Source organism: Nuphar pumila, chromosome 17, assembly GCF_984573655.1.
Source record: "Nuphar pumila chromosome 17, dmNupPumi1.hap1.1, whole genome shotgun sequence".
Lineage (NCBI taxonomy): Eukaryota > Viridiplantae > Streptophyta > Magnoliopsida > Nymphaeales > Nymphaeaceae > Nuphar > Nuphar pumila.
This window is the reverse complement of record NC_143265.1, coordinates 5,536,139-5,680,317: the sequence shown is the minus strand read 5'-3', so window position 1 is coordinate 5,680,317 and position 144,179 is coordinate 5,536,139. Positions and strand designations below refer to the sequence as shown.

General features: G+C 36.5%; 4 protein-coding genes across 8 annotated transcripts; 3 read left to right on the top strand and 1 right to left on the bottom strand.

The window, feature by feature from the left end:
* The first annotated feature begins 17,294 nt into the window (after positions 1-17,294).
* On the top strand, positions 17,295-20,254 carry LOC149811438 (putative WRKY transcription factor 75). Its single transcript, XM_089993589.1, has 2 exons — positions 17,295-17,700; positions 19,984-20,254. The coding sequence occupies exons 1-2, from the start codon at positions 17,333-17,335 to the stop codon at positions 20,159-20,161; spliced, it is 546 nt and encodes a 181-aa protein (XP_089849715.1). The 5' UTR covers positions 17,295-17,332; the 3' UTR covers positions 20,162-20,254.
* Positions 20,255-42,133: 21,879 nt separating this feature from the next.
* LOC149811437 (uncharacterized) lies at positions 42,134-68,350 on the top strand. Its single transcript, XM_089993933.1, has 14 exons — positions 42,134-42,231; positions 42,726-42,799; positions 43,289-43,363; positions 44,766-44,844; positions 45,647-45,714; positions 65,363-65,464; positions 65,967-66,056; positions 66,153-66,227; positions 66,325-66,357; positions 66,448-66,528; positions 67,646-67,708; positions 67,784-67,849; positions 67,922-67,966; positions 68,042-68,350. Exons 1-14 carry the CDS (start codon positions 42,189-42,191, stop codon positions 68,222-68,224), a joined length of 1,077 nt encoding a protein of 358 aa, XP_089850059.1. The 5' UTR covers positions 42,134-42,188; the 3' UTR covers positions 68,225-68,350.
* Positions 68,351-92,048: 23,698 nt separating this feature from the next.
* Positions 92,049-101,948, bottom strand: LOC149811436 (SUMO-activating enzyme subunit 1B-1-like). Of its 5 annotated transcripts, none has more exons than XM_089992704.1 (11): positions 101,892-101,948; positions 101,480-101,568; positions 101,234-101,285; positions 98,541-98,736; positions 98,012-98,091; positions 97,347-97,463; positions 95,424-95,474; positions 94,575-94,641; positions 93,608-93,711; positions 93,417-93,521; positions 92,049-92,450 (listed from the first exon to the last, which is right to left on the bottom strand). In XM_089992704.1, exons 2-11 carry the CDS (start codon positions 101,560-101,562, stop codon positions 92,337-92,339), a joined length of 969 nt encoding a protein of 322 aa, XP_089848830.1. In that variant the 5' UTR covers positions 101,563-101,568; positions 101,892-101,948; the 3' UTR covers positions 92,049-92,336. The 5 variants fall into 5 exon arrangements, with proteins under 5 accessions (XP_089848830.1, XP_089848832.1, XP_089848829.1 ...); XM_089992706.1 differs by lacking the exon at positions 101,234-101,285 and having other exon boundaries at positions 92,049-92,263; positions 92,296-92,450; XM_089992703.1 differs by lacking the exon at positions 101,892-101,948 and having other exon boundaries at positions 92,049-92,263; positions 92,296-92,450; positions 101,480-101,667.
* Positions 101,949-102,916: 968 nt separating this feature from the next.
* On the top strand, positions 102,917-118,771 carry EMB2813 (DNA primase, large subunit family). Its single transcript, XM_089993591.1, has 18 exons — positions 102,917-103,049; positions 103,265-103,326; positions 103,582-103,685; positions 103,787-103,868; positions 103,971-104,030; positions 105,133-105,190; positions 106,807-106,826; positions 106,933-107,016; positions 107,244-107,308; positions 113,362-113,410; positions 113,489-113,536; positions 113,628-113,717; positions 113,859-113,918; positions 116,536-116,595; positions 116,915-116,989; positions 117,070-117,155; positions 117,795-117,888; positions 118,301-118,771. Exons 1-18 carry the CDS (start codon positions 102,917-102,919, stop codon positions 118,433-118,435), a joined length of 1,365 nt encoding a protein of 454 aa, XP_089849717.1. The 3' UTR covers positions 118,436-118,771.
* The last annotated feature ends 25,408 nt before the right edge of the window (positions 118,772-144,179 follow it).

Sequence of the window (144,179 nt, the reverse complement as noted above, 5' to 3'; positions counted from 1 at the left end):
AAAAAAGTGTTGGAAATGCCCATATTTCTAGTTCTCATATTTCAATGACTATATATATATAAAGAGAGGGTAACTGAAATATGTTTACCAACCAAATATGTTTATTGGTATAAACCAAGATTTTCATAAGTCTTTTTATTTTTTTCAAAAATTTCACTGTTAGGATGTAATCTAGATGTTTGATTTTATAGAAACAGATTCTTGGATCATCCAATTACTATGCATAAAAAAATCTTTTAAGGGTTGAAAAATCAATGACATAGAATTTTTATAAATATTCAAGCATAAAAAATCACATTTATTGATCTGGTTACGATGATTCAATAGTTGATTTCTAGCAAATGGACCACGCCGAATGCATCTGAAGGGTTATATTTACAAAAAAAACTATAAAAATCTCGATTCATACCAGCAAACATATTTGGTTGGTAAACACATTCCATTTTCCTTATATATATATAATAACTGGAATATGTAAAACAACAAAATATGTAAACTTATATGCACTGAGATTTTCATAGGTTTATTTTCCTAAAATTTTATAGTGCGGATGCGATCTAGATGCTTGGTTTTACAGAAATAGACTCTTAGATCATCCGATTATGATGTTTAAGAAGAATATTTTAAGGTTTGAAAATCAATGGCTAAAAATTTCCATAAATATTCAAGCGTACAAATTCACATTTCTTTTTTCAATTATGATGATCCAATAGTTGATTCCAAACAAATAGAGCATGTTGAATGCATCTGCACGGTTAGATTTGTAAAAAACTATGAAAATATCGGTTGATACTAGTTTATATATATATATATATATATATATATATATATATATATATATATATATATATATATATATATATAAGGAAGGATCATTCTACTACAAAAAAAAGTTGTCACTCTTTGGGAGACCAAAAATCATAATTGAAGGTGTTTTCTGCTTGATTTGAATTGATAGATGTGTTTATTACAGTAAAAAACATGTATTTGATTAGGTATTTTCATGCCTAATGTAAGCGAAAAACTCAAGGGTTGATATTATTCTAAAACTTGATGAGGAAAATGCAAGTTTTTCATTAGGTCAATTCAATCTAAATTATATTTTTTAGGCCTCGTTGGGATGCAGAGAGCAAAACCTGGTTTTAAGAAGACCAGGTTTTTAACTTGTTTGGGTGACCAAAAACCTAAAAAATCATGTTTTCTGCTGTTAAAAACTTTAAAATAAAAAAATAAAAAAATAAAAAAGCCTTCCATTTTCTTTTTAGCAACCGGTCTAAAAATGATTTGAATATTAAAAACTAAAAATAATAAAAAAATTATTACATGTCAATCATAACATGACATGTGTTAAAACCATAAAAATAATATTAATAATTATTTTTTAGTATTTTTTACATTTATTAAAAAAATAGCAGATTCAGGCTTCGATTTTCTGCAAACATATATTGTGTACATAGTGACAAACATTAAAAACGGAAAAATCTCGTTTGTCAAAACCTCGCAAGAATTTGAAATTTTTTCATAAATCTCGCATTTTTTGGCAAAATCTTGGCAATAAAAAATATTTTTTGTAAGAAATTATTAATAAAAAGTATTTAAAATTAAAAATACATGGTTTTTTATGATAGATAACCATTTAAAATGTTAATATCATGTTTAAATCATGATATTTATGTTTTTCATAAATCTCATGATATTTGGAAAATCTTGCAAGAAATTATCGTTTTAAACTTTCAGGCAATTTCTCATGATATTATCGCAAGATTTTCATAAATCTCACAATATTTGTCAGTATGGTTGTGTATACTAATTTGGTTGTATGTGTTGCAATGTCACCCCTTTGTTCAAGAGAGCAGATCGAGTACTCGACCGAGTACCATTCTAGAGCACTCAGCCCAATGTGCATATCCATTCATTCATTCATAGAGGGGATCAAGGGATCACTTAAGTGCCCCAGGTATGTGACACAACCAATCACATGACAGCTGTGGGGTCCAACAAAAGATAGAGGGTAGCGATTAGATGCAGTCGCGCACTAAAGTGTGAAACAAAGAAGCGGTCTAACTTCTTAAGATGAAAAAGGTAACTTCTCCTTTAGTGTTCCTTCCGATAAACATACAAAAAATTAGGGAGGGAACGATTACGCTAACCGATCCCCTGTTGCGACTATATAAACGGGTGTCAATGAGAAACTCGTACGAGGAGAAAAACACAGAAAAAGGGGTAAGGAAGAAATTTACCTTTTTTGAGTTTTTCAACTAAAGAGGGAAAGAGAGGGATCCTGCTCACCGACTGTTGAAGGATCCTGCGCTCATTGGAGGGATGCAATCCGACTGAGGAGCGAAGCTCATTCTGTTCTAGCCACCAACGCCAACCACCAGCCATCATCCGATTCTTCGATGGCCGCCTGAGGTACGCCTTCGCTCTGGTTTTGTTATGCGCAGCAAGGATCTCAACATTGGGTTATAGGCCCAGGCCACGCTTTTCCGCTGCGAGGGCTCGTTTGCATTTTTTGGGTAGAACGACCTTCTAAACGGTGATGCCTCTCTTCTCAACCTCAACCGGGTTGGTTTCTTAAAGAAGGGAGGTGCATACACCGTATTTAGGATTCAGACGGGCATCCTCTGTCAGTTTCGGGAAAGTCAGACGTTGTGCCGGCTATTTCTCAAAATGCACAAATAAAAAAGGGTTATGCCTGCACCGGATGCTGACAGTCGACACCAGGTCGTCGTGGGGCGACAGAGTAGAAAAAACAAACCCACATAAGGTTCATTTTTTTACCTGTGGCCATTAGGCTGCAGGGTCATTAGCCGTCGTCGGGGTCGCCGCGGTTCCATGCTGGTGTCTTTCGCCAGCCTCCGAAAAGGGGTTTCAAAAACCCTCCTTTTTGCTACTTTCCTTTGTTGTCAGGCAGTGGGGGTTGCCATGAGGGTGTGTCACTGAGAAATAGTGGACTTTGATGGCCGATTCATTGGTGTCAGGGGCCATCCGGCGATGTACGACATCCGGGGCACTCCACTGCGTTGTTCCTTTCAGCCGTGGGGCTGTGTCCGATGATAGGCATTGCCGGAGGAGCATCGTCGGCTGGGCTCCGTGAGGGTCACCGGAATGTGACGTGGGTTGCCGGCAGGCGACATCGATCCCCGACAGTCTGGATGGGAAAAACCCCTTTCAGTTTCTCCGATTTTGTAAACAGAAACCCTCGGGTTTCTGTTTTTTGCTTTTTATCGATGGAATCGGATCGGATTCGGGTATGGATTTGATCTGGTTCATATCGGGTCAGACCCGAATCTGGTTCATACCGGGTCAGACCCAGATCTGGTTCATATCGGGTCAGACCCAGCTTCGGCTCATACCGGGTCAGACCCAGATCTGGCTCATACCAGGTCCGACCCGGATCCAGTTAGTACTGGGTTAGACCTGGATCCAGTTAGTACTGGGTTAGACCCGAATCCAGTAAGGGTCCAGGCATTGTTTGGTCTGAACCAGATCTGTGACTAATTTGGCCCTTTTCGGGACCGGTTCAGAGTCATTTTTCACCCGTTCCTTCCAGTTTGTCACTGATTCTGGGATGCTAAGACCCTATTTTCATAAATATAAGAAGATATAAGGATTTTAGCATACGGTTATAGGGTTTTATGAATCTTTGTTCATACTTGACACTGGTTTATAAGGTTCAGATCTAGTTTGAACCCTTGGATGACCGGTTTGGGGCTGTTTCAAATCGGTTCCTGCTATGGACCTCGAACTTTACCAATTTAAGTTTGACTTTTGTTATTGTTCATGCATTTTATTTATAATTATGCATGCATAAATAAATGTATAATATTGACATCAAGGATAGCTAGATGACTTAGTGAATTCATGTCACCAAAGTGACTGAATACACGTATGTCGTCATATTTTTGTTCTATCATATAACTTAAGCCAATATTACTGTTGTACTTAGATTCATGAAACGATAAATGACCCAAAGGTAGTTTTATCATGTTTGTAATTTAGGTAGGGTAAAATGAGACAAATGTATTAAGATACATCACACATGTGTATCCAAAGGTACGATGTGTTGATGGTCTAGCTTCACATGAGCCTTAGTTTTACCAACTATGGTCGGTAGGCGAAGTGATTACGCATGTCAGAGCTCTTACCAAAGTAGGACTCCGATGACCCCTTACACTCGCCCAAAAATAAGCATATTCAAGGCTTTTTATTTATTGTTTTTCCATCAGGTTTGTCTCGTATATGCTTTCTTTTGATACATGTCTTTTGTCATGCAATTTCTAGTTCTATGATTTTAGATGGCTCAAGTTCTATACCTTTTCTTGATGGATCTAATTTTAGTGATTGGAAAGAAACTGTCATTTTCACATTAGGGTATATGGATCTAGATTTGGCCTTAAGAATGGATGAGCCTACTGCACTGACAGATCAAAGCATTGCTGAACAAAAGAGTGCTTTTGAGAAGTAGGAGCGCTTGAATAGACTTAGCATGTTGCTTTTGCAATCTAAGGTAGATAAGAATATTCACAGTGCTATCCCACAATGCAGGACAGTGAAGGAATTCTTGAGTGTCATTGAGGCATAATTTGTCAGTTCGAATAAGTCCAGAGCCAGTACCCTAATGTCGAAACTTATATATATGAAATATTCTGGAGGGGGTAATATTCGCCACCACATTTTGAAAATGAGAAACATATCGTCTCAACTGAATGACATGAAGCTGACCATTTTTTACTCATTCCTAGTGCATTTAATTCTGGCATCCTTACCTTTGGAGTATGGACCTTTCAAAATCTCTTACAACACACATAATGATGAATGAGCATTCAATGAACTTATGTCCAAGTGTGTTGAGGAAGAAGAAAGATTGAAAGGAGAGAAGATGCAAAGTGCACATATGGCTTCTCATGGATCCAAGGTAGGACCAAAGAAAAATACATTTAAGAAAAATGCTAGGAAGAAGTCAGCAGAAGATAAGACATCTCAAGGCAAGCAACTCGATTCTACTCCCATAAAGTTCTTTTGCAAAAAGAAGAGACACAGGAAGACAGATTGCATAAAGTACACAAAATAGTTAGAAAAGAAAGGTAGTTTGTCATTTATTTTTTATGAATGTAATTTATTATAAATTCTTAAAAATAGCTGGTGGATTGACTCTGATGCTACTATTCATATTTCCAACTGTCTACAATTGTTTCTGAGCAGAAGAGAACGAACAATGCATGAGAAGAGCATCGATTCGAGAAACAAGATGTGTTCGCATGTGAAGGGTGTTGAGACTTGTAGGATCACTTTAGATACAGGCGTAGATTTGGATCTTCATGATGTCTTTTATGTTCCATCATATAGTAGAAACTTAATTTTAATTTCAAGATTGAATAAATTTGGATATTGCTTTAAATTTAAAAATTCTAAGTTATTCATTTACAGAAATTCTATTAAAATTGGTTTTGCATTAGTTTATGATGGTTTGTACAAATTAAATGTGAAGATCCAAACTCAAGAGTCTTTGACTTCTGAATACGCATTGGTTGAGAATAAACGTAGCATAATTAATGATAAATCCTATATGCTTTGGCATCAAAGGTTGGGTCATATCTCTGAAAAGAGAATAAAGAGACTTGTAAATAAAAGAATCTTGAAATCTGTAGATTTTATCGATAATGACCTGTGTGTTGATTTCATAAAGGCTAAGCATACAAACACATATAAAGAGGGTGTCAAACGTAGTAGTGAGATATTGAAGATAGTCCATACGGATATATGTGGACCTTTTACCCCCAGTTACACAGGCGAAAAATATTTTGTCACCTTTATTAATGACTATTCACGGTATATGTATCTCTACTTGATTTATGAAAAATCTGATATTTTTCAGATGTTTAAGGAATTTAAGAAAAAAATAGAGAAATAAACAGATAAAATTATTAAGATAGTCAGGTCTGATAGAGGTGGCGAATATTATGGTAGGTTTATTGAGATGGGATAAAGGGAAGGACCATTAACGCGATTTTTTAAAGATGAAGGCATTGTACCTTAATATACTATGCCTGCTAGTGCCTACCAGAATGATGTAGTTGAAAGGAGAAATCGTACGCTTAAAAAAATAGTCAAGGCCCTATTGAATTATTCAACACTTTCCATGAAGTTGTGGGGTAAAGCCTTAAGGACTGCTGTTCATATTTTGAATAATGTTCCTACAAAATTTGTGCCTAAAACTCCCTACGAGTTGTGGACAAGTAGGAAACCATCACTGTCTTATATGCACATATGGGGATGTCTTGCAGATGCTAAGTTGTATAACCCCCACATTAAAGCCTTTGATCCAAGAACAACCAGTGGATATTTCATTGGTTATCAAGAGAGATCAAAAGGATACAGGTTTTATTGCCCATCTCATTCACCATAAATTGTTAAAATGAATAAGGCAATTTTTTTTTAAGATAGTTCTGTAGGATAAGTGCACTTCAAACCCTTAGTTTTGAGGAAATATAGGATCAAGTTTTATTACCTGTTAAGGGAAACACCGAAAGATACCATATTGTTATCCCTATTGATGATGTGGTTGATCACCCGGTTGTTGATGCACAAACCCAAAATGAACCTATTATGGATAATGCAGAAGAGCACGAACAAGATGAACAGGTTCAATATGAACCTGTAGAATGACCTGTTTAGAGATCCACAAAGATTAGAAAATCTGCCATATATCCTGACTATGTAATGTACCTTCAGGAGCCTGATGATTTCATAGATATAGATGATGACTCGTTGACTTTTATGAAAGTTGTTGAAAGCAAACAATCTTCCTACTAGATAAAAGCCATGAAAGAAGAGTTGGACTCTATGACTAAGAATCAAGTGTGGAATCTTGTCGAGTTACCTAAAGGAGTAAAACACATAGGGTGTAAATGGATCTTTAAGACCAAAAGGGACTCCAAAAGTGACATAGAGAGACATAAGGCAAGATTGGTTGCTAAAGGATTCACCCAGATGGAGGGTATTGACTATAATGAGACATTTTCTCCAGTCTCAAATAAGGAGTCAATGAGGATAATTTTGGCCCTCGTAGCTCATTATGACTTAGAGCTACATCAGATGGATGTGAAAACAACATTTCTCAACGGAGATCTGAATAAAGAGGTATACATGAAACAACCTCTTGATTTCTCTGAAGATGATCGTTTGGTTTGCAAGCTTAACAAATCAATATATGAACTTAAACAGGCCTCCCGACAGTGGTATATTAAAATTTTCCAAGTCATTGTGACTTTTGGGTTTACAGAAAACATTATTGATCAATGTATATACCTTAAGGAAAGTGAGAGTAAATTTTGGCCCTCGTAGCTCATTATGACTTAGAACTACATCAGATGGATGCAAAAACAACATTTCTCAACGGAGATCTGAATAAAGAGGTATACATGAAACAACCTCTTGATTTCTCTGAAGATGATTGTTTGGTTTGCAAACTTAACAAATCAATATATGGACTTAAACAGGCCTCCCGACAGTGGTATATTAAATTTTTCCAAGTCATTGTGACTTTTGGGTTTACAGAAAATATTATTGATCAATATATATACCTTAAAGAAAGTGAGAGTAAATTCATTATATTGATGTTGTATGTGGATGACATTTTGCTGACAACCAACGATATAAAGTTACTTACAGAGACAAAACAGTTTCTTGCATTACATTTTGATATGAAAGATATGGGTGAGGTTGCTTATGTACTTGACATAAAGATCCGCTGAGACAGAGCAAAAGGCTTTCTAGGCCTCTCTCAAAGATCCTACATAAATAAGGTATTAAAGCGATATGGGATGGGGAATTGTTCTCCTGGTACAACACTCATATCAAAAGGTGATAAATTGAGCCTAAATGATTGTCCACAGAAAATTGACAAAGCACAGATGAGTGCTTATCTATATGCATTAGTTGTTAGCAGCTTGCAATACGCACAGACTTGTTCACGTCCAGATATTTTCTTCGTAGTAGGGATGCTTGGTAGATTCCAGTCTAACCCAGGCATATCCCATTGGAAGGTTGCTAAGAAAGTCTTGCGGTATTTGCAAGGGACAAAAGACTATATGTTGACGTATCATAAAGTTAATTACCTCGAGGTCGTTAGCTACTCAGATGCCGACTTAGAAGGATGCCTTGATAGTAGAAAGTCTACTACTTGGTATGTCTTCTTACTTGTTGGGGGCACGATCTCTTGGAGCAGTGGGAAGCAGACGACCACTGTTGCTCACACCATGGAGGCAGAATTCATAGTATTGTACGAGACTACTTCGCAGGCTATATGGTTGAAAAACTTCATATCACAGTTAAAGGTGGTAGATTTCATCGAGAAACCACTGAAGGTCTACTGTGATAATAAAATTGCATTGTCCTTTTCAAATAACAATAAAAGTACTACGTCATGTAAGCATATGGAATTAAAGCACTTTATTGTTAAAGAAATGACAGAGAATCATCTAGTGCATATTGTAAATATTGGTACCAAAGAGACGATTGTTGATCCTCTTACTAAAGGGCTAGCACCAGGATTATATTCCGAACATGTATTGAGGATGAGTTTGTTAAACTCTTTTTGACATATGCATATGAATAAAGTGATCATATTCAGCTTATTGATTCTCTTTATGGTTGCTTGTTGTTAATCTCATAAGGACTAGAGATTCAACTAAGAATCTATAGAATAGATTGTAAAGGCCAATCTATTCATCAAGTCATTCCCATAAAGTTTACTGGTTAAGGGTTTATCGTCGAAACAAGTGGGAGAATGTTAGGATAAGCTACGATATGTGGCGGTTACTCACAATATGGTAACTTTCCCTTTAGTGTTCCTTCCGATATACATACAAAAAATTAGGGAGGAAACGGTAATGCTAACTGATCCCCTGTTGCGGCTATATAAACGGGTGTCAATAAGAAACCCATATAAGGAGAAAAACACAGAAAAAGGGGTAAAGAAGAAATTTACCTTTTCTGAGTTTTTTGACTAAAGAGGGAAAGAGGGATCCTGCTCACTGACTGCTGAAGGAGCCTGCGCTCATATATATATATATATATATAATGAGGTTTTGGATTTGGTGAGACCCGAATAGGTCTCACCAAATCTAACCCAAGGACCCAAAACACTAGATTGGGTTGGAATCCAATTGGACCCACAACCAATCCAAACCCTAAATCCTCTTTTTTCATTCTATTTCAAACTATATGAAAACCCATTTTTCACCTAAGTTTTTATTTTATTTTTATTTTCTTTCTTGTTCTTCTCCTTCGATGAACCAAAGCCATCGTCAACACCCTTGCCAGCGATGCCACCCCACAACCGCCACCATTGTCACCACCATGCTGCCAGCTCGATGGCAAGCCGAAACACGTCAGTCACGATTGTGGCCTAAGCCACTACTTGACCAACAGGGGTGCCCAAGCAGGCACGTGTGTGTGTGTGGGGGGGGGGGGGATCATTTCCCCCGCCTCCTTCCTCTTTCACGAAGCAATTGAGGGGAGGGGTCACCTCCCCCGCCACCCATTTGTGTTCCCCTCTTCCTTATAAAAGGGTCTCAGCCCTATCTCTCTACCTCAATTCTCTCGATCTCTCTCTCATATTGTTCTCCCTATCTTCTCTCACTGCCCTCTCTTTGCTTCCTCTCTCAATCCCCCAACCCTCTCTCTCTCTTTCTCTCTCTCTCTCTCTCTTTCTCTCTCTCTCTCTCTCTCTCTCTCTCTCTCTCTCTTTCTCTCTCTCTCTCTCTCTCTGATGACAGTGGCACTGTCTGGGTGCTGCCACCTTATCGGAGTAGCGACACCGCCTTGGTGCCGCCACCTTGCTGGAGTAGTAGCACCATGCAAAAAAGTATAAAGAAAGAAGGAAGAGAGAAAGAAAAAGAAAAGAAGAAAGGAAGAAAGAAAAAAAGAAGGAAAAAGAAAAAAGAAGAGAAAATAAAAAAAGAAATATTTACAAGCTTTGAAATATTTACGAGCTTTAAAATATTTACATGCTTTGAAATATTTATAAGCTTTTTACGAGCTCCTTGAATGATTAGAAGATTTTTGTACATTTATGTGCTCTTGCACAATTATGAGCTTTCGCATGTCTATGAACTCTCGAATGAACTTTCACATGTTTACAAGCTTTCACAAGTTTCACGAGATTTAATAATGCATGCAGAATATTTCTAATGACTGGAATAGATTACAACATGCGAGCATAGCTAAGAGGACTCTGTGACCCATAGCTCCAATATTTAAGTTTGAACATTCATTATATGCATATATCATCACGTAACATTTTAAAAGGGTACATTATCACATGCATTAACATTATAATCTTCCTAATAAAATGACATGTATGGCACATGATATATGCATGGTTCCTAATGAAACTCGGGGTTCATGAAACCCATTATGAGCGGTATGTTGGCTCGTGAAATATGATTCTATGTCTTTTCTTTTTTACACAAAATAACCCATGAATTACACGTATGTTGGCTCATGTTGGAGACGAGGGTTTAAAAGACTTGTATAGTGTCATTGGGCTTGTGGTGTGTATAACATGTGATATATATAATGTTAAAATATTACATGATGCATGCGATAACTGTTTATGGCTCATGATGGAGCCCAGGATTCATGGGACTTGCTTGAACATATGGAGCATATTCTTATATATTTTTCTCATACACTACATAAAATGATGCATAATTTTTATAAATAATGGCTCATATCATAGCATATGGTTCAAAGAACCCTTGTGGTGCTAATTGAGCACATAAGTGTGTATGGCAAGTGAATTGTATTGTACTATAAAGCATGAAAAGTATGTGTTTACTTGTGATTTCTCATATATGAGCTTGATACAAACCTAGGAAGTGTGAAAGGGGTATCATACTATGAATGATACATGCATACACATATAATTAATTGGTCGGTTTGCCTTCACAGGCGAAATGCTCTATGAGCTAAAAGCGTTCGAGCAACATCTGAATGGATTGGGTACCTGCGAATGAATTATGATTACCCAAGATGGGTACTAGGGTTATTGAACTCTGAGTTGCCTAATGATGTGAGGCATATGAAATGACAAGACCCCCTAAAAAGAACATTGTCACCCATTCAGATTTGTGGACTACCTGAAGAGGCAGGTAGTATAAATATCGAGTAACAATATTATTTTTATGAGAGTAAAGCATCCCAAATGGTATCAAGTCACTTGAAAGATAGAAGACTGGGGAGGGGCTATCAGTGTGTCATAGGAGATAGATTTTCAACTACTACAACTAGTTCAGGATACAACCTATTTTGTGCATATGTCATCGCAAGTTTCAACCTATCACAGACCACCTGCAGACCTTTTGCTTTAGGTATTGCTTAATTTAGTACCCGGGTAAAATACAACTCATGAATAATATATCCTCAGAATTTTGTGAATGTTTAAGGTGATTGTTCTCTTGTGTGTACAAGATGACTATAATTAAGAGAAACAAATACCTTCTTACTCACATAGTTTTGAAATAAAAATATGCCCTAATAATGCATAGTAATATTTTGAATAAAGTTGCATGTTTCTTCATAGTTGATAACTCTGAAACATGTTGTATTGTTCCTATTAACTATTTCCTAAATTGTATCATGCCTTGAGAAACTATATTAGAATTATATTATGCCTTAAAGAACTGTCACATCTCATATTGAAATGTACCATGCCTTGATAAACTGTGATATCTCATATTTAAATGTATTATGCCTTAGTGAACTGCATTGATAATGTGTCAAATGCATATGAGTGAATTATATTATCATTAAATGTGTCCTTGAGGTTTCATTTCTTTATCAACTATGGACCTTGACATGAAATCATGATTGAACATATTATACATGTTAGTAAATGACACACAACACCTACTTAGTTACTTTGTTAATGGATGCATTATGTTCTCCTGATTGATATGTATAGCATATATGTATATCACGATTGAAGTATATCATGGATATCTAATTGAATGAAACATGTTATCATTAGTGTGTTACTTGTATTAGCTTTGTACACTCAACATGTGTTCTAGTGTAGACCTATCCAGCTTTCGTAAGTCTAACCCATTTTATGGGCATACAAATGATTATAGGTTTAACTGTGAAGCAGATGCAAGATATTGCAATGGTGTCAGTGAGCCAATCATTTTTTTCTTAGGCACTGAATTCGTATACAAGTTACTATTTGTTAATTTTGTAATACTCTTAGAATTAAAAATTTTAAATAAATCATGTTATCCACATTTAAATTCAGTACAATCATTTTTGTGTGAAACGTAACCCGCTTGAGGTTTTGAAACAAAGTAAAAAGTATTTCTGCTGATGATTATTCAATAAAATAAAAAGTTTTAATTTTTAACTATTTTTCAAAGGTTAAAAATCTTGGATGTTACATGTACATGCATTTAATCATTAATTCAAAAATAAATATACTTCAACGTATATTCATTCATTCATTCAATAATGAACCTGCAAGAAACACAATATTTAAAACATACATGAAAAAACTATATATATTTCTTCATCCAACCCTTCATAGCTCCAAACTTCATAATTCTAACTTTCACATTTGAAACTTTGAAGAAAATACAACATTTTAAAACATACATACATACATAAAAATATGTATATTTCTTCTTTCAACCCTCCATAACTCTAACATTCACATTTGAAACCCTTCAAGAAACGCAACATTTAAAGCATACATACACACACAACTATATACCCATAATTCTAACAATTACATTTAAAGCCCAACAAGAAATATAATATTTAAAGCATATATATACAAACATAATTATATATATTTTTTCTTTTAATCCTCCATAACTTTAATATTTATATTTAAAGTCTTACAAAAAACATAATATTTAAAGCATACATACACAAACAACTATATATATTTCTTCATTCAACCTTTCATAACTTCAACCTTCATAACTCCAGCATTCACATTTAAAGCTTTGCAAGAAACATAACATTTAAAGCATACAAGCACACAAAACTATATAATTTTTTTCTTTCAACCCTCTATAACTACAACCTTCATAACTTCAATATTTACATTTAAAGATCTGTAAGAAACACAACATTTAAAACATGCATAAATACAACTATATATATTTATTCCTTTAACCCTCCATATCTTCGACATTTACATTTAATTAAGAACTTGCAATAAACACCTATAAGAAGCACAACATTCTTACCCCCTGATTGACACCCTTACTTGTAACTCAATTATATAGTTGTTTTAATTAATTGATCGGGTAAAGGTCTACCTAACCCTAGTTTGCCTATAAAAAAAATACAACATTTAAAGCATTTATACACACACAACTAAATATATTTCTTCTTTCAACTCTTCATAACTCTAATATTTATATTTTAAGACCTGCAAGAAATACAATATTTAAAGCATACATACATACATACATAATTATATACATTTCTTCATTCAACCCTCTATAACTCCAATATTGATATTTGAACTTAAAAATTTAGAATATTAGAAAAAAAATCATGAATCCACATGTTAGACAATGTCAGTTAATGAAAAATAAAATAAGTTTTGTTTTAAATATATACAAATAATTTTTTAATTTATGAAATAAAGAAATGATGATATCTTATAACTTGAAGTTTTATAATTCAAAATAATGCATCAATTGTAACCACTCATGAGAAGTGATGTAAGGTGAACGCACTGTCAAGTACTCATCAAGAGTACTATGTTGCTTGAATATCTTTATAATTATATACCTAAAGTTTCTTCAAGCTTTTGTGTATTCCTTCACACATGCTTTTATCTTCTAAGAAATGTCAAACTTTTTCTGTAATAACAATATATGTATCTTACCTATAGTTGAATGAATAAATAAAATTTTAAAAAAATATACTATATATATAAAAAAATATACATATCAACACTAAAGTTCAAACACCCTATTTGTAAGAATCTAATAATGCATGTCAAGAAAAAAATGTAAAGGCGTGCGGTCACAATCTTATGCGATTGTTTCTATGATGATACTCAACATTTGTGCCTCTCGCCCTATGGGTTGAGCATACGAATTAATGTCAACCTTATGCTTATATCCCTACATTAATGCTTCTGATGATACATGACTATGAAGCATTTATTAAAAATTTAATAATAAGTTAACAACATTTATGACAAAATAAACATTCAAAATAAGCATGCATTCATTAATATATTATAAAAATATGAATATCACAACAAATCATAAATATATCATCAAATAAATAAAAAACTGCCACTACCATGCAACCATTCTTTTATATATGGGTGTGTCAATTAGCAACTTGAAATAAACATCACTATCTAGACTTTCACCAGCAAGTACTCCATCTACATGATCACCTACTCCAAATCCATCTGTAATCGACTTGTCCATATAAGCGAGTGGATCACTTGCACATGGTCTCATTGATTCACCATAAAAATGCTAGTTGATGTAGCTTTCTAAAAATTTATTGCACATTACATGATCGAACACATCCTATACCAACTGCCACAAGATGTTAATACACTTTCGACATAGGCACGTGAGATTTCTCTTGCAAATAATAATATTGTTCTCAACAACTTCTAAGAAATTCTTAACTTCTTTCAAATAATGATTAAGGTCACTCCTATGAAATGAAGGTTATCGAGGACATATAATCATCAACTATTGCATCCAAATACATTTTTATCTTGCATACAAGGCAACTAAAAAAAAATACTTAAAATTACCTTTCAATTTGGATCAAACTTCTATCATCCATAGTGTCTGCACACTTTTTCATATATGAGTAATTTCAAAGAGTATTGCCTAACTGAATATTACGTAAAAAATATTAAAGTGATAAGTTAATTAGTTATATATAAATGCATATATATACATATATATTAAATTAATTGCAAACATATGGAGTAAAATGCAAAGCCCCTCAATTGTAAGTCATATATGAGATGCAAAACCCTCAAAAGCTAACTCATACTTGAAAAAAAATCGAATTTAGCATGCATTCACTTAATAAATTATACAAAATTAGAAATTAAAATTTAAAGTCACTAAATTCTAAATCATATATAACAAACAAATATATTTAGCATTCATTAATTAAATAGATTACAAAATAAAAAATTTAAATGCAAACTCCCTAAAATCGAAATCATACATGAGAAAAAATAGAATTAGCATTTATTCACAGAATAAATTACACAATTAAGAAATAAAAAAAACCCTAAAATCTAAATCATATATGAAAAAAAACTAGAATTAGCATGCATTCACAAAATAATTTATACAATTAAGAATTAAAATACAAAAAACCTAAAATCTAAATCATACATGAGAAAAAAATAAAATTAGCATGCATTCACACAATAAATAGAAAAAATAGCAACTAAAATGCAAAACCTAAAAAATCTAAATCATACATATGAAAAAAATAAAATTATCTTGCATTCACTCAATAAATTATACAAAATTTAGAATTAAAATGCAAAACCCTTAAAATCAAAATCATATATGAGAAAAAATTTCTTAAATAGATTTAGCATGCATTTACTTAATAAATAATAAATTTAGTAAATAAAATATGAAATTCATAAAATTTAAATCGTACATAAGAAAAAAATAGAATTAACTTGCATTCACTAAATAAATTACACAAATTACATAAAAATAGGAATTAAAATTTAAAACTCCTAAAATCTAAATCATAGGTGTGAGAAAATTCAGTTTTAACATGCATTCACTAAATAGATTATAATTAAGAATTAAAATGTAAAATCCTTAAATTATAAATCATATGTAAGAAAAAAATAAATATAACATGTATTCACTGAATAAATTACATAATTAAGAATTAAAATGCAAAACCCTAAAATCTAAATTATATATAAGAATAAAAAAATTAGATTTAGCATGGATTCATAGAATAAATAATAAAATTATCAATTAAAATGTAAAACCACTAAAATATAAATAATAAATAAGAAAAAAATAAGTTTTAACATGCATTCACTCAATAAATTATAAAAAATAATTAAAATGCAAAACCCCTAAAATCTAAATAATAAATGTAAGAAAAAATTAGATTTACCATGCATTCACTATATAAATAATAAACATATATATTAAAATAAAAAACCCTTAAAATCTAAAGCATACATGTTTAAAAAAATTGAATTTAGTATGCATTCATTCAATAAATAATAAAAATATGAATTATAATGCAAAACCCTTAAAATCTAAAGCATACATAAAAAAATGAATTTAACATGTATTCATTCAATGAATTACAAAACCATGGATTATAATGCAAACCCCTAAAATCTAAAATATACATGAAAAAAATCAGAATTAGCATGCATTCACTCAATAAATTATAAAAATATGAATTAAAATGCAAAACCCCTAAAATATAAAGCATATATGAAAAAAATTAGATTTGGTATGGACGAGAGAGTGCACCTTCAATTGGACGCCGCTGAGAGAGAGACCGATGTTCATTGGTCGAATGTGCACTGGTGCAATTTTTTTATTGTGCCAGAAAAACTTACTTTTAATGGCGCACTTTTTGTGTGTGCCAAAAAAGTTTATTATACTAATGCAATACATCTAGCGCCAACATAACAAGTTCATCCGACGTTATGTAAAATAGCAGCAGTGAAAATACCCTTTTAATGGTGAGGTTATTCTTGTATTGTGTACTAATAACACAATAATATTATGGTACTATGAAGATAGGCACTACAAGAATGAGGGTCAATAGTGGTGATGAAAGACTCCGCTATTGCTCTCTTTTTTGTCGTTGTTATAGACTTATAACGGTGATAAAAAGTGGCCATCACAATATTCAGGTTTTAAAAATATTACAGTCAAAACTCAATATTTTAAAAGTATCACCGGTATTTGTTGCTATGATCAGAACTCGCCTCTTTGGCTCTATCAATTTTTTTCCCGCAAAACTCACAAGAATGACATATCTGTAAGGCTCTCCAAGATGCAAGGACATTATGATAATCTCTCTCTCTCTGTAAGAACATCCCGTAGACCTTACGTGCCGTTTACGCTACTCGTTATGCTGGGGTCGTTCCCACCGAGAAATTGGACGGCTGACATGGAATATTCACAGCAGCCGCCCCCCGTACCACCAAAACGGCTCTCTCTCTCTCTCTCTCTCTCTCTCTCTCTCTCTCTCTCTCTCTGTATATATATATATCTTTTCTTCCTTTTAATCAGGTCTCTTCAACACATATCTCTCTCATATGGAGGACTATTTCTTCTCTTTAGCTGATCAAAACCACATGTTTTTTGCAATACCACCTTCATCTTCTGCACCATCATCATCTTTCTCACACATGCTAAGATCTCATATCCACCAAAACCCAAGTGGGTTCTTGGGGTTAAAGCCAGAGCCACCCAATCAACATTTGGACCACAAGCCTTCACAGGGTGAACCCACCAATAGTCCTGTGGAGCAACCCACTGAGGTGAAACCTGTGGAGAAGAAGGGTGAGAAGGTGAGGAGGCCAAGATATGCCTTTCAGACAAGGAGCCAAATTGACATACTTGCTGATGGCTATAGGTGGAGGAAGTATGGGCAGAAGGCAGTTAAGAACAACAAGTATCCCAGGTGAGATTTTATTTATATGTTGTTTATGTGTGTTTGATCGTGATCTTGAACACCAACCCCACCATTATGAGATTCCACTACTAGCAGCATCATGTTCTTGCTTTTTGGTTTCCTATTTCATTTAAATTTATCTTTTTTTTTAAATTTGGGTGGTGATCCATTATGGTTGTGCTGTTTTATTAGATGTAGCAAAAGCATAGCGGCTGGCGCAATTGCACTTTGATTGGTGTTCCTGGTTAATTGATGGTTGTGTTCATCTCTTGATTTGATGAAGTTGGTTTTGGTGGTTTTTCATTCTGGTGATAGGAGATGATTTTTCCATGTTTTGATGTTATCCCTCTTTGACGATCTTTGATGCATCACCAAATTGAGTGATATGCCTTTGAAAATGGAGTTCATTAGGCACCAACCACTTTTGCAGAGAGTGAGCAGTGACTGATCACCTTGGTTACAATGCTTGCACCTTGCATGCATTACCAATCTGTCTTGTCTATAAACTAAATACAAAGGGTTTAGTTGTTAATATCAGCTGGTGTAAAACCGAGAACACTCGAGATCGGAGACCTGTCCGCACTGGTCTTAGTATGCCGTAATCCCGATGGTGTAAAACTCTACGAAATGCCCCCTTCAACTGCGAGGGAGACTCCTCCTTCATCTTATACGAGAGGATGCCTTCATAGGGATTCGAACGACGGCAGATCAGATGCAATCACATTGCATACTTCAGTGTGCATGCTACACCTAATCTGCCCTCCATCTTCTTTCGGGCCCCACAGTTGATGGGCTGCACCCTAGAGATGAAGAGACAGTCAAGTGCAGCGGCACAGTCAAAGTGTGCAATGTGATTGCACTTGATCTGCCCTCGATTCAAACTCAGGATAAGGGAGACCTCCCTATCCACTAGCCCAGGTTATGAGGGAATAATTATTAACCAGGCTGGTTATGTGAATTTTTATTGCAGTGAATGATATTAAAAACCAACTACTTTGAATTACGGCTTCCAAAGGAACTTGGTAAAAAGAAAAAGCGCATGAATTTCCTTCATTTACTTGCTCATATTACACTCAATTTTTTTTCTTTCCAGTTATTTTGAATCAACGATTCTTGAAGTTGATCCTGCTTGCATAAAGTTTTGGTCTCTCTCTCTCTCTAACTGTGTGTTTTTATTGTTTTTTGATAACAAAGAAAAAGCATTGCTATATGGTTCAGCCATCCTATTACGAGCCAAGAGGTGCCACATTGGCCCTGTTTGGATGCCCGCTGTGTAAAACTCAATGAGGACTCTCCCTCTGCCCACCAAGGATATATAGTCTTTCATTGGCTTTGACCTTGCGGCAATGAATGCACACCCTGAGCATCGAACTCGCAGCGTCCTTCAGCTTGAACACCTTCAACTGGCCCACCTAGCCAGGTGTGCAGTGCCCCCCATGGGCGTCTGCGTGCACACATGCACATGTATTTGTTAATTAATTAGCATCAACAAAAGTGCAGGAGACAGGATCAGGTCTGAGTTTGCTCTGATGGTATTCTGTCCGAGGACTTCCTGATGATGTTGATCTCAAGATGAATGGCATCCAAAACCTGTATGAATGAGGTGCCCATCACTTGATGGGCCCCACTCTATTTTCGATGTCGATCTGTTTCAGATGGACGGCATTGGAATGGTTTAAAATGAACTGCTCACAATGAGCTTGTTCACTGTTTTCATGGGTGTTGTTCATGTTTAAGATGAACAACATCCAAGGCAGCTGACTTAATTTCATGAAATGTTCATTTACTCAAATGATGTCACATGCACACTTCATTTTGACTGCCTTTTCCTATTCACTTATATACAAGTTATATTGAAAATTTCATAAAATGGCTGTATCTCCGTATCCACAGTTGCATTCATGTGGCATAGGAAGCAGGTCTGAATATTTTTTTTGTTTACTTTTTTTTGTTGGATTTATAACCCGAAGAAACCACACCCAGCACAAAGACCTCGTTGTGTTAGCTCAGCATGCCATACTTATGGTCGTCATGCCGATGGCATAAAACTTTAAGGCTAGGACCCCACACTTATGCTGGGCATCGGCTTGCACAGAAGGGCGACACTCATGGGAATCGAACCTTGATCACCCATGTAGTGGCCAAAGCCCACTATGCTAACCCCCTTGGGCTATTTGCTTCGTTTGCTTGCTCATCCTACTGTAGAATAGACATTTTTTTTCTCTCTTGACATCAAACATTTAGTTGCTTTTGATCAATGATCTGACTGTAGCTTTATCTCTACCTGCGCAGAAGCTACTATCGTTGCACTCACCAAGCATGTAATGTCAAGAAACAAGTTCAACGCTTATCCAAGGATGAAGGGATCGTGGTCACAACTTATGAGGGAATCCACACACATCCAATTGAAAAACAAACAGACAACTTTGACAGTATTTTAAGTCAGATGCAGATTTTTGCCAACTCTTGAAATCTTGTCCAAAACCAAGCTGCACATTATGAGAACATTCTCAGCTAGTCTTGAAAGACAATTTTATATATATATATATATATATATATATATATATATATATATATATATATATATATATATATATATATATATATATATATATATATATTATGTTCGTTATGCATCAGGTGGGATTTTGTAAACAAACAGATGTGTTATTAAAAGGCCAATTATCAATATTGTGATGATTCTGTGAATTAGAAATAAGCATAATTTTTTTTGAAAGGCAAGCTGGGGGGTTAGGCAGACCCCACCAGTTGTTATATCGCACCCGATCCGGACTCCATCAACCTTTTAGTCTCCAATAGACAACTGAGAAATTATGCAATGGGCATGCCAACTTTTCATATTTGCTTTATGCCTCAAATGAATACAAAACAACCCATTCCATTTTTAGTTGCCTACTTTTTTTGGTGCAATGCTTACAAACTCTATTTCGTACCGAGAGTCATGCACGATCTAACATGCATGCACATCCAAATGTTGCTAAGCCCAAAAAATCTTATGTAGGAGCGGAGTGAGGCTAGGCTATCTGAGTCTAAGAATCTGTTTGGATCTTGTTTTTGGTTTAGGGTTTTTATTTGGTTTTTTGTTTAAAATTAGATCTTTTTATGGAATAAATCTATCTCATATCCAAATTAGAATTAGGATTTTTTATTTTTTCCCTATAAAGACTCTTTATTGGAATTGTTAGGATAGTTGATGGATGAATATTCTTGATTTTTCTTTGATTTATTAAATTTTAATTTTCTATTTTTCATTATTTGGTTGTCTTCCTAGCATAGTTTCATAGGAGTAGGAGTAATGTAGAGATTTCCTACATCTTCGAGATCGTGGATGCATTAAAAACTAATAAAATATATTTTGATGCAATATTTATTTATTTTTTATTCTTTCGGATCATTTTGTTTGTAGTTAGTAATATATCTTGACCATGAGATGACCAATATGATATGGGATATCATGAGGGCCCATAGGTTACATTGTAGGATAACTAGATGTTTTACTTTGAGTCAACATGAGAGAACTAGTTTTTCTATCCCTTGTACTTAAAATTGCCACAACTATGAATGATGATGACTCATTTGTAAGGCTATCATAGTGTGAATGATTATTTCTTGAGTCATCGAAGTGGATACTTTGCATCAAAACATAGGTGTTTAAATGTACATTGACTTTGTTGCATATGACAAATTATCTTAAAAAGTTATTTACTGTCAGTAGATAATTTTTTCATATACAGAAAAGGTTCAAAATATTTTTTGACCTGAGGAGCTCATTTATTACTAAGTATATGATATATATTGGGTGATTTGTGAAATACTTGAGAAATGATGAGTATAGAACAAGGAATCCAAAACCATTTTTGGAGAATATCCAACATTGAAGAAAAGTACAATTCAGATTAAAAGAAAAAAACAATCTCAATAATTTGATAAATAAATTTTAAAAATATTTTATTAAAATTATATTTTAAAAATCCTCAGAGTTTCACGTTGTCAGGACAATGATCGTAATTACGACAAGCAGAGCCAAAACAAAAAGGTCTATGATCTTGGGTTGGTTTCTTCGAGTAAAAATAAAAATATCATTTTTTATAAAAAAATTCCTGAGATCTGATTAGTATTTTGGGCCCTCAATAGTTAATCACATAGGCTATGGGTTTGACAATAATCTTTTATTCCTAAAGTCCTATGTGCGATATTGAATTTTGGAAGCATGTTTTTAAAAATATTTTTGTAGGAAAGCGCCCTCATAACACTTACGATTCCAATAACTAGTAAAAATTAAAGTTCATTGAACATGATCGCGATCAGCCTAAGAGAGAGAGAACCTAAAAGTAACCTATAGCTATGTTCTCTCTAAAATCTAGTTATATATGAGAGAAGCTCTATTAATATGGGTAGAGGGAAGAGGGGTACTTCCCAAGATTACCATAGTTCATTCTTACCATTGAATGGCTAAGGTTGAGAGGTATAGTCATAAGAAGGTTTAGAAAAAGTCAAAAGAAGCCATTGTTGAGTCAAAAGCTTTATTTGGTCAAAAAAATTTATTTTGTTTAATAAAATATAAATATAAAGCTTTATATTTTATTATTTTCATTTGGGTTTTATATTTAAACCCTTATTCTTAACACCAAAAACGCAAAAGGCAATTTTATATTGTGTTCACTTGCTTATTAATGAAATCATTTATAAATTACCTCCATAACTTACCCTTACCCCTATTTGGATGAGTTTAGAACTATTTATATGTATTATAATTAAGCAGCAAGGTTTGGTATATAGCTCTTTTGTTTTTATTTTTTCTTTAACAAGCTTTTATAAATTTAACGAAAAACCACTCTTTTTATGAAAAATAAAAGACATGTTTTTTTGTTTACAACTATTTATTTATTTTTATTCTACCAACACCAACACCACCAGCATCACCACCACCATTGCTACCTTACCACCACCACTACCAAAAAGCTCTAGTGGTACAAAAATGCCCTTGAGAGGAGCCTAAAAGGATTCCCCATGAGTACCACCATAAACAACATGGATACTGGAAAAATCACCATTGGTGGTGATTTTCAATATCACCTTACCCCAATCCCTTCTTTACCACTACTACTACCGCCACCACTACTACTGTTATTATCCTCACCATTACCACCACCACTTTATCACCACCTTCTTCACTAACACCTAATATATATGATCTTTTTTTTAGCCCATCTCAGATCGAACATTGGCTGGCCTCTGGTTGGTAAAACCCTTGAGCTCCTCTCTGCCTGTCGGGTGTACACCCACCTAATTTATCAGAGCCGGACAAGAATATATGGTTCATGGCCTTCCAGCGACCCTGCAAGAGCTCTGTAAGTATATAGTATATGAATTATGTTTTTATTTCTTGAAGAAATTGATTTATTGTGTGAAAATTGAAAAGCTAGATTTACTGCTAGGAACATTATTATATTTATGTTGCGGTCAAGTTAGATCGAGAAACTTATGATAGTTTGTTTGCTCGACTAAATGGCTTGGGAAGCTAGGTGTGACGATCTCTTGGATTCACTGATGACTTATCTAGGGTTGTGTCCGGTCAAACATCCACAATGCCAATTCAGGATGTATAACGAAGAATCTTTAAACAGTAAACAAGATTGAATCTTTGAAATTCTTTGAGAGATTTTTCATTGAATAATATACGAGGAAAACCAAAAATTTTAAAATACAAGAAAGATAGTTCAATCTAGTTGCTTAGTTCTTGTAACGAATTTCGCGAACGAAATTCCTTTTTAGGGGGAAAGGATGTAAAATCCACAAAATTTTAATAATTATCAAAATAAATAAATATTACAATTCTTTGAAATAAATACGATAAAATGATATAGAGTCGATCCAAATGGATCTTGAAATCCAAACTGGATCAACTGGATCCAGTATCTGGATTCAGATACGATGAATGAATTCAGATCCTAGATGGATCCGAAACCCATTTAGAATCCAATTGGATCTAAAGGGATCCAAATAGGGTCGAACCATAATTAAGATCCATAAATGTAGTTAGAAAGTTCAGAAGATCTAAAATATAATCTAACTCGTATTTGAGATTCGTCAAGAACCAAATTCGTATATATATATATATATATATATATATATATATATATATATATATATATATATATATATATATATAATATAATAAAGACCTATCATGCAACAAAAGGTGATGTGGTGTAATGGCAAGAGGTCTTGCCCAGTTATGAGGCAACCCGAGTTCAAATCTCAATAAACAAACAAACGGATTTTAGAAAGAGGAAGTTCGTTTTTGTCAAAAACGTCAAACGTCAAAAGGAAATAAGTAAATTAAAGTTGCAAACATATGCAACGAAATGTACTATGGTGCAGTGGTGAGGCCTATTGCCTTTTAGGGAGGAGAACTCTGGTTTGAATCCCCCTATGCGCCAAATAGTTTTGCCAAAAAATGTCATTTTGGCCAAACATGTCAAAAACGTTAATAGAGGTTAAGTAAAATTTTGTTGCAAAGATATGCAACAAAATTGAGTATGGTACACTGGTGGGGCTTGTTACCTCATAAGGAGGAGAACCCTAGTGCAAATTTCCCCAAAAGGAAAACCAAGCATTTTTCTTTGGGAAGGTTTCCATTCCCACGAATTTTGACAAGGAAGGGGGAGTTTTACAAGGGGCATTGAATGGGAAGGACAGTTTCAAGAAAAAAAAATGGATGGAGAAGGGACTTTACAAAAAAATCATTTTTTTGGATTCATCTTCATCCCTCTTCACGTTTTCTCTATACCAGCCATTGCCACCACTGTTGCTCTATCTCCACCTCGGTGACTCCCGGTAAGAACCCGTAAGAGGACTTGTTGAGCAAGAGGAAGCACTCTCGCAAAACTCCTTCGGTCTTCAACAAGGTAAGAGGCATCGTATTTTTGTGCGTGTGTTTGGTGCCCTGTGGTACACGTATCTTGTTGCATCCCACCAAACATACCTTGATTTTGTTTTTAGTTGACATCAAACCATGCATTGGACTGTAGGGTTGCTTTTCTTTATATTGTGTGTAGCATATTGTGATCTAGATATGCGAATCTAAAAGCTTCATATAGCATAACAGATTCAATGTTTGTTCGTTTAGTTCACATGAATATTTATTTCAATTTTTCCATAAACATTTTGATATTTTTCGTCTAGTAAAGGATGTGTACTGGGATATTTTACTACCATGTAATTGCATGGTAGTCACGATAGTAATGAACTGATGGGCACTGTACTGTCGGTATAGAACAATCTGTTCTTGGGTTTGTTGCCCTTTAATACTGTGATGCACAGATCGGACTCCATCGACCTACACGCCTCGTGTCAAGGTTTGGAACCCATCCCTGGTAAAAGGTTAAGTAAATGGTGGATGTACATTCAGACCGAGACTGCCCAGGCAGCATGCTTGAATCTGGTTTTCAGGGGTATATGGTGACCCTGTTAATCACATGAAACTCGTATAATGTCACTACAGGTAATCCAAAATGTGAAATGGGTTGATGTATTATATATAAGATCTAGCATGTTTTAGGTAACGGTAAGGTATACATAAATAGAGTGGGACATGTAGATTGCCAGCGTGAGTGTCCAGATCATTAACATAGTGGGTTTAATGGACAACATGGTGGTTACAAGAAACCTTGAAATGGGGTTCAATGCTTACACGAATTGAGCATATGTAGTAGCATTCTAGTGAAACTTTAAATTTTCATATGTTCAGCCAAATCAGTTCAACGTTAACAATGGGAATCAAAATGTTTAACTTACCATCATCTGCTGGTATTAACCAAAATAAGTTGATTTACCACGTGTTCACCAATATGAAAATGCACATACATTAAATTTTTAGTAGACCTAGAATGTAGAATTTGCAGACTCATAAGGCATAGGTGAGTCATTCTGCTAACCCAACTTCATATGAAATGAACTCACCCATTTTTGTTGAAGACTGGCAGATGAATAGGTATGTTCCTGTTAAAAAAAAAAATATGCTCAGACCTGACCCTAGTGGTCAGCTTGAATGTTCACGGGTCAGTAGACTTGGGCCTACTGTTGTAGCCATGGCGTCTTACTAACAGTGGTGGCCCCACTTCTCTGGCATGAGCAATTTGCGCACGTTACCAGGTGTTGAGACTATGCAAGTTTGAATCCCCATGGTATGGTTGCATCACTAGTTGGGGTTGGCCAGACCCCAAATGTTTGTTTCTTGGGTAGTAGGCTATAGGCCGTGTAGCATGGTGACATGTGCTGGATAGGCCAGCCATGCCGATCAGCCCAACCAGCATGATCTGGGGCTATATCGACCGTATTCGGGATGTGTGATGCCATGCTTTTGGTTCATAAACAGTGTAGGGTGTTATGTTGGCTTGCGCGCGGCAAACCGGAACAACACCATGTGTTATCACTATGGGGTTTGTTGCGGTACCAACTTGACTTTCGAATATACATTGTTTTGGTTTAGTAGGAAACTTTATAACCGATTGATAATTGAATTCAGGTTGTTTATGGAGTTGCGCATTCAAACCCAAACCCAAATCCGACGAAATACTGCTTGACCAAATTAAGTAAAAAATTTCAGGTTTTAAGCTGATCAATTCCTAGATTTGTTTAATTTAGTTAAATTCAAACAAAATTATGAAACCAAACCAAATTAGCTAATACCTAAAGTCGGATTTGGTAATGCCTAAACTTGACTCGAGTTTGGTTCAAATATATATGTTCATGTTTGTGTTTTTAAGAGACCTCCCTATGCCTAGTATTAGCTATAGCGAGATTGCTACATGGTGATGACTCGTTGCATCCCGACTATGGTCTCAAGAGTATAAAGATACATATAATAACTCTCTTTGAGCGATGGACGTTTTTATGCAAGCTTTAGATCATAAATGCTTGAATTTGAAAGACCTCAATTTTATACATACCCTCATTTTTATTTGACTACCTAAATTAATATGGGAAGTCGAATGGTTGTTCCTATCACCGTGTACACACACTGGGGCATGGTTGTATGTATTAAGAATATACGTATTGAGGATTGAACAAGATAACAATGATGTAGTCACATCGTCTGTGGTTTTGTATGTGGCTTGTGGGTAAATACACATTTTTGTTAAAATAACAACAATTTTGCATATGGAGATTAAAAGAAAGCTGGCATTCTTTACTTGTACAGGGAATCAAGGCTTTTCTTAAATATAAACATTTTCACATTATTCATTTACAAATTAGGGTGACAATGCAATTCATTTTGTATCATGGATTGGTCTAAACCATGCAGTTCACCTGACGTAACCAAGACCCTTCTGATGGCATCACTGCTCCATAGGGATGCAAATGGGTCAGATCTCAGTTGGAGGATTTCCAATTTTTGGCTGTTCTGGATCCGATTTGGTTCCTACTCTCCATGTATTCAGTTGTTCCGGATCTGGCCCGCTTGCATCCCTAATTCTCCAAATATTAGATCTCTACTTGCTGCATCAACAATGTTATCATCATTATAATTAGTTAATTACATGTTAAGTGACACTAATGAGCTAGCAATCTGAATGTTGAGAATAATAAGAATGATCATGGAACTATTGATGATCAACTAGAAAAAAAAAACTTCTTAAAAATCATTATTGTGTAATTTTTATGAACAAATTTTTTCCATATATATATATATATATATATATATATATATATAAGTACAACTTAATTTCATGTTTTGTCCAAGGCTATTGTGGTTAATGTATACCCCTTGAGACAAATATGCAATACAATCTAGCTTATAGCCATAGTGACAAACGTTTTTATTGGCAATTTCTTGTTTTTCAAAAACTCGAGAGAAATTGAAAAAAAATCATAAATCTCGCATTTTTCTCAGCAATAAAATAAATAAATTAAAAAATATAAAAAAATATTTTTTAGAAGAAAATATTAATAGAAATTATTTAAAAATAAAAATACATGATTTTTTCATGATAAATAGCCGTTTGAAACATAAATATCGCATTTAAATCATGGTATTTATGCTTTTTTCATAAATCTTGCGATATTTTGAAAATCTCGCAAGAAATTGCCGTTTTAAACTTTCAGGCAATTTCTCACGATATTATCACGAGATTTTCATAAATCTCACGATATTTGTCACTATGCTAAATGGGAAACAACCAAAAAGAAAGTAGACTCAAAGTTGTTCAGGAAATCTCACACTTTTTTTGGTCAAAATTCATTTGATGCAAAAATTGGATTTGTTTCACCGTCCTCACGATTAGAAGTACGGTCAATCACAATGAAGGCCTGGGCCCGTGGTTGGCAACCAATCAGGGATCCAATCAAACACACCCTTAACCATAGTTAGCAAACTTGGTGAGTTAACTCGTGACTTGACTGAGTTTTCTCTCATTAGCCTCTAGCCGAATAAAAAAAACAGTATGACTTGGTTAGGGAATAAACTCAGCCAAGTCTTAACATTGGCCGAATCAGCCAACACTTGGCGCAGTCAGCAAGTCCTATGCACTTTTTTGAAACCCTACTTGGTGCAGTCAGCAAGTCCTATGCACTTTTTTGAAACCCTTTAGGTTATAACAATAATTCTCTTTCTCTCTCTCTCATATATATATATAGTGAGTAGTAGTTGGGCAGCTACCCTTGGATTTAGGGGTGGCAATTTCTGACACGACCCTTCTGGTTGGGCTTAAGCCAACCCGTTTAATAAACGGGTCCACCCGTGTAACCCGTTTATTAAACAGGTCGGGTTCGGGTTTGGGGTATGCCAACCCAGCTGACCCGTTTAATAAACGGGTTAGGCGGGTGGGTCAACCCGCCAATCCGTCTGCCCGACCCGTCAACCCACCAACCCGACCCATCAACCCGTCAACCTGACCCGCCAACCCGATCCGTCAACCCGCCAACCCGACCCGCCAACCTGACCCGCGAACCTGAAACCCCGTTTACCCGACCCAACCCATTTATTAAATGGGTTGGCGGGTCGTGTCGGGTTACCCATTTATTAAACGGGTCGGGTTCGGGTTGAGGTATGCTGACACGCCAACCCGACCCGCCAACCCGAACCGATTGCCACCCCTACTTGGATTACTTGTGGGCGACGGCCACAATAAAATAAACGTGAAAAAGGGGTGGGACCTTTAACAGCAGTAAAAAAACCACGCTATAAATACTTTTTAACATTTTTTGCGCTGGCCATTCATGAAGCCCGTGATGGACAGCAATCGTAATTGCGCAGGTAGCTGCGCACCTAAGCGTTGCACATCAACCTTTAGGCGTGCAGCTACCTGCGCAAATGCGCTGGCCATCCATCGCGGGGCTTGATGGACGGCCAGCACAAAACATGCTAAAATGCACTATTTACGCACTTTAGAGTTTTTTAGCAATGGGTTTTGACTACCACTAAAGGTCACAATTTCTGCTTGGACCTTTCTGTAAAAAAACTGCTAATGCAAATAACGTGTTTTGCCCCTTTTGTGTTTTTTTATTGTGCACCTAACTGTTGCCCAGCTACCACTCACTCTCTCTCTCTCTCTTTATATATATATATATATGAAAATTGCTAGTTGTTTACTCATTAGGTGCTCAAATGGACATCCTGCGGTGTGGTGGACTATTTTCACAAAGGACCTTTACTGGTGCACACGTTTAGGGCGCCAGTAAAGGTATTTTTGTGGAGCTAATGAGTGGAGAGTGAGGGAGTGCACTTATGTGTGAGAGATATCGATATTTCACATGAATATGCTCTTTGAAAAAAGTTTTATATATTCATAAAATATGATGCACTTATATAGAAAATATAACTCACATCTTTTTTATTTAATTGTAATAAATTAAATAGAAAACATAACTTACAAGTCACCACGTTGCATGTAGCCGATTTGCGACCGAGTTCAAAGAATGCCAATCATGGCCTTAGTAGTAATATTTTAATATGAAAATCCTTTTTTAGCATGCCAATCAAGACGTAGGTTCTATGATGGTTTGACCGCTTGAACTCTTGTTATAAACATCATTATCCGTGGAGCATATCATTTTCATTCTATTGCTCTTTCCTTCAATTGGAACAACTACCCCCCTGCGCATGCGTAGGGATGACAATGGATGGGGGCGGGGTCTCAAAATTCCGCCCTCCATCCCCACCTCCATCTTGTGATTTTAACCTCCATTCCCACTTCATGTCCTCCATCCTCGGTCCAAACCAGGCGAGGCGGGGTGAGGCCCTGTTTTTCCCCGGTTCACTGTCATCCCTAAAGGCATTTTAGTTATTTTATTAATGGGAATCGGGAATGGGGGGGAGAGAGAAAGAGTAAGTTCATCTCTGCCTCCATCCACACATGAATTTTGATTTTAACCTTCATCCTCGCTTTCATCCCTGTTTCATGTCCTCCATCCTCGATCCAAACGGGGCGGGGGGCCGTTATCCCCGGGTCTACTGTTATCCCTACACATGGGTGTGTCTATAGGTTTCAGAGGTAGGCCACGTAAGGCAGGGTGGTCATGATGCCCCACTTGGGGTTTTTTTCACTTAGGCGAGGGTTTCTCATCATAAAAACTAATAATTGCTAATTCTTTCATGTTAACTTCAATCAAATAATAATAATAATAATAATTGGATAAAATAAATTCAACGAAGTTTCCCCATCTCAAGCCTGCAAAGTTTCCCTGCGTAAAGAACACATGGGTTTGTAAAATTAGGCTAGCCAGCCATACTTTAGCCAAGACTTAGCTCCAAATAAACCGACTTAGAAGTGGAAACAACTTGGTCATCTTAGGACATATTTCCCAAAGCTATGAGACGTTCACTTTCACGGAGAAAGAAAATATGCAATTTTTTTAACGTAAAAATATTTGTCATAGTTGACAAGACTCCACTGAAGCAGTAGAGGTGACTTGTAAATATCACCAAGTTGACTAGACATCATGAGTTCGAAACCCATGGAGGCATCCTTTGCTGCAAAGTCCAAGTTAAGTGCACTTCCTGCTAGGTAAGGAAGACGTCTAAGGGTTTTGTTCTATTTTTTTTTAAAGAAGATAAATATGTTATTAATAGCTCACACAACTCTACTCATCTGGTATCCGTCACTTGTGAATGTCACCAAGTTGATTGGATATCAAGAATTCAAAACCCACATGGTGAGTCCTTTGCCGCAAAGTCAAAACTAGGTGCACTCTCTCTAGTAAGTAGATCAGGAGACCTCAAGGCTTTTACCAATTAGATGCCAGTGATTAGGGTTTTCCCTTGGCTCTATACATTGAAAACTTTTATTTTCTTGTCATCAAACTAAAAAAGGACAACTAATTCTTACAAGAGAGAAATTTTCTCATGTAAATGTAGGATTGGACATAGAGTTGACCCAACCCGACCCAACTTGGCAACAGGAGAAAGAGGGTTGAGCAAAGAAAGAGCTTGGCTTGACCAGAATTCGAGAATGGTCCAGGCTACCATAAGATCCCTCCCATGAAATTATACACCTAAAAGACAAAACATCAAACATGGTTCGACCATTGATTTTTTTAATCCCCCACCCTCCCATGGGTAGACCTCCCCCCCCCCGGCGAAGTGGCTGAATTCTGTTTGGGATCAGGGAAGTTCATTTCTTTCTCAAAAGTTTCATGCTGATTAGTGAGGTCTTAAGCATAAGAGAAGAACATGGCGGGAGGGCTAGCCCGAACCTCCTTAATGCAGAGAGGTACTACCCTCTAAGCCTAAGTATTCCTAACGTACAAGTATGGTGAAGGAAAGATGAAAATAACCCATGACGTAGGTCCTAACATGCACAACCCCAAGCCTGACCAACCCTTCATTGGGTTTGGATTTGACCTTGGTCTTATCAAGTGGAGGTTGGGTCAGGCCGAGTCGGGCCCTTTTGAACCTAACTATTATCAGACCCAGCGGGCTGGACTCCATTAATAGTTTTTCCAGTCAAACCAGAGCCTGGCCCGTTTAGCACTTGGGCTAAGTAGGCCTAGATTTTTGTGCCGCAATCAAACGGTTATGAACACATTGATTTTTTCAACTCAAAAACACGTGTTTTTTCATTGAAAAGACATGATCCGATAAGAGTCAATTCTTACTCAAATCTAGGTTAGATTGAGTCAAAACAACTCCTATTATGAGATTTTCAACTCAACTGTAGGTACAATCAAAATATATATATATATATATATATATATATATATATATATATATATATATATATATATATATATATATATATATATCGAATCACTATACATTAAGAAGATTATATGCTAACAAATGTGAAGTTTATTAACTTTTTTAAATAATGTCAAAATCTAAATATAAAAAATATCTTGATAAAATAATTATTTGAAGTTAAAAAAAAGACATGAATGATATATCATATTTAAAGTGCATCATGTTGGGTTCATGTATAAAACGAAATTGGGTACATAATCAGTTCAGGGAGGAAAAGTGAGCTCAGGTTCAGGTGGGTTCAAGAATAAAACGGGTATCAGTACATAATCACGTTGGGCTTGAGTCGGTTTGGTTTTACATTATGGGTTGAGCTTGAGTCGGTTTGGTTTTACATTATGGGGAATCATTCGAGTCGGATAAAAACAAGTGAGTGGGTCCTAAGGGGTTCAAGTCTTAATGAACCCATGACCTGACAGGCTTTCATTACGGATCTATATTTAGACCCGACCTGAACCCATGGGTCTGCTAAAAGTCGGGTCAGGAGAGAGAGAGAGAGAGAGAGAGAGAGAGAGATTCCATATTTGATGGTCATTAAAGGAGGGGAGAGAGACGTAGAGAAAAGTTATGTAACTCATTAATTTTTGAAAAATTTACAATGTGTCATGTAAGTAAGACTTTCTTTTTAAGAAAACACTGAACAAATGCTCGAATAAATTTTTAATTACATTCTTAACTCATATGACAAGAATGTCAATAAAAAAAAACTTATAAAGCACTTAATTTTTTGCACACGAGTTGCTTTGCTTATGCTTTTATAATATTTAGGATTTAGGATTCAGATGATTTGAACTTAAATTTGAAAACATTGCATGAATCTGAAAATAAAACACACATAGACTGTCCAACCAAAAGAAGGTCCAAAATTTATACCCATGATGATCGATGGTGTTCCTTCTTTAATAATTGAGTTTTCATCGATCAGACTTTACATATAGGATTTTTAGCATTTAATTATTTAATAAGTGGCATGTTTTAGATTATGAATATTTGATATTCAAATGTGTCTAAAAATCAGTGGACTATAAAATTTTACATTATAAAGTTTTAAATGTATTGTGAGCTGTTGATTTCTTGCCTTTCAAAAAACATGTGCAGATGTCATAAAGTCTTCTTGTAAAGCATATTTCTTACTATATAAATGATAAAGAACAAATATATGAGGTTTGATCAATGAAACACTCAAACTTTGGAGAACGGCCAATATATTTATATATATATATATATATATATATATATATATATATATATATATATATATATATATATATATATATATATATATATTGGCAGGTAGGGTCTACATTTTTTTAGCCATAGCCAGAACCGAATCAAAATTGATGTAATTTATTTTGTAAACATTTGAGTTATCTTATAAGGCTTGATTATCTAGTGTACATGTACCGCTACCGTTAGAAACAAGCCAAATAAGCCCTACCAGAGCTGAGCCCAAACTTACTCATTTAAAAAACAAACTATTTTTTTTTTTTGCACGATATTAGAATAAACCATGACCCATAAGTATTATACATTTCAATCAATTGACTTACCATATTAAATGTTTTTTTTCTAACTAGCTTATGTGGGTCAGGTCAAACTGAGCCAAGTTTGCATGGTTCATGCCAAGTTCATTTATGTTAGATGAACTGCCTGTAGCTTGGCTCGTCAAACCTACTTAATGAGCCCACGCGACCTTTTATGAAACCCAAACCCAGCCGAGCCACAAGCTGAACCAAACACATAAGCGAACTTCTTTGTAAACCGTGTAAAATCAAGAACCACAAAGCCAAACCTATTCAAACTAGAGAATAGGGTCAACCCGAGCAATCAATAAGCCGGACCCACTTGACAGGGGGCTCCGTGTGATTGGTAGGAGCTGTCAGTGCACGTCTCCTTGTGGTGGGACGTTGCAGGCTCAAACCCGAGTGGTATGTTGAATAGTAATGGGTGGGGTCTGCCTAACCCCATCCTGCCTTTCAAAAAAAAGTCGAGCCCACTTCTAAGTAGGGTTTAACAACCAGCCGGGCAGCCTGTGGGTAGTCTATGGCCAACAGGTCGAGCTTGAGCCAAGTTTTTGAAGGAAGGCCTTACCCGGACCGAGCTTAAACACTACCCAACAAAACCACGGGTCAAGTTGGGTCGGGCCAGCTCGAGGGCTAATGTGATACCCATGTGCTTTATATATGTATACATGGGAAATGGAAACCTACAAAATACAAAACAAAAAATGGTTGTACTAATTTGACATGTTTCCCTTTATAAAAACCTTATAATGTTTGCTACTTTCTTGATGTCCAAAATCGTAAATACCCAACCCCGTTAGGACCTTTTTACCCTTCATAATTGTGAATTGATGGGATACTGCGATAAAATTGCATCGCTCGTCGGCTAGTGCAAAATCCTATTAATTCAAAATCACATGTTTTCTTATGCGGACCTCATAAACTTGCATAAATTTATTTGCGAACATTCGGTGAAACTGAAACCATTAAAATTGCAAATATCCTACTTAGTCGCATATACTTCACAAATTAACATAAATATATTTGTGCAATATTTATACACATCTAGTTACATTGAAATCACTAAGATCACAAATGTCCTATTATATTCGCATATGTTTCACGAATTCACAAAAATATTTTTGCGAAAATTAAACCCATAACCTTGCAAATATCTTACTTATTCACATAAACATATGTGTGAAGCTCCATTTAAATTTAAACTAAACATCACAACATCACAGATATCCTACATAAATATTTGTGAATTTATGACATATATGCGATTTTTTTTTGCGAAGTCACGAATCATATATAAACACGTTCTCAAGGCTATTTTCGCTTAAACTAAGGTTCTTTTTTGTCCCCAACTAGTGGTCCCCAACCTGCTTCATTCAACGACTATTTTCAACAACTAATTTTTACAACTATTCATATGTAGCACATCATCACAATTGAACTATCAACAACTTTTTTTCTGGTAAGCACATCTTTAACTTGTATCATAAGCATGTCATTATAACACTGTTTTATTAGAGGATTTACTCATCCCCGTAATTAGTTTGTTTATTTTTTGCAATGATTTTTTAATATTCTTTGTCTTGTTATTACAGAAAGATTTTAAATTTATTTAATATAATATGGTCACTAAGAAGACTATGTTGAAGGGGTCCACACCCACACCATTTTTTAATGTTGGAGCACAACAACAAAATCTAACGAAGAATTACGAATTGGGTCATCCTGATCATTTGCAAGTATGGTTTAGTGTTCATAAGTGAATAGAGAGGGAGCCACATCCAAAGCCAAAAATGTAGATGTCCTACGTTTTACACAAAAAACCTTGATAAACATAGAAAGTTACGCTCAAACAATAAGCAAGAAAAACCTTCAATGTTGTACAAACAATAATTACAAATTTTAAAGTGACCCATATCTAAGGCAGCATGTGCAAAAAAGGTTAATAAGTTTGTGGACATATTCTTGTCTCACATCTCTGAAGCATCTAAGGAGGGGGAGAATGACTTATTGGTTTGCACTGAGGTTGTTGCTAATCTTAATGCCCGAATAGATGAAGCTGGAGATGCGACCACCTGCAGTGGCAATGGCGAGATGAAGATGAAAACACCAGAGGAGGTGCCTCGCCAAGGGGTTGAGGTTAATATGGACCCTCCTCAAAAAGTTGATGTGAGTGAGGGTCATGTGGCTAGATCGGATGTAAACACTAAGAGTGAGGTTAGTATGGACCCTCCTCAGGAAGTTGATATCACAGAGAGGAAAGTGCAAGGTCTGAGGAAGAGGTCGCAGTGGAAAATAAGGTCTGGTTCTCGTGGACAAGTATTTTGTTCATTTTGTTATTTTGTAATCATTGTCAATTTTACATTCAATTATTAATTAAATTATCATATATATATATATATATATATATATTCAATCATTGATTAGTTTAATGTTGCTATTATTCATAGATGCAATTTATTAGTTTGTCATGTATGTGTGAAAGATGTAAAAATACATATTTGTATGTATGTGTAATTCAATGATTAATTTGATTGATTCCAGTAAATTTAATTTTGATTCTAGGATCCATAACCAATTGATTCTAAGGTGTCAACATCTTGTATGCACCAATTCTACTGGAAACAAGGACACCAATGATTTGTAACACTAATGGAGAAAGCGAAAGAGTTGCTAAATCAGATGTATTTTTGCAAATTCTTGGAGATCATACTATGGAACATCACCCCTCTTAGAAGTCATTGTGTAGTTTTGGAATCTGACAACCCATAGTTTACTCGCAAGGTTGACCTAGTGACTCTATTGACTCGGTCCGGATCGCCCATTCACAGGGTCAAAAACCAGGTTTAACTCGGCTTTAACAAAACTCGATTAAGTCATGAGCTGACTCAACTGAGTCATGGGTGAGTCATACATATACATACATATATAATATATTTTATATATAATTATATATATTATATAAAATATAATATAAATATTATGTATATTATATATATATAATATGACTATATTTAAATACATTATAAAAATATCATATCATATATATTATATATAATATAGTGGTTAAATACTATAAAATAAAGATAATAATAATAATATATACATATATTTATATATTTTATATAAAATATAAAGTGAACATGACCCAACCGAGTCATCGAGTTGACTTGGCAGAGTCACGAGTCACCGAGTTTTAAAACCATGCGACAACCAACACATTCCAATTTAAAGATCTTGAGATGACCATCATATTGGAGGATGCAACATGAATTATCGAATTGAAGTGTCATGGGAAGCCAGTGAGTGGACAACAGTGGAAAGATTTCAAACACTTGTGTAATATTTACTTGTAAGCAAATGATGATGCGTTCGAAAGTGAAAAGATCAGGTTTTCATGGCTTGGAAGATACTATAACACCAATAGGGCGAGGAGGATGAAGGCAAAACTACTGTATGTTGGAGGGAAGGGTAGTGGTAAGGTTGACAAGGCAGTGAGAGCATTCTTGCTATACTTTGACTCATACTTACTCATTGACACTGGTGAGAAGTCAGTCAATGCATCATACATCGAACTGTTGATGGACCTGGTTCGTATCAATCAATACACATGAGGAGCAACCTCACTTGCACAACAATCTGCAAGTTTGACTAGTGCAAAGAGTGAAAGAAAGAACATTGTCAGGATATTGGTATTGTTGAAAGTATTTATTTATTCATTATACCTAAACTTTTAAGTTATATTCATATATTATTTAACATTATACTTGCATATACTATGTATTAATCCTAAAGTTTTCTTTATAGATACATATTGTATATTAATCATTGTATTAATCATTATATGTTTGGATATAAGAGCATATATTCATTAAAAGGCCCCAGATGTGTGATTTTGTTTATGAATTTTCATGTGTCGCAATGTGGAGTCGGCCATGCAGTAAAGAGGGCCATGATCGAAAATGTGTTATATCGCTTTGCAGGCTAACTAAGGCCGACATAAATATTATTGTTGATATTTTTTATATATATTTTATAGTTTGTAAGCCTAATCATGAAGAAAATGTAGGTAAATTGGTGCCCTTATGAAGGCGCAAAGGAGGAGAAGAATGCCAATATGATTATGGGGGCAAAGGACATCGTGAGGAAGGACATTTGATTGCATAACATGAATAAAGTTGAGTGTCAAATGGCCAGCCAAGTCGTTCAGTAGTTTGAGTTTGTTTAGCAACCACTCAGTCGCTCTCGTGCAGTTAACAAATTTTTGTCGCTTTCTATAAAGGATTGGACAAAGGATTACCCCACGATATTTCTCTTTGGACTTTAAGACTGGTGCAAGGACGACAAAGACATCGGCTTGTCAACCATGATATGTGCTACCAATGACGATTTTGTAGTTGCACAACAAGTTTCATGTTCTTCCTCCGCAAAGAGGGTCTTTCAAGAGGTGGAGAAAGTTGCAGCAAAGCATAGAAGGACCTTAAACAGAATGGAAGCAGAGTTGCTCTTGCACTTGAAAAAATCTGCATGCTAAAGGAGTCTCTATAAATGTACATTGTAAAATTCAAACATTAAGGTTCAAACATGATGTATTGTAAAATTCAAACATTAAGGATGCAAATGCACACACACACATGAGCTATTTGTATTGTTTAGATTTGGTTTTTATGGTTTGTACATGCACACACACTCTTGTACGAATGAATGTATGTGCAAGTAGGTTCAATTTTTATGGTTTTTATGCAAATATTTACTGGAATGAGGAAGTTCGCATAATTTATCATTTTTTGTAACTATTTTATGTGTAATATCAAGTTTCACAAATATTTTATGCAGAATATCAAGTTTCACAACTATTTTACTCTTATATGAGAATGCCACATAAAATAATTATGAAAATTGTCAATTGCGATATTTTTTTTGCATAAAATAATTGCAAAAATTGATAAATATTTATAAAAAATAGTTGCAAAAATTTATATTCTGCATAAAATAATTACGATACTTGACATTCCATATAAAATATTTGCAAAAGTCGACAAATATTTGTGTCATTATCGCAAATATTTATCAATTTTCACCATTATTTTCTGCAAAATATCATGTTTCATAATTATTTTTTGCAAATATGAGGCATGACACATAAAATAATTACGTAAATTGACAAATATTTGTGATGATAATGACAAATATTTTTTGACTTTCATAAATATTTTATGCAGAATGCCAAGTGTCGTAATTATTTTATGCGAGATGAAGAAGTTCGCATAATATATTTGCAAAAATTGACAATTTTTGCGGACTTCCTCATTCCATGGATTTGCATAAATTTATTAGCATCATTTATTGAAAATAAACGTGATCGTATATATTGATACATTCATTCATTCATACTCGCATATATAGTCATTCATATATATGTTTGTCTGTGCATGTACAAACCATACAAATTAAATCTAAACAATAACAAAAGAACAACTCATATGTTAGTGTGGATTTACATCCTTAATATATGAAGTTTAAATATAATTTACAATGAACCCACAATTGTCCACAACTTCGCTACCGAGACAACGACATCTGACACCTCATTGACCGATGTCTTCCTAGCCTCTACCTTTTCATTGGCTTTTGTACCCTTTAAAGTCTGCTTATTCATGTGCATATAAAAGTTGATCATATACTTCTTTATATATGTGACATTTTGCTGAAAAAAATTGAACAATTAACATATAAATACATACCTGAATGAAGTTTAATACTCAGTTTCTGTAAAACTACTGTATATACACTATGACAAATATACCACAATCATACCCGTAACAATCATATATCAAGTCAAAAACATGTACATGTACGAATTAAGTTAACAAACAAATGTAAAGTAATTACTCATTCTCTTGTTGAGGAATACCCTCCATAGTCTGCACCGTCCAATCTTTCTAACAGTATAACCCAAATTGCCTAAAAAAACGAACCTACAACATATGCAAAAAATAGAGATAACAAACATATGCAATAAAGCGAGTATATTATTGAATATGTTATGTTATCATACTATTTGTTTGCGGTTTTTATCTGCTAAATATGTGTCTTGCGTAGAATTGTACAACTTAAAGTTCTTTTCCTTCATGTCCAATTTCAAACATATTTATGCGAATTTGTGAAGTATATACGACTAAGTAGGATATTTGTGATTTTAATGGTTTCAATTACACTGAATTAATGTTTGCAAATAAATTTATGTAAGTTCGTGAGGTTCGCATAAGAAAACGCATGATTCTGGATTTAAGTAAGATTTTGCACTAGTCGATGAGCGGTACAATTTTATTGCAATGTCCCATCAATTCATAATTGTGAAGGGTAAAAAGGTCTTAACGAGATTAGGTATTTGCGATTTTGGACATCGGGAGAATAGAAGAAATTATAGGGGTTTTAGTAAAATGTGTCAAATTATTTGTACAATATAATCATTTTCCGAATACAAAACCTACTAAATGAAATATGATAATGGATTTTCAATGTTTTTTTTCCAAAATTCCTACTCCATAGACGTGTTCACGATTGATTTACTAGAAATTGACACTTGGATCATTCATTTTGGATTAAAAAAATGATATTTGGAGCCTTAAAAATTTATAAACATTGTAAGTTGTTGATTTTTGTAACCTTATAAAAACCTATCCATGCTCCAAGAAGTGATTCATATAAAAACAAGCATATAAATCACATCCTTAGTTGGAATTTAAAAAAAAACAACAGAAATTCATAAAAAGCCAATAGCATGCTTCATTTAGTAGGTTTTGTATCTCCATATATATATATATAAATAAATAAATAAATAAATAAATAAACGAAATGATAGATAGCCTGCCATCCGATTGTCGAAGATGAGCCCTTGAAAACAGGAGTGGCATACGAAAACAATTCCTCTCCATAAACCCCCAACTAGTCCGCTCGGGCCATGAAGTAGACTCCATCAACACAAGCCTGAATCTCCTTATTCGAAACTTTGGAATTTATCTTTTTCTCTTGCCTCTTTACCGGGGTAATCTTCCTCATTAGTTTCCCCCTCCCTGCCATGTCAGGGATTCCCTCGCATGCTCCCGAGGCTAACGGGGCAATCAATGGGTCTGGGTCATTCCCAAACCTCCAAGGGTGCATTGGCCTTTTCGCCCCAATCCATTAACCGACAGTATCTCCCTATGCAGGGTCGGGTTTGACCAAGCACGACCCACCTACTTAATGGATCCGGCTAGCCCGGCCTGCCCATTATCCAGTCCTGCTTATAAGGATGATTCATGATGCATTAATGAGAGGACTCACAAATGTATGCCATTGGAGGTCTCGTGTCTATAAGACACGACAGGTAAACACAATATGTTCGTCATGATGCAAGCACTAATTTACCTTTCAGAAAATTGATACAAAAATGATCATTTTTTAATAATTTTGATTATATTTCATGAATGAATATGTATTTATAGATCCAAATATCAATTTTTTAATAATCAAATAACTAAAACAAGGTATCCTCGTCTCCTCTTTTTCAAAAGCTTGCAAATTTGCATTTAGTGCTCGTATCTGAATCACGTTCGTGTCATTGTGATGCAGGTGAGGAGGGATAGCTACCAAACAAAACACCAACCATATGAGCTATGTCACAAAGATACGAGTATGAATTGACATGCACCTCTAATTCGACACTTAATTTGGATAATTTTATTGAAATTGTTGGATACTGTTATGTATTTTTTGTTATTTTTATAAATAAAAACATTTTTTAATATTTTAGTATATAAAAATATTCTTTCTGAAGCATTATTAAAAATATTAAAATAATATTTACAATATATGCCTGCTAAAAATGTCGTGTGGTTGTGTGATCTAAAATTCAATCGGATTTACGAGAAAATCTGCCAAGACTATGAATTATGTAGAAAAAAACAGAAAATTAAAATGAAATGTGAGAAATAAGTAAAAAGATGAGAAGTTAACTAAATTGTAAAAGAAAGTAGTTGATATTCATTTCAACTGGACCGCTAAACTCTAAGATTTGTCATCTATTTATAGATGAGAACTCTTAATCACAATCAAAACCAACTACCTAATTGATAAAACTTTAATTAAGATCAATTGTTATCATGATTAACTTTTTAATTATATATGGATTCAATACTTGAAACCCAATATCCAAATACAAAATAAAAATTTCAACACATAAAATTAATCCAAATGAACCTTTTTGAACCCGTTTCTTCTATTCCGCCCCTGCATTGCATCGTGGCATTGCACATAACCAGCCAAACCTACCATGGCCGAAGTCAGACCAAACGGCCATGCATAAGAGAGAGAGCGTGTCACAGGGACACGCCATGGTCTAGCACGCTGGGACACAGTAACACGTATAGCCATTATGTTAATGTTCTTAATAATATTTTAATGAAAAAAATTTTTTTAATAAAGTGCAAAAGTTTGGCTTTTTATTGGTCAAAAAAATTAAAAGTTTACGTCTTCATATCTTATTTTTCAGAAAAAATAAATTCCAAATTTGAGCCGAATCCGCATCGCGTATCTTCTTCCCCACGTATCTTTGTGACGAGTAGTGAGAGAAGCCCTCCAAACAAGACAACTGCTGCACCCATCTCTCTCTCTCTCTCTCTCTCTCTCTGACTAAGACAATGGTGAGGGCCGTTGCGTCGTGAAAGAATGCGATGGCGATCACGTTGGGCAAACTCACCATCATCGTCGGAGCAGGTCCCTCTCTCTCTCTCTCCATTTGCTTCTTTGCTTGATGCTTTGTGGGTACTTGGGGTTTTGAGATGACGGAGGAATGAACTACTGGGGACCATGAAACCCTTGAGCTATCAAACGATCGATGACTCTGTTCATTGGTCCTCGTATTTTGGGTTTGTCTAGAGAGAACAATTGATAACCATCTCCGGATTCCTTTGTTTTGTTTTTTCCTCCGATGATACAGTTCGAATTCGAAGTGTTGTTTATTCGAATATCAGGCGTTTGCTCTGTTGAATCTTTTCTCCCTATTTTTGGTTTGAGTGTTTGTTTGGTTTGTTGTTTTGGGAGTCGTTGGTTTCATCGAATTCGTGAACAGAATGCCACCAACAATTTTGTAATTCATCTCTCTCTCTCTTCCCCACTTCAATTTCCCTTATTGGTGGATACTGAATAAGTGGGTTCTTGTTAATTAGCTGGAATGAACCTTATTTTTTGAATTCACATTGGTTTTGTAGGTTTTCTTGGATCAGTGCTTGCAAAGGATGGTGGCCCATCCAAAGTCTCTGACTTCTTTTCTGGGGCCCTGAAGGTATCTATTTCGATTACATTAAGAGGTGCACAGATTACTTGAATTACGACAAGTTTTCATGTTAACTGCTGACGTGAATTCTGATAGGATGGTGCACCTTAGATTGATTGTAGTTATACAACAGATATTTTGTACAAATTCCAGTTCAGTTTGAATGTATTATGCTGTTTTCTTTCATGTAGTTATTGTAACTTTTAATATTGGTAGGGGTGATCACAGATTCTGAATCCTAATGCTTTACAGTGCATGAGTTGTAATTGATTTCATCTGTATAATTCCGATAATTGTTTGCGTACATGATACATGTTTGTGAATGTCTTATCTGTACACTCGAGCTACACTGTTGTTCCATTGTCAACATTTGGCTTTTTGATTGTTCTTGTTTCTAAATGTGTTACATGAGCCCTGATGCATGTAATTTCTTTTCTGACACTCATATAGAAAAACTCTTGTTAAAATCCTTTCCAACTTGTTATGCTCTGATTTCAGATTGTTTTCAAGCATCTCCAGCAGGATGATTCTACGTCAAAGAGCAAGCCACAAAATGATTCTCTGATGGCACAGGTTTCCTTTTTTAGCTTGTGCATTATTGTCTCTTGCGATATGAATAAACTGTGTTCTGCATCATATGTTGCTTCCACAATGATCATGTTCTACACATTGCATATTTTCATTTGCTGTGTAGTTGACTCTTAAAAAAAGTAGTTTTTAAGATTATTTCATGAAATTCTCAAGATAATGCAGTGCAAAGAAATAGAAGCTCAATGTTGGTGAACAGTGTTTTATGCTTAAATTGAATATGCTTGTTTGATAGGGCACACCTATTTTAAACTTGAAAATCTTTTTCGTCAAATACTAGTGATAAGGACATCATACCACTACATGCTTGCTATTGGTCTTCTCTTTTTATTTTTTAAAGAATGAAATAAACTTTTATTATTAGTCAGAAAAGAAAGAATGGGTGACAAGGAATCACCAGAAAAATTATTATATGCCTTCTATTAAAGAAAGAATGAAACAGCCAATACAAAATAAAAGGGTAAACTATTCTTTTGCCTTCTACTGTTGGTCTTATTTGATCTAGTTATAATAAAACTTTATCAAAAATTAATTATGGTGACTATTAGTCTTATTTGATCCAATTTTCTCCCTCATTTTCTAGCAACCTACTGAATTTTTTGACCATTAGGATGCTCGACTGAAGGTTGAGTCTTAAGTTATGTTTCAGTCCAAGACATGGATCATGGCTTCCCATTAGTTAATTGAAAGTCTGAATGCAGTTTCTTAGAACATCTATGGACATCAACTTGAAGCGCTTCTAATGAATGTGAGTGCGATATGCTAAAATCAACTATTGGCTGATGTGATGGAAGTAGGCTTAAGATCACCTAGATCATGGTTTCTCACATAGGTTCATTGGGAAGTCTGAATGAAGTTTCTTTTAACTTCTATGGGTGTCAACTCGATCACTTCTAGTGAATGTGAGAGGTAATATGCTAAAAAGAACTACTGGATGATGTGATGGAAGTTGGTTTCAGATCACCAGCATTGTAAAAATAAGATAAATAACATAAAAATTTGACGCATATTTTTTCAGACGGGAAGGTTGTACGTCTCTAAGTGGCATCATATAATGTCCAATGATCTGAGTACAGTAGGGTGATAAGTTGTTGTTTGACATCCTATGTCAAATAGCTCATGTGTTTACTCCAGCAATTTCCTGGTTTTATGTTACCTTACCTACCCAGCCTGCCTTTATTGGACAGTAGAACCTAGTTGTCAGCAACACAAGTTTTTAAGAGTTCCCCTGTAGGCTGATTTGGCTTTTGAGGCATGTGTAGAAGTACATTGTATGTGTAATTTTTCTTTTATCTGTTTCCAACATGGCAACATGTTTAGCTAAATGTTATTCTAATTCTAAGAAGTGTGTCTTACTAACTATGATGCAATTACACTGTTTTCACAGGTAGATAGTTTAAGAGCTGAGATACAGCAGTTTGCATCGTCAAGATCAATTACAGTTATTACTGGAAGTTCTAGATCAGGTTGGTAAATTTGATTATCCTGACACATATCTTGATTGCATTAGAACTTCTGGATATGTTAATCAGGGAAGCTGCGTACACGGTTCATATCAAGTAATGAATGACGTGTTTTCGTAATAACAACACAACTATTTGTTTGCTCTGGAGAGATAGATTCCAGTAATTTAAGAAATGTGCAAAGCTTCTTAGTTGAATTTTGATTGTTGGTCAACTAATGGTTTCTGACATCACAAGCAGAAAGTAAAAATACTGCTATCAAGAAAAAAAATATTTTCGGCTCATGCATGTGCATGGAAAGTGCAGGTGCAGGCCCACAAGTGAAGGTGGGTAGGTGTGCAGATGCAGATAGCAACTATAAGAATCATCATAATTCTGCATACAGCCTCACTTGCAGCATGTTTTTTATTTTGATAACACAATAAGTTCCATGCTCTGCCAACAGGCCCAACACAATATGTTCTAGAAAATTTAAACGTGCTTTGGTACCTATAATGTAGTTAATTGACAAGGTTGTTCCCTACTGTTTCTATGTTGTTGTGCCCTTACCATGTTTGGGGTGGTTTCTGGCCCTTGTTCAAGCTGAATGTTAGCAGAGGGTCTAAATGGATTCCTGCTCAGTGGGACACATGGACCCACTGATAGTTTATGCTTCTTGCTATATTTAGATGCACAGTATGTTACTGACTGTGTGTGTATGTGCATGTGTGTGTCTGTGTACACAAGTGGGTTTGCAAGATAGGATATTAGTGCTTACTTAAAAGTGGGTTTTCAAGATTGGATAATTACTGCATTTGATTTGCAGGTGCTTCAACATATACTGTCCCTGTTCTTGTTGTTGGTATTGTTGGATATGGTTATATCTGGTGGAAGGTATTGACTATAGAGTGTGCATGCATGTGTGAGTTCTTGCATGTGCCTGTCCCCACATGCTTTCGCAATATTGTTGCTAATGAATAAATCATGTGTATCATTTTTCTTTGGACCATGTACCTTATCAGTGTATTTCTAATCAAACTGATGGTATGCTTGGATATGTTTTTGGAGGACAAATGATTGGAAGTCCAGATTACACTAGGACAATCTTTTAAGAATTTATATCTTAATATCCATATTTATTCAATCTGAATCATATGGCTCACTAGCATGGGGCTGGCAAAAAAACCTGACCCAACCCATGGCCTGCTGGGTTGATCTGATCTGCTCCTGACTGATCAAATTGGTATTTGGTCATGTAAGGGTTCAAAAGTATAAGACTAAAGTTCAGTTTGGGGTTTAGGCAGTTCTAATCCTTATTTTATTTAAAGGAAAGTCAGCACATTCCTTTCCCAGTCCTGATTAAAAAGGTTTTGTTGTTTCCTAAGTGCATTTACATCTATATCATATTTGAGATTTTTCTAATACATTTGATATTAGATGATAATAAACAAAATTATAATGAGACTAAGACTATGCAATTGTATGAAGGAATAAAATTCTATATTCATTTATGGGGCATTTGCATTCCAACTGCCCATTCTTCACATGAAAATTCATGGGAAAGTGTTGCCAACTATGTTACTGCGACATGCCAAATGGGCTTCCGTACCTGTGTTGACACAGGTACATGTACCGGGCACAGTGTGGGTACGTCGTGAGTCGGGTCCCACACCGCACCGGGTCGGGTCTATATCAGACCCGGAACTCAAAAAAATAAAAGCAAACTCACTCCCCCTCCCAAAAAAAACCATCAACTCTCTCTCTCCCTGGTCTCTCTCGAAACCTTCTACTTCCTCACGCCCTTTTTTCAAAACCTTTTCACCTTCGATTACACGAAAATAACAAGAAGAAGGGGAGAGAGATACCTCTGTTAAAAAGTTTATATACATAAATGTATAGGTATATATATAATATATATTATTTATATTTTTTCTTTTTATTTATTTTTGTCTTTTTAGGATGTCTAGTTCTTTTTGAACTAGACTCAAATTAGTCAACATTTTCATGTTGACTAGTTTAAAGAGTCATTGGAGCTAGTCCAACGGCTATAAGTAGAGCCGATGGACTAGCTCCAACGACTCCTTTAGAGCCTCTTAAAGGCATTTCTCTCCCTCTCTCTTATGTGTATAAATAGGGGTAACACCCCTCTCATTGTAACAATGCTTTTTAAGCATTTTATGTGAATGAAATAAATTTATTATTTTTCTTCTTGAGTTCTCACATTTGTGCCCTTTTGTGGGTTATGATTAAGGTGTCTTTAATGGACACTTCTTGTGAGCATTTGTGCTTTTGTGGAAGATCTTCATTTCATTACATGGTATTAGAGCTTGGAAGCTTCTAGATCATGGAAAGTTGCTGCTTTGTTTTTTGTGCTTTTTTTAGCAAGAAGTTGATTTGTCTCCTTGTTCGTGATTCAAGTATTCTTGTGCTTACATAGTTGAAGAAAGAAGTGATTCGAAAGATCGTTGACTACTCAAAGATTGTTGAATCATGACTGTGTTCTTGCTCTTTCTCCTCTCTCATATTTTTCTCTTCTTTCTTTCTCTCATCTCCTTTCTCTCTCCCTGACCCTTGAATGAATGATAATGATAAAGTCACCATCATGCCCGTAAAACTAAATGATACAAATTATGTGATGTGGACTTCAGTTACGAAACACCACATTTGGGAGAAAGGGTTGTGGGGGTTAGTAGATGGTTTCGATTCAGAACCAAAATTAATTCTCACAAAAATTGAAAATGAGAAAGAGTTACCTCTCACAGAAGGAGAGAAAACCAAGGTATTAGCTATATATGAGAAAAAATGGAAAGAATGGAGGATAGGGCATACCAAGATCATGTCTTGGCTAATTAATAGCGTTGATATCAATAAATGCTTTAGTCTTGCAAAGTTTGAGCATGCCAATAAGGCTTGGGAATGCCTTAGAAATATGCATTCCCTTAAAGATATTGCACATGTATGCAATTTATAAGACAAGGTGCGAATTATGACCCAAAGGGACAAAAGTATTAGATAATACTATAATGAATTGTCCGAACTTTGGGAATAGTTGGCTCTTCTTGAGCCAAAGTGACATTGTTCCGAAGATATCGAATTTCGCCAAAACCAACTCGATATGAAACATTTTTACTAATTTGTAAATGGGTTAAGGCCGAAATTTGAAACCACAAAATCGACCCTTCTACATAGAGGAAAAATTCCCTCTATTCTTGACACTATTGAGGAATTAACAATGGAGAAGAATAGGCTAAAAAAGCATACTCAAAAGAATGAAGAGGATTCCGTTCTAGCCATATGTAGACCGAAAAATTATATGTGCACTTATAGGCCGCCTCATTTCGGTAGACAAGGCAATGATTATGACAAAAAAAGAGTGATTTGTCACCATTGTCATAAACCAGGACATTATAAGCCTCAATGCCCCAAATTAAAAAGAGATGAAAAGATAGTTGCATCAGTCGGTTCATCACAAGAAGCAAAAGACCAAGGCAATCAAGATGCACCCGTATCTATGACGCAACTAATGAAAATTCTTCAACCTCTTCTCAAAGGAGCATCTTCCTCAATTGAAGCCTCAACCAGAGCAGCTGTTTCATCCTTTTCTGATCCTGGTAACTCTTCTTGGCTTCTTGACTCTGGTGTTTCTTTGTCGTATGATGCCAAATAGTAATAGTTTGTCCGAATGTCATAACAACTTAAGCGTGTAAAATATTTTCACAGCCAATGGTACATCTCTTGAAATAAAAAGAATAGGAAATTTCAAAAATTTTCAAAACTCAAAAAAATTCTTTATTCCAAAAGTTAGATATATTCTCAAATTAAATTTAAACCTTTTGTCTGTCTCTCAAATATCTGACTATGGGTGTAATATCTCCTTCTCTTCTCATGACAGGATCGTCAGTCAGGGAAGCTGATTGGAGAAGGCTATAGAGAAGGAGGACTCTACTATATGGATTTTTTGGAATTACCCAAAAATATTTTTTGTTATAGTGTTCAGAAATTGGACTTGGATCTGTGGCACAAAAGACTTGGTCATCCTCATATTATCCAAAATCCAATATTTTTCAAGTTTTGAAAAATTTTATAATTATGAAAAATTTGCTTGTAAAGATTGTATTCTTGGTAAAATGAAGGGAACACCATTCCATGGTAGAACTTTTGTTTCATCTATGCCACTTGAGTTAATACATTCAGATGTTTGGGGTCCCGCACCAGTCATATCAAAAGGTGGATACATATATTATGTAAATTTTTTCGATGATTTCTCTAGGCATACTTAGATCTACTTCCTTAAACATAAATCAGAGCTCTTTTTGCATTTTCAAATATTTTACAAAATGATTAAAAATAATTTTCAAAATGATATTTTCATTTTTCACACTGACTCGGGGAGAGAATTTTTATCAAAAGAATTTAAGGATTATCTCAATTTACATGGCATTACACATCAAAGATCTTGCCCTCACACACCACAACAAAATGGTTTGACCGAATGAAAACACATACACATTATGGAAACTACTAAGACCTTATTCATAGCAAACCAAATACCAAAAGAATTTTGGGTTGAAGCAGCCCTAATTGCTATCTATCTCATTAACCGAATGCCATCTTCTTTTTTAAAAAATATAACCCCAATTGAAAAACTTATTAAATTAACTACTAATTACTCTAGATTAAGAGTTTTTGGATGCAAATGTTTTGTCTTCACTAACAAGAATGATAAACTCTCTCCCTGTGCCATTCCTTGTGCTTTCCTAAGTTATGCAGATAACCAAAAAGGCTATAGGTGTTTTGATATTAAAAACAGAAAATTGTATGTGTTAAGAAATGTATCCTTCTTGAAAAAGGAAAGCTTTTTTTATTTTGAAAAGGCCAAGGAAGTAACCGTGTTTTCCTTTCTAATAGATTTGACTTCAAAGTCTGTCAGTTGTGACTATGAATGTGACCTTGATGATGGTCAACATATTATAGATACTGAACAAAATATAATTAATGAAGAACAAACCCGTAGGGACACCATTTGTTTGCAATACTCCAGACATAGGGAATCTAATCTTCATGTGCACTAGAAAAATATTCAGAAGTACAAAATAGAAGGTCATCTAGAGTCTCTAAACCTCCCGATAAATTTGTGTCCTACGAATCTTTTTCTCCCAAATATAAGCCATTCATTGCATTAATACACTCGTATATAAAACCTTCATCCTATGCTCAAGCCAAAGAACATATTGAATGGATAGAAGCCATCAAGGCATAATTAGAAGCCTTAGAAAAAGCTAACACTTAAACTATTCAAGATATTCTACAAGGAAAGAAACCTATAGGTTGTAGGTGGGTTTATAAGATTAAAACCAAGAGTGATGAAACTCTTGGAAGATATAAAGCCAGATTAGTGGCCAAGGGATATTACCAAGAGTATAGCATAAATTACATTTTTTTTTGCTTCAGTTGCCAGGATGACCACAATTAGGACCTTAATAGCCTTAACTTCTGTTAGAAAATGATCTATATTTCAAATGGATGTCAAAAATGTTTTTCTCAATAGAAACCTAGTCAATGAAGTATATATGTAGGCACCCACCTGGTATAAATATTCCTAACAGTAAAACTCTTCGTTTAGAAAAAGCTCTTTATGGTCTTAAACAAACACCAAAAGCTTGGTATGATAGGTTTAGTCATGTTATTGTCGATATTGGATTCAGAACTTGTCTGACTAACATTGATTTGTTTGTTAAGATTTTTGATTCTAGGATTATTAGTCTTCTTATTTATGTGGATGACATGATCATCGCCGAAAGAGACAAACAGGGAATTGAAAACATTAAAAACTTCTTAAAAATCATTTTGAAATGATTGATCTAGGTTTATTGAGATATTTTTTAGAAATTGAAGTTGTTTATTCTCCTCGATGTTACTTATTATCTCAATCTAAGTTTGCTTTTGATATTGTTTATAGGTCCAGAATCACAGATAATAAGAGAGTTGATACTCCAGAGGTTGTTAACAACAAAGTGCAAATTGATAATGGAGAACCTCTTGAAGATCTCAATCCTTACGGACAACTTATTGGAGCACTTTCCTATCTCTCAATTACTAGACCTGATATAACACATGTTGTACATAGAGCTAGTCAATTTAAGCACGCTCCCATTTCTGTTTACATGGGAGCAGTTTTGCGTATTATTAGATACATTAAGTCCTCTCTTTCTCAAGGCCTTTTCTTGTCTGCTTCATCTTCATTAGATTTGATTGCTTATACTAATGCTTACTGGGAAGGTGATCCCAATAACAATCACTCAACCACTGATTTTTGTGTTTTTTTAAGTGAATCCTTGATTTCGTGGCGGTGCAAGAAGCAACAAAAGTTTCTCTTTCGTCAACTGAAGTTGAATACCGAGCCATGGCCACAACGATGGAGGTAGCCCAACTAAGAAGATCGTTGACTGACATGGGAGTTGAAGTGACAAAAGCCTCATGCATGTGCTATGACAACAAGTGTGCAATCTAAATTGTCAGTAATCAAATATTTCATGAACACACCAAACATATCGAAATAGATTGTCATTATGTGAGATAGGAGTATCTACTCTTAAAATGTAACGTTCTTGTTATATATATATATATATTCTTATATATATAGAGAGAGATATATATATATATAGAGATATATATATATATATATATATATATATATATATATATATATATATATATATATATATATATATATATATATATATTTCAAACCCGATAAAGGGTATTTCAGTCACTTCTCATTTTGCGCATATTCTCATTCGAGAATATGACTGTATGTCACTAGATGGGAGAAGCCGATACCCCTTCAGCAATAGGGTCGGCTGCTGTGTATTCCTTCATATTAACAAGTGATTACAAAATTTTAGGGTACTAAAATACCCCTCATTACAATAAACAATATTACATAATGCCATTAATGAAGAAGTGGATGTCACGGGTCCTGGATCTTCAGATCCATGACCCGGAACCGAGAAAACACTACTTTTCACCTTTGTGCACTTCGTGCTTCTAGCATTGTGTTTATACACAAAATCTCTTTTTATAGAGATTTTTACATGGTATCAGAGCGAGGTTGCTTGAGAAAGAAAATCTTGCGGTTCTTCACAATACCGAGTGCCTCGAAAAGCGTGCCTTCAACTTTCTTGTAATTGGCGTGAAGACTTCTCTTTATCCAATATTTTAGAAGATTACTACAAGTAAGATTTAAAATCTTATTGTGGTACGTATTCTTTTATCTGATCTTATCTCTCTAATGGGTGAAAAAGACTCTAATTTCTTTCTTGGCTTTAAGTTCAATGACTCCAATTATCACGTGTCGGCCGGAAATATGGAAGCCCATATTAAAGGAAAATGGCTTTGGGGTTATGTTCAAGGCTCAATTCCGGAACCGGAGCTTAAAATTACTTTTGTTGAAAGAGGAGAAATCAAAATTCTTGATGGAGATGAAAGAACTAAGGCTCTTGAAGAATATAGCAAAAAACATGAAAAGTGGAAAATAAAAAACTTCGAGATCTTGTCGTGGATCTTCTCCTTCGTTGAGACTAGAATCAACACCAATATTATAGAGTTTAAAAAGGCTTCTCAAGCGTGGGAGTACCTTGAGAAGATATACACTTCTAGAGACTTATCCCATAAGTATTACCTCCAAAAGAGGGCGATAACCCTTCTTCAAGGGGAGATGACTATAAGAGAATATTTTGCCGAACTCTCTTCCATTTGGGATGAGCTTGCTATGCTCGAACCTAAGTGGAGTGGAGAAGCCATAGAGCTTCGTCATAAACAACTTGAAGAAGATCGATTTTTCAACTTTTTGAATGGGCTAAGGCCCGAGTTTGAGCAAATTATATCTTCTCTCCTATCGTCCACCTCTCATTCTCTTGAAGACGTCATTACCAAATTAAGTGGAGAGGAAACACGTATGGGCATTAGCAAGCAAAATCCAAGTGTTCTTGCAATGGCCACAAATCAAGATGAGTGTAATGGAGTAAATGTTGTTTCTAGGTCCAGAAACAACTTGAGGACATATAAACCTCCTCATTTTAAAAGCCAAAATCAAGGTGGTTAAGGCGGAAGGAGGGACTATAGCAAAATTGTGTGTCACTTTTGCAAAGAGACGAGTCATATCAAACCGGTTTGTCCTAAGTGAAAGAAATTACTCGTAATGGCCACCACATCTCAACCACAAAAAGAGAAATCTACAAATGGAGCTCTATGTCTAAATCAAATTGTGGAAGCTCTTCAACCCCTTCTTAAGGGAGCTATTTTCGGTGACGCTGTGTCTACTTCTCCTCTAGGTAAAACTTTTTGGCTTTTAGATTCCGGTGCTTCATTTCATATGTCTCCAAATATTTCCTCTCTTTCTGAATATTTTGAAAGTTCGTCTCCATCTTTTGTTTTAACCGCGGATGGCACTTCTCTTGAAATTAAGGGAATTAGAAATTTTAAAACCCAAAACTTCTTTATTCCTAAAATTAGATTTATACAAAAATTGAATTTGAACTTACTTTCCGTCTCTCAACTCTCGGACCTTGGGTGTGACATTCAATTCTCATCTAATAAATGTTTAATATAGGATCACCGACCCGGGAGGTTGATTGGGGAAGACTCTAGGAAGGGAGACTTATACTATGTGGACTCTCTTCAAATTCCTAAAACCCCCTTTTATAATGTTGCCCAACATAAAGACATAAATGTTTGGCACAAAAGACTTGGTCATCCCAATATCACCAAGTTGTCCTATTTGGACTTTGCTAAAAATCTTTGTAAAAGTACTCTCTCTTATAATGATTGTATTCTTGGAAAAATGAGAAGTATGCCTATTGAACAAAGATCTATGCTTACCACTAAACCTTTTGAAATTGTTCATTCAGATGTTTGGAGACCGACACCCGTTATTTTTGTGGATGACTTTTCACGATTTTGTTAGATATATTTTCTCAAACATAAGTATGAAGTCTTTACATGTTTTAAATCATATCATATGAGGATCAAAAATCAATTTAATAGTAATTTAAAGATATTTAGGACCGATTCCGGAGGTGAATATTTATCTAATGAATTTAAGAAATACCTTGAAGACTATGATATTGTCCATCAAAGATCGTGTCCTAAGACCCCACAACAAAATGGTTTGGCCGAAAGGAAGCATAGGCATATCATTGAAACCACTAGAACCCTTCTTATTTCCCAAAGTATTCCAAAAATTTTTTGGGCCGAGGCGGCTCTTGCCTCCGTTTATCTTATTAATCGTCTTCCATCCAAGAATTTAGATAAAATCTCTCCTTTTAAAACTCTATATAAAAAAAACCCGATTATAATAGATTGAGAGTTTTTGGTTGTAAGTGCTTTGTCCTTGCAGATAAAAATGATAAACTCTCAGCAAAAGCCATTTATTGTGCTTTTCTTGGCTATTCCGAAACCTAAAAAGGGTTTTGATGTTATGATACTAAAAATGATAAGTTATATGTCTCAAGGAATGTAACATTTTTGGAAAATGATAGTGGTTTTGAAAAAAATGAATCTCATTTAGAAAATGCCGACTATTCCTTTTTTTTTATCTATTATCTAAAGATGACATCTCTAGTGATGATGAATCAATATATAACAGTGACAATGAAGTGGTTGAAATCAACAATAACTGTAACCCTACTACCTCTCAAGAAGAACATATAACTAGAGACCCTATCACCTATACTCATAGAGATAGATGCACCTTTAGAAGTGCTATTGAGCAATATAGTAAACCTAGCAAATCTATTTCCACACATGATTCAAACCCTAGAAGAACCAAAAGAACTAGAAGAACTCCCTCTAGATTCGTTTCCTTTGATTCTTTCTCTCCTAAATATCAGGCTTACTTAAGTGTCATTCACTCATATTTTGAACCAAATTTTTTTGAAGAAGCCAAACGGTGTATTGAATGGAAAGAAGCCATGGAGAGTGAACTCAAAGCGCTTAGGAAAACCAACACTTAGGAATTTCAAACGCTTCCCAGTGGAAAGAAAACTATAGGATGCCGATGGGTGTTCAAAGTCAAAACCAAGAGTGATGGATCTCTTGAAAGGTATAAAGCTCGTCTAGTAGCTAAAGGGTATAGTCAAGAATATGAGATTGACTATGAAGAGACATTTGTTCCAGTAGTTCGTATGATTACTGTCAGATGTCTCATCACCATTGCTTCTATTAGAAAATAAAATATTTACCAAATGGATGACAAAAATGCCTTTTCAAATTATGATCTTAATGAAGAAGTCTACATGGATGCTTCACCTGGTATGAAAATTCATAAAAATAAAGTCCTTCATCTTCGTAAAGCTCTTTATGGTTTGAAACAAGCTCTCAAAGCTTGGCACGATAGGTTTAACAATATAATGACTGAAAATGGTTTCTCTTCATACTATACTGACACTGCATTGTTTGTTAAGAAATCTAATGCAGAGGTTGTTATATTACTGTTATATATTGATAATATGTTAATAACAGGTGATGATACCAAAGGAATCAAGAGTATTAAATCTATCTTGACTTCAAAATTTGAAATGTCGGACTTGGGATTTCTGACATATTTTTTGGGAATTGAGGTTGCCTATTCTCACAAAAGCTATTTTTTGTCTCAAACTAAATTTGCTTGTGAGATTCTTGATAGATCAGGAATCACAGATGACAAGGTCTGTGAAACTCCTGTAATAGTAGGTTTGAAGATGAAGATTGATGATGGGATTCTCCTAAAAGATCCCACACCTTACCGGCAATTGGTTGGATCTTTAACGTATCTCAGCATTACCAGGCCTGATATTTCTCATGCAGTACATGTTGCTAGTCAATTTCAACATGCACCTACTACAGTTCATATGGGCGTCATTCTCCGCATCATCAGATACATAAAGGGTACAGTAAACAAGTGAGTATTTCTATCTTCTTCTTCTGAATTAAATTTAATTGCTTATACTGACTCTGATTGGGGAGGTGACCCGAATAACCGTCACTCCACCACTGGTTTCTGCATTTTTTTAGGAGAATCTTTAATTTCTTGGAAATGCAAGAAACAACAGAATGTCTCGCTTTCATCGACAGAAGCCGAATACAGAGCCATGACATCTACTACCATGGAGATTGTTTGGATTCACAGCTTGCTGGAAGATATGAATATTCAAGTTCAAGGGCCCAAAAAACTATGTTGTGATAATAAAAGTGCAATTTACATTGTCAAAAATCATACGTTTCATGAGCGCACAAAGCATATTGAGATGGACTGCCACTATGTTCGTGAAGAATACTTAAGAAGAACCATGAAGCTTCCATATGTTACATCAGAATACCAGCTGACAGACTTCTTCACCAAAGCGCTGTGTTCTCCAAGATTTCACTTTCTTCTTGGCAAACTTACTGTTATGTCACCCTAAGTTTGAGGGGGGTGTTAAAATGTAATGTTCTTGTTATATATATATATATGTATCTATCTAAGTATATATATAAAAATATATTTTTCAAACCCGATAAAGGGTATTTTGGTTATTTCTCATTTTGTGCATATTCTCATTTGAGTATATGACTGTATTTTTTTATATTTTTATTTCTTTTAGTTTTTCCTTTTTCCTTTTTTCCTTTTTTATCTTTTATAATATGGGGGCCCCACAACACATACGTTGGAGGCCCCCCATTCCTCCAACATGTATATAAAGGGGTGCTCCCCTTCTAGTTTTCTTATGCTTTTGTAAAGTTCCTCTTGGGATCCAATATATTGAAGTTGATATTTTTTTATGCTCTTGTGCATTTGTATCCGTGCCTTTGTGCACTTGTGAGAGTTCTCCTTTGTGCCTTTGTGCACTTCGTGCTTTTAGTATTGTGTTTATATACAAAATCTCTTTTTATAGAGATTTTCACATCTACATGGGACCATTGATCTGCCTTATGTTACATCAGAATACCAATTAACAGATTTCTTCACCAAACCTCTCGCTGCTGCTATATTTCATTTCCTCTTAAACAAACTTTCGCTCATTGTACCGTAAGTTTGAGGGAGAGTGTTAAAAAGTTTATATACATAAATGTATAGGTATATAATTATATATAATACATATATATTTATATATTATTTATATTTTTCCTTTTATTTATTTATTTTTTTGTCTTTTTAGGATGTCTAGTTCTTTTTTAACTAGATTCAAACTAGTCAACATTTTCATGTTGACTAGTTTAAAGAGCCGTTGGAGCTAGTCCAACGGCTATAAATAGAGCCGTTGGACTAGCTCCAATGCCTCCTTTAGAGCCTCTTAAAGGCATTTCTCTCCTTCTCTCTTATGTGTATAAATAGGGGTAACTCCCCTCTCATTGTAACAATGCTTTTTGAGCATTTTATGTGAATGAAATAAATTTATTGTTTTTATATATTTATATATTTATATATTACTTTTCTTTTTTTTTCTTGTCTTTTTAGAATGTCTAGTTCTTTTTGAACTAGATTCAAACTAGTCAACATTTTCATGTTGACTAGTTTAAAAAGTTGTTGGAGAGAGTCCAACAGCTACAAATGGAGTCGCTGGACTTTAGAGCCTCTTAAAGACCTTTCTCTCCCTCTCTCTTATGTGCATAAATAGGGGTAACTCCCCTCTCATTGTAACAATGCTTTTTAAGCATTTTATGTGAATGAAATAAACTTATTATTTTTCTTCTTGAGTTATCTCATTTGTGCCTTTTTGTGGGTTATGATTAAGGTGTCTTTAATAGACACTTATTGTGAGCATTTGTGCTTTTGTGGAAGATCTTTATTTCATTACAACCTCCTTCTTCGATTGTCCCTCTTTATTCTCCTTCTTCTCCTCGGTTTTCCTTCATCATCTTCTTCTTCTCCTCCTCGTGCTCCTTATTGTTTAGGGATCACTAAAAGAGAGAGAGAGGTTGTGGGGGTCTCTTTTCTTTTTATTATAAAAGAAAAAAATATCTCAATAGCTCCTCCTCTTTTTCAAAAATTTCATTTTAACTTCTTTATATTCAAAATATCAAATTCCTCCTCTTTTTCAAAAACTTCGTTTAACTTTCTTTTATATTCAAAATATCAAATTCTCTTCTTTTATATATATATATATATATATATATATATATAGAGAGAGAGAGAGAGAGAGAGAGAGAGAGAGAGAGAGAGAGAGAGAGAGAGAGAGAGAGAGTCGTGTCCCCGTACCCATATTTTTTGAAATTGCTGTGTCGTACCCTCCGTACCTGTACCCGCACCCAAGTGACATAGGTTGCCAAACTTATGTTGGACTTTGTTTTCATATTAAACACGGTGTATACACAGAAAATAATGGGTGAATGTGTGGTTTCTGCATAAGGCTCCTCCCTAGTATGCATGCAAGTATGTCACGGGGACTCGCCCAAGAGCCTGTCGCACCCGCATTGACATGACGCAGGTGTGGGTGCAGGTGCGACCAACCCGCACCTAGGGTTATATGTGTCCAAAATTGACTGAGTCCATTTTAGTTCACCTTTTAAAAAAAATATATGGTGGGAGGGGGGGGGGGGTGTTTAGGGCACGACTCCTCCCCACTGACCCCTCCTTCTCATCCTTGACCTTCCTAACTCTTCCTCTCCTCTTCTGATGGTGGTAGCGGCAACGAGAACGACGACGACGGTAAGTCTTTCTCTCTCTCTGTTCCTCTTCTTCCTTCTCTCTTCTTATTTTTCCTTCTCCTCCTCCCTTCGACGTCGCCTCTCTTTCTTCTTCCTCCACCTCCCTTTGTTGGTGCAAGGGCCAAACCCAGGCCTGCTGGTTTCGGATATGGTGAACCCAGTCCTGGGTTCAGTAGAACCAAATCTAAGCTTGTGTTTGGTTCTAAGCTCAGCCAGTTTTTTTTATAAATTTTATTTTAATAAAAGTTTTATTTTAATAAAAGTTTTATTTTAATAAAATTTTTATTTTTTTGGTTTTAAGGACTAAAATGGTGAATTTGTGCATGATGAATGGTAGATTGTTAATTTTTTTATTGCATGAATTTATGCATGATGAATTGATGATATGATAATTGTTTTTATTTCATTAGTGTTAACATGAAACTGTTAAAAATTATATATATTTATATATATACACCCTCCCCGCACCCAATTTTTTTTAAAGTGCCGCATCACCGTACCCATATCCGCACCTGCACCTATGTGACATAGCATGCAACACACTATGTCACATGAGTGCGGGTGCGGGGATGCGGCACTTTAAAAAACCTTGGGTGCGGGAGGGCAAAAAAAAAAAAAAAAAAAAAAAAAAAATATATATATATATATATATATATATATATATATATATATATATATATATATATATATATATATGAGCTTGAGCTAAATGAGATAAATACGACCTATTTTTATTTTCCAAAAATGAAGAGAGACCACTATTTTTGTTTCAAAACGGAAAGGAATAGCATTTGAACTCTAGACCTATTGAGCCAAATTCAAGCTAACTCGTTTACAGAAAAATTACATCATTTTAATACTGCAAACAATATTTAAACTCTAAACCTATTTTGCAAGCCAAAAAATCGTTGCACGCATAATGATTTTTTATGTTTGTGTTTCATGCAGAAAATCACTACACGCATAATCACGGAAGAGACAGAGAGCGTGTAACGCCCCAAAAATTTTAACCCAAATTGATGTGATTTTTTTTTATATAATAGCGGAAAGAATAACCAACATAGGGTTAAGCATTTCGGAACATTACTTTTGAGAGAAAACTCAACACATGCATTTCATTTCCTTATGATATGAACATTTAACTTACCATCAACCCAAGGAATCACTGGAACAGTAAATCAACAATCGCGATCCAATGCCTCATCCCGCAATCGCTCATAAGTCTACTCGTTTACCTGAAAAATGGTAAAAATTATAGGAATTAGACTACCACGTCTAAGTAGGAAAACTGTAACTCTAAATGCAGGTATATCATGAATCAAGGATGTGATGTGGGTGTCAAAGGTGATTCTCGACATATGTCTAAACAAGTAAGCAGTTTATGCCACCGAAACCAACATTCATATACATGAGCATGTAAATAGTTATCCAACAACCCTAACTGAGCAAGTAAAGCATCGTGTGCAACATTAATAAGCAAATGAATGTGTATTGCAACAGTTATAACAATAACCTGTACAATTCTCAGATAATTCTTCAACTACTTTATATTTACACATTTCTCAATTTTATATCATCACAAGCTCAGAATATACAGCATATTAAAGAACATAAACACAATACCTCCAGTATTTTCACTCACTGTGATACCTAATTTCATTAAATTGTGTTTAAATTATCTTACCCCGCGGGTACGCATGGGCACAGGTGACCATCTCAGAAGATAACGTTCGGGGGTATATTATTCAAGATTTTATTAACCCGAACATTCTAACTGAGACTGAATCCCCAAGGGAGCGACTAATGGCCGAGAGAATCTCTCAAGGGCTCAACTCAAGACAAGATGTATCCTTAACTTCTGCAGAAGACATGAAACTACCACCTAGGACACATAGATAGTCCTGGTCCCTAACTCCGAGGACGGGGACCAACGAGCCGCTTCACGCTCGAAACACAACACAAGTCCTCGAAGTTTTGTACCACCTACCCTCTCCAAGGTAAGTCTCAAAAACTGGTTTCATTGTTTAATTATTGTTCTGAAGTTCAGGGCATTTCCCCAACTTCCTCAACACTACTAACATACTGCATTCTAGCAATTCATTTATTACGGTTTCTGACAAAAAGCCGTTTAAGCACATGGTATTTCATGTAAACCAGTCACAGTCAACATAACTACTTGAAGTCAATATTGATGATGGAAAACAAATTAACTTAGAACTCAAGTCTAACCATAGGTAATAGAATAACTTGAAATCCAGCATGATAATAGGTAACGAGAAGATATGCATTCAAATTTAAATACCATTATTAATTCAACCTTGAAACAGATTTGATATAGTCAATAAGATGACATATAGTTATCTTGGATATTAATCGACCTAAAACAAATCAGTTTGATGACAGAACACAAGATGTCATATAATCAAATTTAATCATCGTCAACAAAATAATAGGAATTCAGATTTAATACCATCCATAAAAGAACATATTACTCCCGTATTTAACGGTCAACAAATCGTCATATAAACCATATGTTTACATTGTTTTTGTGTTTGGGCATTATGTATGGGATACACTGTGTATAAGATCAGCTTGCATTACATGTGAGCTTTAGAAACAATCTTTCCTCTTTAAGAACACTGAGAAGTTTTCCTGTTTAAGAAAGTCAAGTTTAAGATTTCAAAGCCCTGACAAACTATAAACAACTCAATACATCATGTTATACATAGATGGAATAAAATGTTTTCACTAACATGCATGTGAATAAGCAACGCTGCAGAACCCAGATTCCTAACACTTGATAAAACAATAGTTATTGCAATTTCATCTCCAACTCAATGATTTAATCTAATTTTCCTGAATTAAACCTAGACTTAAAACAACTGGAAATCATCAATCAGCCACAATCATATCCAGCACAGTATATTAACCAACAATGCTCGGTTCATCAAAAACTCAAACAAACACATTCGGCTGTCCAAGAACGAATATAAGGAGGTGTGGTAAGAGTGTAACAACCACCTTGGGCTATCAAAACAAATGTACCTTGATTTTAGTGACAGCCTTACAGAGTATTTGGAAGCCAATGCACTAAGTTAAAAGAAATCACTCTAACTAATAGGAATCAATCCGACCAACAACATATATGAGCAGGAAACCCATACGCTCAAGAGAATGAATCTAAACATGAAAAAGATAATACCATCTGATCAAAAGCACATACGATCAAGAACATCAATGTTTTTCCATAGAATAAATTAAATAAGGAAAGAAACAACCCCCCAAACTGTTCCAATTTCAAGATTTAGGGCTTATCAAGAAATCCCCAAACTGTTGGAATTTGAAAATCGCAGGGTTCGTAACCACTAGAAAACCCAACATTTTTTTCCATTTTTGGTTTTCCAGCAGCCAAGAACACCCCAAGCCCCATACTCGACCCACAGAATAGCTAGAAGAAAAGGGGAAAAACTGAAAATTCTACATTCTTTTAAATGCTAAAATCCTCAAATCCAACCCGGATTCATGTGATACCCAACAAGAAAAGCCATCAGAATCCTACCTTTTTCCGACGACGGAAGGAGGTTGCTTCAGCGAGAGGAGGTTTTCCGGCGTCAGTTCCTCGCTGTGAGAAGGAGGTCGCCGGCAATAGCAGTTGCAGGTGGTCGGCTTCCTCCGACGCCGGTGCTTCTGCAGGCAAGTGCAAGATCGTTGCCAGCGAGAAGGCTCCAGCGAGGTGGAAGGGAAAAGCCGAGAGAGAGACGAGAGAACAATGAGAGCGGAAAGGGGATCTGCCGAAGGGTGAGGTCCTCTTCTCCCCTTTATCGAGCGAACGTCCCCTCCTTCTCCGAGAATGACAGAAAAACTGGGTTGCAACCTCTTTGTAACCCTTCCCCATTCTTTCTGTATTGGGCAAGAATCGTGCCCCTTGCACGATTCTTCATCTTTAAATCTTTTAAGATGGGGTCGGGTACGGGTACGGGTCTCGCGACCCACGGTGCCGTTGTACCAGATCCACTCTAACGTGGATCCGGGTCAATAATTAGTTATTGATCCACTCTAATGTGGATCCGGGTTGGCTGCCATTTGACAGATCCATATGGATCCACCTTAATTCGGGTAATGGATCCATAAACTGGATCTGGTTGGCTCCAATATGGATCCAAACCCCATTTACCCAAATCTTTTATTATATTACTTTTTAATTATTTATTTATTATACATTACTATTACATATATATTTTTAATACTCATATTTATATTTCTTTTTGGATCCGGTTAATGGATCCTGGCCCAATATGTATAACATCACTCAAATTTTACGGGTATTACAGAGCGAGGTCGAGTGAGAGGCAGAGGTCGAGTGAGAGAGACATAGAGAAGAGACAGTGAGAGACGGAGAGCGAGTGAGAGACAGAGAGCGAGTGAGAGTGAGAGACAGAGAGCGAGTGAGAGTGAGAGACAGAGGTCGAGTGAGAGAGACAAAGAGAAGAGACAGTGAGAGACAGAGCGAGTGAGACAGAGAGAAGAGAGGCAGTGAGAGTGACGGAGAGCGAGTGAGAGTGAGAGATAGAGTGAGTGAGAGAGAAGAGAGAGAGCGAGTACCTGAGGAGTGAGGAGGAGAGGTCGGAAGGCGTCGGCGGCAGCGTCGGGAGAAAAACTAGGGCAGGAGGAAAATTAGGGCAATTTTTTTTCCCTAATCCTCCTCCCCTAAGCCCTTTTCATCGGTCATTTTTTTTAATTGGACACAAATGACCCTGGGTGCATTGACCGCACCCAAGGTCTGGTTGACCGCATCGGGTGGGGAACCCGCACGTGCACCTACGTCGCGTTGCGTCGATGCGGGTGCGGCACTCGGTTGGCCGAGTCCCTATGACATACATACACATCATCAAGTGTGATGCTTGGACTGCTTCTGCAGTAAACAGGGTCTAAGCGCAGAAAATAATGGGCAGGGGAAGGGGTTGCTTTCTGCATAGAAAGCTTCTGTCTTGTTTGTGTGCAACACACCATCATGTGTTGTCCCAAGGAAAAGGAACATTTTTCTATGACATGGAGACACCCACTTAATCCTTCTAGGTTTTGATTTGTATTTATTCTATTAGTAAGTTCATGACATGTTGCATAGGTCAACATTGCATCTTTCAAGTGTGAGGTTCTCATTCTTATTGCCTATAAAATGACATGACACTAGGTGGGACCAAGGTTTTCCAAACTCAATTTATTTTGACCGTACCCTAGGCTGACCTCAACCAACCTGACCCAACCTATTGCTAGAAGTGGCTAAATCTTTCAGGGAAATTGTATTCAACGAGGTTTCTACGGTCTTCCATCATTGACATTTATAGGTACAACCTGGACTACTCGAATTGTATATTCAAAGGTGTACAGATGTCCACTCAATGGCATTTGATTGTTAAAAAGTTGGGAGCCTTTCCATTTTCTCCACAGACAATATCTCCATATATAGTAGGTAAGTCTTGGGTACAGATGTGCATCACGATTTTTTGTATCAATGGAAAGAATCTTGCATACTCATGCATTTTTAAGTAGATCAGACTAAGGTTGTTTGCATCATGCCATATTGTACTGTTACATATCGTTACTTTTGGGGTTTACGATACGATACACACTTGTATCACAATACGAGTGTGTATCGTACCCATATCAAGTGTATCGACCTGTATCGTATGATACACCTCGCATTGTATCGCACGATACACCCCACATTGTACGATACGGGTTTGAGGCACTGAAAAAGACCCAAAAGTCTATTTGTTTCAATTTGGGTTTAAAAGGCCTCTTGAGGGCCGAGTTCTTCTTATGTCTAGAGGTTGCTAGAAGGGAACCCACGTACCTTAGGTTCTGTGGATTAACATGGAATGAGCACAAGATGTAGATGTAGATGTAGATGATGAAGACCTCACGTATCTTGGAGACGATTTGGATGTCGAAGGAGGAGGAGAAGAAGAAGATAATGATGATGAAGATGATTATGGTTATTGATGTATCATGTTTTATTAAAAAACTTGTTCTTGTGAGATGTTTTTGTTTTTGTGGTATTTTCCTAATTGCAAGATGTTTAATATTAGTTGATGTTTGATGATGTCTTATGCGGCTTATAGAGACATAAATGCTTTATGTGATTTTATGGTTGTATTATGTGCAATTCATCATTATTTCATGTGCTATGATTTTTTAGAATTTTTACTATTTTTTTGTATTTTTCTTGATTTTTTTTTGAATTTTTTTATTAAAAATTTATGATACGTTTACGATATGATACGATACGGTGTTACTATTGGGCCGACCGATACAGGTAACGATACACTACTTACAACCTTGGATCAGACCATATAGATGGGTTTATTATGGTTCATGAAATATTCTTGGATAAACAAATTTAAATATTAAATTATACATTTAAACAAGGACAACAATGAATGATGCAGATTGCATCAAACTGAAACTGTCAAGAAAATGAGTCTTCACATCACAATTGCTGGATATGATGTGACCAGTACTAAATGAAACATGATAAACCCATCCAGACTCTGTTTTTCTATTCATTTGTACCATGTGTGTGTGTGTGCACCTGTGTGCACAAAACTATGTGCTTATCAGAAATACTGAGAAATATCTTTGATGTGAATATGTTTGCTTCTCTTCTTCTTTTCTATATTAGGGCACTGGTTTTTTGTGTTGGAATGTCTTTTGTTTTCAGTTTTTTATTTTTTTGATGGGAAGCAAGTGATACATGGAGTGGCTTTTGGTCAAGGAACTTTGTATATCATTTCTGCCCCTTTTTGGATAAGCAAGCTAGGGGACAGCATCTAGTGGTACTCCTTTGTTTATATGTTGTTTGTGCAAATGTCCTCAGGGTTGGAAACTGTCTGACTTAAGGTTAGCTACAAGACGCAGCTTCAAGGATGCTTGCACAACCATGGCTAAACAGCTTGATCAAGTATCTTTATCTGTCTCGGTAAGGTCATCTTTAAATTCAGAGTCTGTTTCCTAGGATATGGCGAATATTACAATATTTGGATGTGTAGTCCATTCTTGTAATAAACTTTGCCACGGTATCTAATTGCAATTTATGCCTAAAGGGTGATCGAACTTGATAAAACTTCCAAATAAAAACTTTCTATAGCATTTCAATTTTATTTGTGTGCCTAGTTTCTATCAAATGTTGACCAGTATGAGCCAGGCAAGCTAGTCAGTATTCACAAGTCAACCAGTTGACTGCTGGCAGTGATATGTTGACCCTAGGCTTCTTGCGTGGGTTGGTTAGGCCAAAATAATCCCTAATAAGGATTGATTCTCTTATCAAGATGGGAAAAATTTCTTGAAGGTGATAAAACCCCTTTTCAGTTGCATTTTAAAGAATAAACATGAAATGAAAACTTTTTTCAGTAAAAGTTTTCCTTTTCGTTCTTTTGTTGCCAGATATTGCCGACTTTGAATAGTATATTCTTTATTTGCAGAGAGCAAAGAGGCACTTGTCCTCGAGAATTGACTGTGTTGATAACAATCTAGATGAGTGTGCTGAAATGACTGCTGCTACCAGAAATGAGGTGTGAATCACTTGAGTGCTTTATGCTGTTAAATCTGTTGCATTGTTCTGTTTTTGTTATATGGTCTGATCACGAAAAAATGTGTGCCTTATATAGGTTTCTCAACTACGGGGTGATTTAAGTACTTTTTTCGTGGACATTGAGTCTATTCATCGTGCTGTCCAGTGTTTGGTGAGATGCTGTCTTCTTTCTGCACATTTAGTTCTGTAATTCAATATCCTAGTCACAAGTACGCAGTCTGATCACTCTTTTTATGCATGTTTATCAGAAAACAAAAATTGGCAGAATAGAACATAAACAGGTTTGCTTTCTGTTGATCTACGTATTTTTATTAGATTTCTGACTTGGAAAGTAAAGCTTTGTGATGACTTCTGGGCCAAATGTGATTCAGGATTTCACAAATGATGGTGTACGTCAATTATGTATCTTTGTGCAAAAGTTGGAAGAAAGAAGGCATGCAGAACCAGTTCAGGTACACATTCTTTGGAGGAATTGCTCTTGGATTTTCTTTTTTCGGTGCATATGTGTGTATATTATGTTTCACAAGCAGATGGTTTTTGCTAGTATAAAGATATTAATGCAATGGTCATGAAAATTGAATCTTATTGAGTACTAACAAAATTTAAAGGAATGATGAGGGATCTCTGTGGGGTCATATTCAGCATCAGTTCTCTGTCTTGTGATATTACACCAATCTAGGTTACATGGAGCATTTTGAAGAACCTGCAGTACTCAAACCTGTAACTTTCTGTTGGCCTTGTTGATGTTAATATTTTGACCAAATGAAATAGAAATATTACCTTTTGGATTGATGACAAATCCTAATAACTAGTGCTTTGTTGGAAGAATGACAATAGATCATAAATAATTACTTTTGTTCTGTGATAAAGGAATGACCTTCCTAAAATGTACCTGCAGTACTCAAACCTGTAACTTTCTGTTGGCCTTGTTGATGTTAATATTTTGACCAAATGAAATAGAAATATTACCATTTGGATTGATGACAAATCCTAATAACTAGTGCTTTGTTGGAAGAATGACAATAGATCATAAATAATTACTTTTGTTCTGTGATAAAGGAATGACCTTCCTAAAATGTAGTGATGGCTTTCTTAATTATGATTTAGTGTCAAATGGATAGAACTATAATACTTTTCTATTTCCTTTAGGGGCCATTTGATTGCCAGACTTTTTTTTAACTTTCTGAGAAATTTGTCCAACAGACAAATGTATCTGGTATTTTCTACCCAAGGACATTTGTTAGATTTGAAAGAAAAGTCATTTTGAAAAACTTGTACACACACACATCTCTCTCTCTCTCTCTCTCTCTCTCTCTATATATATATATATATATATATATATATATATATAGAGAGAGAGAGAGAGAGAGAGAGAGAGAGAGAGAGAGAGAGAGAGAGAGAGAATCTTTATATGCAGAAGAATGCCTTCTTTTGTGATGACAATAAGTTTAGCTAATTAATTTTCGTAGTGAAACTATTTCTAATAAATTTGGGTTATTCACTTGTTAAAATAGGGACCGGATTATGTTTTCTTGGGATTTCCTTGATATGTTTATGGAACTCTCGCAGGAATTGCCTTCCAGCTCCTCAATGCCTGCTCTTGAATCTCCTGTCCTCGCCTCAACCACCAGGGTAAAGATAATTTCCATACATGCTACCATTATGGTCTCCTTGCATTAACATTTCTTTGTGCTTTTCTTTGTTAAGATTGTCTCCGTGCCATCAACGAGGCTAGCACTTGATTCACCATCAACTTCTGAAGAGTCACCAAAGGTCTGTGAAGGTGTACTGATTCTGCTAGACATGCAGCTTCTCATGATTGAAATTACTGATTTTTTTTTTCAGGTGTCTCGGCCTTTGCATTCTGCGGCTTCAGCATCTGGTCTAAAGGTTAGCATAAACTGAAGCGTGTATGCTCATTTTTCACTTTCACCCACTTGCCATTCACTTTCTTTCTGCATGCAGGATTTGCAGGGAATTTCAGATTTAACAAAGGCCTCAAAGTCAGAAGTTCCTAATGGAAACCTTGTTTCAGAATCACGTAGTGATATGCCATCGAATTCATCCTCAAGTTCTGGTCTTTTCGGATGGAAGCTCCCTGGTTTAAGTGCATCATTTCTAACAAGAACTACATACTCCTTCAACTAGCGTACATATTGCTGAGATTTACTGTTATCCTGCCAATCTGCTGTCAGTTAACCAAAAATTGTTGTACTGAGTACAACACTGAATTTTGTAGTTTTCAAGTTCATTTAGTGACGTTAATTTATTATATAGAAATGAGCAGTGATACAATACTATTATGTCCATAAATATGTAGTTATAGAACCTTGAAGAGAAAACTAGACATGGTTGTTAAAAATGAATGTACATATATAAATATATATTTATATGTATATATTTATATGTATATATACTAAGATAGAAGGAGAAATGAAAGTACCTCTTACAAAGACAGAAAAGATCAAGGCTGTGGCCATGTATGAGAAAAAATGAAAAGAATGGAGAATGGGTTATGCTAAGATTATGTCTTGGCTCATTAGTAGTGTTGATATTAAGTGTTCGAGTCTAGCTAAATTTGAATATGTAAATAAAGCATGAGACTATCTCAAAAAAATGTATTCTCTTAAAGATATTGTTCATATTTGCAACTTACAAGACAAAGTACGCACTATGACTCAAGGAGGAAAAAGTATTTAGAGAATACTTTAGTGAGTTGTTCGACCTTTGGAATGAGTTGACTCTTCTTGAACTACAATGTCATTGTCCCGAAGACAGAGAATTTTGTCAAAGACAAATTGATGTAGAACATTTTTATCAATTCATCAATGGTTTAAGACTGGAGTTTGAGTCTACCAAATCGGTTATTCTTCGTAGAGAAAAAAATTTCTCTATTGAAGAGCCAAGTATGAAGAAAAATAGACTAAAAAAAAGATATCTAAAGAAAATATTCGGTCATGGTCGTGTTTAGACCGAAAAACCATATCCATGCCTACAAACCACCATACTATAAGAGACCAAACAATGATAACTATAGAAAACAAGACAATGAGTTTGAGAAGAAATAAATTATTTGTTATTATTGTTGTAAATCGAGACATGACAAGACATATTGTCCTAAATTAAAGAGGCCCTATGAGAGGAAAGTAGTATCGATTACACAAGAGTCAAGTGAGCTCAAAGCTACACAAGAATCAAACATTGAGAGCATGTCCTTGACTCAACTTGTAAAAGTTTTTCACCATCTTCTCAAAAGAGCTTAATCAACTGAAGTCGTGGTTTATTTTGTTGGCATCTCTGACCCCGGTAAGACTCGTTGGCTTCTTGACTCAGGTGCCTCATTTTATATGACACCAAATAGTGATATGTTATCCGAATGTCATAACTCAAGCATGTCAATTGTTTTTATTGTTGATAGGACATCCCTTGAGATAAATGGAATAAAAATTTTAAAAATATTTTAAAAGGTTTTTTTATTTTAAAAATTAAATATATTCTCAAGTTAAACCTAAATCTTTTGTCTATCTCTCAACTATCTGACCATGGGTATAATATTTCATTCTCTTCTATTGGTTGTCAAGTGTGGGATCACTAGTCAGAGAAGCTGATTAGGGAAGGCCATATGGAAGAAGGTTTATGTTAAAATGTATCTCCAAAATCTGTGTTGTAAGTATAAATATATATACTTATATACATAGAGATACATATACATATAATTATTATATGTATGCGTATCTCCATATATATAAATATATATTTATATACATTTTTTATTTCTTTTTACCCGAAAAGGGTATTCTTGTAATTTCCTATTTTGCGCATATTCCATTTTGGAATATGCTGTAATTTTCATCTTTATTTTTTGTATTTCTTTTTTCTTTATTTTTGTTTTTATTCTTTTCATAAAAGGTACATTGGGGGTCCCCCAATAGAGTTGTTGGGGGATCCCCAACGACTCCTTTGGGAGCCCCCCTTTGCACCTCCATCTTCTTGTATAAATAGGGGTTTTTCCCCCTTGTTATTTTTAAGCTTGAGAGTCTCAAGCATTTGCTTCTTTTATGAAATACATGCATTGTTGCATGTTTATTATTTTTACGCTTTTTGCGTATTTTGTTCAAGTGTTGTAAGAGTGTTTTTCGTGCACTTCTTTTATAAAGTATTTATGCTTGTATGCGTATTGTCTCTTCATAGACAATTTCACATGGTATTAGAGCTCGATTGGTGATTGAAGATCGTGGGATTCTCCTTTTTTCGAGTGCCTCGAAAACCGTTCATTCGGATCTTTAGAGGTTGAAGTGGTGGATCTTGCTTCTCAATTTTTTTAGAAGGATCTTGTGCAAGCTAGAAGTTGAAACATTGTGTTGGTACGCCCTTTTTCTCCTTTTCTTTACTCATTGATGGGTGAGAAAGAGTCTCACTTTGCTCTTGGCTTCAAGTTAAATGAGTCCAACTATCATATTTGGGTCGGGAACATGGAGGCTCACATAAAAGGAAAAGGATTATGGGGTTATGTGCAAGGCACAATTCCAGAACCGGAACCCAAAATAACCATTATGGACGGAAGTGAAATCAAGATTCTTGAGGGAGAGGAAAGGATCAAAGCTCTTGAAGAATACTCCAAGAAGCACAACGAATGGGAAATGAAGAACTTCAAGATTCTTTCTTTGTTCTTCGCATCCGTCGAAACAAAGATTAATGCCAACATTATCAAGTTCAAAAAGGCATCAGAAGCTTGGCATTATCTCGAGAAAATGTATACATCAAGAGATCTATCCCATAAGTATTACCTTCAAAAGAAGGCCATCTCCCCTACTCAAGGTGAAATGTCTATTAGGGAATATTTTGCCGACCTTTCCTCCATTTGGGATGAGCTTTCCATGCTTGAACCAAAATGGAGTGGAGAGGCAATTGAACTCCGCCACAAGCAACTTGAAGAAGATCGGTTCTTCAATTTTTTGAATGGGTTAAGACCGGAATTTGAGCAAATAAGGTCATCACTTCTATCCTCATTTACTCCTCCCTCTCTTGAAGATGTCCTCACCAAATTAAGTGGTGAGGAGACTCGTATTAGTTTATGTAAACAAGGATCAAATGTTCTTGCGGTTCCTTGTAATTATGAAGAAAACAATGAGGTCAATGCCGTATCAAGACCCGGAAATAATGTAAAGACTTATCGTCCTCCTCATTTCAAATCACAAAATCAAGGAGGAGATGGTGGACAAAGAGGAAAGAGGGATTATAGCAAGATTATGTCATTTTTGTAAAGAACCGGGGCATATCAAGCCCATATGTCCCAAATGAAAGAAGCTTCTCGCCATAGCTACATCGGTGTACCACAAAAGGAAGAGGCATCATCAAGTGGGTCACTCTCTTTAAATCAAATAGTGGAAGCCCTTCAACCTCTTCTCAAGGGAGCTACATCCGGTGCCGCCGTGTCTACTTTTTCCATTCCAGGTAAAGTCTCTTGGCTTTTGGACTCAGGTGCATCTTTTCATATGTCCCCAAACATGTTTTCACTTTCCGATTACTCAAAAAATGTTTCTCCATCCTTTGTTTCCACTGCGGATGTAACCTCTCTTGAAATTAAAGGAATAGGTAATTTTGAAACTCAAGATTTTTTCATTCAAAAAAATAGATTTATACCTAAACTAAACTTAAACCTTCTTTCTGTTTTGTAACGAAAAGAGGCGGAAGCACCAATAGAGCAAATGTCACTCTTTAAGAGTGACCACAAGAGCCAAGAACACAAACACCGAATGTGCACACACAAAAACTCTCAAATATGGAAATGATTTAAAGTCATAAGTTGAACATTAATGAAGAAAGGAAGAGAGGGGTATAAAACCCATACATGAGAAGGAGAACACCTCCTCTATTTATAGAGGAGGGAAGCACTAAAGAAGAGACTACAAGGGGGCTCCCTTGTAGTCGTTGGGAGCTTCAACGGTCAGAAATCTGACCGTTGGGGCCCCAACGACTACAAGAGTGGGGCCCCTTGTGGTCATCCTAAAGAAAGAAAATAAAAAAACAAAAAAGGAAAAAGTGAAAAAGGAAAAAGGAAAAAGATAAAAATAAAAATAAAAAGGTACATTGGCAGAATTACAAGAATACCCCTATCGGGTATTTCAATAGAATAGAATATGTATATATATACATATATGTATACATATACTTATATATATATGGATGTATATATATATATATATACATATATGTATACATATACTTATATATATACGGATGTATATATATATATATATATATATATATATATATATATATATATATATATATATATATATATATATATATATATATATATATATATATATTAACACTCCCCCTCAAACTTTACGGGGAGAAGACCGAAAGTTTGCTAAGGAGAAACATGAATCGTGGAGTTGGGAGCGTCTTGGTGAAGAAGTCAGCTAGTTGATGCTCTGAAGTAACATATGGTAACGAGATAGTCTCTCTGAGGTATTCATCTCGAACATAGTGGCAGTCCATTTCAATATGCTTGGTCCGCTCATGAAAGGTGTGATTACTAGCAATGTAAATCGCACTTTTGTTGTCACAGCAGAGCTTGGTGGGAGTGGAAATGGGGACACCCATGTCAGCAAGGAGACTTCTGAGCCATACGATTTCCATAGTTGTCATTGCCATGGCCCGATATTCAGCTTCAGTGGATGACAGTGAAACCTTCTGCTGCTTCTTGCATCTCCACGAAATGAGAGATTCACCTAAAAAAATACAAAGACCCGTTATTGAGATACGATCATTGGGATTTCCTCCCCAGTCAGCATCAGTAAAAGAAGTTAAGTCAAGAGATGAGGAAGAAGATAAGAAGAGTCCCTTTGATATAGTATTTTTGATATATCTGACAATTCTCAATACGGCTGCCATATGAACCGAAGTAGGTGCATGCTGAAACTGGCTTACTGCATGAACCGCATGAGCTATGTCTGGACGTGTGATGGATAGATAGGTGAGAGATCCGATTAATTGACGGTAGGGGGTTGGATCCTCAAGAAGAACACCATCTTCCAGTCTCAGTTTTGCATTAATGACTTTGGGAGTCTCGACTTTCTTTTCATCAGATATTCCTGATTTGGCACAAATTTCTGCAGCTAATTTCATCTGAGATAGGATGTATCCTCACGGGGAATAAGCCACTTCAATCCCTAAAAAATATCTCAAATAACCAAGGTCAGACATATCAAAAGTTTCTTTTAACATGGACTTTACATCATTTACTCCCTTTCTGTCATTCCCAGTAATGATCATATCATCAACATACAGCAAAAGCATAATAATGGAGTCACCTGTCCTTTTAACAAAAAGAGCAGTGTCAGTATAACAAGAAGAAAATCCTAAATTTATTAATACGTTATTAAACCTATCATACCAAGCTTTAGGTGCTTGCTTAAGACCATATAAAGCCTTTTTTATCAAAATTTTTCCATTTAAATCCATACCTGGAGGAGGTTCCATATACACTTATTCATTTAAATTACCATTCAAAAAGGCATTTTTGACATCAAGTTGAAAAATTGGCCATTTTTTAACTGCGGCTATAGCGATAAGGGCTCGAACATTAGTCATTCGAGCAACGGGGGCAAAGGTTTCATCATAATCTACCCCATACTCTTGGGCATATCCCTTGGCTACCAACCTAGCCTTATATCTTTCCAATGAACCATCACTCTTAATTTTTACTTTAAACACCCATCTACATCCAATGGGTTTCTTGCCATTGGGAGGATCAATGATTTCCCAAGTTTGTGCCTTTTTGAGAGCATTAAGTTCAAGTTGCATAGCTTCATTCCAATGAGCATATTGCTTAGCATCATTGTAATGAGATGGTTCATGAAAAGAGTGAAGAGCAAGTAGGCATGCCCGAAAGTTAGGCGAAAAAGAATCATAAGAAACAAATCTATTTGGTATTTTGGGAATCCGATTTGATCTTCTTTGAGAAGTCTCTTCGATGGACTCATTTTGGGAAAATTTTTCAAGGGCACAAGGAGGATTCCTTTCATTCCTTCTAGAGTAGACTTGAATTTGTCTTGAAACATTTTCTTCTAAGTTTTGATCATCGCTTGGATGTTCAACAAGATCTTCACTAAGGGATTCATTAAGATCAATATGATCATCTATGATGTTTTCTTTAGGCAATAAGTCAAATAAGAATGAATAATCAATATTTTCATTTGGTTGGTGCGAAAAACCACTTTCCTCTTCAAGGAATGTGACATCTTTAGAGATATAAAGCTTGTTTTTAAGTATGTCAAAACATCGATACCCTTTTTGTTTTTCGCCATATCCTAAAAAAATACATTCAATAGCCATAGGGGAAAGTTTATCATTCTTGTGAGTTAAAACAAAACATTTACATCCAAAAATTCTTAGTCTTTTATAATCGGGAGACATATTGTAAAGTTTTTCAAATGGAGAAAGATTTTTCAAGGAGGACGAAGGGGTTCTATTGATAAGATATGTAGAGGTTAGAACCGCTTCGGCCCAAAAAGATTTTGGAATGTGTCTTGAGATTAACAACATTCTTGTGGTCTCTATTATGTGCCTATGCTTTCTTTCCGCAAGTCCATTTTGTTGCGGAGTGTTGGGGCAAGAACGTTGGTGGAAAATTCCATTTTCTTTCAAATAGTTTTGAAAATCATTGGACATATATTCGCCTCCCGAGTCGGATCTAAGAATAGATAGATTTCCCAAAAATTGGTTTTTGACCATGGCATGAAATTCTTTAAAGAATGAGAAAACTTCGAATTTGCGACTTAGGAAGTAAATCCACGTGAATTGAGTAAAATCATCAATAAATACCACATAATACAAAAAACCTCCTTTAGACAAAACAGGGGAAGGTCCCCACACATCGGAATGAATAAGTTCAAATGGCCGAGTAGTAAAGTAACTTCTTTGTGGAAATGGAATAGCTTTAGATTTCCCAAAAATGCAATCTTTACAAGTCATGTGATTGTCTTTACAAGTATTGTTCAAAAACGGAAAAAGAGACATTTTTACAAAATTTGGATGGCCAAGTCTCTCATGCCATATTCCAATACTTTTGTCTTTTACAAGATTGCACAATGACTTAGATGGAAGAGTCAAAAAATTCATAAAGTAGAGGTCACCCCTTCTATGGCCTTGCCCAATCAGCTTCCCTGACTGGAGATCCTGCACGGTGCAATTCTTAGGTGAGAAAGAGACTTGGCATCCATGATCGGTGATTTGAGATACGGAAAAAAGATTTAAATTTATTTTAGGAACGACTCTTACTTTAGGAACAAATTTTTTTTTAAAATCAAGTGATCCAATACTTTCAATGCTTAGTGATGTACCATCGGCCGTTTACACACAAGAAGATATAGGTTCGGAAAAAATATTTGAAAGAGAATTTTTATGAGATGTCATATGAAAAGAAGCACCGGAGTCTAGTATCTACATACCTGGAGGTGATGAAGAGTAGGCAATGGCGGCCCCGGATGTTGAAGGAGAAGTCTTGAGAAGATGTTGAAGAACTTCGGAGATGTGATTTAGAGTTTCTTTGATATCTCCTTCTTTGGTACTTTCTTCCTTCTTCGGAGAAGTTTCCCCAACCGCGGCAACCTTTCCTTTGAGTTTTGGACAAGCCGGTCTAATGTGACCCGGTTCATTACAATAATGGCATATTATTCCCCTTCTAGGCCCATTATTATTTTTGTTAAAATGGGGAGGTCTATATGCTTTAACATTTGATCCGGGCCTAGTAACGACCAAAACTTCATCACTCTTGATGCTTAAGCCAAGTCGAGTTTCTTCTTGACATATCTCGGCGATGGCATCTTCAATAGGTAAGGCTTTGCTTCTATGGAGAAGAGATGCCCTTACTTGTTCAAACTCCGGGCGAAGACCATGAAGAAATTGAAAGAAATGTTCTTTCTCAATTTGTTCCCTTCGTAATTCAATATCTTCTGGAGCCACCCACTTAGGCTCAAGAAGAGCAAGTTCATCCCAAAGGGGAGTTAAAGAGCTAAAATAGTCCCGGACACTCATGTCCATTTGTTTGGTGGAACGGATTTTTTCTTGACAAAAAAATTGTCGAGCAAGATCCTTTTGGGTATACATACCCTTAAGAAAAAACCAAGCCTCATTGGCCCTTCTAAATTTGGCTATATTAGCACAATTTTTAAGGTCAACATTGTTCATAAACCATGCCAAGATTTTGGCATGGTTACTTTCCCAATCCTCAATTTTGGATTGATGATCATTAATAGCTTTGATGCGCTCATCGCCATCTAAAGCCTTTTCAACTTCATTTTCGATCTTGGTGAGAACAAAAGAGGGTTCGGGAGTAGTTCCCATAACAAAACCCCAAAGTTTCTTACCTCTAAGATGATTTTTCATCGCGGAGGCCCACATGAGATAGTTGGACCCATTTAGCTTAAAAGAAAGCTCCACTTTAGAGTCACGTTCCATCGACACCAACAAGTCCTTCCTTTCTTCAAATAAATGAGTCACGCGTTCCAAAGAAAAGGCCAATCACCAACCTTGCTCTGATACCATGTAACGAAAAGAGGCGGAAGCACCAATAGAGCAAATGTCACTCTTTAAGAGTGACCACTAGAGCCAAGAACACAAACACCGAATGTGCACACACAAAAACTCTCAAATATGGAAATGAATTAAAGTCAATATGAACATTAATGAAGAAAGTAAGAGAGGGGTATAAAACCCATACATGAGAAGGAGAACACCTCCTCTATTTATAGAGGAGGGAAGCACTAAAGAAAAGACTACAAGGGGCCCCACTCTTGTAGTCGTTGGGGCCCCAACGGTCAGGTCATCCTAAAGAAAGAAAATAAAAAAACAAAAAAGGAAAAAGTGAAAAAGGAAAAAGATAAAAAATAAAAATAAAAAGGTACATTGACAGAATTACAAGAATACCCCTATCGGGTATTTCAATAGAATAGAATATGTATATATATACATATATGTATACATATACTTATATATATACGGATGTATATATATAAGTATATATATATATATTTTAACATGTTTCTCAACTCTCGGACCATGGTTGCGATATTAAATTTTCATGTGATAAATATTTAATACAGGATCGCCGGTCCGGGAAATTGATTGGGGAAGGCTTTAGAAAAGGAGACTTATACTATATGAAATCTCTTCAAGTTCCAAAATCTTTTTGTAATGTTGTCCGAAACAAAGATATAAATATGTGGCACAAAAGACTTGGTCATCCTAATATCACCAAGTTATCTTATTTACATTTTGCGAAGGATATATGTAAAAGTTCATTTTCTTGTAATGATTGTATTATCGAAAAAATGCAAAGTTTACCTTTTGAGCAAAGAACTATGTTCTCATCTAAAACCTTCGAAATTGTTCATTCCGATGTTTGGGGACCCGCAACTGTTGTTTCAAAAGGAGGCTTTTCTTATTATGTTATTTTTGTGGATGATTTCTCCAGATATTCGTGGATCTATTTTCTTAAGTTCAAACATGAAGTTTTTACGTGTTTTAAAACCTTCCATTCAATGATCAAGAATCAATTCAACAATAATATAAAGATTTTTAGAAGTGATTCTGGAGGAGAATATATCTCCAACCAATTTAAAATATATCTTGAGGATCACAGAATTATTCACTAAAGGTCCTATCCTAAAACCCCTCAACAGAATGGATTGGCCAAAAGAAAACATAGGCACATCATTGAGACCACTAGGACCCTTCTTATTTCCCAAAACATTCCTAAAATTTTTTGGGCTGAAGCAGCTCTTGCTTCTGTTTATCTGATAAATCGCTTACCATCTAGGATATTAGGGAAAATATCCCCTTTTGAGGTCTTATATAAGCTTGAACCTGATTATAATAGGTTACGAGTTTTTGGGTGTAAGTGTTTTATACTTACGGATAAAAATGACAAGCTCTCTCCCAAAGCTATCCCCTGCGCCTTTCTTGGGTATTCTGAAACTCAAAAAGGGTTTCGTTGCTATGATCTTCGAGATGATAAGTTATATGTTTCTAGGAATGTAATGTTTTTAGAAAATGAAAGTGGATTTGAAAAAAATGTTTCTCAACAAGAAAAATTTGATTACTCCTTCCTTTTTGACTTATTGACTAATAATGATGATACATCTAGTGATGATGTTGTATCATCAAACCATGATGAGGAAAATGATGGTGATATTGAAGAACATAACCCACTCAATGAACAAGAAAACAGGATTTCAAGTGATCCAATAACCTACTCACGTAAAAACCAAGACACCTTTAGAAGTGCCATTGACCAATATAGTGAGCTTGTTCCTACTCTTGATCACCGAAGATCTGAGAGGAATATGAGACTTCCAACTCGTTTTGTCTCTTTTGATTCCTTTTCACCCCGGTATAGGGCTTGTCTTAGTGCCATTCACTCTTATTTTGAGCCAAGGAATTTTGAAGAAGCTAAAAAATGTATAGAATGGCAAGAAGCCATGCAAAATGAACTTAATGCTCTTAAAAAGGTTGAAACTTGGGATTTCCAAACTCTACCCATAGGAAAGAAAACTATAGGTTGTCGATGGGTTTTTAAGGTTAAAACTAAGAGCGACGGATCCCTGGAAAGGTATAAAGCTCGCTTAGTTGCAAAAAGGTATGGGCAAGAGTATGAAATTGATTATGAAGAAACTTTTGCACCTGTAGCCCGAATGGTTACAGTTAGATTTCTTATTACTATTGCATCTATTAAAAATTGGAACATTTTTCAAATGGATGTGAAAAATGCTTTTTTAAATGGTGATCTTAACGAAGAAGTGTATATGGATGCTCCACCAGGCATGAAGATTCCTAAAGATAATGTTATTCATCTTCGAAAGGCCCTCTATGGTTTGAAACAGGCTCCCAAAGCCTGGTATGACAGATTTACCAGTGTAATGCTGAAAAATGGTTTCTCCTCATGTTATACTGATACTGCTCTATTTACTAGAAAATCTAATGCAGGGATTGTGATATTATTACTCTATGTTGATGATATGTTAATTACAGGTGATGATGTTCAAGGAGTCAAGGGTATTAAGTCCGTCTTGACTTCAAAAATTGAGATGTTAGACTTGGGTTTTCTGACATATTTTCTTGGAATTGAGGTTGCCTATTCGCAACGTGGTTATTTTCTATCCCAGTCTAAACTTTCTTGTGAGATTATTGACAGATCAGGGATTTCTGATGACAAAGTATGCGAAACTCCTAAAGTTGTAGGAGCAAAAATGAAGATTGACGATGGTGTTCCTTTAACCCATCCTACTCCTTACAGGCAGTTGGTAGGTTCTTTAATGTATCTTAGCATTACTCGACCTGATTTATCACATGCTATACACATCGTCAGTCAGTTTCAGCATGTTCCCACAACCGTTCATATGAGTGTTGTTCTTCGCATCATCAGATACTTGAAGGGCACAGTAAATAAGGGAGTATTTCTATCTTCTTCTTCTGATTTAAAATTACTTGCTTATACTGACTCAGATTGGGGAGGTGACCCTAGTAACCGTCACTCCACCACTGGTTTTTGTGTTTTCTTAGGTGAGTCTTTGATTTCATGGCGATGTAAAAAGCAACAGAAGGTCTTTCTGTCATCCACTGAAGCCGAATATAGAGCCATGGCATCCACCACCATGGAAATTGTATGGATCCGACGCCTTTTGGAAGATATGGGAATATTTATCAGAGAACCAACAAAGTTGTGCTGTGACAATAAAAGTGTAATTTATATTGCCAAGAATCACACCTTTCACGAGCGAACAAAGCATATAGAAATGGACTGTCATTATGTCAGAGAAGAATACTTGAAGAAGGTCATTGATCTACCATACATGACGTCTGAGTATCAACTTGCAGACTTCTTCACAAAAGCACTTTGTTCGCCCAGATTTCATTTCCTTCTTGACAAACTTGCGGTTATCGCACCGTAAGTTTAAGGGGGGGTGTTAAAATGTATCTCCAAAATCTGTGTTGTAAGTATAAATATATATATACATTTTTTTATTTCTTTTTACCTGAAAAGGGTATTCTTGTAATTTCCTATTTTGCGCATATTCCATTTTGGAATATGCTGTAATTTTTCATCTTTATTTTTTGTATTTCTTTTTTCTTTATTTTTGTTTTTATTCTTTTCATAAAAGGTACATTGGAGGTCCCCCAATAGAGTCGTTGGGGGCTCCCCAACGACTCCTTTGGGAGCCCCCCTTTGCACCTCCATCTTCTTGTATAAATAGGGGTGTTTCCCCTTTGTTATTTTTAAGCTTGAGAGTCTCAAACATTTGCTTCTTTTATGAAATACATGCATTATTGCATGTTTATTATTTTTACGCTTTTTGCGTATTTTGTTCAAGTGTTGTAAGAGTGCTTTTCGTGCACTTCTTTTATAAAGTATTTATGCTTGTATGCGTATTGTCTCTTCATAGACAATTTCACAGTTTATAGTACATGAATTTTTTGAAAATACCCCAAAATGCCTTTTGTTATAATGTTTAGAAACTGGATTTAGATTTATAGTATAAAAGACTTGACCATCCTAATGTATCCAAAATCCAACACTTTTCAAATTTAAAAAAAATTGTTATCTTGAAAATTTTACATGTGAAATTGTATTCTTGGGAAGAGGAAAAGATTGTCATTTTAAGAAAGAACTTTTGTCTCTACATGATCGCTTGAGTTAATAATACATTCGGATGTTTGGAGCCCAACACCTATTGTATCTAAGGGTGAAAAGTTTATACTACTTGGATTTTTTGAAAATACCCAAATATACTTTTTGTTGTAATGTTCACAAACTGGATTTAGATTTATAACATAAAAGACTTGGTCATCCTAATGTATTCAAAATCCAACACTTTTCAAATTTGAAAATTTTTTGTAATCGTGAAAATTTTACATATGAAGATTGTATTATTGAGAAGATGCAAAAATTGTCATTTCAGGAAAGTACTTTGTCCCTACATGACTGTTTGAGTTAATACATTCAGATGTTTGGGGCCCAACACCTGTTGTATCTAAGGGTGGGTTTGCATATGATGTGATCTTTACTTTACAAGACACATTTCTCAAACATAAATCTGAAGTTTTTTTTTATATTTTCAAATATTTCACAAATTGGTCCAAAATCAATTTCAAAAGGATATCTCTATCTTTCGCATTGATTCAGAAGAAGAATTTTTATCAAAAGATTTTAAAGATTACCTGAAATCAAATGGTGTTACACATTTATTCCATACTCCTGGGAGTATCACTTGACAACTAACCTAGCTTTGTATCTTTCAAGGGTTTCATCACTCTTAGTTTTCATCTTATAGACCTATCAACAACCTATGAGTTTCTTTCCTAGGAGAATATCTTGGACACAGTACAAGTGTTCGCCTTTTTTAAAGTATCTAATTCTACCTTCATGACTTCTACCCATTTAAAATATTTCTTTGCTTCAGCATAGTTTGAGAGTTCTATATAAGACTGTATCAATGCAATATACGTTTGATACTTAGGTGAAACAGACTCATAGGACACAAATTTTTCAGGGAGTTTTGATACTCTCGATGACCTTCTAGTTTGTATTTTTACGTAGCTTTCATTAGTATATTTTTCAAGGGCACATGGATGTTCAGAACTAATATGCGTGGAATTTTGAGATTGTTCTTCACTTATCTCATTGTCATGAGATTCTTCTTCACTCACCATATCATTTCTGATATCCCGATCTTCATCACAATTGCCAATCTTTGGAATTAGATCCAACGAATAAGAATACTCAGTTATGTTCTTAGGATTTTCATATTAAAAAAATTATTCTTTTTTTAAGAAATACACGTTTCTTGAAACATATAGTTTCTTATTTTTAAAATCAAAGCATCTATAGTCTTTTTTGTTATTTGCATATTCTAAAAAAGCAAAGGAATAGTACAAGGAGAAAGTTTATCATTTTTATCAGTGAATACAAAATATTTGCATCCAAAACCCTCAGTCGAGAATAATCATGAGTAAGTTTGAAAAGTTTTTCAATTGATGATATATTTTTTAAAATAACATATGGCATTCTATTAATAAGATAAACTGCGATCAAAGTGACTTCGGTTCAAAATTCTTTAGGTACTTGATTTGAGATAAGCAAAGTTCGTGTGATTTCTATAATGTGCCTATGTTTTCTTTCGGCCAAACTATTTTGTTGTAGAGTGTAGGGACAATATTTTTGATACCTGTTGCTAGGATGACCATAGTTAGAACCGTAGTAACCCTTGCCTCTTTGAAGAAATGACCTATATACCATATGGATGTTAAGAATGTATTTTTCAATAGTAAATTGATTGGAGAAGTCTATATGGAGGCACCACCTTGTATAATTATTCCTAAAGGATTTTTTTTTTGTTTAGATAAGGCTTTGTATGACCTTAAACAAGCTTTAAAGGCTTGGTATGACAGGTTTATTTAAGTTATACTTGATGTTTGATTTCAATCTTGCTTAACTAACAAAACTTTGTTTGTTAAGATTTTTGATGCAGGTATTATTATTATTATTCTTTATGTGGACGATATGATTATCGCAGGAGGTGACAAACAAGAAGTTGAAAGCATTAAAAGACTTCTTAAAATACATTTTGAAATGTTCGATTTAAGGTTTTTAAAGTATTTTCTTGGTATATGAGTTGCTTATTCCTCTAGAGGTTATTTACTGGCTCAATATAAATTTTTTTAGATATTATTGCAAGGTCAGGTATTTCAGATGATAAAAAGGTTGACACTCCCGAAGTTGTAAATGTCAAAATGAAGATTGATGATGGGGAACCACTTAAAGATCCAACACCATACAGACTTGTCAAGGCTATGTGATATCTCTCAATTACGAGACCTAACCTTGTGCACGTAGTTCACACAACAAGTTAGTTTTCACATGCTTCCATCATTGTTCATATGCGAGCAATTTTGTGTATTATTAGATATATCGAAACTTCTATTTTTTGAAGACTTTTCTTATATGCTCTTCCTCCTTAGATTTAATTGCTTATATTGATGCTGATTGGGGGGTGATCTAAATAATCGACTCTTAACCACTGATTTTTGTATGTTTTTAGATGATTCATTGATTTCATGGAGTTGTAAGAAGCATCAACAAGTTTATCTCTCTTCAACTGAAGCTGAATACCGAGTCATGTATACTGTTGACTGACATGGGCGTTCACAGTAAAGGAGCATTACGATTGAGCTGTGACAACAAAAGTTTCATCTGTATTACCAGCAACCAAACCTTACACGAATGAACCAAATACATTGAGATGGACTATCACTATGTTCGAGAGAAATTTCTCTACGACACTATTGATCTTTCCTACGTTTATAATATCAACTAACAGATTTCTTCACCAAACCTCTCACTGCTCTTAGATTTCACTTTCTTTTGGACAAACTTTCGGTTATCCAATCGTAAGTTTGAAGGTGTTAATATATATATATATATATATATATATATATATATATATATATATATATATATATATATATATATATATATATATATATATATATATATATAACTAGAATTAGATTTTTAGTTTTTTTTTTGCTTTTTAGTTTTGAACTAGTCAACATAGGGAGTTATCATTGGGTTGTGTATAAATATGGGGCAAAGCTCCTCTTCAATGTATGCTTCTTGCGTGGTCTTGATCAATACAATATTATTTTTTATTCTTTTTGTTTGTCTATTTAGTGGGTGCTTGTGTGTGAGCCCATTTGGTGGCTTGTGAGTGTTCTTTTGGTACTTTGGTGGAACTCTTTGAGTGTCCACCTTGGTGAATCTATTTTGGAGAACCTTGTTTCTTTTCAGTGGTAAGCGGGGTCCTATGCCAAGTTAAAGGCCCAGGCTTGAACCCCTCTGCCACACGGAGCTTAAGAGATCCAGTAGGGGTCCTAACCCCAGTGTAGAGAATAAAAAGAAAGAAAAAAAAAGTCTGATTCCTTTGAACTTTTAGTCATGCATTGTGATTATTATTTTTTTCACCATGAGCAGGAGATTTGCAAGGCATAATCACCATATTGGTCATGGTGGAAAGCTTTATACCAAGGCAGGATAAAGCTTTTGTTGGAGTTATTGATGGTAATTGTCATTGTGCAATTTCTATCATGTAATTGAAAGCTTCCTACTGATCAGGGTGCTACAGGTGAGGCAGCTACTTGTATGAGCTTCCTGTGAAATGACAAACCATCATCTTCATTATTGTTCACCATCTCCGCTGCCTCAAATCATCATAATAATCCAATGGCAACCAGACACGTTATCACATTATGCTTCAACGATTTTCCATCCCAACCGGTTATCACCATCATCGACAGGATTATGCATAATCCATGAATAACGCTAACTAATTAGCTGATCTTTTTTTTTTGTTTCAGCGCCAAATATTTAACATTTCCAGTGAAATCTCTCTCTCTCTCTCTCTCTCTCGTATGTATGCTGAAACTTACAACAACAACAACAACTACGCCTTCATCCCAAAACAATTGGGGTCAACGATATGAACCAAAAAAGAAATTCATTTTGGGTCTTCCACATGAATCCTTTTCCTCCAATCATTTCTATCCAACGCCATGTCCTCGGTGAGGTTCAAAGCATTCATATCCTTTCCTATCATCTCCATCCAAGTCTTCCTAGGCCTACCCCGACCTCTTTTAACTAATATATTTTCCCATTTCTCCAACCTTCTAACTGGAGCATCATTAGGCCTTCGCCGAATATGTCCAAACCACCGTAAACGATTCTCTCGCATCTTATTTTCAATGGGTGCAACACCTACCTTCTTACGTATCTCTTCGTTCCGAATCTTATCTTTTATTGTATTTCCACACATCCATCTAAGCATCCGCATCTCAGCTACACTCATTTTTTGAATATGATGTCTCTTGGCAGCCCAACATTCCGTACCATATAGTAAAGCGGGTCTAATAGTCGTCCTATAAAACTTTCCCTTCAACCGCAATGGCATTCTACGATCGCACAACACTCCAGTAGCACTTTTCCATTTCATCCACCCAACCTTTATCCTATGATTTACATCTCCATCAATTTCTCCATACTTTTGAATGATGGATCCCAAATATTTGAAATAATCATTCACCGGTATATCTTGCTCACCAAGCTTCACTACACTCCCATCACTACTTCGTTGCTTACTAAACCGACATTCCATATATTCAGTCTTACTCTTACTCAACTTAAAACCTCTAGCTTCCAATGTCTGTCTCCATAATTCTAACTTAGCATTAACCCCAGCTCTAGACTCATCAATCAAAACAATATCATCAGCAAACAACATACACCACGGTACATTTTCTTGAATTGATCTCGTAAGCTCATCCATCACTATCGCAAATAGGAAAGGGCTTAAAGCAGATCCTTGATGTAACCCAACCGTTATCGGAAAATTGGTTGTCACCCCTCCACAAGTGCGGACATTGGTTACTACTCCTTCATACATATCTTTAATTATACTAATGTACTTGAGAGAAACACCTTTCTTCATCATTGTCCACCAGAGAACGTCCCTAGGTACTCTATCGTATGCCTTCTCTAAATCAATAAAAACCATATGCAAATCTTTGTTCCTCTCTCTATATATTTCAATAAGTTGTCTAAGAAGATGTATAGCTTCCATAGTTGATCTTCCAGGCATAAAACCAAATTGATTCTCCGATATCATGACAACCTTCCTCAACCTAGACTCAATCACCCTCTCCCAAAGTTTCATAGTATGACTCATGAGTTTTATACCACGATAGTTTGTGCAATCTTGTATATCACCCTTATTCTTATATAAAGGCACCAAAGTACTCTTCCTCCACTCATTAGGCATCTTATTTGTTCGCCAAATCAAGTTAAAAAGATTTGTCAACCATTCTAAACCTTTCTCTCCCAAGCATTTCCAAGCCTCGATAGGTATACCATCTGGGCCAACTGCCCTTCTTGATTTCATTTTCTTCAAAGCCTCTGCAATTTCTTTCTTTTGAATCTTGCGCATGAAGTCACGATTTATCTCAGGAAAAGGAATGGAGAAGTCTCCAAGATCTTGAGCATGACTATCATTAAATAGCTTATCAAAATAATCTTTCCATCTCTCCTTAATCTCCTCATCTTTGACTAAAACCCTTTGCGTTTCATCTTTGATACATTTAACCATACCCAAATCCTTCGATTTCCTATCTCTCATCTTTGCAAGCCTATAAATATCCTTCTCACCTTCTTTGGTATCCAACTTGTCATAAACCTCCTTATATACCTTAGCCCTCGCGTTTCTAACAACTTTTTTAGCTTCCTTCTTTGCTATCATATACTTCTCCAAATTCTCATTATCACGACTCTTACTTAGATTTCTATAACACTCTCTTTTAACCTTAATAGCTAATTTGACATCCTCGTTCCACCATGATGTATTCTTACCTAGTGGTGCACCGCCTTTAGACTCACCCAATACCTCTTTAGCTACTTTTCTCATACCACCCGCTATCTTATTCCACATTGATTCTGAATCCTCCTCGAGACACCAATCAACTTCCTTAACTACCTGCTCTACAAACATTCCTTGTTTAGCTCCTTTCAGTGCCCACCACTTAATTCTAGGATCTATCCTATGTCTATCCCTTTTGCGGCATTGTCTAATTCTAAGATCTAAAATTAAGACTCTATGTTGTGTAGCTACACTTTCTCCTGGTATAACCTTACAATCGATGCAACAACCCCTATCTCTCTTTCTAAGTAGGAAAAAATCTATCTGACTCGTATTAACCCCACTTTTAAATGTTACTAGGTGAGACTCCCTCTTCCTAAACCAAGTGTTTGCTAAGATCATATCATAGGACAAACAAAAATCTAAAATCCTTTCTCCACTTTCATTTCTTTCTCCTATACCATAGCCTCCATGGATATTCTCAAATCCATCCCTACTAATGCCTACATGTCCATTAAGGTCACCGCCGATGAAAAGCTTTTCTCCATAAGATGTCTCTTGTACTACTCCATCTAAATCTTCCCAAAATTGATGCTTAATGGAATCATCTAAACCTACTTGAGGTGCATAAACACTAATAATATTAATAATATCCGTACCTAATACTAATTTAATAAGTAAAATTCTATCACCCTTCCTACGGACCTCAACTACATTATCTATAAACTGACGACTCATAACAATCCCTACTCCATTCCTATTCCTATTTATTCCTGTATACCAAATCTTATATCTCCAAGGTTCTATCACTTTAGCTTTCTCACCTACCCATTTGGTCTCTTGAAGACATAAAATATCAATCTTTCTCCTACACATAACATCTACTAACTCTACCAACTTACCAGTTAAAGACCCTATGTTCCAAGTGGCTAACCTAATTTTATGGTCTTGGACTAACTTCTTTACTCCCACCCGTCCAACAAAGTGAGGGAACCCTTGCCTATTTGACACCGCACCCGGGCGCCGGTGTGACGCGTCGCTTCTGGGCGACGACCTAGCAACCCTTGCACATTTATCACTGCCTCCGGGCCTAGAGAATACAGCGCGTCGCTCAGTAGGGAACACCCCAACGAAATTCTCATATTGGTTCATTTTCATAGGATATGACAAAGTTTTTATGCTGGCTGTCACAGGCCTACCGCAACCCTCCTCCTTTATCCGGGCTTGGGACCGGAAAAGACACTTTCTAAAATCCGTGTTTATGACTATTGAGATTTGAACTCAAGTATGCTGAAACTTAAATAAAGAAATTCGTATGCCCTTTGTGTCACAAGTAGACACAAACAGTAAGCAGATAACTGAAAGAAATTCACAAATGGTTTCATCATCAAAATAATCATAACATATTCCACGTAAAAAAAAATAAAACAAAAAAAATCATCCAAAAATAAAATAAAATCAACCCCAGTATGCAATGCAGAAGGTGGCACCTAGAATCTTTTCAAGTAGGAACTAGCCCATCACATTCTTCCTCACCATCCAAACTAGTGAGGCAGATGATCCCCAAAGCAAGCAGCAGCATGAACACAGCAAGCCAACCCATCCTCACCATCCACCACCCACCACCATCACAAACCAGTCCCTCCCTCTCACCAACCACAAGACCACCAGCCTCTTGTGGCTTCACCTCCACATTCTCCTCGCCATCCTTATTATCCATCTGGCCAATCTCCACCGTCCCTTCCTCTGTCATTGACGACGGCCCTCCATTGGATCTTGACTCACTTTCTTGGACTAGTACAGAAGAACAAACACTGGACACCTCTTCATCTATCTTGTCCATGCTTGCATCAGCAGCATTGTCAAGCAACTCCAATAGCCTCTTGCCTTTGATCCTTTTTTGGATAATCCAAGGGAAAACTCCTCCATCACTGACGTTACATTGACTGGTTTCCTGTTGGTAAAACCCTTGAAGTCTCCCATGCCCACAGGGGAGTACACCTGGATTCGACCTTGCAGCAAGGGACGCCACCCGTGGGTTTTGAACTTGTGACATCCCGTCAACTTGGTCACATTCACAAGCCGTCCTACTGTCTGTGGTGTCCCTTTCATCATCAAAAGGACTCTTTATCTCCATCACCATGATGCTGTTTCTGTCCTTTCTCTCTCCTTCGGGAGAATGGTCACCTTGGAGAGAAGCCATGAGTTGCCTTGGGGAGGAGTCCAGCAGGCTGGTGATGTCTTGTGAGATGGAATCGGTGCGACGTGAGCGAGACGGTCTGGAGTTCTTTTGAGCCGTCCATTCTTGCATGAGTTCTCTGAAGTGCTTATCGAGTTCAGTTTCTTCTCTTCCAATTTCTTCTACTGCCATCTTTTTCTTTCTCTTTTTGGTTTTGTGTGTGTATGTGTCTTTGAGGAATAAGTAACAGAGTTGGGAGATATTTGGTAGTGCGTTTTGAAATTTTGAAAGTGGTCGTGGAGTTAGTTCGGTTTGAGGATGGGGGTGAGGGGTAGTGAAAGTGAAACTACCCACATTACTCTGTTTGTTGGAGTTAAAAAAGGATATGCATCTCTCTCTCTCTCTCTCTCTCTCTCTCTCTCTGGCTGACTTGATATGTGATAGGAGTAATTTATATCTGAAAGATAGGACGATATGTGCTTCTAAATTTGCGTTTCTTGGATCAATGGTGCGAAAACAGTTGCCTTTCTGAGAAAAACAAAGGAAAAATATAGAAAGTAGAACCATTACAATTAATTGCCCGAGGGAAATATTTGTTATGTGAGAAAAACATGAGAACATTTATAGAAAGTAGAACTATTACAATTAATTTCCTGACGAAAATAGTTGGTGAGGATCAGAAGTGGTTCGGATATCGTTCATCTTAAGAATGAATGACACCCATCAAAACGGTACATAAGCTCATTGCGAGCCTTTCATCTTAAACCATTCCATTGCCGTCCATCTGAAATACGAACTACATAGGAAAAAAAAAGAGTGAGGCCCCATCCAAGTGACGGGCATCCCATTAGTACAGGTTTTGGATGTCATTCATCTTGAGATAAACGGCATCCAGAGACACTGCCAGACCACACTGTGACCTGATCCCATCGCGTTGTTTTCTGAGAAACATCACAGAAGAATATAGAAAGTAGAAAGAAATATTACAATCAATTAGGGTTTGTTCCCAAGGTGGGTTAGCGCAGTGGGGTGGGGCCTTGGCTGCTAGTCAAGGTTCCATTCCCATGGGTGTCACCCCTCTGTGCAAAGCCAATGAGTAGCATACGCCCCAGGGGCAGGGGTCCTAGTGGGATGGGGCCTAAACCGTTTGACCGACAGTCCAGGTTCAAATCCCATGGGCATCACCCCCCATGCGTAAGCGAAGCTTGGCGACTCCCTGGGGTCAAGGGGTTAGCCCTTGAAGTTTTACTCGGACATGGACAGAGACCATAACGGCAGGCTGAGCCAGCACGGCTAGGTCACTGCCCTTGGAACGGTTTATTTGAGTAAAAAAAAAAATTTACGTGGCAATCATCACCACCCCCATCAACATTAACAAAACGTGAGCCTGCCACGATAACAGCCCAGAATCATTATCATTATCATCATGATGATCTTCATGTTCCACCATATAATGTAGTTATCATCTCTCCACCAACACCATCTATCAATTTCAGTTTTTGTACTTGGGGATAAATATTAGGTACAAACGCCTCTGGAACTATCATGGCGCAGGTTCTTTTGATCTAATCGAACCTTATAGACAGATTCAGTATGGCTCAAATGCTAGAAATTGGCCTTTGAATCGTTTTTCTTTTTCTCTTTTTTCAACTTAAAAACACCATCTTAGATGTCCGAAAAATATCACATTATACACTTGATTTTTCAAACCTTACAAAACCCTGCCTATGTGTAATAGTTGGACAACCTAACAGCCGATTCCCACTAGCAAAACATGTTAAAAACAACCAAAAGTTAGAAAAAAAATTTATAAAAAAGGGATGTTTGTACATAGAATGTAACATCAGTTGGAGATAAGGGGGTCAACGGTTCAGACCCCTGCTAAAATGGGTAGGGTCCAAATCCAGATCCGACTAAGTGATGAAAGTATCAGATCCAGATTTTCACAAGAAAAACCATACCCAGATCCAATAAGAATTACACAAAAACCAAACCCAGTCGATACCTGGTAAAATAATATCTTTTAAAGTTTACATTGAAAAATTGTGGATCTTAATCAGAACTTGAGTTGGACCCAGGTTTAGTATAAAATTTCATAAACCATACCCGACCCATTTAATAATCAAGCCTCATGGGTGAGACCTGGATAGTTAACCAGACCCCCTTATTTGTAACCAAACCGATCCTTATGGGCCCCCTAGTTGGAGATCAGTTTGGGTCAGGTATGCCCAACCCAACCAGGTACACCACTATGGTAGAGACCAGGCTAAGCTCTGAAAAATAGGGTTCCAGGCAATGACTACACCTAGTTTGGAAAGTTTAAGCATCCACACAGCATGTTTCATGAACAGAATGGTTAGGGTCCAAGCTTCAGTATTGCAACCAACAAGCTTTTGAAAGGACAGAGGCTTCAATGTGAATCTCCCGACTCTTTCACTGCCTTCAGAGCCAGTGAACTTAAAAGTTTCCCTCAAATTTGGCATGTGTATATGGAATAGAAAGGACCCAAAGAAATGCTATACCATGATCAGTCCACGCTCAAAACCAAGTAGTCTCCCTCTTCTTCCCACAGGTATTGTGTGGATGCAGCCAGAGTTTCCGCACCTGAGATCGAAGATCGAGTTGCGCTGGTTTTAGCCTCCCGTACCTACAATCTCCGTCCCGGTGATTTAAAACTCCATGGAATCAGAGTTTCCTTGATTAAGATGCTACATCTGAAACCAACACAACTAACACATACAGAAAAGGAATTCAAAAGCTGTAATATTTTGGACACTGTGCCCCTTCTAGGACAGTAGTTTTCATAAATCTCAAGAAAAAAATTCCAAACATCCAAGTGTTCGTGTGAATATGCAGCTTACCAATTTACAGAAAGGGCAATTCTTTCTCCAATAACAATGAACCTGGCTGGACGAATGCAGACATGCGACACTAATGGGTTACACAAACTTCAAAGAGTGCAGCAAATGTCTGCCCTACCACACAAGCTCTCACTTGTGAGAGCAAATAACCACATAATTCCTTTTAAATCTGACCAGCATCAGCAACGCCCCACTTGAAGAGTAAGGTCCAAAAATCACCAGCACCCATCAAAGCTTAATAATGTAAATAGCCAAGGCCTTTGGCTTTTGTATTTGTGTGCCTATATTAGAGCAACCATCTGTCTGACCATCATCTTTCCTTGAGCACTTTTCACCAGATAATGCTGCACATGAACTTATACCAACTTATCCGCTCATTTTTCATAACACTGCAATCACATGCTCGACACCAATTTTCTCAAAAGAAGTTTCTGAATGAGTGCAAAATCCAAAGGATGACGTTTGCATAGTCAGTAAATGGATGAATTGCCTGACAATTAGGCATAAGTTACCAAAACAAGGTCACTGGGAAGATACAAGAATCACAAGCCTTGGCCTACCACTTTGATAACCTTCATACTTTCTCATAGAAACAGAACTAGCCTCCATTTAAATGATGTCACAATTTGAGAACATGTTTCACATTTCTTCTCAAAGCAAAAGAAATTTCTAGCAACTACAAAATGTGCTCATTATCGAAAAGAAAACCTATAAAATGTGCTTCTGTTTTCATTACCACGCTAACAATATCAACCATCAGCTTTGTTGGATATATTCTCTATTGTACCCTTCCCAGTTGCAGCATCAAAGAAGAAGAAGTTCTTGAGTGGCTCTCCTTTCCCTGATAGTGCTTTGATGACTTCCTATGAGGTTCAAAGAGATGTTAAAATTGAGGAGAAAACGACCTTTACAAATTTAATGAAAGCAACTTTAAATTCAACGGCTCTAAGATGTACGATTTCCTATTTGGTCTTTATAAACTGAGATATCGGATACAACCTTCATCTTTTCCGAAAGCAAATAACAGACAGTGACAGAGTGTCACCTGATCACAATAAAAGAGGTAGAAAGATCAGTTTAAACATGAGGGCAGAACAAGCCACCTCACTGCAGAGCCTGCCACTTTAATGCGCAGATTCTGTATTTCCTTTTTGCATGGCAACATATAACATTTTATGGCTCTGCCTTTTCTTTAATATACCCTCCAAATACCCCAAGTAGAAGATACACCATCACCAGACTCAACACTTTCCCCATTATCTCCATTCCACAACTCTTCATCCTAGAAGGTATATCCTCCTCCCCTAAAGAAAAGGCCAAAAGGGCCTCTAGAATAGCAGTGGACAAGAGCATGTAGAACTGTTTTCTCATCATCACAATAAAGAGAACATCAACTCATAATGTGATGCCATTTGCGTGAAGGTTGCCTAGCCATAAAAGAGCCCATAAGAATTTCTAGGAATAGAACTAGATGTTGCTTACATCCAATTATTGAAAAGCTGTGATTAGGCACATTTTTGGTAATGCGTTGATAGCAAAGGGAAAATTGAAGTACCAATAGGTGGCAGTCACAGTATTCAACACTGGGTTTCCCTCTACAAATTTGGAGTTCTGGTATGGAGGTGTATTAGATCACACTGTTGGTTTTTGGCCTTCTATATGATTGCCATTTCTTTTTAGGTTTTTCAGCAACCACTTGGGCAAGGGATATTGTACTTTGTATTTAAGTTAATGAAACATCTTGACACTAGAAAATGATAGTGGCTTCAGCATAAAACATGTAGTTGTTGGGAACCATAAAAGTAATAAGATAAATAAATAACTATTACCTGGCCAAGAATGCCTCCTATGATAGAACATACTGGAGGATGTTCTTCAGTTAACACCAACAGTTTTTCTAAAAGAGCTACTGGGATCAGAGATTCATTCACCGACTGCAAATATTGAAACAGATGTAGCCTATTAGGACAATCCATTATTGAATTTTAAGAGAAAAAAATAGTTGGCACATGCTACTCACAATTGCTTGACAAATATCTTTCCAGAGTTCAAGGATGCTTTGGAGATCTGCAGATGATGTTTCACCAGGGTTTCGTCCGGCATCTTGCTCAAACTTTTCAACCACTGGATAGTAGTATATGCATAATCAGAGAAATGAACATTAAAACTAAAACACATGCATGAACTCAATGTGAACACAACTATCCTGGTCAGTTCTGGATGTTTCAGGGTGTAAATGGTAAAAGGTTTGGGTCAGATATCTGACCAACCTGAACAAATTTAGTTGGGTTTGGCAAGTTAGGCTGTACCTGATATATGACCAGGTCAAGTTTGGTAATAACATCTAAATGTTTGTGGGTGCAGGTTTATGCCAAGATCAAACCACTCATACTTTCAGTAGGACTCAACAATAACAAAACTGGCATTTTTTTAGTTTCAACCTGCAAATGTGGTGATAAAGTTTGTGTAATTCACATATAAATTAGAATCAGATTTAGACTGATCCAGATACCAACTGAACCAAACTGTATATAAACAGATTTATTTGGAACTTTTTAATCAAATACAGGTTTGGTTCCAATACCTAATCTGACTCCAACAGCATTTAACATGGATCCAAATAGGTCAGATTGGAAAACCCACATCCGACCCATTTGCATCCCTATGGATGTTCAAAAAGAGGAAATGTGCAAAGATAAATGCCTTTATCGGGCACCAGAGGACCCAAATTTTAACCAGTTACATCCATATGGATGTCAAAAAATAGGAAATATAATGCCTTTATGGAGCATCTAAATTAGCTGAAACAAACTTGTAAAACACTCCAATTCGTTATTTCAAAAACAAAAATCAGTAGCACTCAGAATCTGGGGAATACTAGAGATGTTTAACAGCCATGTGAAAATATTTTCCTACAGGAAAAAATCATTCCCTATATTTGGAATTGAAAAATAATTCTACACAGGTCAGTAAATTGTCTTACTAACCTCTCATTGCGAAGTACAACTCTGTTACATTCCTAGGAAGATTGCCCCAAGGGATAGAAATTGCTTCCTGTCATATTAAATGACAAACCAAGAAAAAGGAAAACAAATTAGCCACCAAGGCATCAAATATAATGAAAGCAAACTGATTAAAGAAGAGTAAATTCCAAAAAATGAGTTACAAGTAGCAGCAGCATGTGCTGATATAGAATCCAAAATCTGAAAAAGAATATTCCAGGTTGAGATGAGATGCAATTGTTGCTAGATGTGGTCAAGGTCAAGCATTTTGGATCTAGATATGGCCCCAATGGTTCTAGGCCTAAGTCTGGGTCCTATAAATCCAGGGGATTTCATGCATCCAATAGTAGGCCTGATGGCATTATGTTGGACACAGTTCTAGGTCTAGCACGTCAAATCTAGGGCCCAGTGGCTAAGATGCCTATTTCAGATACCATAAGACACACATCTACTTTATTTTTAAGCTTCCACACTTGCAGAATAATATAGAATCCTCTTGATAATACATGCATTTATAGACTGCCCTGGCTTAGACAGTAATATCTCCTTGCCAACACCCATATGATCTCATCCTGAAGAAAGATATGACAAAGGCCTGACTGTTGTTTGAAGATGCGGAGCTATACCCTGCCATAGTTTAAGCTACATGGATTTTCTAAAAGGCACTTAGAAATTGAGGATGCAAGTTAGCATACCAATGTTTAGCAAACAACAAAACAACGGTTTCACAGTGATCTGAACTGTCATTCTCAACACATTTTACATGTGACAGAACTTTCATAAATGTTGTTCCAAACTGAAAGGCTTGTATAACACCACCATAGAAGAACATACCTCAAAACTTGGATAGTGCAAGAGGCACTCAACAGCACCATCTGCAGTTTTCTGCCAAAAGAAGACTTAAAATGTGTCAATCTGCTCTGTCTTTTGCCTTCATCTACCACCTCCGTAGTTTCCTCATTGAGACTTCAATAAATGGAGTAGCAACAAAATTTAATGAAGAAAATGAATAACTCAAGGATGAAATTTAACTGTAACGGTTTCAAGAAAACAGACAACCTCTGCTATGCAGATATAGTGAACACATGAAGCTAATTTTGATGTTTGCTTTTACATCTGCATTTACATGTTTATGTTTGAATTTCAATTGCCAGTAGGTTAAATTCCCAACTTAGTGGTGAACCATGCAGCACAATATAGTACATTGAAGCATATGTTGAATAAGTGCAAATTGGGGACAACTACCCATGTGGTCAACGGGGTCCTCTGTCAAGCTGAAGACCCAGGATCAAATCCCACTGGCACATGGGGACTGCTGTTGTTTTAACATGGTTGGGGCACATAAGGCTGGGTGGTCATGTCCTCAACATGGAGTTTTACCACGCAGGGAGGCAGGCCCATTAAGCGACCTGGTTCTCAATGAGGGTTCCTTCATCATAATATATATCAGTGTTGTAAGTATTGTACGATACGGTACAGTACGATACGTATTATTACTTTTGGGTTTTGCAGTACGATACACACTCGTATATCGTATGATACACCCTTGTATCATACTATATCGTACGATACAAAGTATATCGTACGATACACCTTCTGTGAACTTTAAAAAGGCCGAAAGTTACTTTTTTCATTTTGAGTTTTAAATACCTTTTGAGGGCTGACTTCTCCATTTGTCTAGAGGCCATTAGAAGTGCATTTCACCGTTTTTTCACCCAAAGAAATGGGTTAAGGTAAAAAAAAAAGTGCATTTTCACAATTTTTTCACTCAAAAAAATGGGTTAAGGTAAAAAATCGTCATTATGAATAAAATTACAAAGCTACTCTCCAAAAAAAATCGTCTCGGGGGGTTGCTACCCCCTACAACCCTCTGCCAACTCATTGGATCCGTGAAAATTAAAGATTTAAATCAAGGAAGAAATTAGGCTCAACACTGCAACAAAGATGACATAAGATGATCCGGCATGGCAATGGCGCACTCAAGTAATGAGTGGAAAGCGATTGAAAATCGAGTGCAACTATGTCATAATATTTTTGTTTATGAAATATAAAAGTATGAGTCTTGTGGCATGTTCTTAATTGCAAGATATTTAATATTTTGCATTGTTCTTGTGAGATATGCATGCAATATTATCTATGATTCTATATTAGTTGATGTCTTATGCGGCTCATAGAGACATAAATTTTCATATGTGATTTTATGGTTGTATTTTTTGCAATTCATCATTGTTTCATATTATATGAATTTTTTTTAAAAAAATTTTGCTATTTTTTCTGATTTTTCTTGATTTTTTTGAAAATTTTTTATTAAAAATTTATGATACGTTTACAACACGATACGATACAGTGTTACTTTGGGCCCAACTGATACGGGTAACGATTTGCTACTTACAACCTTGATATATATATATATATATATATATATATATATATATATATATATATATATATATACCAATATGTTCTGTAATTGGTTAACATTACATGTTATTATGAATCGGTTACATAACATTATGTGCCAGACTGTTGGAATGCACGAGTCAATGTCTCTGGCTACTGATAGTAATAATAGATCTGTCTTAAATCAAGGTGCACAATGGATAAGGAGATGATTTGTGTGGAAGTATCACACAAGCATCAATCATGATACCCACCCATCATCTATATAAAGGACGACCTCTTCCAACAACACAGGCACCATATCATGTTGGACGTGGAAGAAAAAGAAAAAAGAAACAAGTGGCAAAGGGAACAAACCTTTTTGTATGTGTAACTCAGCAGATCAACAAATATTTCACCACATGAATCCCTACAATCAACTGTATAAAATGCAATCCTCTTCTGTCTCTTGCGGCACTTAAGATTGATCTCTTTCTGTACACAAACCAGGATATGACAATGAAAATAGTCAAGCATTTCAAACTAGCTCAACACAAAGATGAAAAAGTTTCCTAGAAATCATATAATTAGGCATTGGGAGGTGCACCTCATACAACTAAGGACTTAGGGCGAGCATTTTGAAGGAAAGTATAAGTAGGTGGGCAAGGCTAGGTAATAAATTACAAGAACCAACTAAAACTGACTAACAAAAAAATAACTAGAGAAACAACATAGTTACTTTCACCTCACATTTATTTATTGTGACATTAAAGTCCAGTCCAAAAGAATTCGTATAAAGAAAATGCTGATCTCATAAACAGCATCCTTGAGCTTTGGAAATCCACAGAATGATATATAAATACAATTTTTTCACGTAATCATGAGAAATAAAATTGTATATCTGGCCATTCTTTTAGTGTCTGTAAGTAGAGACATTTCTTGCCAAACAAATCAAAAGTATGTGACAGTCAATACTAAAAGATTGATGCAGTTGTTATTCAAGCATGTCTTATATGTAAATGAAGAAAATGACTGTTACATACTTTGATATTGAGAGAGCATCGACCGATAACGACAACATCAAACTTATCAAAAAAACAATCATTACATCCTGATAAACTACCTGCAAACAAAAAACAGGAGATATCATTGCAGTGTTGAGCTGAAAATACAATAGAAAGAAATCTTTAATTAAAAATTAGTTTGTTCAACATGCAAAGAAATATGCATCAGGGAACATGAGAATTGACAATGAGACAGCAACATCAGAGAATGCAAACAGCATGAACATTTGGAAAAATGAAATCAACAAAAGAATTTGTTATTATCACCTATCACAGACAACAGGTAACTAGGATTTCCAAAGACTAATACAGTGTGTAATGTATAAAGAATGTGTCTGTTCTCCAATGACCACACTTAGTTTCAAAAGAAACAATAATTATAACTCTTGTATGCTAAATTCTCAAGGACCAGCAGAAGGCAGATCAAACGTTGGAAAATGACCACCAACTTATTATGCAAGGGGAAAAACAGTTCTTATGCCTTCCAATGTCTAATCAAATAACTCACCTTTTTCAACTGAAACACAGACCATTGGATTAAAATCTCGCAAGGAATCACAACAAACTTCAGCAATAGACCTTCCCTTGAATTTGTCTTCATCAGGAGGGATCAAAAAGTTCACTAAGAGGTATTTTTCAGATACCAGGCGATCATCCATCAAAGTCAAACTGCCGATTCCAGCCAAAACAACATTCTTACAGAACTGTAGAAGAGGTAATCAAATATAATGAGTATTATGGCCATGAATTTAATGTTTGAGAAACTCATGATTCAAATAGCCGTATACAATATTCATCCAAAAAATAAAAGGAGACAAAAAAGCAGTACTTGGTTCAAAGCAACATTAAAAACCATAAAGACATAAAGAACGCCTCAGTAGTAGGATTTATTTGGAACTAGAACACAGAATCCTCTAAATTGCTATTCATTTACCATGTGAGATCGACCTTGGCATAAATCAGAAGATTAGAGTTACTGCAGAACAAGAAAATTCATTATCCTGCACAAAATATGTAAAAGCTAGCTAACTGCCCCATAGACTATGTTTAACCATCAATGAATCATGCATTAATGTTTTTGTTTTCAAAAGACACTAAATCACATGTTGATATTAAAATGCATTAAATTATAATTGCTATGATTACTGTTTTTATTATTATAATTGCTATTATTATTGGTATTATGATGATGATGTGGGGCACATCCCATATAACGACAAAAGAGAACCATTCCCAATTGGAATGTTAATTATGACATGCAACAAAAGCCAAAATTCAGGTGATTAAGCAGATTGCTTTCCTACTGAAAACAAAAAGCAATACATGCAAGATAGTACAGTTCTGTGGTAAAGGAATACATCTATGTCACATGGGTGCGGGTGCGGCAACATATATATATATATATATATATATATATATATATATATATATATATATATATATATATATATATATATATATATATACGGGTCGGGTTGACCGCACTGGGTGCTGCACCCGTGCAGCGTCGCGTCGACGCGGGTGCTGCACCTGTCTGGCCGAATCCCAGTGACATAGGAATACATGCAAGGTATGAGAGAGATCACCATCCAAGGAAACCTCTAGTTGTCTCAATGAGACCCATTGATGAGAAATGCAATGCTCACTCCAGTCCATATTACACTGACCCAGTGCGACAAACATCAGCAATATTTTGAAAAAATCATGGGAAATTACCTGGACTTTTTTTCAGTAAATATCAGCAGTTTTTTTTTTTTTACTTTGTATAAATTAATTAAAATTTGGTTTCCAAAAAAGAAACACAAGATTTATAAAAAATTTCAAAATCTTGTGAGGTTTTGGCTGCCGATATTTACCAAAAAAAAAACAGTTTGTTAATATGCTCCCACCTTTCTAAGCTAATCTCAGCCATTCACAGAAGCATATCCCTGATGATTCTTTCAAATACATCGACCAACACCTAAGAAACAGCATTGTGCCTCCAAATACTCTTTGATTCTCTCTTCCCCTCATAGGCAGCACCGATTGATTCAGTCTTTCCAAATCATGAAGCAACAACTTCTCAGGTGAGATTCATAATTACAACTAGTGTCCATAGATTTGACTTATGTTAATAATAAATCCCTCAATACTTTCGGTGAAGAATTCACAAGCACAATCAGGAAAAGAAAAAAGGGGAAGAAAACATAAATCCAATGTTGTAAGTAGTGTACCGTATCGTATGTTGCAGATCGTTACTATGGGAAAAAGCGATACAATATACACTTGTATCATGATACGAGTGTGTATCGTATCCGTATATCTATCGTCCAATACAGCCTTGTATCATGCCGTATATTTTTTGGGTTTTAAAGACTTCTTGAAGGCCGAGTTTCTCATGTGTGTAGAGGCCATTAGAAGGGTATCCACACACTTAAGGGTGTGAACGGGTCGGGTTTGGTTCGTACCTAGGTAGAACCAGACCTGACCCTGATTTCGGGTATGGTATCGGGTTCGGACCCACCATAAGAGATTCATCTCGAGGACTCATGCCCCTCGAACCCCCACCTTACGAGCAAGGGGCGCCCCCTGCAACCCCCCACCAACTTACCGTGAAGTTGAATCGGCAAAAAATAAGGATGTATATCAAGGTAGAAATCAGGCTTCACACTCAAACAAAGATGACATCAGATGATCCGGCATCACAATGGGGCACTCAAGTAATGAGTAAAAATCGATTGAAAATTGAGTGCAACTATTGCCATAATATTTTTGTTTATGTAATATAAAAGTATAAGTCTTTTGGCATGTTCTTAATTGCAAGATATTTAATATTTTGCATTGTATAGTTGATGTTTGATGATGTCTTACGAAGCTCATATGTGATTTTATGGTTGTATTTTGTGCAATTCATCATTGTTTCATGTGGTATGATTTTTTTTTTAAATTTTGCTAATTTTTCATGATTTTTTTTTAGAATTTTTGGAATTTTTTTATTAAAAAATTATGATTTTTTACAATACAATACTATGTGTATCTTATTTTGGACCTGACCGATACTGGCAACATACAATACATACGACCATGGATAAATCAACAGAATCAAATTTCCTATTGTTAACCAATATAGTGAAATGCAATAACAGCTTGGGCACATTTCAAATTGCAAAAAAATCAACGAATGAAAAAAAAATGTTTGAATAAATAGCAAGAATGTTGTACCTCAACAATGCTGCCTGTTATTCCACCAACTAAAATATGAGATTTGCTTAATCTGAATGTTAAAAAAGAAAAGAAAAGAAAAGAAAAAAGAATCAACAAAACGAATCATTTTCTTCTGTAGCAAAAAAAAAAAACAAATTGACCGTTAAACACTCTTTCTTTAAACAATTAATCTACATGAAAGAAAACATATCTATCAACAACAAAAGGAAACAAAGTGAATCACAGTAAAACGAAATACAGTACCTCCTCTGCGCATCCGCACCCCATATACGTATTTGGCGGTCATATAACGCCGTCTCCTGCTCAGTTAACTCCTCCCCGTTCATCTCGCTCTGCAAATCGATCGAAACGCATCGAAAACATAAGCGAGCATCCAGGAAACTCATCAATTGATCCCATTTCCCATCTCTTTTCTTCACCGAATTACCAAATTTTCAAAATAGGATAAAAAAAAACAACGTCCAATAGGAAGATCACTGGTTCAATCCCAACAACCACCCTCCAACAGAAGACATAGCCAAAACCCTAACCCTTGGTCTCTAAGAAAACCCTAACCGTGGGAAAAGAACACGATTCCTTCCAAATTAGAAAGTGAAAGAGATCAAGAAATGACGCGAAAATCCGTAAAAACTCGTAGCAATTTCAACGAGGTTACCGTTTGGTTGGAGTCGCGGGAAGGGATCGGAAATCAAAAGTTCTCCATGAGACGCCCGCTTTCTCTCTTTGCGCTCGAACCTTTTATCTTAAGGTGGTGGCGTTTTCGTAAATATTTTTTGAGCGCCGATGTCTACAGGAAAATACGAGAACGCCCTCAGTGCGCATTAGAATCGGATTAAACTACTCGTACCGGGTTTTGATGAACTGGATGAGTCGGATAAACTCTCTCAATTGGATAGGACTTTTATTCTGTACCCGACCCCAAACCTGAATACTTGGGTGACACCTCCAAGTCGGATCCGGTTTGGATCCACCCCATTTTGCTGGAGTTTCAACCTGTGTAGAGGTGGCAATCGGGTTGGGTTGGCGGGTCGGGTCGGTGGGTCAGCCTACCTCAGCACGAACCCGACCCGTTTATTAAACGGGTCGACTGTGACAAACACGAACCCGACCCATTTATTAAACGGGTAACCCGTCCCGACACAGTTAACCCATTTATTAAACGAGTCAAGCGGGGTTGGTTGGTTGACATACCCCTAACACAAACCCGACCTGTTTATTAAATGGGTTAGGTGGGTCAACCCATTTATAACACAAACCCGTTTAAGCCAAACCCAAACCCGGCTAAAAAGCGGGTTGAGCTTGAAGGGTGCGAGGGATGTTGAGAGAGGCGTGCCCCCATCAACCAGGTTAGGGTGATGAAAAATCATTCCTTAAGAAAGGGCGTGGCCTACCGAATCGCTTGACTCGGAACAAGGGGATTGGGAATCGGCCTGACCGAGTCTAAGAGTAATCTTGGATTGGCTCAAATTATTGGGGTATTATCAAAAGTAGAGGGGTACTCTTGACATAAAAGCATAGGGATATATCCGCCAATTCCCACAAAGAGGTTCCCAAGGCCCAAGCCCCTGCCCGCCATTTCCCGCCATTTTCATCTCCGGGAGCTATAAATGCCCCCAAGAAGAGCGATTCTTCCTTCCGAAGCAGCGAAAAAAGAGAAGGAAACGGGAAGAAGAAGAAGAAATGGAGATCGTGAGATCTCAGAGGAAGAGTTCCTCAGAAACTCCCCTCTCAACTCTCTCTTTCTACCGTTCCGCCCCGCCGTTGGAGGTCAGACTGGAAGATTTCGAGCTATTCGCGATGGATCGTCTTCGAGGTGCTCTGTTTTCTACTTTCTCTACAACTTCTTTGCCTCCGTTATCGACCTGTAAATTAAGGTTCTCTTGTTTCAATTTAGGGTTTGGTTTGCGTGTATATCATTGATCGTAGAGCAGGGGCCGTTTTCTAGGGATTTCATGGCATTTTAGGTCGAATGCATCATTCTTGAAGTTAGGCATATGTTTCTGATGCGTCCTGGAATTGTTGGTGCAGTTCTTCATGGGATTTCTGATGGATTATCACGTGGAAAGAAGGCCGCTGAGATGGATAATCTGGTAAATGTCAGAAAAAAAACGCATTCGTTTTGATTAATTTTGATTTGCTTCTGTTCCTTGCTTATGAGAATTGGATAGACTATTGATGTTGTTGTCCTATCATTCTCGTGGCTTTTCTTGTTTTTGCTTTATTAAGATGCAAGTTTTGCGAGAATTTGTCCAGGCACCACCTACTACCTTTGATCTGTCATGAGATAAAGAACTAGAATCAGCGACAAGTTTAGCTGATGGCTTTGTCACGTTGATTTGTCGTAGGTAAAAGAGCTATGGAGGGAGCACATGCGGCATCCTAATTCTATGGAAGTTGTTAACAAGGATATCATTTCTCACTTTGTACTGCGACTAGTTTACTGCAGAACGTAAATATTATTTGTAATATATTTTGCTTTATATATGTCACGTCGACTGTCCGCGAAGTTGCTTCAGCACTTATTTTCTTGGTTTCATTTTGATTTCCCAGAGAGGATCTGCGCAAATGGTTTCTGTCAATGGAGACCGCCCTTTTCCGCTCACGCTTTCGATTGGGAAGTGCTGAAGCTCAGGCAAGATCATTGAAAATATACCAAAATGAGTAGTTGGATGATGTTTCTTTTTGCGCCCCATTGTGGCCGTATCATAAGGAAGTCTTTTCATTGAATTTATAGAGAATGCTGATGAACGAATGTGACCTGCCTCTCAAGACACTCACCAATGAAGAATTCAAGGTGCGCGACACATTATTTGTTTGCATCCACGTGGCTTCATTGTTACTGCAGTGCATAGTACGTGACAAACAGGAAACATGAAATATTTATAATTCCAACAGAAATTGCGATGCCTATTTGATGTTTGTGTTTTGTTTTTTTTCCATCTTTTTCCTTTGAAGTTTGTGATTTTAATATTGACATGTCTTCTCATGCTAAAGAATGATACCGTAAACCTTGTCGAGTCCTCAAGTCTCGCACCCATCTCAAAGATGGATACTGTTATACATGTGTAAAATTCATGCCGCAACTGTGTGTGGGACATTGGTTGTCTTGTGAACAGTTGATTTGGAGGGTTTAACTTCCGTGTGAATCCTTGCCCTTTTGCAGTTCCTTTTTAGCAAAATTGCATTAGTAGTTTTCTGAATTACGAGAAAGGTTGTCCATTGTTAATAAAAAAATATGGTAATCTCTTGTCTGGGGAAATTTTCCTTTTCCTGCTGTTGCGTTCTTCTCATGCTGAGGGGTTTGTCTGCCTTTTGCTGCTTTTATTTTCTCATGCTGTAAACGTACATTTTTATGCCTCGTTGAATGCCAATGTTCATTATTGTTTCTCTGCCTTGTATATTCGTTGTAATGCCCATGCCGTTCCATGAAAGGGGTGTGCATTGAGATAACAATCAAGTGCTGTAAAATGATTTTTAATCCATGAATTTGGTTGGTTGGTCAATTGAACCAAACAAAAACCTGCATTTTGGATATTATACATGCCAACTATAGTTACATCTGTCATAACTGTAATGATTTTCTTTTATTAATCTTCTGTTAGATCGTTAGTGCCCTTCAGTTTGTTCCACTTAGTAGGTTGCAAAGAAAAGGGGCAAGCTAACCAATGCCTGTGGTTAGCATTTGGCAAACATTACATAGGCCAACAGATTTTCTTGGCTATATGAGATCATGAATCTAACCATCCATATGAGACAAATTTGATGCTATCATGATGGCTCATATTCATATGCACGTGTCTGTGTGTGTGTGTGCATCTATGAGAGCTTACGTATCAAGTATTTATTGTTTTATGATATTTTTTTCCTCAAACTAGTCCTACCTTCCACTTTGACAGGATGTGAAGGATGAACTAGGCCAAGTTGCACGATCATTTAACCAGAATTTGCCTACTGGTATGATCATATTCTCCATAACTAATTGGTGCTCTCCGAATATTAATTTTTATTTATGTTTAATTTTGATCCCAGCTCATTATTAACAACCTTGAGTGTTTCTATTGTGTGTTTGTCCATCATTTTTATCTTTTGTTCTCAAGGAAACATTGCTTTCTGAATGCCGGAATCTGAAAGGAAGTGGTGTTGCATAGTCATTAATATTTTTCCCATAGTTTGTTGCATGAGGTTGTTATCTACCAGTTTTGAGAGAGTGGACGAGCTATAAATACAGGGATACAAACAGGAGCATTATGTATGCTGGATTATCTTTCACTTTTTCTTCACATTGATTTATGTAATATGGTGGGAATCTTATCTTAGGACCATGATCCTGCAGTTCACCCCCATTCTGGTACTTTTCTCCATAAAATTGTTTATGGATTATCTTTTGTTGACAACGTGGTCATTAATCTGCCATAGTTACTCTAGTCCTGGAAAAGGGCACAATAATACCTAAGAATGCCATGCCTTGCCAATTTGGCCTTCCTTTTAGGGTGCCATTGCTGTAATTATCAATTATGTATGATAAATTGGAAGGTTTCTTGCCAATCTCCATCAACACCTAGGTTCTTGAAAAAAGAAATCAAGATGATACTTCTATTTGCATGGCTTTCTGAAAAATAAATAGATTATTAAGGGCCTGGCCAAGTAACTCTAACAACATGTTGATCCTTGCTGATGGTGTTGACTTTGATACCATGAAGTTAATCTATCTGATACCTTGCAAGACTGAGCTGATAGATTGAGTCGGCCAACTCAAAGACTAAATGTGTGTATTATAACTAAATTATCTCCAGCCTTGCCTCCAGATTTTCTAACACTTGAAAGAATTGTGTCTTAAGCTTGCTCTGGGTCAAATTCATTAACACCATGTTTCTCTCCCTTTCTATATGTGCATTCTGATAAATAGGTAATAAGTGCATTCAACATGTCTTTCTCTTTTCATTGCTGATTTCCTGTCTATGATCTAGATACCAATGTGCAGCATGTGATTGAGGTTTTTTTTATGTTAGTAGGGTCAGTTAATTTGCTTTGCTGTGATCAAGTACTATGGATCCAAACAAGCTTTATCTTTATGGCTGACTCCGAAAATGTGTGATATGAATATCCTGATCTTATTTCATGTTAATGTTCTAGACTTCTAGTTTGATTAGTAATTGTATCATTATTATGTTGATCTATTGTGTGCATTGATCATTTTACACCAAACCTTAGTCTTTCCCATCTGACCTGTTGGTTAGTACCATTTTTTCCCTTTTTTGTTAATTATTTAGCATTTACTTCCTTGGGTATTTATTTTGCATTGTTCAATGTCTTTCTGTAAGTATTTCTAAGGGAAGCAACTAATGAACTTTTAAATGTTGTCTGTGTCGAATACATCTTTCTTTGGGTTGACAAACTTCAGACACACTTTTTTTCCTAAACTCCAGTCCTTCATATATTTAACCCCTTTTTTTGTGCATATTACTTTCCACTCCTTATATTATTGTTTGGTCATCAGTAACAGTTCAAAAGAATTTCTATATATTGTCTATCTCTATTTTGACAAGATTTTCCATTACTTTTCTTTGCAGCTGACAGCATCTTTTTCAAGGTTTGCTTCTCTTTGCAATGCATAATCGTGGAACTCTGATTTGTATACAACAGTATGGTTTTCTTCATCTGTCTCTAATTGAAAGATTCAAATATATTTATAAAAGGTTCCATTTGAGGAAGTTCCTGAGCTAGTTGCAGGCCGATCAGTATATCTGCGTCGAGGTTATGCTTACATTGCTATGAATCAGGTAAGAAAAGTTTAATTGCTTGCAGTTTGATAATGATCGAGTGACATTACTTATATTCCATCCATATCCCAATTCCATTTAGTTCCCTTTCTTTGGTTTGGATGTCAGTGGTTGATAGCTCCGGTCTTGAAAACCGGTAGCATCATCATAATATGGATTATCTCATAATTTTCCTTTGTGCTTCATATATTGTATTTTTACAGATTATTTGTGGCTTTTGAACTTAGGTGGTCTCACTTGTCGCCAATCAGTTTCGTAGCCATCTATCCAAGGCACTTGTTTTAACCAACAGGTTAAGCTCTTACTTTGGAACTTCAAATAGCATTTACGAACTTTTTACAAAGTTGGTGCATGTAAGAGTTGTTTTTATGGGCTAAAATTGGGTACCTGTGGGAGTTTTTGTCTTGTTTGCTTTCCAATTGAATGTTTTTTGTCTTCTGTTTAAAGCTGGAAAGTTGATTTGGTGGTTTCTAGGTCAAGACTTATTAACTCAGCCTTCTCTTGAATTGGATGGTTTAAAGTTGAACTGAATCTAATCTTGATTGGCTTGATTTGAGTACACCAAGACCAAGTCGTGACAAATCTTAAACAATTGTGTAACTTTGAATCGTTGGAGAATTTGGTTCACTCCTCTGAGCAGTGTTAAGGAGTTCTGAGCAAGGTTGTAAGTAGTGTATCGTTACCCATATCAGTCGGGCCAATAGTAACACCATATCGTATCGTAAATGTATCATAAATTTTTAATAAAAAATTTCAAAAAATCCAAAAAATAAATCAAGAAAAAATTAGTAAAAATTATAAAAAAAATCATATCATATGACATAATGATGAATTGCACAAAATACAACCATACAATTACAAATGAATCATTTATGTGTCTATGAGCTGCATAAGACATCATCAAACGTCAACTATCTCACAAGAACAATGCACAATATTAAATATCTTGCAATTAAGAACATGTTACAAAACTCATACTTTCATACTATATACAACAACAACAACAACAACTACGCCTTCATCCCAAAACAATTGGGGTCAGCGATATGAACCAAAAAAGAAATTCATTTTGGGTCTTCCACATGAATCCTTTTCCTCTAATCATTTCTATCCAACGCCATGTCCTCGGTGAGGTTCAAAGCATTCATATCCTTTCCTATCATCTCCATCCAAGTCTTCCTAGGCCTACCCCGACCTCTTTTAACTAATATATTTTCCCATTTCTCCAACCTTCTAACTGGAGCATCATTAGGCCTTCGCCGAATATGTCCAAACCACCGTAAACGATTCTCTCGCATCTTATTTTCAATGGGTGCAACACCTACCTTCTTACGTATCTCTTCGTTCCGAATCTTATCTTTTATTGTATTTTCACACATCCATCTAAGCATCCGCATCTCAGCTACACTCATTTTTTGAATATGATGTCTCTTGGCAGCCCAACATTCCGTACCATATAGTAAAGCGGGTCTAATAGTCGTCCTATAAAACTTTCCCTTCAACCGCAATGGCATTCTACGATCGCACAGCACTCCAGTAGCACTTTTCCATTTCATCCACCCAACCTTTATCCTATGATTTACATCTCCATCAATTTCTCCATACTTTTGAATGATGGATCCCAAATATTTGAAATAATCATTCACCGGTATATCTTGCTCACCAAGCTTCACTACACTCCCATCACTACTTCGTTGCTTACTAAACCGACATTCCATATATTCAGTCTTACTCTTACTCAACTTAAAACCTCTAGCTTCCAATGTCTGTCTCCATAATTCTAACTTAGCATTAACCCCAGCTCTAGACTCATCAATCAAAACAATATCATCAGCAAACAACATACACCACGGTACATTTTCTTGAATTGATCTCGTAAGCTCATCCATCACTATAGCAAATAGGAAAGGGCTTAAAGCAGATCCTTGATGTAACCCAACCGTTATCGGGAAATTGGTTGTCACCCCTCCACAAGTGCGGACATTGGTTACTACTCCTTCATACATATCTTTAATTATACTAATGTACTTGAGAGAAACACCTTTCTTCGTCATTGTCCACCAGAGAACGTCCCTAGGTACTCTATCGTATGCCTTCTCTAAATCAATAAAAACCATATGCAAATCTTTGTTCCTCTGTCTATATCTTTCAATAAGTTGTCTAAGAAGATGTATAGCTTCCATAGTTGATCTTCCAGGCATAAAACCAAATTGATTCTCCGATATCATGACAACCTTCCTCAACCTAGACTCAATCACCCTCTCCCAAAGTTTCATAGTATGACTCATGAGTTTTATACCACGATAGTTTGTGCAATCTTGTATATCACCCTTATTCTTATATAAAGGCACCAAAGTACTCTTCCTCCACTCATTAGGCATCTTATTTGTTCGCCAAATCAAGTTAAAAAGATTTGTCAACCATTCTAAACCTTTCTCTCCCAAGCATTTCCAAGCCTCGATAGGTATACCATCTGGGCCAACTGCCCTTCTTGATTTCATTTTCTTCAAAGCCTCTGCAATTTCTTTCTTTTGAATCTTGCGCATGAAGTCACGATTTATCTCATGAAACGGAATGGAGAAGTCTCCAAGATCTTGAGCATGACTATCATTAAATAGCTTATCAAAATAATCTTTCCATCTCTCCTTAATCTCCTCATCTTTGACTAAAACCCTTTGCGTTTCATCTTTGATACATCTAACCATACCCAAATCCTTCGATTTCCTATCTCTCATCTTTGCAAGCCTATAAATATTCTTCTCGCCTTCTTTGGTATCCAACTTGTCATAAACCTCCTTATATACCTTAGCCCTCGCGTTTCGAACAACTTTTTTAGCTTCCTTCTTTGCTATCATATACTTCTCCAAATTCTCATTATCACGACTCTTACTTAGATTTCTATAACACTCTCTTTTAACCTTAATAGCTAATTTGACATCCTCGTTCCACCATGATGTATCCTTACCTAGTGGTGCACCGCCTTTAGACTCACCCAATACCTCCTTAGCTACTTTTCTCATACCATCCGCTATCTTATTCCACATTGATTCTGAATCCTCCTCGAGACACCAATCAACTTCCTTAACTACCTGCTCTACAAACATTCCTTGTTTAGCTCCTTTCAGTGCCCACCACTTAATTCTAGGATCTATCCTATGTCTATCCCTTTTGCGGCATTGTCTAATTCTAAGATCTAAAATTAAGACTCTATGTTGTGTAGCTACACTTTCTCCTGGTATAACCTTACAATCGATGCAACAACTCCTATCTCTCTTTCTAAGTAGGAAAAAATCTATCTGACTCGTATTAACCCCACTTTTAAATGTTACTAGGTGAGACTCCCTCTTCCTAAACCAAGTGTTTGCTAAGATCATATCATAGGACAAACAAAAATCTAAAATCCTTTCTCCACTTTCATTTCTTTCTCCTATACCATAGCCTCCATGGATATTCTCAAATCCATCCCTACTAATGCCTACATGTTTATACTTTCATACTATATAAACAAAAATATTATGGCAATAATTGCATTCGATTTTTAATCGGTTTTCACTCATTACTTGAGTACCCCATGCCATGCCATATCATCTGATGTCATCTTTGTTGAGGAGTGTGGAGCCCTATGTCACATGGGTGCGGGTGCGGGTGCGGGTGCGGGGATTCGGCACTTCCAAAAAACCCGGGTGCGGGGGTGCGGCAGGGGCAAAAATGTAAAAAAAAAGTATATATATATATATAATTTTGAAGTTTTAACAGTTTAACATTTAACAGTAAACATTGTCATAAACTCATAATATGATTCATCATGCATGCAGTATATCAACCTAAATATCAAATTATCAATCAAATAAGTAAAGCAATTACATAAATCGACCTAAATATCAATCAAATAAGTATTGCATAAAAGAACAAAATTACATACCAAAGTATATCCTGATGAAGTAATGGATGCTAATAATTTTCTTCTTCATCATCAAATGCATCATTAGAAGGAATACTGGGCTCAGCTAAATCCATGTTTGTTACGTTGAATTCATGTTCTCCCTCGAAGTCACACTCTTCTGGGTTTACATCAAAAAAAAAAACAGATGGGGGAGGGGCCCCCTGTCGACCCAAAGAAAAAAACAAACAGATGGGGGAGGGGCTCGGCCCCTCCCCTGTCGACCCAAAGAAAAAAAACAGATGGGGGAGGGGCTCAGCCCCTCCCCTGTCGACCCAAAGAAAAAAACATATGGGGGAGAGGCTCGGCCCCTCCCCTGTCGACCCAAAGAAAAAAAAAAAACAGATGGGGGTAGGGGCTCGTCCCCTCCCCTATCGACCCAAAAACGAAAAACATAAAGGGGAGGGGCTCGGCCCCTCCCCTGTCGACCCAAAAAAGAAAAACATAAAGGGGAGGGGCTCGGCCCCTCCCCTGTCGACCCAAAAAAAGAGCTAGATGGGGGAGGGGCTCGGCCCCTCCTGTGCCGAAAAACGAGGGAGCAGGGGAGGCTCAGCCCCTCCCCTGCCGACCCAACAAGAGACCGAGAGAGGGGGGGGGGGTGCTCGGCCCCTCCCCAGCCGACCCAAGAAGAGAGTGAGAGACATACCTGCGAAAGGAGAGGAGGAGTCGAGAGGAGGAGCCTGGGAGGCGGCGCTGGGGGCGGCGGAGCTGGGGCGGCGATGGGAGAGCTCGAGCTCAGGGGGAGAGAGAGGAGAGATTAGGGCAAAAAAAAAATTTGCCCTAATCCTCCTCCTTTTCATCGGGGGGAATTTTTTTTTCGCCCAAAATTGTGGACAAAAATGACCTTGGGTGCGTTGACCGCACCCAGGGTCGTGTTGACCGCACCCGCACGCGATCCCTCGTCGCGTTGCGTCGACGCGGGTGCGGCATCTGTTTTGCCGAGTCCCTGTGACATAGGTGGAGCCTAATTTCTACCTTAATATAAATCTTTAATTTTTGTGGTAAGTTGGTGGGGGGTTACAAGGGGGGCAGCGCCCGAGGCAAAAAAAAAATTGGAGAGTAGTTTTATTATTTTACTCATAATAAAGATTTTTTACCTTACCCCATTTTCTTGAGTAAAAAATGGTGGAAATGCATTTTTTTACCTTAATCCATTTCTTTGGGTAAAAAACCGGTTGAAATGCACTTTTAATGGCCTCTAGACAAATGGAGTTGGCCCTCAGAAAGTATTTAAAACCCAAAATGAAAAAAACAATCAGCCTTTTTAAACTACACCAAAGTTGTATCGTACGTTACGGGTGTATCATACGATACACCCGATACAGGTATGATCGCAATACGAGTGTGTATCGTATCGTAAACTTCAAAAGTAACAATGTGAAAACCTTGGTTCTGAGTGCTAATCATGTATGATGGCGTATGTTTTATCTGAAATTGTTGATTCATGTGATACAGATTACACATTACTAATTGGGAAGAAAATTGCCTTGCAACTTCGGACTTGTTCCTTATAGCAATTTTTGCTTCTGAAGAGTCTAGGGCCTCTAGGTGGAAAAAAATGCTAATATGCTGCCCAGGCATGGGGCCCTAAAATCCTAGGTGACATTAGAGCTGTCGGTCGAGGAAGCAGGTGCAGGAAGCGATTCGGGAAGCGGAAGTGGGAAGCGAGGCACTTCTAAAATTTTAAGAAGCAGGAAGCGCGAGATGACTTAAAAGCAAACCGAGAATCGTCTCGGAAGCGATAAGGGAAGCGACATAGGATTCGAGTGGGAAGCGACTAGAAGTAGAATTTTCTTAATATTGGGTAAAAAATTGTTATTAAAGGCTCCAAACCCGAAAAAAAGAAAAAATTGTGTCCTAATATTGTGAAGCGATCGGGAAGCGACTGAGAAGTGAGTGGGAAGCGCGCTTCCCAATCAACATGGGTGCTTCCCCGTGGGTTTCAGAAGCACCACGTTTCGCGCTTCCGAAGAATGTTTCGGTGAAGCGAAGTGTGCTTGGAGGTGGAGGAAGCAGATACTGCTGCTTTTTTACTATAGTGGTTAGAAAGGACTTATAATGGGATTGCAGGTGATTCATTTATGAGGTATGTGGTTACTGCTGGCTGCTGCACAGTATTTTGTTGTTAGTTTCTTCTCAAAATCAGTTTTCCTACCCATACTAAATGACTTCGTAACTGTCAAATTTGTGAAATTCAGTTTGATAATAGTTTGACTTATATGGTTAACGTTTTGAATCTCAATTGCTTCTCTAGTGAGTTCTAGTATTTATAAGTTTATAAAATTAAAGGACAGACATATACATACATTGGCCTTCTTATGGATAGGCCTCCAGAACTAGTTTTATTAATTTGTGTGGGAATATCTTTGTTAGTTTTGTTATTTCATGTTCAACTTTTCTTGCAGGAAATGGACATCATCAATCCGAGAGCTTGAGAAGGATCGATTAACTCCTGTAAGTGAAATATGCATATTACAATTTTTTGTTGGATCTAATTTGGCTGTTTGTTTGACTGTTACTTGACACATTTAGATTGTGGAAGCACTAAGCACACGCTATCTAGGCCCTGACTATTCACAGGTATTTATCACTTGCAAGGACAAATTTGAAATTTTATTTTACATAATTTTCAAGCTTAATATTGTAAAAATTCATGAAAAATCTTGTGCAGCCAAATGAGTTTGCAGAGATATCTCTCAAAGATATAGATCAGATTGCTAAAAGTTCCTTTCCCCTCTGTATGCGCCATTTGTTTGGCAAGGTAATAACTGGGATATTAGATTCAAATGTCATCATTCACAACCCATTTCAAGAGTGCTTTGTTGATCCATAATGATTAGCTTGGTGATTTTATTGCATTTCTTGATAGTTTTGTAAATGCATCTTTATTAATGCTATGTAGCTTCGAGAGGACCACCACTTAAAGCATGGGGGAAGGATGCAATTAGGTTTGTTCCTCAAGGTAAGTTTTTCTTTTTGTTAATAGTGCATTCCCATTTCATTTTTCCCTGTATCCTGGCTAATTTGCTTAGCATGGGCTACAAATCATGTGACACTAATTTCAATCTTCTTAACTTTTAAATTTTTGGGGTTTGAAATCGTCTAAGTAGCACAATAGGATTTTGTAAATTTGTTTCATACCAAATATGAGCTCTGGTTGTCTGGTAAGAGCAGTGAGTACACGTCACCTTGTGTTGGGACATGGTAAGTTCAAATCCAAATGGTATTGTTGTGTAACTGGTGGGGGTCTGCCTAACCCCAGCTTGCCTTTAAAAAAGAAAATATGCTGAACCAAAAAGTAACTTAACTGGTATTAACCTCAGTAACCACACAATTTTCAATTATGTCTGCAGAGAAAATTATTACTATATTAGAGAGGTCAGAGACTTGACAGCAGGAAACTTAAAATATGTAGTTTATAGGCTAAAACCACCTGGATTTTTCACAAGCCACAATGGACTTTTCCTTTAATTTCCAATGCAAGATCAGATTGTCTCCATTCACTACGACTCTTCTATTGTACTTCACGGTTTTCACACAAACCTTTTGGAATTAAATATGTTGCTATCAATTCAAGCAAAATATTAAGAGATTATATGGCACAGTGTGCTTGAGTCTAAATATTTAACCCTTTAAGGTTATGTTACACAGACACGGCAAATCTGTAACCGTACCCATGTCGACACGGCCCAACATAGGTGCAGGTACTGGACACGGCACGGTTACGTGTTGGGTCCAACCCTGACATGACCCAAAACATTTTTTTTGTCATTTGACCTGGGCTATATATATATATATATATATATATATATATATATATATATAGCCGTGTCCCCGTGTCCAAAATTTTTGAAATTGTTCCGCACCAGTGTCGCACCCGTGCCCGTAGCCGCACCCGCACCCATGTGACATAGCTAACAACCAGGTGGTCTTATATTTGGAGGCTACTGTGTAATGGTTGCATGATTGTCCTCAACCTCATGGCCACATGCAGCTGTAATCATCTGTGTCTAAGTGATTTGATGTTGGTGGCTTACAATGTTAATGGCGGATGTCTGGCATAACAGGGACGAGATTGTCATAGCACTAATATAGCTTAAAAGTTTTCATAAATCGACATATACTTGGAACATCATGCCACTTCAACTTAATACTGAAGAAAGAGAAATGTCATCAACGGCAATGTAGTAAAATGCCTCCATGTATGTAGATATCCTGCAACTGTGACCCCTGGGATATATACCAAAGGTTGATAGGGATAGAAATGCCTGTATTACAAAAAAATATTAAAGATGCAAAATGGTTTGCATACAATAGCTAAATTGAGTTATAAGTGTTCATAGTCTACAATTATGTGGCAAACATTTGATTTAACACTTGTTACTTGCAAATTTTAGTATTCCATGGATAATATTGTGGCATGAAGCATTAAGATATATCTAGCATTTTCCTATGTTGTTATTTTTGTCTTGTATATACCAAAGTACACCGAAGTGTACTTTAGGTATTTTCTTTCTTTTTTTCTTTTGATGTGTATTCTTGTACATTTAATTTGAGTTGTATTCGAGGTATACTTTAGGTATACCTTTTATGTATTTTAGGTATACCTATTATATTAGTAAGTATACTTATGGTATACTTTAGTTTAGATTAGGTTTTTGGTCATTATTAAAATGGCTAAATATTTTATTTTTGTATTTTGTTTTTCTTTTTTTTTTTGGTCATTTTTTGAATGACCAACCAGCCGTTGGCATTTGTAACTAGTCAAACTAGCCCTTATGTCTTCTTCTACATATTGCTCATCCTTTTGTTGTATAGGTGAGACAAAATGGATGTACATATGGTGTGTGTTTGAGTGTTTTGTAGTGGTGTTTATTTGTAATTTTTGTTTATTTTGTTATTAATAAAATTTATTTATTTTATTTCTTGGCATTCTTGTGAATGTATAAATATGTTATTTCCTTTTTTGATTAAATAAATTATGTTTGTGATATAGTTTCTTTTTTGTCTGTCTTTCAATTGTGTCTTGGGTTCCATGCCACTTCGTGACAGAGCTTGTTTACTTGTGACTTTTCATGGCTGATGAAGTGAAGTCACTCTTTAACTTTTGACTTGGTCTTTAACTTTTGACTTTGTCTTTAGCAGCTTTTGTTAGATTTCTTATTTTTCTTCACTATCTTTCTTAAAGAGATATTTGAAGTTCAAAAATCCTTCCTTTCATGTGAAGTTCTATCAATGTGCTTCTCTATGCCAAAAAATTGCCAGCCTGTTTATTATCAATTAAATTTGAAACAAGATCTTTTCCAGTTTGCTGACCATTGTAGTGCTTGGAACATCATATCATCTTACTGATTTTTTTTATTCTCAGAGAAATTTTTCTTCATGCATAGATGTGCTGATTGTTCTTATATTAGCTAAGAGGTTTGATTTTGTTCCCTCTGCACATATTTTAGGATTGGTTGTGCTCTAGGGGCATAAAAAACTATAAAGAACTGGTTGACAAGTTTTCTTTTTTGATCTTGAGACAAACTTATTGCATTCTTTCTACTGTCTGATACCAAAATATTAAAATGGTTTAGGGTGTTGGATTGAAGTTGGATGATGCTCTAGCATTTTGGAGGGCTGAATTCTCTCAAAAAGTGAGTTATGCATGATGTCTTGCTCTTTATTATTTGATGCATATGGAAATACAGCTTTCTTCATTTCATGCTGTTCTTTTAAGTCCTTTTATATGTGTCAACACAAAAGCTTTTTCTTGTTATTGCTACCAAGTTTTGCAATATGAATTACCTCTCTCTCTCTCTCTCTCTCTCTCTCTCTCTCAAACAAACACACATATAAACACAAAAAAATACAGATATGGAGTGGAAGTGTCAAGGCAAGTGCTTTATGTTCGATGCATTTAGATTATCTCGAGTGTCCCTTAACCAATGTAATGGTTGCTGACCTCTCAACTAGGTTGGATCTGAAAGATTCGAGAAAGAATATGCTTACAATATACGCCATAACTATGGAAAAGAGGGAAAAAGAACGGTAACATACATCAAATTCAAACTTTTTTCCAGCTTATATAAGATCTTATTGTTAAACTTTTCTCTTACTGGTTAGTTCAGGACTACACAGCGTATTCTTGTCAAAGGGTTATTACATCCACTCCTGGTGTTGGAGATCATCATGGTTGTCCATATCGCCATTTCAGGTACCTTTTCCTGCTTTACACGCACACATATCATGTACGTATCTGTGCCTTTGTGTGTGTGTGAGTGTGTGTTCCTGTTTGGAATTTATCAGGAACGATATTGCCATTTTTTTCTGCTGCAAGCAAAGGTGGCAATGAACCATAAAATAGATGTTACAATATACGCCATTGAATGTGGATCCATTCTTTGCAATGATAAAGAATAGCAGTTCAAACTTAAACATTGAGTTAAATCTTAAAACTCAAAATGTGGCCCTGGTCAATTTTCATATTATTTCAGAGCATTCTGCTTTTGTATCTCTGTCTTTGTGCTCTTTTATGTTATGCAGTCCTTTTCCTTCATGTTGATATTATGTTTCATATAAAACTTTTCTCTTGGTTAAGTGAAATTTTAGTCACCCCCTTAAATATGCCTTAGTGTTTGCTTGTACATTATTGTAAAAGAATCTTGAAAAAAAAAGGTTCAGCACTGTAGTCCAACAAATTTGGCAAAAAGATATCATAACCTTAAGTGCTCAATTCAGTGCTTCCTGTCTAAAAAAGGGAAAAAGAACATGATACACAGTTGGTGTTGCATATTGCTGAAGTTTTGACAGTTTTCTCAGCTTTGTTTTACTTCTCTGCATCCATGTTTGTCAGTGAGGAGAACCTTAGAGCTGCATTAGGCAATATGGGAGTCAATGGTCGATCTGTTGATGACATAATGGATAAGGTTCGGAGCCGGCATTACCAGGTCTGTTATTCTTCTTGTTGGCAACTAATTTCTTCTACTGTATATCAATAATGATTGATCTTAGTGGTGTCATTATCAGCACAACCAGGTCTTTGTGCCGGGTCAGGTTATGAATAAAAAAAAAACAAAACCAGGCTTTTTAAGATTTATAGAAACCAGGTTTTCAAAAATGAAAAATCCAAGTTTTCAAAAAATCACTTTTTACAATGTGTCATCCGAAAGCCCCCCTGGGTTTTACAAGAGATCTTTTCCACCATGGTTCCTCTTTCTTGTTGGTCCTAAAGGTGGAGCCTTCCAGTGCCTTGTGTCTAGAATGAACAGAAACGAACATGAAATGTTGCACTATTTTCTTCCATAAATTTTTTAATATGGTCTTCCCAAACACATAATGGATAAATTTGTGGACTTGCAGTTAGCATGCACCTTGACATTTGAGCTTATCCATTCCTGCTCACACGATGCCGGAATCAACCATCCAAATCAGTACTTCATAGACAGCCAAAAGATACTACAGCCTAAGGTTGATGCTGCCAGTGGTGGTTCTTGAGTCATCCTGTGCCATAGGTTTCTCTGTTAATTATTGCAATCCAATCCTGTGAGTTATGGTTCAGTCACCAATGTTCTTGAGCAGGCCAGTTTTTTCCATGAAGGATGTTTCTTTGTTTAAGGCCAGCATGAGCATTTAGTAGCACGATAGTGCAAATTTCTCACCAATCTACTTGGCATAGTAACATATTCACAACTTGGTGTTTGAAAGTGATCTGCAATTTGTGAGTTACAGGAATAGATTAGCACAAGCTCTGTGCTACATAGGCTCATAGCAACGTGTTTGTATGCTCAAGTCCAACACCGGATTATTGTATCCAATGTTTCTAAAGTTGTGCCATTGGAAAAGAGGGTTTGTATGCTGTGGACAGTTTGCTTGGACATATACATAAGTATGGCCTTTAGGGATGTCAACGGTTCCGACTCGGCCGGATTTTGAGTCAGATGGAAAAAGATAAACTGAATTCCGATCTGACTAGCTTAAAACCCAATATTTATGCCTAATTGGGTTAGAGTTTTAGTCTGATTTGGTGCCTATATCTAGGTCTGGGAAACGAGACAAGCAACTTGCCATTCTGCTCAGCTCGGCTCAGAAATTTAGGTCCGATCTACAAGCCAACTCGATTAGGTAAATGAGCTGAGCATGAACAAGTCCAGCTCTGCTCGGCTTGGCTTGTATAAGCTTGTTTTACATATTATATATACTTATATTTTATACATAATATGCATATATATATGTATATATATATATATCTATATATATATATATATATTTACAACATTTTAAAAATTAGCCATGTATAAGCTCGGCTTGGCTTGTATAAGCTCATGTTCAGCTCGGACAAAGGTCGGGCTCTGCTTGGCTTATGATGAGCTGGGGTATACCTTTAACGAGCTGAGCCCGAACAGCCCAAGCTGGGCTTGATTGGCTCCGTCACCAGCCCTACTTATATGGGTACGACCCTACATGTGATTCAAGTTTAACATGCTAATTTCAAAACTTTTCGAAAGACAATACATGAGGATACGTGTTTTTTTTTTTAGTCTAATAAACATTTTTTGATATTTTAATATATACAAAATACATTTTTGTTGAAAGATTATCAAGTATTAAAATTTATTAAAAACATGAAAATAATGTCTGCATATGTTTGAATTGTGTCAGTATGTCATGACGTGTCATGGTGACACTCTTTACCGCGAAAACCCAACATGGTTCATATGTAACAGAGATGGGCGATAGTTTGAACTTATTCAAATAGATTCGGCAAAATATATAAAACTTGATAAATCCAAAATAGTCTCCTCTTTCAATATATAACCCCATTGGTGCTCGCAAGGGCTCCGCCTCATCTGGTAGGGGCTACTTGTGAATGTCACCAAGTTGATGGAGGCATTACAAGTTCTAAACTTACTGGTGGCATCCCTTGCTGGGTGTATTCTCCGGTAGGTGATTATGGTCAAGTAAAAAAAAAATGATTCATGTTTGAGTTGGATTCAGGCTAGGCTGACAACTGGTCAAATAATAAAATCAAATTGAGATCATGAACATCATTTTTTTTATTTGCAAATTGGACAACTTGATCCTTTTCATAAGATAAGCGGGGGTTTTTCCCTCCCTGATTGTGGTTGGAACCCATGAGTAAAAAAGAAGCTTATGAGATCTCTGATTGTGGTTAGAATAAAAAATGATTCATATTCCGGTTGGATTCAAGCTGACAAGAATTCAAATTTCTTAAATCCAACTGGGATAATGAAAATGCCACTTTTTCGTTTGTAAATTTTGCAACTTGATATTTTTCAACAAAAGGCGTTTTCTCTCCTGACTATGGTTGTAACCTACAAATGAAACAAATCCTGATAACAAGATTTGTGATTATGGGTGGAATAAAGATAATTCATATTTGAATTGAATCATAGTTGACAACTAGGGCTGGTAAACTAACTGAGCGACTCTTGACTCAGCTCAGTTTGGCTTGTCACAAACTTGTTTGTGATCGGTTTGTTTAGCTGGTGCGCCAAGCCACGATCAGTTAGTTTAGCTTAAACAAGTCAAGACCAAACGCAGGGTGTTTGGCTCAGCTAAGGTGAGCTCATATAGAAAACCATTTTTTTAGACTACCTCCAGCTTATCAGGCTTTTAGAGGGTTTTTTCATATTTCCCTCAAATCTGACCGTGCTCTACATGCTTGATTTGATAGGAATTGATTCTTGGATTGTCCAACTTTGATACACATAGGTTTTCATATGATTTAAAAATCAATGGTCTAAGATTTACATAAATATTCAAAGATTAAAAAATCATGTTTTTATCCAAAAACATTATCCAAGTGTTGTTTCCTAGCAAATCAACCATGCTAAACACATCTGCAGGGTTAGATTTGCGAAAACAACCTGAAAACACCGCTTATATATACCATGAATGATTTTACATAAGCAACCTCGTGTTTGGCTCATCTCCTTTTGGAATGGGCCAAGCTCGATCTCAGCCCAGCTAAACACGAGTCCAGTCAAGAGTTCAATCCATTGGTAAAAGAACCAAGCTTGAATAGCCCTGTTCACGGCTCATTCCATTCCCTACTGAACAATTCAAACTGGGAATTATGAAAATATTATTTCTTTCAAACTTGATCATTTCTGCAAAAGAGGTTGTTTTCCTCCCTATTGTGGTTGGAGTGGAAAACACAAATGCCACAAGCGTGTTTGAAACTAAAAACAAAATTGGTACATTTCTGATTTTTCTCTATGAGAAGGTGCTAAACTCGAGTACTTCCTAGTTGCAAATTGTGAAATACTAAGTGACTGTTTCGGACTAAGGGTGCGTTTGCATCCCGTGGAAGAGTGATGCAAATCGGAAAGGATTTATATGAAAAAGGCTACCCCAAACTATATTCCATCTAGAAAATCAAGGAAATTTGTTGGAAAATTACAGGAAATTAACAAAAAAAAAGAGAATAATTCAAAATAACTGGATATTAACTTGAAACTGAAAACTGAATAACACACTTCTTAATTCTCAAAAATCCAAACTAAACTAAGTGTATCCAAAATTATCAGATGAAATCGGGTCACTCGGCTTCATTCCTGTATCATTCTTCCTGGGTTGGAAAAGACTTGCTTTCAAGTTTGGATCTCGCTTGCTCTTCTTTCAATCTCACTAGACTTTTAAGAACCACAAAAGCGATGCAATCTCCAATAGGTGTGGATCTATAAAACACTTATTCAGATAGTTGTGGGACCTGTTTTATCAATGATCCAAATCGTGAGAATATTTGGATCCTATTGTTTCTTGGTAGCTGGTACATAGTAACTCCAAACAGGTCTGCTTGCAATATATGAACCAAGATAGAAACTCCCAGTTGTGAGTGCTCTTGAATCTAGTTATAACTTATCGGATCCAAAGTTGTGCCACCTGGGTCAAATGGGTAGTTCAAGGGTTGTTCATGTGGTGGGTTGGTGTGGGTGGGCATTAGTGGGTTTTGGATAACATTTGAATTGGCATAGGTCAATTTGAGGGAACTTGGAAACATGTCTTGGCTCAAAATTGGTGCAAGAGAAATTTGAGAAAGATTGGATCCAAAATCGAGGGTTTTATTTGAAGTTGGAGAGGAATCAAGTCAAAATTTGGGTTTGGGTTAGAAAGCGGGTGAACATGGGTTGGGCTGACTCAAGTGGTTTTGGTTCTGGGTTGTGTTTGGTTTATGAATTAGGGCTAGGTTTTTTGGGTCAGATTTGATGTACTTGGATCCAAAAGAGGGGCTAGACCTAACCCGTAGGTTCTGAACCCTGAACAAGAACAACAAAGGTTGGCACCAGTTTGGGCCAGAACCAGTGGATTTCAAGCAGATACTATATTCAAACACGCTAAAACCATGCTATAAAGGTCCAAACCAGCATGTATTCTGGTTCTAGGGGGTGAAGCGATTCAAAGAACTGGGCCTCCTTTGTTTTGATTAAGTGGAGAGGCCGCCTGAAAGGGAAAACCCTGATTGGGCTTCCTTGCCTAACAGGGAAGGGAGGGAGGCCTCCCTCGCCTGGGATGATGTAAATCCGATGGCCCCCATTAGGCAGTCAGTTACCAGTCGTGCTAGAGTTAGTGGCGGGTGATGTTTCAATTTCTGCGAACCTAGCTTTTGATCCAAATAATGTGAACCAAGTCTTTTGAGACCCTGATCCAGCTTTAAAGGTTCCTAACTCTCAATTGGATCCAAATGTGGCCAATTAGAATCCATTGTTCAAGATCCAAAGGATGCAAGCCACCTCACCATGTGAGACATCTCTTGGACACCCCTCTCATTTATGGGCAATTAGAACCCATATGAGGTGCCCCTTCTAAAAGGAAGAGAAGAAGAGTGGGCATCACCTGTTGGCGCTATCCAAGGGCATTCAAGCCCTTCTAAGGAAGTCATGTAAACCTCATTGAGCCTCCCTCTTTGGAATTCCAAATGAGACTTGTGTGTTGGGCCTCATTAGTACATTGGGGAGGTGGTTTTTTAAGTTAGAGTAGATTTTATCTAAAGTAAGGAATTAGGAGTTAATATTGCTTTGTTATATGTGTGAGTGCTTGAGATTTAATAATTCTTATTATGGAGTTTTTCTTTGCCTATAAAAGAGGTTTCTTTTGTATTTTGAGATATGATATATAAAATAGAATCAAATTTGCTCTTTCTCAAGAAATCGTTCCCCAGAGGATATCTCTCTACCATCATCCTTCCGTGAGTCCTTACCCTCTCATTTACCTTGTCTCAGGGCTCATTCTGTTCGTATAAGGTGGTACCAGGTCTTTTGAGATCTGGAATTGCCTAAGTACTAAGTAAAACAAATTCTACTTAATTGACTAACTTCCTTCGACGAACATGAACCAATTCAGCACCATCGCTACTCCTAAACTTTTTTCGAATAAACCAGACTCATTCCCAACCCTAGTATACTCTACCTAAATTGTAACTCCTTAGAACCTATTTCCTAAACCTTCTTTAAGCTTAAGTCTCTCCTAAACCCAATCCAATTCTGAAAACAATATTTTGTTGTATTAATTTTTAGAAATCATTTAACTTAAAAATAATGTATCTTCAAATCCGTACTTAGTCTAGACCTATAAAATTAACTCCAAACATTCCTACGTGTTCTTAACCTACCCTCAAAAAATCAAATGATAATTCTTCCCCATTAAAGAGAATTAAATTTGACACTGTAATCTGTTTTGCCCAAAACCTAGTCTTGAAATAGACTTGTTTCCTACTCGTGTACTCACTTAGTTGAATTTTAATTCTCAAACCAAACAGACCTAAACTCTTAATTTCAACCAGACCTTTTGTAACTTTTTCCTAGACTAATCTCATTTTCTGTGATTTTTTTTATTTTATTTTGAGAGAAAAAAATTCAGTCTCAAGGTCTATTAGAAACCGAACAGAATTTAGTTCCCAAACAAACCCAGAACTTCACATAATTTTATCTTTGCAACCCTGAATCTCCTAAACCTAAGAATTTAACTCAAGTTTCTTTGACATGTTTTAAGCTTTCCCTTATTTTTATAACATTTATTGTATTGTATTTTGGGAGAACTAGATTTTTCTTTGAACCATATAAGTAGAACTTGACAACCTAACCCAAACCCACCTAACCCCTAAAAATTGAACCTAAGCCTACCAGAACACCTGTAGAAAATAAAGGAAAAGAGGAAGGAGGAAGAGAGGATGATGGCCTTCCCTTCCTCCCTACCCTCCATCGAACTAGGGAGCATTGATGGTGGGTGTGCATGGAGTACCAACAGTGGAGGTGGCAGTGGATATGCCAATGATGGTGATGACAAGACATGTGGTGGCTAAAGGGTGGAGATGAGAGAAGGGTTGGGTGATGGTGGAAGAGGAGTTGGGTAGTGGTGGTAGTGGGTTGGCTGGTGATGGTGTTGGACTGTGAATGGAGGTGATGGTGACGAGAACAGGAGGTGTGAGGGATGGGGAGCACCATGCCTCTCTCCATAGCTTCCTTGCTAAAAAAAACTTGATTTGACACTTCGCTTGGCTGCTTCTCTATTGCCATTATCAGAGTTTATCATTTTGCATCATTCATCATTCTTTTCATGGACGTTATATCATCCCTCTGGTGAAAGAAAATCCCTGCCAATGATGCCATGTCCGTGAACAACTCCACCGACACATCTTTGTATTCATGTTTGATTCCTTCTATATTTTCTCTTTGTACGTTTTTCGGCATCTTAAGTACAATTATGATTTCAGCTTTGATACCATTTGATATAAATCAAATGGTCTGATTTGCAAAAAAATCAAACCAATTATGAATTATCTAAGAAAAACAAAAGATAAATATGAAAATTGCAAGAAATAAAGGAAAATTATAAAAAATTAAGTATAAAAAAAGAAATTAAATATAAATAACAATTTTTAGAATCAAACTCAAGTCGTACTAAACCCTTAGACATCCCCATTACTTATAGATTAAGTTTCTTAATCCAAAAGAAGAAATATTCTTATTTTGATAACTTTCTCAAAAAGATAAATCTTATCCTAAAAATGTGGATCGAATATAACGATCCAAAACCCATAAATACAAAAATCCAAACTAAACTAAATGGATCCAAAATGATCCCACAAATTTTGGGTTGCTTCGCTCAGCTTCTGCATTAAGAATGCAGAAGCCAGTAGATTTAATCCATTTTTAGATTTTAAATTTTATTTGGATCTTTGTAATTAGATTGGATTACTATGCTTGATATTATCTAATTTACTTGATTTAGAATTAAGAAAAAATGTCATAGATGAGAAATCTTTGTAATTGGGTAGTTGATTGAAATATAAAATTCAATTGTTTTTTTTGTTTTGTTTTTTTTTTCAGTTTCTTTTTCGTTTTTTACAATTTTTTATTATTTCTTGCCCTTTTTTTAGATAATTTTGTAGTTGGTTTGATATTTTCGAAAAATCGAGTAACCAATTTACATCAAAGAGAGTGCAGCGGCACCTTCTTCCATGCAATGCAAATAGAACCACCCTCCACAAAAAATTGCATCTCTCGAATGGAGGGGTCAAAGCAGCTGCCATGTTTGCAAGGGGCGTCACGTTTCCCACTGGTCTTGTTTGCTTCCAGCCTTTTACAAACATGTGAAACGGTCTCTCACAGGAGAAAGTAGGCTATGTTTTCTCTCAGGTGGGAAAGTTCGTCACAGCTTTGGAAACGTTTGAATGTTTTTTCTAGGGCAAAATCACTAAAAAAAAAAAGAAGCATGTCATTTTGATATTGGAAAATTTTTACTAGGTGAAAATTTTTCTTCATCCTTCGTCTTGGTAAACAAGTGTACCTGGTTTTCCATTGGAACAAGATGGGAAGATTGAGTACCATGTCTTATGATGGTATACCACCTCACAATCGTTGCCTCAAATATTGTACTTTTTTAACGTAATCATTAAGATCTTCCATCTTTTCATGTGGATATTTTTCCCTGCCCATTCGCGGAGAGTGGGTCCCACGATACTTTATTGGGGGGCGTCTTTGGTTAGTTTTTTTTTTTTTTTAATTTAAAAGGTTTTTGTCTTTATTACTTGTTTTTTTTTATCTTTTCCAACCATTTTTTTGTAAAAAACGTTGTTGTCAATATCGTTGAGAAATCGGCCTGCACAAAATCAATTTGCAAAGAGATGATTCAGTTTAATTTTTAAATATTAAAAAAAGAATCGGCCTGCAAAAAATCAATTTGCAAAGAGATGATTCAGTTTAATTTTTAAATATTAAAAAAAGGTTTAAAATATTCTCGATTCAGCTTGGTTGGGTTCAGAGTCTGATATGCCACAAGGGCTCAGTCGGGGTCACAAGTTCGAAACCCACAGGTGGCCGTCCTTGGCCGCAAGTTAGAAGATGAGTATACTCTCCGGTGAGCAGGGGGTAGGGGCGGGGCGGGGGACAAGGTTTCCACCCCCGCCCCGCCTCAAAATTTTATCCTCCACCCCCGCCCCCGCCTCCATCCCCGTTTCATACCCTTCATCCCCGGTCCAAACGGGGATGAGGTGAGGTGGGGCGGGGTGGGGATATTGTGGGGAAAAGTGGTCGGGGCGGGGTTGAGGCGGGGATGGGGCGGGGCGGGGAAAAGTGCACGTCCACCCCCGCCCCGCCTCCGCGGTGGGGATGGATTTTATCCTCCACCCCCGCCTCCATCCCCGTTTCATACCCTTCATCCCCGGTCCAAACGGGGCGGGGCCCCACTTTCCCCCGGTCCACTGCCATCCCTAGCAGGGGGCACTTGAGGGTTTTAGCAACGAGAGGCCAGCCAAGGTGCGGTGGGTGATGGAAGGGTTTTTCCCCTGGATTATCGAAAAAAAAAAATCTGACAACATTATTAAGAAGTCAAGCCTGTTTATATTAACGTAGGTAAGGGTGTCAACGGGTCTGGTTTGGTTCAGATCCAAGTGAAACCAGACTTGAACTCGATTTTCGAGTATGGTATTGGGTCTGGCCCCAAGTCTAATCGGGTTCACTAAAAAAACCATTCTCATACCCGATAAGAATTACATCAATCAGACCCGGAACATACCCAGTAAAACCATATTTTTATCATTTTTACATTGAAAATTTTTCTTAATTGAAACTCAGGTCAGGTCCAGGTCTGGTATAAAAATTTTATAAACTATACCCAAAATTTTACAAACTATACCCAGGTTCATGTGTTAATGGGACCTTCGGGTCCATGGGCCTTCATATTTATCACCATACCTGGACCCTATAGGATTTGGTTCGGGTCATGTTCGGGTAAACCCCACCCGTTGACACCCTCCATGTAGTACTCTCATGGGCTTTAAATTCACAAGTGAAACATTTTGTTTATCTATTTATTTTTTTGCATATGAGCCTCCACCTGTGATATGTTACATTTATTATAAACCACGTTCATTTTTTTATGAACTCAGGTTTAAATCGATTCAAATGACAATGAGACCGGTAAATGATCAACCTACTCTCTGTTCTCTATGGACTGCATCCCATAATTAAGATAGGTGGTGGCCCGATACTTAAATTGGATCATCCAAATTAAGGAACCGAGTCTTCAAATCCAACCTTAACGATTGTTATTATTTTATGAAACATTTTCATGTATCTTCCTAATGTATTGCGATTTTACTTTCAACTGCCTGTAATATCAGAGATTATGAATAAACGCCCAACTTATCCAGAAATTGTTCAAATAAGTACCTCGATTTAATTCTATCAATGTAATTATGGTTAACAGTAACTATTCTTGAATAATTAAAGAAAATCACAGTTTTTCCTCATTTTCCTTCCAAAAAGCTATTTTCTCTCTCTAAAGAGTATAATAATGCAATTTTCTTTTTAAAGGAAAAATAGGTGGAATTGTCATTTTCTTTAGTTATGCAGGGATGGCTAACTATCAATCATGATTAAATTCACAGAAGTAAGCCACAATGCCTATTTGAGCGATTTCTAGACAAATTAGGGCACTTATTCATAATTCTTGATTGTACAGGCAGTTAAATGTACAATAATCATACCATTACTTCTTGGTGGTTTGTTTGGATGACGCAAAACGATGTTCATTTTCGTCATATTCCAGTTAACATTCAAAACCTGGTGCATAAAATCTTGGTAGATGTTTATGCGATCTTGTGTATGCATCTTAATGATCTTTCACTCGGTCCTGCTGATGCTACCTATCCATTGTCGCAATATGGGCAAGCGGCTCCAGCGTGAGCCTATTTTATCTGTCTCATGTTCTTTTCTCTTGTGCTTTCTTTACTTGTTTTGGCTTTGCTCTTGTTCAGTTCATGGGTTCAACATTTTGTTGATCTTCATGAGTGGTAATGACGAATTACTTTCGGCTCTCTCTCTCTCTCTTCCTATAATATGTCCATAGAGGGATGGCAGTGGACCGGGGGAAAACCCCACCCCCACCTCATCCCGTTTGGATCGGAGATGGAGTACATGAAACGGGGATGAAGGCAGAAATGAAAGTTAAAATCAAAACTTGTGTGGGGATGGAGGCGGGAATGGACTTATGCTTTCCCCTGCTCCGCCCTGTCCCGATCTCCATTAGTAAAATAACTAAAATGCTTTTAGAGATGGCAGAGGCCGGGATAAAGGTTAAAATCAAAACCCGTGCAGAAATGGAGGGCAAAATTTTGAGACGGGGCAGGGGTGAAGACCTTGTCCCTTGCCCCAACCCTGGTCCACTGTCATCCCTATCGATGGTGCAAGACTGAAACTGAATCCCATGGTGCAAGACTGAAACTGAATCCCATGTGCAGAAGAAAGGGGCAAGAACCGTTCCACTAAAATACCCTAACATGAGTACAGGTTTAATGTGGACCTAAGGGACATTTTCTATTCCAACACGCTTGCAAGCTCTAATTAAGAAGATACATTAAAAATCTTTAATTTTTTTTGTTCAGATTGTCCCGAGTGTACTACTACCTAGAAACTTTGACTGTTCCATGATCATCGTCTAATGCTTCTATTTCCTTGTCCAGTACAAGGAATTATTGTTGATGAGTCTTGAAAGACAAAGGTAAAAACTTGACTAACTTTGCTTAAAGAATCAGATATGCAGTATAGGGTTTTGCAAAATCTTGGTCAAATGCCCTTAAATATGCAGATTTTCATTATGGGTTTATGCATCTTGTGGGGGGTTTATGTTGCAATCACACAATTCATATTTAATAAGTTTGTTGTTCACAATCCTTGAACTTATGGTGATGCCTGCCTTTTTTGGATAATCCAATTTCATACCTGAAAATACTTATAATTCAAAATCTTATTTATGTCCCTTACTCATACATTTCCTCCTGACTATTCTTCCTTCAATAAATTCAAAACTATACCAGTTTTACCCCTATCAAATATGTTTCCTTTTTTCATTTTACCGTCATTAACATCTCTCTCTCTCGATGCCTGCCTGTGATGCCTGCCTTTTTTCATTCTCCTATATATATATATATATATATATATATGAGACTGAAAACCTCTCAAACCTATCCACTAAGAAATATTTATTAGATTTTTTATGTTTTTTTTAATTTTGACCTTATTGATTTCCTAAAAATCAATACTTAGATCATGCATTTTGAATGAAAAAATGATATTTGGAGCCTAAAAATTTTATGAAAATTATGGGTCATTGATTTTTGAAACCTTATAAAAACATATCCATGCATCTTAATCAAACGATTCAAGAACTGATTCCTATAAAAACAAGCGCATAGATCACCTTTAAGATCTGAATTTAAAAAAAAAAAATACCAAAAAACTGATAAATGTTTTTTTATGAGTAGCTTTGAGAGGTTTTCTATTGGGTTGGTTTTCATATATATATATATATATATATATATATATATATATATATATATATATATATATATATATATAAGGGTAATACTCACCTTTTCTAAAGAATATGAAGCCATCTTGACAAAAAGGTAATGTTGTCAGTATCAGAATTGGACCTGTATCGTTTGGAACGATTCAGGTGATTCAGCCAATACCAATTCTCAAGTGAATCGTTCTAAATTAGAAAAAAATAATTACAAAATCTTATGTGTCAATCAAAACATAACATGTGTTAAAGCCATTAAAATAATATTAAAAATTAATTTTAAGCTATTTTTTATACAACAACAACAACTACGCCTTCATCCCAAAACAATTGGGGTCAGGGATATGAACCAAAAAAGAAATTCATTTTGGGTCTTCCACATGAATCCTTTTCCTCCAATCATTTCTATCCAATGCCATGTCCTCGGTGAGGTTCAAAGCATTCATATCATTTCCTATCATCTCCATCCAAGTCTTCCTAGGCCTACCCCGACCTCTTTTAACTAATATATTTTCCCATTTTTCCAACCTTCTAACTGGAGCATCATTAGGCCTTCGCCGAATATGTCCAAACCACCGTAAACGATTCTCTCTCATCTTATTTTCAATGGGTGCAACGCCTATCTTCTTACGTATCTCCTCGTTCCGAATTTTATCTTTCATTGTATTTTCACACATCCATCTAAGCATCCGCATCTCAGCTACACTCATTTTTTGAATATGATGTCTCTTGGCAGCCCAACATTCCGTACCATATAGTAAAGCGGGTCTAATAGTCGTCCTATAAAACTTTCCCTTCAACCGCAATGGCATTCTACGATCGCACAGCACTCCAGTTAAGCTATTTTTTATATGTATTAAAAATAGTCATAAGTGGGATGGCAATGGACCGAGGCAGGGACAAGGTCTCCACCCTCGCCCCGTCTCAAATATCCTGCCCTCCATCTCTGCCTCCATCACCACACAGATTTTGATTTAAACCTCCATCCCTGCCTTCATCCCCTTTTCATATCCTCTATCTCTGGTCCAAATGGGGCGAGGCGGAGTGAAGCCATTTTTCCTCGGTCCATTGCCATCCCTAAAGAAGGATTGAGGACGGGGCGGAGCGGGGATCGGGCTGGGGGTGGGGGGAAGAGTAAGTTCATCCCCGCCTCCATCCCCACACGAGTTTTGATTTTAACCTCCATCCCCGTTTCATGTCCTCCATGCCCGGTTCAAATGAGGTGAGGCGGGGCCCCATTTTCTCCCGATCCACTGCCATCCCTAACCATAAGACAGGTATCGGCAGATTCAGGTCACCTATACTGACAACACTGCAACAAGGGACTCGGTTCGGTCACAGGGTTGTCTAGGAAACCCTAGTTTTATGACCTAAACTTTGATAAAGGTGCTCTTGGCATCATGTGAAATGTGATCCAGGTCCACAATTTGAACTAGTACTATAAACATTGGAATCAATGACCTTGGACTTGCTGCCCCACTTATTCTTTGTGTTCCAATTTGTCTAGCCATCTTGGATTTCTGAGTTGGGCTAGCTACATGATCAATGATCAACGGCTGGGCATTTAAGACAACCTGCACCTAGGGATCTTATATTGAATTCCCACACTTTCTAGCTATGTTAGCCTTCAAGCCAACTGTGCATTGAAAAGTAACAAAAAAGGCCATGAACATGAGGTGCAGATGGATTGAATTTGGTCGAATCTCGGATCCAAATCCGACACGTTATTCTTGGATATGAACGTTAAAACAAGACATTGATGTGAATTCGGATTGGTATCTTTTTGTTGGATCTACATTTGGATTTGAATTAAATCCACTCTAATTGCACTTTTCACATGTAAATTAAACCTTGTTTCCAACCTTTTTATGATGGACGCATTGTTAACATATAAAATTCGGATCCGGTTTTGACCCTACTGCACCAGATCTAATTTTGAATTTGAGTTGGATCTACCGTGATCGTGACATACCATACCCATATGCACCTTGCACCATAGTATCTTTTGGTCATTTTACAATACCAATGGAATTACTATGGATCTTGTTTGTTCCTATGCTCCAACTTTAACAGGGACATTTTTCACTCAGCTGACTAGTGAATGGTGGATAGTTTAACTGAGCTGGTCAAAACTCTGACCATGACACTTGCCTTATTGTAACCTGGAAGTGGGGCCCAATATATGGGTAAACTTGGGTCCCACATGTTATGGTCTAATCGCTTAGACCTAAAAATATCAGCTTTAATACTAGCCTAGTTTCTTGAGACTTAAGGCCTGGCCCAAACCTAACCGGCTTGACAGACTTAGTAGGCCAGGTCCACTAAACTTTAGGTCAAGTCTGAGTAGCATAACAATTAAGCCTGATGGGCCAGCCAGGCCTAACTTGTAGGCGTATTTAGTTGGTGGGTCAGATTTTGTTAACCTCGGCCCAACTCGAACCTGCCTGTTTGCACCCCTACTTGGTAGCACTGGACCATCTTCAAGTAGGGGTGCAAGCGGACCGTATTTGGATTGGATATTGGACCCGGCTGAAGGTATTTGGGACGGATACAGTTCATAAAATAATGTTCGTTTCATAAATTAATGGGTCGGATTATGAATAAAGTCTCTGACCCAACCTGTGTTAGCTACTTCTTTACCCCTTTCTTTTGGATCCAGTACCAGAGGGGATCAGACTATATCCATATCCAGAATCCGACCATGTATTTTGAATCAGATCTGAATCTAGATCTCGGCCACTCAGTGAAAGTCAGATCCAGAGTCAGGCCAAGCCTAACCTAACCCATAGCCCACCCGTTTGCAATCCTAGTGTTGCGTTTGCCTTGAATTCACTTTGCTGCATGTCCTGTTTTGATATACAACAACAACAACTACGCCTTCATCTCAAAACAATTGGGGTCGGCGATATGAACCAAAAAAAAAAAAATCATTCTGGGTCTTCCACATGAATCCTTCTCCTCCAATCATTTCTATAACTTGGGAGAAAAAAAAATGGAGAATTTTATTGGGTTCCGGTCTCGCGGCACCTGCGCGCGCGGTATGGACCTTTCTAAATTTTGCAATTTCTCTCAAATAACAAGTAGGAGTTTCTTTTCGTTCAGAAAAAAAAACAAAAAACAAATAGAGGCAGATTCCGTTGGATCATGATTTGTATAAGCAGCTGAACATAAAAAGTTAAGCTGTGAGAAAGTGAATCTCATTTACCTTTGCTAATGAGAGTCACTTTCTAATTTGCTTGAGATTCAAAATCACATTAGACCCCATGTGATTCTGATTCTCAAGCAAATTAGAAAGTGATTCCCAATCATGTGTTTTTTGAAAGGAGCAGCCGAACGTATCCTAAGAGTTTCCTTGTGTAACAGGGAAAATTATTTTCTTCTTGGAGAGGGTTAAGAGAGTTTTTGGATATACTTGGTTTTCTCATAGAGAGTGCTTCTGTCACCTCTCAAACAATCTCTTTTGATCATAACGAATCGTATATTTTGTGTTATTTTGTTTGCTATTTCTTTATTTCTAAGTTTTAGTTTACTTTTGCTTGTGGTTTCTTAACACCTAACCTCATTTACTTATTTGGATCAGGTGTACAAATGCAATCCGTCCTATTTAGAGATGGGAGGTTTGGGAAGTTAGAGGTGCAAACAGATCGGATTTGGTCAGATATTTAATCCAGATTTGACATATTTTCTCAAAAATGGATCTCAAAATAAGGTCCAAATGTGGAACCTGACTGGATTCAGGTTTACATGATAAGACCTTTTCTGAATCCAGATTTGGATCTAGATCAATATTTTGTCAAGCACATATTCAGATTTTGATTAAATTCCCAATATCAAATACATGAAGATCTTGGAGAAAATGCCTTTTCATGAGGCAGCTAATTTGAAGCTTAATTTACTTGTTAACAAACAATCTTTTTTTTTAATCAAAATTGCCCATGCATATTGTCAATAATAGTAGGCCATTTCTCACTCGGTAAGACTTGATACCGATCCGATTGTATTGGGGTTTGGACCTACTAAGTAAGTTCAATTAGCTAATTGGTCAAGTTTATAATATTCTAGTCGATAGACTTGGAATCGGATTGGAAGTTAAAAAACCAAGTCAGATTTCGACCCGAGAACTGATTAAGAACCAATGATTTTTACATGAACGCATATTAAAAAATCTAGTCTTAACCATTTGCCTGGGTTTGGTTCTTTTTCTTTATTTTTCGATGACTGGAAAGTGATTTGGCATCCTCACCGTCCACAATGTACAGGGTCCTTGTGGGATGAAGCAATGGACGGTGAAGATGTCAAATCACTTTCTTAAAGTGATTTGACAGATCACCTGTGAAACTCCAAAGTCTTCCTTCTTGGTGACATTCATGAGTCACCCTTTCAAATGAGCAATGCCATTCATAGGCAGCTGACCCAGTTTGGTTCATCCAAAAAATTCTCGAACACTTATTCTCAATGTATATATTTTTGTATTTTTATTCTTTTTTTATGTCAGCTTTTCAAATTGATTTTGTTTGCTGTTTCTTTTTGCATAAAAATGCTAGAAATGAACAAATCAAAGTGTCACGACTGCTTAAATGTTGGCCACTAGGTCTAGTGCAGCCAGGGCCAGGGCCGTACCTGTGTTTTATGGGGCCTGAGGTGGAGGGAAAAAATGGCCCCCTATTAATAGTAGGAGTTCGGGGGCAGGGCTTCGAAATTTTTTGAGCTCTTATTAAAAACGGACTCTCTAAAAATAGCCCCCCTATTAATAGTAGGAGTTTGGGGCAGCGCCTCGGAATTTTTTGAGCCCTCTATTAATAGTAGGAGTTCGAGGGCAACGCCTTCAGTTTTTTTGGAGCTCTTATTGAAAATAGAATCCTTATTAAAAATGGACCCCTAAATTTTTTTTTGGCCCAGGGGCCCTGAGGACCAAGTCTCATTAGCCTCTTGACAGGTCCGGCTCTAAGTGCAGCAGATCCATACAAACTTTTGCTCAAAGACCAAAGGGTTCCCACGAGTTTCGAATAAGGATGGCAGTGGATAGGGGAGAAACAGGGCCCCGCCGCCTCGCTCCGTTTGAATCGAGGATGGAGGACATGAAATGAGAAATGAACCGGGAATGGAGGTTAAAATCAAAACCCATGTAGGGATGGATTTACTCTTGCCCCCACCCTGCCCGGGCTGTCCTTAATCTCTGATCTTGGCTAAAAATTATTATTATACCCTTATATTATAAAATCCTATATATATATATAACCCATGAATTTTACATACTACTGCCCTTGGGTCAAAAACTCAAGGTCTTGCGGAGGTCTATTGCTCTGCTCATGTGTATCATTCTTTTGCAAGGAAATATGACAATTTATTTGCCAAGAAAAATTATGGTAATTTACATATAGGCACCAAATGAATTTACATTTAGCTCTCAAGTTTGAAATATTGAAGAAAACACCTCACTTTTTCAAAATTGATACGTTGGCCACTTATGTTAGTTTTACTCTCTGTAATTTATTTATTTGCCCTTAACTCTAACTATAAAAATGGATAGCTAAAAAAGCGACATTCAATAGTTTGATGGGAAAAAGTTTGGAGTATTATTTTTAAGGGTGCACTAGAGTTAAGTGAATAGAAAGCAACTCAATCAGTCCTCTTAAGCAATTTTTTAAAAGGTTAGAGAGGTTAAATATAAATTTGACATATGTTAAGTAACTATATATAAATTACTCGATAACCTAAACTAACGTGATAATTAGGTCACAATTTAACATATCAAAACACCATCTTAGCTTTTTATATTAGGCAAATGGCTTGTTTGCTTGTTGTCATTGTTGTCAGTATCAGTGTCTATTGGCCTGAATCGGTGAGGCATATTGTATGGCCAGAAAATTGATACAATACTTACTTGAATAAGTAGCTTAAAATTAATTTTGTAGATCTTTGTATATCTTGGTACTATTAGGGTAGATGGTGTACCTATTTTTATGGGCTTTCTTTAGAAGCTCTTCTCGAATCGGCAGGTTGTTGGACACTCATTGTAACGACCCCAACTCATCCCCTTTGAAATTGCGGAAATTTTTTTTTTCTAAAACAGTGCGAAAAACTTCCCAGAGACCCGAGGTCCTCACAGTTCTAATTCCAACTGGATAGCCATAAACCACAAAAGAACTTGCAATTAACATCCATAACTAACCATTACCTTTATTCATGAATTTAAAACTAATCTCAAAAATAAGGTGTCTGACTCAAGTAACCACTGATGACAATAAGCAAATAACAAGAACACTAGACTGAAAAAACAAAATAAGGAGCCACTCTGTCCACAAAGAAGACTGTCAAAACTCGTTGTGACTCTCGCGCCCTCGCAGTAGCTGTCGACTTCACGGATCACCTATTCATGCGAAAAACTAATGAAGTAGGGTGTCAGAATCGAAATCCTGAGCACAGCTACTTCTTAATGAAACAAGTGAGATAAGAGTCAAGATGAGATATCATGCAACAATTAATGGAAATACATACAAGACAGATTATAGCAATTGAGAATTTATTCATGTAAAAATCATAAATGCTAAGCATGCAAGGACAGTAAAGCAGTAGCATCTACTAAAATTTCAGCATGCAACAAGAATTAAACATTCAACACCTACCCTCATGTATTGAGTAAGAAAACCATTAAAGTATGCATGATCTAATGCATAACAGGAAAACTGCATGTCTTTTGTGCAATGCATGAATCATTTTATTATCTTCCATTAAGTCTTTTGTTTCCTTATGCATGCCCTATTAAATGCATACAACTTTTAAGTTTCTCTTTTTAATTACCGTTGCCCGCGGATACACCAAACGGGTACAAACCCCGAGGTTAAGTTAGGTTCCCAGGGTAACTTAGCACACAATTTATATTTTATTACTGGGTTCCAACTTAGCCCTCGACCGAATCACCTTCGGAACATTAGACCTCCACATCTAATGTCGGGGACACAAGGGACACCCCACGCCCACAAGTGCCACTTCCTTGGTACCAAAAACAACAGTTGTGTCAAACACACCACTCCCGGGTAAAGTGGCGGACTCTCCCTAAAACTGTGGCCAGGAGAAGGAACCTCAATATCGGGTTCAGGGGACCAAAATTAGCACACGGAGTTTTGTATCCTCTCAGTCTCCCCAAGACCGGATTTTTAAGATCCCCATTCTCCAGATGAGTGATCCCAGAAGGTTTATTACACTGTGCTTTATTATTACTTTTTATTAAAATTTAATTTCTTAAGTTTTGCAACATCATATGCAAAAAGAAAGACAAAAGCTCGCATCTACCTCGCGAGAGCCATCACAGGACTCCGGCCTGTAGAAACATATAGAACAGTGCAACAAAGTTGAAATATTTATGAAGCATGATCTTTGAAATGCATTGAAATGAGCAAGAGAAAATATTCCCACAGCTCAGGTTTACCAAACCCTCGATGATTCATTTTGATCACCGGAACAGTAATGCAGGAATCACAATCATATGTAATGTAACAACACACATCAAGTACATTAATGAGTAAACATGTTCCAACAGTCATGTACACCACCTCAACTCCTAACATAAAGAGAAATGAGACTGTAGGTACATAATTCATGCTCAACACTACAAAAAAACAGTTGATTAGCGACGAAATTTAGCGACGGAGTTATATCGTCGCTACTTAGCGACGGATTAACGAGAGAAATGAATCCATCGCTATATTTGTAGAATTTTACGAAACTAGCGACAGATTATATTCCCTCGCAAAATCCGTCGCTAAGTAGCGACGGATTGTGCGAGAGAATATTTTGTCGCAATAAATACGACAGTTAGCGACGGAATTGCGACGGCTAAAATTTCGTCGCAACATAGCGACGGCCTAGGCGACGGAATATTTTCTGTCGCCTTTTCGTTTTTTGAATTACGATGGCTTAGCGACGGAATTAATCTGTCGTTAAGCCGTCGCTAAATGTCGCATTACCCCTAATCCCAGCCCTCTTTTTCCTTTCTCCTTTCGCTGCTCCCGTTCGTCGCCCTCTCCCTCCTGCCGCCCTCTTCCTTCGGCTACCCTATACATCCCGTCGACCTCTCTGCCGGCCCCCACCGTTCGCCGGAAGTCGATCTCCGTCAACCTTCCGCTGCCGCTACCGCCGCCGCTGCCCGGAGCAACCGCAGGTATTTCACCGTTAAATGGATTGGGGGTCGACCCTCTGCGTTTTCCGGCAGGGGGTCGACTCCGCCAGGCGGTCGACCCCGGTAGGGGGTCGACCCCCTGCCGTGTCCGGCCGGGGGTCGACCCCCTGCCGTGTCCGGCCGGGGGTCGACCCCCTGCCGTGTCCGACCGGGGGTCGACCCCCCGCCATGTCCGGCCGGGGGTCGACCCCCCGCCGTGTCCGACAGGGGGTCAACCCCGGCAGGGGGTCAACCCCTTTTGATGTCCGGCAGGGGGTCAACCCCCTACCGTGTCCGGCCGGGGTCGACCCCCTGCCGTGTCCGGCCAGGGGTCAACCCCCTGCCTTGTCCGGCAGGGGGGTCAACCCCCTGCCTTGTCCGGCAGGGGGTCAACCCCCTGCCGTGTCCGGCAGGGGGTCAACCCCTTTTGATGTCCAGCAGGGGGTCGACCCCCTGCCGGGGATTTGATTAGAGCTTTTATTTTTATTTTCTATGATTAGGGATTTGAATCATAATTTTTTTAATTAAGGATTTTTAGTTTATTTGGTTAGGACTTTAAATCAAATTTTTTTAATTAAGGCTTTTATAGTTAATTTGATTAGGGTTTTTTTATTTATTTAGAGTTTTTATTTTTATTTTTATTTTCTATAATTAGGGATTTAAATCACATTTTTTTAATTAATACTTTTTAGTTAATTTGATTAAGGATTTTTTTTATTTGATTAGGGCAGGTTTTTTCCTTGTTTGATTAAGGTTTAAATTGTGGCTTTTTTATTTAATTTTATGGTTTATTTTTCTTATAGTTTATGATGTTTTGGTTTATTTATAATTTATTTTCTTGTATTTTAAGGTTTTATGATTTAATATGGTCGAATAATTTGATTTTTATAGTTAATTTGATTTAATAGAATTTGGTATTCTTATGATAAACTTTCATAATTAGATTTAAGATGACATTGACTAAATCATTTATATATCAAAAAAATATCAATTCATATTTTTCTCAAAATACTCAAATTTTAAACATTTTTTAATTTTTAGATCCAATCCAAGATTTTAGATTGTAAACTTTTTTAAAGTCATGGTGTTTGGATCCAATTCGAGATCCAGATTTGAAACAAAGATCCATAATAAACTTGCTAAAACATGTAAAATAGTGAGTGGATCGGGTCATACGATCCAAAATGAAGTAACTGAGCCATTATCTATGACTGTCCAAGTTATGCGCACATTGTATGGTCGAAACAAACCTTGGGCTTGGTAAGGAACTAACATATCAGTGTTTTGTCCATTTTGTTTGTTCATTTCGTCCAATCTTGAACAAACCATCAAACAAGCCTTAAGAACCATAAATAAGAGTCTAAATAGATGTTTTTAATTTATTTAAATAAATTACAAAAGCCTGTGCACTCTGTTTGCAAAAACTAGCTCAACTTTTAGATTATTACATTGTAGTGCCTGCTTATCCATGATAAAATTCAATAGCCACTTGGTGTATAGAATTACTCCTTTTCCTTCATTGTTAATATCCACTCTTACGTTCTTTTGTTATTGAAATAAGAGATAAATATTTTAACCTTTTTTTTTTCTAACCATATATGGCCAACCAATTAGTTTATTACCAGGCGTGTCCTTTTTATAAAGATTCAAAAATCTGCAAACCTCTTTTAACTATATTTCTCATCGTATGTATGCAAATATGATATGATTGTCGCAAATCATTTTTGCAAATTTCACCTAAAATATGTGAATCTCTTTTAACTAGTTTTTTCAACGTACGTTCGCAAATATAATATGACATTCGCAAATCATGTTTATGACTGTTTTCAAAATCTATGAACCTCCTGTAACTAAATAGTTACCTTTATAAATCATTTGTTTAGAGTGAGATACCATTTTTTTTCATGGTATTTGATTCACCTCCTGTAACTAAATAGTTACCTTTATAAATTATTTGTTTAGAGTGAGTTTTTTTTCATGGTGACTTCATTTTAAAACATCATTTTTTTTGTGCAGATTTCTCAACGGAACTCGCTTGTGCCCCGCCACCCGTGGTAAGTAAGTGACAAAAACAATCCAAATCGGGTAAATACCAGTGGTGAGTAAGTGATGCAAGCGCATCACATGTTATTTAATTTATTGAATGTAACACTTTATTGTTCACACACTCACTTAGTTGTTGATATCTAGGACTGCTTTGTTGGAGTTCGGAGATCATGCTGAGCATGATTTTAATGTATGAATATGGAAGTGTTCTTATTTTTGGAGTACGGAGTCCATGCTAGGCATGGTAGTAGTTAGTGGGATATTGAAGTGTGTTTGTTGCAGGTACATGTTTGAGATTTGTTTGATATGAATTATTTCGATGTATTGCAATGTTTGATGTGATTGTATCCATGCTTACATGTAGTTACTTTCAATTTGATTATGTCTACCATGTGAAATTGTATACTGAAAGCATGCTTCAAATGAATGTATCGTGTCATGAATAGTTTGCACATGAAAATATTAAGTTATCAATGCATGCATCATAATTCTTGTGATTGTATAACATCATATATTGCATGATAAATTTGATATATTCTTCATCATAGCATTCTGATGGTTCTCTTTTAACTGGTTAGGATACTATTCGCAACATCATACGACAAAATGACTGCAAACCGTGAATGGATGTACCGTAGGATAGTGGACAATGAGTTATCGCATGAATATATGGATGGTGTTGACAGTTTTATTGAATTTGCAATGGCAAGTGTCAGTACAGTAGATCCCACAGGTCGGATTAGGTGTCCCTGCAAGATTTGTAAGAATAATCGATTTGTAGAACCTCATGGCGTTAGACATCACCTATACAAGAAGGGTTTTGTGAGTGATTATCAGAACTGGACGTTTCATGGAGAAGAATTTAGAAACGATTTTGATGCACGGGTGAATGTGGTGCACGATAATCCATATACAAATTTGATATTTGATGCCGCAGGAACAGAACTGGGTTCTGCTATGAGTTCTAGTGATGTAAGAACTGCCATAGATGAAGAATCACCAAATGATGCAGCTAGTAGATTTTATGATTTACTTAGAGATGCTGATGAGCCACTTTGGAATGGTTGTGAGAGTCACATTATCTTGTCTGCAGTTCTTCAACTAATGAATTTGAAGTCCGAGTATAATTTGAGTCAATCATGTTTTGACCGTTTGTGCATGATTGTGAAGAGTATGTTGCCTAAAGATGAGAAATTGCCACAAAATTTCTATCGTGCGAAAGTTATGGTCAACACTCTAGGTATGGGTTACAAAAAGATTGATGTTTGTCCAAATCACTGCATGTTGTATTTCAAGGAGCAAGAAAACGACATATCATGCCCGTCATGTGGGCATCCTCGGTTCAAGCCAAAGACAAGAGGCAATGGTAGCACGAGATCAAAGGAAGTTTCATACAAGTCGCTCCGCTACTTTCCTATCACTCCTAGATTGCAGCGATTGTATATATCTTCAAGGACAGCTAAACACATGAGATGGCATGCAAATAAAGTTTGACACGATGAAAACAAGATCACGCATCCTGTTGACGCTGAAGCTTGGAAGCACTTTAATCGTACTCATCAGAACTTCGCAATGGAAGTGTGAAATGTTAGACTCGGTCTATGTACAGATGAATTTAATCCATTTGGGGGTAGATCAACTCCATACTCATGTTGGCCAGTATTTGTAACTCCATACAACCTTCCACCAAGCTTGTGTATGAAACATTCAAATCTTTTCTTGTCTCTGTTGATCCCTGGTCCGACCTCACCTGGCCAAAATCTTGATGTATATCTAAGGCCATTGATTGATGAATTAAAAGTACTGTGGGATGACGGTGTTACCACGTATGATGCCCACAAAAAACAAAATTTCAACATGAAGGCCGCTATTCTATGGACAATCAGTGACTTCCCTGCATATGGTATGTTATCTGGTTTGAGCACACATGGGAGGTTGGCTTGTCTGTACTGCATGGAGGAATCCAAAGCTTTTAGATTGAGGCATGGAAGGAAGCCTTGCTGGTTTGATTGTCATCGTCGATTTCTACCCAGCGATCATCCGTTCCGACGTCAAAAGAATGCATTTAAAGCAGGCACAACTGAAACAGAAGGTCCATCCTCAAGATTGTCCGACATAGAGATTCTAAGAAGATTGCGATACTTTCCAGATGTATTAACAGATGCCCGCAGTCCTACACCCTTCCGTGAATTTGGGAAGGATCACAATTGGACGAAAAAATCTATTTTTTGGGAACTACCGTATTGGCCGACCCTATTGATACGACATAATTTGGATGTGATGCATGTAGAGAAAAATGTGTTTGATAATGTGTTTAATACAGTAATGAATATTAAAGGAAAAACGAAGGATAATCCGAAGGCCCGTATGGATTTAAAATTAATATGTAAAAGACCAGAATTGGAATTCAAAGAGTATAATGACAAAGTACTGAAACCAAAGGCAAAGTACGTGCTCGGATCTGATCAAATAAAACATGTATGTCAATGGTTGAGACAACTGAGATTTCCAGATGGATATGTCTCTAACATTGCTCGGGCTGTGAAGATTGACGATGGACAGTTATATGGGTTGAAGAGTCATGATTGTCATATCTTTATGCAACGATTGATACCCCAAGCATTCCATGATATGTTAGACAAACCTATATGGGGGGTATTGTCTGAGTTGAGCGGATTTTTCAGAACATTGTGCGCATCGGAGGTCGTTTTATCAGATATAAAGAATCTCGAGGACTCTGTCATCACCACTGTTTGTCTGTTAGAAAAGATATTTCCGCCAGCATTTTTCGATGTTATGGAACATTTGATCATACATCTTCCATATGAACTAAGGGTTGGTGGCCCTGTGCAATATCGATGGATGTACCCATTTGAAAGGTATATGTTTTTTTATATTTGTCTCTTTAATGACAGATATTTAAAATTTGAAATATATATTCTTGTCAGATGCATGTTCGACCTAAAAAAAAATGTTCGTAATAAAGCAAAAGTAGAAGGCTCTATTTGTGAGGCGTACACTTTAGAAGAGATTTCAAATTTCTCATCTATGTACTTCGAACCTCATATTCCAACACGTTACACATGCCCGCCCCGTAACGATGATGAAGAACAAGTAACTGTAGCTGACAAGCTGTCGATATTTCAACCACTTGGGCATGCATTTGGTAGTTGCCGATCAAGGCTATTGATAGATCGAGAGCAAGATGCAGCACACATCTATATTCTTTTTAATTGCTCAGCGATCGACCCATACATCGAGTAAGTATATGTATATGCAACTCAATTATAAATCCTTTTATGTTCTATATGTGGATACATGGCTCGGTAATATAAGTATTTGTGGTTTGCAAACGATTTGATCTGGAGTTGCAAAGCGAAGTTTCATATCTCACTGATGCAGAAGTACAAAAAGAACGTGAAACTAAGTTTGTGGAGTGGTTGAAACAGTTGGTAAAGAAGCTAACATAAATTTTGTACTTATAAACAACACTAAGTTACTTAATTGATCGTGATCACAATCATTGTTTATGTCTGTGCGTAGGTTCGCCATGGTGATGTTAAAGATCAAGGAATATGTGATTTAGAAAATGGTCCGACCAAAGTTGTGCAATGCTACAACGGGTATATCGTAAATGGTTATCGATTCCATACAAAAGACTATGGTATAAACAAATCAACGATAAATAGTGGTGTGTGTGTCAAGGGTAGCAGCTACGGTGAAAATGAACATGATTACTACGATGTTATAGAGGAAATAATGGAGTTGACTTACTTAGGCATGAATAACAGGGTTACGATATTCAAGTGTCATTGGTTTGATCCAACTGCAACAAGACTCGATAAAGCTTCAGGCATTGTGGAAGTGAATCATAAATCCAGGTTTGGAACATATGAACCATTCATATTAGCCTCGCAAGCTCAACAAGTTTATTATACTTCATATCCGAGTATAAAAAAGTCAGATAGAAATGAATGGTAGGCAGTTTGCAAGGTGAAATCCAAACTATACCCCGAGTATGATCAGTTACAGGAAGATGAGTTAGCTGAAGACAGTGATTACTATCAATCAGATGATGTCTATGACTTCGCTTATGGTCACGATGTTGCGCATGATATGCATGTCATATCTCCATTGGCCGATGAAACATTCATAGAGGAATGTGATCCAAATGATGTACCAAGTGGATGGGCAAACAATGAAGAAGAA

Coding starts and splice junctions, on each gene's coding strand:
- LOC149811438 (XM_089993589.1), top strand. CDS start 17,333: ATGGAGGACTATTTCTTCTCTTTAGCTGATCAAAACCACATGTTTTTT. Junction 17,701..19,983: donor AAGAACAACAAGTATCCCAG/GTGAGATTTTAT, acceptor CTACCTGCGCAG/AAGCTACTATCGTTGCACTC.
- LOC149811437 (XM_089993933.1), top strand. CDS start 42,189: ATGGCGATCACGTTGGGCAAACTCACCATCATCGTCGGAGCAG. Junction 45,715..65,362: donor ATGGTTATATCTGGTGGAAG/GTATTGACTATA, acceptor AAATGTCCTCAG/GGTTGGAAACTGTCTGACTT. Junction 67,850..67,921: donor CTTCTGAAGAGTCACCAAAG/GTCTGTGAAGGT, acceptor TTTTTTTTTCAG/GTGTCTCGGCCTTTGCATTC.
- LOC149811436 (XM_089992702.1), bottom strand. CDS start 101,622: ATGAGTTTCCTGGATGCTCGCTTATGTTTTCGATGCGTTTCGATCGAT. Junction 98,737..101,233: donor TAACAGGCAGCATTGTTGAG/GTACAACATTCT, acceptor CCTCTTCTACAG/TTCTGTAAGAATGTTGTTTT. Junction 98,092..98,540: donor CTGTGTTTCAGTTGAAAAAG/GTGAGTTATTTG, acceptor TTTTGTTTGCAG/GTAGTTTATCAGGATGTAAT.
- EMB2813 (XM_089993591.1), top strand. CDS start 102,917: ATGGAGATCGTGAGATCTCAGAGGAAGAGTTCCTCAGAAACTCCCCTC. Junction 103,327..103,581: donor CCGCTGAGATGGATAATCTG/GTAAATGTCAGA, acceptor GATTTGTCGTAG/GTAAAAGAGCTATGGAGGGA. Junction 105,191..106,806: donor TAACCAGAATTTGCCTACTG/GTATGATCATAT, acceptor TTTTCTTTGCAG/CTGACAGCATCTTTTTCAAG.